The following is a 144,179-nucleotide window of genomic DNA, read 5'->3' as shown; positions in this document are numbered from 1 at the left end:
ATTTAAAAAATTTTTTTAACGATTATCCACTGAGTTACAGACTTCTCTCATCCAATGTAAGTTAATGGGAAATGGCTCCCATATGATGGATGTTGTATTTTCACCATTTTAAGAATGAGAAATGTGCTTAGAAGTCCTCAACTCTTCCACGGGTACTTTGATGCAGTGCCATACAGGCTACCCTGTATTCTAAAAAACTCTCTGTACACCCTGACTACACAAAGGAGGGACGTTGGGCTTATCAACAATCAATTCAAGTTCTCTTTTATGGAGACAAACATGTTCAAAGGTACATAGACGGGGTGTATGGGTGAGCATGTTTGCTCTCGTGGCTCCCACTAATGATGATGAAATGATAAATCACTGTTGGAGGCTTAAGCATCTAATCTATGATTCATAGGTATCTCCAAGATATTTTGACATGTGTGCAGAATGTTTGACGTGTGCACAGGATACTGTGGCACACTGTGGAGTATGGGAAAAGAATGCTTCTTTGAGGTAAACATCCCCTTCTCTGAAATGTAGATATGTGGTTGGATAACACTGATTTAAAGGGACCTCATTCCTCTGTCTAGCAAAGACACAATGTTCCTATTAAACGACCCATGGTTCTTTGATACCCATGACCACATCGGTGCATGTCCACCATGTTATTGTACAAATCAAGCCTCATTACCTCCTCCGTTTGCTCCAATTAATAATTCTCGGATTTCTGTGTTTACCTGTCATGGAATCCACTTTTGAAAGCCGAAGACATAAAAGCAACATTTGAAAAGTTCCTTGAGGATGTGATTTGTATATGCGCCAAGACTTTTCTAGTCGGACCGGCCTTTGAAAAAACTGACCAACAAAAGGAAGTATTTACTCCTCTGCATAGTCCGAACATTTGTTCCTCTTCCAAGACCCAGCAGCTGCATATATAAAGACAATGCTGAGTTACTGATCCAGCCTTCCTGTCTATCTGGCAGCAGATCTATTATTTCAGCTGCTAGGTTGACTTGGATGGATGACATGCTGGCTTCCCGCTCCCACTTTGGGCCTTTCTCATTTAGAATGGACATATGCGCTGGGACATCTGGAGGCAGCCCCAGAGCTTACCCGCCAAGGCTGAAAAAGACACCTGACCTCATATTTGGACAAGAAGGACTTGTCCAATAAGTCCATAATTGTGGCTGTGATGAAAACGTCAGGGGATTATTTGCAAAGATCATATTGTTCAACCCTCGAACATTATGGATGTCAATCTTGGCTGTCACTCAGCTTAAATTTGTGGTATATGTGCTGAATGGACATATTTTATATATAATATGACATTAATAGCAAATGATGTGGGATGGGCCGCAGAATGTCTCCAGAATAAAACTATGACCCCACTAGCGGCCCTTAGTGACTGCAATGTTCATATTGGGCAGTCATAATGAAACATGTTTTATTTTAACCCTCAACATACTCAGGATTGTGCTATTCTTCGGGTTTTACCAGTGATACAGCTGCAAATTAAATGTTCGTCGAAGGGTGAGGGATGTTCCTTTGGTCACTAAAATCCAAAAAGTTCATTATCTTGGGAACATCAGTCAGAAGGCAATTGGATTTGTGTAAGATACAGCATCATTTGTACACATTAATGTTCTGTTGAGTGAGTATAAGGTTGAACAAAAATGGAAAGGGGTCGTCTTCTGGCACTGCATATGCAGAGGTAATTAGTGTTTCTTTGAATTTGGTTGGAATGTTGGCCGAATGGTCTGGGCATTTGAAAAGGTCACAGGGTCACCAAAGCCACTTGCTGCTTTGGCATTCAGTAAATGTGCTTGTGTTGGACACTGACAGGCTCAGCTTGTCATTTTAACTGTTCGAAAACATTATGAAAAGAACCCAACAGAGAAAAGTGTTTTTCTTTATCTTTAGCTTGCTGGGGTCTGTTTGCTATTGTGTCTCACTAAGTCTTGCTCTGAGAGTCTTGTTCTTCAACCTCGCGTTCCATCCGCATTGTGGAAATCGTCGAAATATTCAGTCTTTGAAAAGTCTATTAGATGACATAAACACTGACAGCACCGGCACTCCTTTTTCCAATGCTCACTCACATTTCCAGCGTGGTCAAAAAAGTCACATGTCAACGACAAACAGAAGGCGCGAGATAAAGAAAAACAGGTTATTTCTTTCTGTAGGGTTCTTTCCAAAATGTTATCAGACGCTTACAATCTGAGCCAGTGGCAACAACAAGCTCATAGATTGATGGTGAGGAGTTGTCCTGAGTTTCCGATAACATTACAGATTGTTTAGCAGCTTCCGTTAGCCGTGTGCTCCGTCAAAACTGGACCAGTTCCGAATATTGTTTCCCTCATTCGGCCCTTACACACACAAAAATAGGAAGATTGGGTTTAAAATACCAAGTTACCCTTTAAACCAGTTTTTAAAGAGATGAGTTGTGAAAGCATATTTTCATCATGTATTTGCATCTCTCGTTTATATTGATACTTCGGTACATACTAATTCGGTGCACCATCTGTATGAAGATACACCGTTCTTCTTGACGTATTTGACAGGATCTGACAGCAGCCTTTTTTTAGATTTAAACGTTACAAAGGTTGAAAGCAACTTGTGTTGTAGTTATTTAATCGGCTTCATTTCAAGCTATTCTTTCAATTCAATTCAATTCAGTTCATTTGTATAGCCCAATTTCACAAATTACAAATTTGTCTCGGAGTGCTTTACAATCTGTACACATAGACATCCCTGCCCCAAAACCTCACATCGGACCAGGAAAAACTCCCAAATAACCCTTCAGGGGGAAAAAAAGGGAAGAAACCTGCAGGAAAGCAACAGAGGAGGATCCCTCTCCAGGATGGACAGATGCAATATATGTAATGTGTACAGAAGGACAGATTTAAAGTTTAAATACATTCAATGAATATGACAGAGTGGATGAATAGTTTCACTGTTCTAACAGGAGCTAACTCAATAAGTAGTACGCTTGAATAACAAGATGTCACTGTCATCGGTTCATCTCTCGTCTCAGTTCAGAAGATAACGTTGTTGTGAAATTGAAAATAAAATATATATTGCCGCTTGGACATGAACATTCTGTGCGGCACACGGAAGCGCCACGGTTTATTTAGCAGTGAGCGGAGCTCAGCTCTCATTAGCGTTATTCAACTTGACAGCAGTCAGATTGATCTTAAGTAGATCAGTCAACAGTATAACCAGTCTTGTCTGCCAGAGAGTCTCTCGAAGGAGGAATACAAACAGAAAAGCATGCAGTCTGAAATCATTTAAATCAAATATTCAACGGACCGAAATGTCATGTGACTTTACCTTAAGCCTCGAGGCTCTCGGTGGGCGTTTCCCATGTCAGTGGTTGATGAACTGAGAGGCGGCCTTAAAGGGTAATTTTGGTATTTTTCCACTATTGGGGACAGGAGTTTTTGCAACTGGCCCAGGATTGAGGGCGAACGCTGCAGGCGGCAGTTGCTAAACTAATGTAATCACCCGGGGCAACTCCACACCTGCAATGTACGTCCAATAGAAGAGCTTGGAGGCCTCCTCCACACACATGCCACTTTAACATACACTTTAACTTGAGGCCTTCTCCACACACATGCCACTTTAACATACACTTTAACTTGAGGCCTCCTCCACACACATGTCACTTTAACATGCACTTTAACTTAAACACACGTCACATGTAACATACACTTTTAACTAAAACACACATCACTTGAAGCACACACCTAAACACTTTACATTATTTGTTGTCCGAGCACTTTATCTTTATCTTTATCTTATCTTATCTTATACTTAAGTTCACTGTTGCTGTCGCGTTGATTGTTGTTTGTCATGTCTAAATGTTGCACCTTCCGCCAAAAAAAATTCCTCGTTTGTGTAAACATTCCTGGCAATAAAACTGTTTCTGATTCTGATTCTGATTGTAGCTCCCACTGACAGGCTCAGAATGCTATTAGACGTTTCTGAACACATATAGAGAGAAACAACCTTTTTTCTTGACATGCTGTTTGTTGTGTGCCTATTGGAGATGTCTGGTTCTGAAATCTTGTATTACTTGTATTACTGGCGTTGTAAAAACTTTCCAGAGTTGTAAAATGACGTCTGTTTGTATTACACATGGTTGTATAGTGTATTGGCTTCTCACAAGCACTGATACCTTCAAGGGCCAGTATTATAGGATTTCGAGGGAACCATTATCCAAAATGTAAGATAATATTCAGAACTATATATATATGTAATCATATTAAATTAAGAACTGTTTTGTGTTAACTTGGAATGAGCCCTTTATACCTCGGCATGTTTACAGTAGCTCAGAATGGACGAATCACATCAAAACAAACACCAACAGGATGTCCATCTCGTGCAAGTTAATGCACATTTATTGTTATCCAATTCCTTTACTCTTAACTTTTCGTATAAATGAAGTCAAATGAAATGTTGTATTCATATTCTTAAGTATATTATTATAAATATATTATTCACATAACCCATTCAGAATAGGGTTTCAGAAATTGTGTTCAATTCAATGAAATATTCTGTGTGATACTTTTGTTATCTCCACTATCAGGGCGTGTGCTCCTGTTCTCAAAGCTGCCTTGTGACAATGGCAGCGATGCACAGTGCTGGAAATAGCTCTGAGGCCTTGACTTGTGTGCCCTTGTGGAGCGGAAAGGTATGCGCTAAATCATCTGACCTTTGCAGGGCAGCAGAAGGACAAAAACAGAGTCACTGAAGGGGGTCAGGGTGCTAAACTGATCTGGCAGAAGTTCAGAGAGACTCAATCCCTGCTACAAAGCACGCCAATGGAAACTCATTTAGCCCACCCAAGGTCATGGCTTCTAGTGCTGCTGAAGAAAGGCTCCAGAGCTCAGTTCTTCCGTGAATCATCAACAATCAACAATCTCCACTAACATTGATAATAATCTCGACCAACAATTCAAGACTCCTCTCTACCTCCTTCTGTCTCATGGATTGTGGAGGTCTGGATCGTGGTCCATGGCTATACCAACTATTCATATACTCTGTCATACTCATTTAATGTGTTGTAACGCTGTGATGATTCCTTCTGTACACATGGCATCTAATGCTTCTGTCCATCCAGGGGATCCTCCTCTATCTATCCTGAAGGTTTCTTCCTTTTTTTCCCTATGAAAGGTTTTTCTTTTTCTTGGGAGTTTTTTCCTAATCCGATGTGAGGTCCTGGGACAGGGATGTCATATCTGTTTTCAGATCTGAGGCAAATTCGTAATTTGTGATATTGGGCTTTATAAAATAAACTGAATTGAATGGAATTGAAAACAGGAAATAGATGTTCAAATGTAAAAAAAATTACAAAACATAAAGCGTTGCACAGTAAATACTCTATAAGGAACCACATCATGAGGTGTTCTCATGTCGGGTAAGATTTAAATCATTTGCCGTTTGGCTTTCTAAACTTACATTACCACAGTTTCTCATTAATATCACTGTTCCTTTTTCCATACGCGTTGACTCATATAATGGCCAGTAGAGCTTTTGGTGCAGTGGAGACTTAACTTTGATGTCGCGCTGTGGTTCCTGACTGATGATGTGAGATGGAGAGTGAAGCAGCAGTTTCCCAGGCACACGTACACCACAACAATCCCACTAGGATTATCAGACAGCAGGGTGACACGTTACTGATGGCCCAGACTGTCAGCTGATAGCTGCCCCCAGAAACTGACAACAACCATTACACTCAAAAATGAAGCAGTAATGGAGCTAAAAAGTTGTCAGGTTTGTGGTAGAAAAAAAATTACACAACTAACTTGCCAATAGAAAGTGAATGATTCTGCCAGAAAATGCAAACTGCATTAACATGGCACTGTTTCATTAAAGTATATTAAATATCTATGCATGGTAACTGCAGTTTGGCTAATCTTAGTGAACTAAAACTGATAAACTAAAGGCAGGGATCGCCCTATCATGGTCATTGTTTGTTTTTTTGCTCAACTTTGACTGAGAGTTGTCCCTTTTTGTCATAGTAATCCATGAAATTGTGTTATGTCCACCTTTGACCCAGTCATTAAAAAAAATATTTGATTGACATGGGTGGTATTTAATCCGAGATAAGGGAGGAACTACTAAGCTTGACTATGGCATTTGAGTAGTTGGTTGTCTAACTGCACTCTTTGTGGGTTATTACATGCTGATATGCAGTTTATTTGATCATGGTGTGTTTTCTATTGCACAGTTAATGGATTTACACAGGTTTCTGGCAAGGTTGGGATTTTGGCTGTATTTTTATTGAATTGGGCAATGGTGAAGTTGTGATTGGAATGAAAACTACAATCTGATCTGTCAACACTGATAATGGTTGGATCACGTCAAAAAGCTAACATTCATTGTCAGTCTGAGAAGGAAACCCTGAACACTGGTCTCAGTTGTTTTATGGGAGGTCTGTGATCATATTTGTCTTGCTCTGCTAGGAATCATCCAGATTACCTCACTTTAATTGAGTTAAATATGATTTGATCATATACCTAAATGAATACAATATTAAAGAACACTTTGTACTTGAAACCCACCCTCAAAGAAATAATACATCCAAGCTGAGTCTTTATAAAGCTGAGTAGCTGTTAATGGTCCAGATGGAAATGAAAAGTGGAAATATAAACTGGGGTTTTTACAGTTGGAAAAAAATAACATTGTATGATTCATCTTTAAAAACGTTTAAAAAGTATCTATAATAAAAAGTGAAAGCGATTGATAGAAAGCCAACCAAAACAGCTCATCGACCCACATTGCATAATGAAAAAAATACTTAGTGCAAGGAGTGGAAAAGAGATTCAGAAGAATGCTGCTACAAATTGTAGATGTAGTTTGTATCCTTCCGGAGCTCATTCTCTTTATAATCTTTACTGTGAACCATACATTTCTTGGGATTACTTAATGTTTTCGTGAGTACCACAGGCCATGTGTGAATTCTGGCTTGATGATGGGGATGTTCGTAGAGAGGTCAGATTCTCATCGAAACACAGTGAAACTAGAACGGGCACTCGGTAGAGCGCATACCTTCGCATATCACAAGATTGGCCATTGAATTATGAACATGTTGGCATTAGTTGCATGCCAATTGGATATAAATTGACCGCTCTATGGTAAAAAGAAGATGTTGACCTTTTCATGACCTTGACCTTGACTTTTGACCCGATCGATCCCAAAATCTAATCAAATGCTCCCCGGATAATAACCAATTATCCCACCAAATTCCATGCGATTCGGTTTAATACTTTTTGAGTTATGCGAGTAACACGCATACAAATAAATAAATAAATACACGGCGATCAATACATTACCTTCCCCATTTTCAATGCGAAGCTAATTAGTATCTGAAGAGCCGATGTGAAGCTCAGTGGTGGATCCAACTCTCGTCATCTCGGATCATACAAAACGAGAGGGTGGACCGTGGAAGCCTTGGTGGGGTACCGTTAGCATAACAAATGCTAAAAGGTTAGTGGGAAATGAAAGCACTAGCTTGCTAGCTTGTTTTGTAAGATATCTAATTAATCTTGAAAGAACTGTGATACTAAATTGTTAGGACAATATAATTGCTATTGGCATTCATGACATAGCAAAGTTCATATTAAATGTATAATTTAAAAACGTAGAGGAAATGCTCCTCTGTTTGTAATCAAACTAGTCATGTGATCATTTTGAGCAATGTTTGTAAAATACATTATCTCGAGATTTCGGGGCCAGGCAGATTCCTTGTTGTTAGTTTTTCTTTGAAGTGGAAACTGATACAACCATTATTCTCTCTCAGAAAAATTACAAATAGCCAGTGTCCAGCTTGTTGAATAATTGAGATTGGGAAACACCAGCAGCATATTAAATTTATGATTTAAATTGTGGCAGAATATTCATCCCTACTGCTGCAATGGGGCCCATGAGAGAGAGACGGGAGGTTTGTTCCAGTTGTGTTACTGTTGCAATAATGAGCTTGGAAATTAATGCAAGTCACGTGGTTTGGAAGGCAAAGAGGAATCGCTGACTTAATCGCTGATAGGGAGCTTCTATTAAATATTCCAAAAGGCTTTATTATAATAGAAATTCAAAACAAGGATGTCGATGTCGACTGGGCCACCATCTTAGTTTAACTTCAATATAAAATATATAATAGATTTTACAACAACTACAGATGGGTATGCCATGACATTGACCATCCTCAGGACAGGAAACTGTATTATCTGTTAGTTCCTTTAAGTTGGTCAAACCCAAAACATTCCTATACGCATGAATATGTACTGTACATTGCATTCATTGCTAATTAGTCAAATGTAGTCCAAGTTAGCATGTTAGCATGCAATACATCCTAAAACAGTGAATTTGGTCAAAATTACACCTGTTAGAAATCAGCCTGTTAGCATGCTAATGACAGCATTTAGCTCAGCACAGCCTCACAGAGCCGCTATATGAATGTAGAATCTCGTCGTCATTACATCATGCTACAAAGGGAAACATGGACATGGAAAGATAAATACACAAATCTGGCTCTCTTGTCATGGCAACAAGCGCAGCCATCTTCTGAGCTCAGATTTCCCCCTGCCAGCTAATTACAAGCACCTAAATTAGAAACGGGTGACCTTGCAGGTTACACAGGAAACTCTTCTCAAGGCTGGTCGCCAGATGGCTACAGTTCATTGCCGGAGGTTATAAATGTACGTGGGAAGATAAACACGTACCATAAACAGATCAGCTTGACAAACTAGCGAAACCTTGATCACCATTCCTGTTCTGAAGTTTCCTATTCATCAGTTGATATCTAACCACACATACTGTAGATCTGGGATGAGCTAATATCGGAGAAGAAGTCCCTGTCTCCACATAGTTGCAGGGCTCTCAAGTTTTGAAGACAGGCAAGAGTGACATTTCCATCCCCCCCCCCCCCCCCCCCCCTGCAGAACGAAATTTTCGGATATCAGTCAGTCGCGCGCAATTCCAGGATGCTTTATTTTCATTGGTTGCTGGATTAAATCTTACCTAGATACGGGGGTTTTTCTGATTGGCTATTGTGTAGCCCATTTCTTTTTTTGGATTGGCTGATAAGTGGCACCTCACAGCAGAACTCAAGGGGAGCGCTTGATTCCTCCACGGTGAGGGCAGCGCGGCCAGCTCATGTTGGCGCGCTGCGGCACATTAAAACATTAAATAGCCGAGTTTTTTTCAGCGTGAGATATACGATGTGTGGCGGGAGTGCGTGACTTAAGACCGAAATGCGTGAGTCTCACGCTCAATGCATGACACTTGAGAGCCCTGTAGTTGGTAGGCCTACTTCTTTTCTTTCTCATTTAAAGCCATTCACTACTCCAGAATAAAACGGATACACAGCACACAACCTGACCCCACATCGATTTGCATGTTTGTCTGGCGTTCAGCACGCTGCTTTGTACCCTGAGCTGGAAAATGTCATAAACTGCACCCCACAGGGAGATCATGCGTTGTGCCTCTTCTTGTTCCAGCTCTAACTTCCACACACAAATGCACGTTTTCACAGTTTTTTCCTCTCACAACATTTTTCCTCTTTGATACGATTCGGGGTCAGGCCCCCTGTTGCTATTAAGACCCGAAAAAGCAGCGGTGCTGGTGCCAGCTTGGCACGCCATATCCCCCTGAAACCGAAGCGCCGAGCACTGCAGCCCCGCGTTAGCGTGATGCGCGCTTGTGCAACGCATGATTCTGCAAACCCGGCTGTTTACCTTGGATTACAATCAATATCTGGGTGCCCTGGGAGATTTGCGTGAAAGCGAGCAGGCAGCAGGCGGCTTTAGCCTGTGAAGTGGGCAACGGCTGTGCGAAAACAGCAAGCAGGACTGTGAGCGCCAGATAAAAGATGAATTATAGATAGCCAGCCCCAGGGCTAAGCGTGGAGGTGGGTGGGGTGGAGTGGGGAGGCACGTGGAGGTGGGTGGGGTGGAGTAGGGAGGCATGGGGGAGGCAGTGCATCTCTTGAGTAATGACTCTCGGTGGTAGTGCTCGAAAAAGGTTAAAAGGTGGGCCTATGTGTAGAAAGCAGATAAATTACAGGATGTATTTTAGAGGTGAGCGGGAGAGATGCAGGCGCATGGCTCACTTATCATGCTGTGAATTATAAAATAAATGGTTCAAGAGAGCGTTAAAGATGTGTCAGGGACAAGGATTTTCTCCGGTCGAACAGAATTACAATTTAGAGCTGCTCAACTTCAAACACATCGCTATACCTCCAGAGAGTGACGGGCATGAAATTCCAACGCTGCGTTAGATGTGCTGGCTCTAACTCTGAGGCTGCAGCTGTGCAAAAGTTGTTGAATGTATACCAGTTATTAGAATGACATGAGTTTCAGTGAGCTCTGCACAGGATGGTGCAGTCCGGATTCCCAGGTGATCCTCCATACCTCCTCTACAAGTCTTTGATATTTCAGCAGCCGCTCATAATAGACAAGCCTCCGTACTGACTGGTGACAGTTGCAGTATCCTATTGTATGTAATAATATTACTGTTGGTATAGTGTTAAAATAGTTGTTTATGAGAGCATCCTAATGATGTTAATTTCGTCGGAAGGGTTATGACGAAGCACAGGTTTATCTTTGTTGAAATAAGCTTGTGTTATATCCATAATAATATATGCTAGCCTAAATAGCATCTATATGTCAACAGAACCAAAAAAAATCAGTTTATATTTTATATGCGCTTCTAACTATGGGAAAGCGGGGAAGACATGTTGTATAAAAGTGTATGCCCAAAAAGCATGTGCATTGGAACCTAAATAGCGGCACTGCCCAGGCAACGTACCGTCACCCGTCGGTTCATTCATCTTGTAAAAGTTATTTTGTTGTTTTTGTCCACCAACACAAGCAATCAGTGCACCAACAAAACTACTTGGTTAGGGTTTGGAAAAGATTGTGGTTTGGGCTAAAATAAGTACGAAGTTACATAAATAAGCCACGGCTTGGGTTAATAAATTCACAAGTTACGTGACACGTAATTCCACGCTGCCTTTTGGTTTCACATGGGACACAAACAGCAGTTTCTTGGGTGATCGTCCGGGTTTTTTTTAGGTAACATAGAGACATAGGCATGACATTGAAAGTAAAAGTATCTTGCAGTAACTGTAAGACAACTAAAACCCACAATACCTCATTGCTTTTTACTTTTTATCTCCTCACTCTGTTTTCCTTGTGGATTTCAACCACAGCATCCATCCACTATGCCATTGCTTTCCCTTCGTCCCCATACACTTGCATATTACCCTCTCCATCTTCAATTTAAATGTTCATCTGACATCATCAATAGCGTGCGTACAGTATATACTCAACTCCATACATCAAGATAAATATATACGACCCTCTCGCCCACATTCAACTTACATTACTGAATGTTTATATGCATAAGGCCCCACATCTGATGTCTCCATCATTTGGTAAAACTATTCTTTGAATCACCATTTACCATATATATATATATATATATATATATATATATATGACCATAATCATAAGTTAATAATGTTTTTATGTGTCGTTTTTGCTTTCATTAGTTACCTTTTATCTGACCGTAACCAAGTAGTGTTGCTGCCTAAACCTAATGCTAATATGGAACATATTTATGAAACTGATTTTATTAGAAAACATACATTGCCAAAACCATTTCTGGCAATGTTGGGTAGAGAATATTAGTTGGATCAGAAAACAATTGTCCAAGAGTGAGGCTGGATCTGTCAAGTAGTTACAACCCCAGCGGCATGCAACCCCAGTTAATGGTTCCCTCAGTTGCTCCGTATTGAATCTAAGTATCCTCATGAGCCACTAATCCACCGCTCTCTCCTGCTCGTCATTCTGGGTCGGACCGATGCCAAACAATAACCACAGTCCTCAGACGAATGGAGCCTTGCTGAAGCTCTAGCCGGAGACGCCAGAGCAGATAGATAATAATATGCAGTGATTACACATGCACAGCAGACCGAGCTGCTGCAGGATTAATGCGTCTCACATGTGCAGAGCAACGCTCATCGCTGTTTCACTTCCCACTGTATGCGTACGTGGGGCCCGCGCGGGGAGACGGCGTGATGACTGCCGCTGTGTTCGGCCATATGAGATATGATGTGTGTGTGAGAGAGAGAGAGAGAGAGAGAGAGAGAGACTTGGAGATATTCCAGTGGAAAGGAAAAAGCTGAGCTCGGACTTCAAAGGTGTTTCAGGGCGTACAGCGCTCCACCAGCCTGGTGTATAGATGCCAGCTCCATGTGGCCATGTAAATTCAATGACAAAAATCTCGCTATCAATCTTGCACTTGGATAATTTTTTGGGGTTTTACACTTGCATACAATTTCACAACCATACATGTGCATTCACACAGTTCCTCCCCTAGTTCACACAGTTCCTCCCCTCTGTAGACATCCCATACCCCGTATTGTGTTTCTCCTCGGCTTGCCAGCTGTCAAATGCAAGCCAAAGGTACCCTACACCTCTTTATCCCCCCCCAGCCCCCCGCCCTCATCCTCCTCCGCTCTTTCGCCCCGCTGGACCAGTACATCTTCCACACTTCTCCAGCTCTCTGAATCCAGATCCTCTCTCTGGGGCCGGGCTGTCAAGGTGAACTGAGCCCTAGCTCCGCTCCTTTCTGCCTGGGAAAGCTGGAAGCTCACCGAACAAGAATACTGAAACGGAAGTTCTGCTTTTACGTTGACTGAAGTAGAAGTCAAACTAATGAGCTACTTGGATAAATATAAGATGTAGCCACCCCTTTTTTTTTTTGGCCTGTATGTCCTTGTTTTCATCACACCACAATCGTCTGTACGTGGATGGATAGAGGAGCGAGTCTTAGTTCATTAGTCTGTGCACACACTTGATTGTGAAGCGAAAGAAAAAATAGAATAGAAAATAGAAACAGAATAGAAAAAACTGATGCACCAGTCAGGGAGCTTCTTTTTACATGACAAATACAGATCGACTGCTTGCTGTCTTTAAAATTGACCAAGGCCCAGGCGACACAGAGTTACACAAGAGTCGTCCTTCTTCACTGCTAGGTCCTCTATGCCCGTTTGGTGTGTCTGCGCCTTAAAGTAACATTATGCAACAATTGTACCTTAAAATAACAGCTTGAAAAAAATGGTGCCGCTACAATGACTTTTAATATGGCGATTTGCGCCTCCGCCATCGGGGGTCTGTGGGGAAATAACTCCGCTATGTAGGATTCTGGGTCCGCCCGATCCGGGGCGGATGTACTTCGACCTGCTTTCTGGCAGTGATTACGCAATGTCATATAGTGCCAGTCCACGCTCGCAGCTACAGTATAAGGGCGAAGCAAGCGAAGTCTCTTGTAATGAATTACACGTTCCAATGTAAATTATGAATATGTAGCTTTTTGGTGCTGTCAACAATATTGTATTCGATCACACGTACTCCACATTCAAACATTTAGAAAACAACATATATAGGCTGAAAATGCGATCGGTATTTCATCTAAACTAAATGTTGTCATTCTTTTGGTTATGTTAGCATTCATCTCCGATATCACAATGAATAAAACTATGCAGTCATATTTATGTAAAATCTTTGAATATTCTTACCTTATCGGTTGACATCATTTCTTGGTTTCTGACTTCGTCTGGTCATCAATACAAGTGTATGCGAGGCTGCATCTATCGTAACTGGGTATTTACGACACTGAAGTAAACGTTAAATACCTCCAAAACTGAAGGGGGCGCTAAAAGGGAAAAACTCCATAATGGGGCTTTAACAGGCTAGAAGACGGTAATATACTAAAACAATGTCTCACAATTGTCTAGAAACCTTGAACAGCCACACAGCACTGGAGGACGGATAGTCTTGCTGCAGCTTATTGCCTGGATTGGAACAAGATATGGTTACGGGAACAAGAAAGCATGTCCCTGGTGAAGGACTTGTGTATATGTACTGGTCAGTTAAAGCGTTGACTCACCATGATCTGCTCGAATCTACCAACAAATAAACTAGTTGTTAGTACTATAGCTAGCCAGCATATCTGTGTTTCCAGGGTCTTCTGCTTACAAGATTCTATACCACACTCCTAGATTTACGCATGACTATCCCCGCCTCTTTTTAGAGTTACATGAGACTGGATAGCTAAAATACAACAACTCAAAAGCTGAGATAGCTACCTGTATTTTGGACTGCCTGGCTCTTCGTTCCCTCAAAAGGTCAACTCTGTTAGATGGTTTGCTAGTCACAACTTAAATATATCAAATCCCACACAAGTTTCAGTAGGAGATTCACAACAATTTATAATGTGTGGAAATGAAAACGAACTCATTTTTAAATGCTGGTGGGACTTGGCCCAAAACAAAACATTTTCATGGCATTTTGACAATTCAATTGTTCTTCGGATGAATATGTTTTGACATTTTAGCACTCGATTTCCATTCATACTTTGGGTTAAGTGTAAAGAGGAAGATTAATGATGTCATAAAGAGAGTTGATTGTGGACAAAAATTAAGCTACATGCACTGAAAGAACAGTGGACTTCTTTTGATAGTGAAGAAAAAGTCCCAAATTGTTAACTAAGAACTTAAGGACATGGTTTATTTGCGGGTTTATGAGAATGTATTTTTGACAGACATACGGATATCCCTGGAAAGAGCAAGTCTTTTTTAGGTACAAACTAGTGGCTGTGTAATTCTTTCTGGAGCTCAAAATCTTTGCGGGCCTGTTTTGATTCCACACAGCATCTGTATTTTTCATAATAAATCCATAACATCTGCTTTTACTTTTTGCTTTTGCGAGAAAAAAAAGGACAAGTATACACACAATACTTGTCAACACTGCCGTGGTTTCATGCCAAGCCAAGCAAATTCAAATGAAGCTGTTTCTCTGTCCTGGTATCTGATTGAATGCTGTGGGTTCTGGACGCACTCTAGCATTTGATAGCCATTGAGCTGGTGTGTGTGTCTTTGGTTAAGATTACAGCGGAGCACATTTGTGGAGCTCTCATTCTTTGGTTAGACATGAATATTTGGCATCACATTTGTGCTTGTCGATTATACAGTAGATTACACAAACTGATACAAAGCAAAGTTGTATGAACGGTTATGATATCAGTGGTCTTGTGGCGTGCATATGTAGGGTGGCCAGAGAATTCCTCCAATGAAAGAGGACTGTGGAGAAACCCACCAAATATGGACTGTTTAAAGGAAAATATTCAGAGTGTAATTGTTATAGTATTAGCTCTTTTGCTTTTGTTCCAGTGCCACCAAGGAATGGTCATATTTTTCTGTCCAACCCTTTGGTTTCGGTATATTAAAAACTACAGGCCTGTCATTCGGCTCTTGATCACCCCATGAGGATGATCCCTAATTATTTCAGTCTAGTTTTTTCATTTTTACACAAGCACGCTCAAAAAATATTTGGCATATGATGAGGGCATTAGGATGCCATTTGCCCCTGGTATTAACATGTAACCTGTATCTGGACAATGACATCCGATTAGGGTCCTTGCAGTTAATTAAATTCGTCAAGATGGCGTCTACCCGATCCCAATTGTTAAATTCAGGGTTAATTTAACTAACATTAGATTAGATATTCCTTTATTACTCCCACGTTGGGGAAATTGCAGGATCACAGCAGCGGGTGCACATTAGAGCAGTAGTAAAAGATAAAACTAAAATACAAAATACAACAAACAATATTAAATGTACAGAGGAATACTAAATATAGAAACACGGTAGTGATTAAATTGAATTGTCAGCAGGTTAAAGTGCCCAGGATAAAGTGTTGAGTTTGTTTAAGTGATAACATATTCATAGAACTAGAATCCCATGAAGGTTACGACTAAAAACGTCTTCATTGGCACTATGTGGGACTTGATTCTATGAAACCATATACAAATATTTCAGTTACTCCTTGAGTATAGAATTCAACTAAATATGAATTTAGGTCCATAGCTCCACTGTGTTGCTGTAAAAGTTTCAAATGTTCCGTCATAAAGGTAACTTAAATTAATGATGTTTGATCTTTACTTGTGAAAGAAGTAAATGGGTAGTAGGAAAGGGCAAAGTTAAAAATAGGAAAAGTAAATCCCTAAATTGATCAAATAATTAAGACCCGATGCTAGCTTACTGCTGGCCACGCAGAGCAGCATTTAGGCTGCCACGGTTACCTCACCACATTTACTGTGTCAAGTGGCTCATTGATTCTCTTTACACCTGGTATGAATATGCGTTTCATATCCAGATGGTATGAGTTAACCTGATTTAATTTACACCTGGTATTCATATCTCCAGTGTCAGACCCGTTTGCTCCGATTGAGAGAGGGAGATTGAGTATCATCTCTATAACAATGAAAATGTATAGAGTGTTTCCTGATAATATTGCCCAAAGGAAGCACATAGACTACCGTTCAAAAGTTTGGGGTCACTTAGAAATGTCTTTATTTTTCAAAGAAAAGCACTGTTTTTTCAATAAAGATAACATGAATCAAAAATACACACTATACATTGTTAATGTGGTAAATGACTATTCTAGGTGGAAACGTCTGGTTTCTAATGAAATATCTCCATAGGTGTATAGAGGCCCATTTCCATCAACTATCACTCCAGTGTTCTAATGGTACATTGTGTTTGCTAATCGCCTTAGAAGACTAATATCAGATTAGAAAACCCTTGTGCAATTATGTTAGCACAGCTGAAAACAGTTATGCTGGTGATATAAGCTATACAACTGGCCTTCCTTTGAGCTTGAAGTTTGAAGAACAAATTAATACTTCAAATATTAATCATTATTTCTAACCTTGTCAATGTCTTGACTATATTTTCTATTCAATTTTCAATTCATTTGATAAATAAAAGTGAGTTTTCATGGAAGACACGAAATTGTCTGGATGACCCCAAACTTTTGAACGGTAGTGTATAAGGTAAATAAAAATTGGTCCAAGCACAGAACCCTGTGGAACTCCGTGATTAACATTAATCACGGAGTTCCACAAGGGCCTGTCTACACGTATACAGATATTTCCAAAACCAGTCGCAGAGCCAATAGGTGGTGATAACTCAAATACTGAGAATAAGAATTCTGATGATGCTCAGTGAGATTTAAATGTTCCTTTTGGCGGTGTTGACAAATAGAAAACGACCGTAAAGCAGTCGCTAATTATTGCTTTATTCATACAAATTAGATAGTTGGTTCTGTGGCGAAAACGAAAACGGACCCATATGTGTGGACGGGCGATGAGGTGGAGTTGCTGCTTGGCGTCACTTCACAAAACACAAGAAAATGTTGATTGGGAGTCTTGTTACATGAGATGTTCAGACATCTGGGTGGCCTTTCAGGAACAGTATCTTGCCAAGGAAGGTGGGGATATGGGCATGCACGAATTGGGTAGAGAGCTTCATTGTTTCCCTTTACCAACATAGATGCAACACAACCAGAGTTTTTTTTTTAAAGATATCTGTAAACGTGCAGTCAGGGCCTCATGCAAGCTTATTAACATCTATTCACACCCCTGTGGCCTCTGGGTAAGCAATCCTGGTGCGATAATTAGTAAAGACTGCACAGCAACATGTGCAAATTCACACTCAGGATAGAGAAATCTCTGTGAAACCAGAGAATGCGTCCTATAATAATGTTCCCATAACTGCCTCTGCTTGGCCGTTCATGTGCGTCTGTTCATAAGCCAGCCTGCCTGGTTGAGGCTTCGCAGACTGAACAATAAAACACAGCAGCAGCAGCTTTCCAGCTCCTCCCATTGCTTTCTGCTTGTGATGGGTGGCCTTCAGAGAGGAGACCATGTATGTGGGTCGCTCCACATATTCAGCACAAGCACCATATCCCCATGTCTGCTCATTAGCGGGCTGTGAGAGCACTCTCGGCCAGTTCTCACTTCAGGAAAGTTGGAGGCTTTTCAGAAAGTGTGTAATTACATGCAGAGCAAGGGACTAAGATGTTAGATTCCCGTCAACACACTAGTCCACTGAGTATATGTGTGCGTTGGCCTCGCAGAGACCGCCTGGAGATAATAAAGCTGCTGCATGTACCACTTTGAGTTTCTCCGAAAAAAAATACAGTGTTCCTGGTAAACAAACTGTGACCTGCCACTGTGACTGGTGGTGAATACACTGTTCTGAATACACTGTCCCCCCCCCCCCACCCCCCACGTTTTAAAGATAATTTTTTGGAAACGGCATTCGATAACAATATCATCAGTTCATCGAGTTTGAAAACTGTGCCGTTAAAGTTTGTGAATTCATGGTAGTTTTTTTCGATATGTGCTGTAAAGCTTACAATGTCCTATTGTGCCTTCAAGCAATGCAGAGGCTGCCAACTGTCAAGAGACATGCTCTTTTTTATTGACACTGCAGCCTTGAGAACCCACCCTATCGTTCTCTACGGAGAATATGGACTCTATCCAGAACACAAAATAACAGCACATTTTAACAGAGAAGATTTGTATTTCAATAAATTCTCCATGTTACCCAAGACGATAATAACTCAAAGAGTTCCAGGGTTCAACCTCCAGTTTTATCACTTTGTCAGTAACTGGAAGAAGATAATCAAAACCCCTGTCACACTGTTACCATTGCAAGGAAAATATTTTAATGTTATACATAACAGCAGTCTTCATAAAAACGGTTTCTGGCTCATGTTACTTCACTTCTGCTTTCTCGAGTGTCAACACGGTGCACCTTTTGAGTTGGTTTAAACGACTTTAAATGGGAAATTCTTTGCCAGCAGTTTCACAGCAATCTAAAGAGTGAAATAACGTGCACGCTAAAGAAACCACTAACTTCTCTCACTGAAATTTCAGTCGGCTGACTTTAATCTGAAACAGATCTGAGTGTAGGAGTCTCGGCACATCGCAGTTGCAAGCAGCTCTCTGCTGACAGGAGCAACAAGTCCAACACAAGGAAATGGTCATTGGATATGCACACTCCCCAGCCCAATAATCCCAGATGACTAAATCCCTCAGGGCGTTTCAACGTCTTCTGAGTGTTACTTTCAGTTGTTGGGCTTTGTGTAACTCTGGACCTTCAGGGCTGCAACTGAAACCAACCGTGGTTAGCAATCGAGGGCACTGAGCAGGAGGTGGAGTTTTGTTTTTGACTCAACAATGCATCGCCTAACGGGATCCACGTTACAAACATAAGCAAGATGCATTTCAGTCGTCCCCTTCTGTGGGAAATGTAATATCTTCTTTGCCCATTTGAGTACAAGTTGCTTGTGTGAAGCAAGAACTACAAGGCCATTTATTTTATGAGTGCAGTACCGTCACAGAAATCTAATCTGCAGTAGGATCATGGATATACCAAGGTTTGTGATTTGACGAGAGCTCATATTTAGGCTCCATTTAAAGGGTGCATTTGTACTCCACCATTATGGAGTTTACGAGTGTTTCTCATGTATTAAAATTCAAACAAAATTGGGTTGGAAGTACGTATGTTTTAGCATCAAAATGCTATTTTAGTAATTGCACAGAATTTACACTTAAAGTATATTTTTCTTAGAATATATTTCTTGGAAGTATACCAAAGCACAATTATTTTAAAGTGTGTTAAAAGTTGAATTTTTAAAATAGGTGAAAGTGTGACTTATGTATTTTTTATGTATTTGCAGAAAGTACATTCTTTTTTTATAGTATTTTCGAAATATACTATAAGTATACTAATTATATATTTTTTCGCCTGGGTTCCTCAAGCTCTCAGGTTTTCTGTATGATGACGTTTCTACGTATAGCCGATATGAATATAATCTTACCGACTAACTTTTCCTTCATTTGGAGAATCACTTCTGTTAGATTTTCGGAAAAGTCACACAATGAAACCAATTTACTCACCGATTGAGGAAGAAACTCCTTGGTTCTGCGAGGCGAGATTACAGTTTTTAGTATTGAGGTCTGGTGGCTTTCAAGAGAACAATATAATTTGATTAGATTACATATTACTTTATTCATCCGCAGGGTGAAATGTTGTTATGGCATCAGTTCCCAATCAGATAGAGTTGTCTGACGACAAGGTACATTCAATTAAATTCAGTTTATTAAAGTAATGTGGTTACATGGGCGTCGATAGTTTTTCTTCCTGAAGCAGTTTTATTGCTCCAATTTACAATTTACCTCAAATAACATGTGAGTGGATATTCAGCCTCAAACATTGGGCTTTTCCAATTCGAAGAAACAGTCGACCTTCAAGCAACACAAATTGGTCATTTCTTATGGGCTCCAGCTCATTGCTTTTTTCCATATTTAGCCCATAAGGGCTTCCCAATATACTTGATAGCCAATAGTCTATATTTCCCCCAGATGGCTCCAATATATGAGCATGCTGGTAAGAGTTATTCAAAGATAAAAAGGGAGCGACAGCACAGTGGCTGAGGGAGTTAGTAAAGCAATATGGTTCTGTTTGCCCAACATTTTATTGGTTCAGCTTCCACTAAACACATGTATATCATGTCTGTTTTTTAAACCTCAAATGTGTTGGCCACTAGCGGGCAGTGCAACAAGTTGTCAACACAGCATTGATTTATTATGACCGTGTACATTTGATATATCAAAACAGTTGTGATCATCCAAGTTCTATAAGTTTCGAAGTACTTTTCCACGTGTGGTCACACGTGGAAAAGTACTTCAAGTTCGAGTTGATTGACATTAAACACGCCCCTGTGACGCCTTCGCTGCGTTCTTCACAGCGATTGGATAAAACATTTTACAGAGTGTTGGGGTTTCACAATACTGGGCCGTCTGAGCGATGGCACACACTACTTTGTCTTCCTGCAGAGGCATCTTGTTTCGCAACACCTTCATTTCTCAGTTCCTCCCTACGTATTGTATTACTTTATAAATAATCACATTTTGAGCAGGAGTACAAAATCATAGAACGTGGGACACGTTGGCTGTTTTACCAGTTGCAGTCAGTTAATCAGATAACAGCAATAATTACTTGCACAGACACACACCAGAGTAATCACATCTGTGGCAATATTTGCTGTGCAAATATAAATGTCAACGATATTATCGCAGATATTGTGGTTTGCAATTTGCAATGGTGCATAAACGTCACACGCACACCAATATACAATGAATGTCCAGAACATACTGTAATAGGATATCCCACAGATATATATATATATATATTTATATGTATGTATATATATATACAGATATATATATATATATATATATATGAATATGTCCAGAACATACTGTAATAGGGTATCCCACAGATATATATATATATGTATATATATATATATATATTATATGAATATGTCCAGAAGATACTGTCAGAGGATATCAAACATATATATATATATACAGATATATATATATATATATATATATATATACATATGAATATGTCCAGAACATACTGTAATAGGTTATCCCACAGATATATATATATATATATATATATATATATATATATACATTTACAATAGATTTCAACAGAGTGTAAAATAGAGCTGCAGTTTCAGCCCATGTTGTACATTTCAGCATGCTGTGAGAAGGTGGAACATAGAATGGAGGACTTCAGATGCACACAAACACACACACACACACACACACTTCTCCAAGACACAGCTGTAATCCCTTAAAGATCATGAACTCGTGATTTCCCTCTCCACAGGCCGACCGCAGCCGGACCTTTGTCTCCCAGCTAATCGTAAACACATGTGACACTCCGGAGCCAAAGCCCAGTCTGAGATAAAAAAAAATGTAAATGGTCTGTTCCTAATCATACAGCAATCTTGAAACATCAATCTTTGGGAGACCAAATTTCCTATTGTTTATGTAATTTACATGTTGGACAGGTCAAAGAAGTAATGCAGACATTTACTAGAAATATATTTAACCATTTCAAAGGAGTGGTTTGTCACGAACGTATCATGAATTGTATTTGTTTATTGAGATAAACATCCCACGGCAAACATTGTAAACATGAGTTTATGGTCTCAGTCAAGAGTTTCAAGTCCTCTTCGATACAGAATGATGTTTATTTCGTAAATGATGGTCCATTTAGAGTCAAACAGACCATAAAGCAGAGTACGCTTTTAGGCGGAGATATTGTGATTGACAGGTCTTTACCGCTACCAGAGGCGTGTACATCTCTACATCACACCAAATATGGTAACATCCGTTCCAACATCCGTCTACAAACCAATAGGCGACGCCTACTTCTTATATACAGTCTGTGGATTCTGTCCACAGACGACTCTTATTTTGAAATGGAAACAGGAAGTGCTGGGTTAAAAAAATCAATACGAGCTTTCTTTATGCCTTGGTGTCTCTTCATTACCTTATCTACACGTATAGACATCGAAACTGAAGCAATGTTGCTCGTTGGATTTCAATACAATGTTAAAAAAATCACTTTCAGTGTCTATTTTTACTGTGACCTCGAAAAGAGTGGGCGCCGCCATGAAGCAGAGCTGCACCTGAGACACACTCTTACTTAGCGACGCACACACACACACACACACAGCGGCCTATGAGTTAGCCACAGCTGCACAGGAGCCTCTGGCCAGCAAAAGTGTAACATTTAATTGCGCCATGAGCTTGTATTTGCCTTTGCACTTGCTCCCAGTTTCATTAAATCAGAGCCGTAAGTCTGAATACCACTCAACATTTTTTGTTTCTTCTTCTCTTCAGTCTTTTGTTCCAGCTCTCTTTCCAGGCCGGTTTGATGTTGCCTCCGGGTGAATGTGTGTAAATAGCAGCGGCTGTCTGTTTCGGTATTGACCTGCGGTCCTGCGGGAGCTTCTCTCTTCTCTGTTCTCTGCTGAGATCCCAGGTGACTCAATCATTTCTCTCCTCGCTGGAGCTGCAGGGGCTCTTCTCGAGAAGATGCCGCACGTGACTCGGCCCAGTAGAGCAGAATTCTCGCTCGAGAGCCACGCGTCGAAACCCCGGACCACCCGGCCGCTTCTTCTCATGCGGCGTCACCTCCATGCCCTACAATCAGAGACATGTCAGGTGCTAGGGAGATGGAGCAGAGCTTGTATCTGTGTATTTGATAGAGTCTCATATCGGTGTCAGTCAGTCAATATATTGACTTTTGAGTTACCCAGCAGCTGTGCGACAAAATCAACATTTTATTTTTAGGATTAAATATACCTTCAAAGGTGAAGAGTTCAAAGCAAAATAGCTTAATGATGGGAGGGAAGTCAACAACAGTGGACTTATCAGAGCTCTAAAGAGGCTGCAGGGTGTTAATATGAATCTTAAATATACGTTATCTTACGTTATTATCAGGTTACTCAAGTTCAGAATAACAACTCCGAGCAGCTGAAATGTGTGTGTGAGAAAAGTCCCTGGGAAATATTCTGATAGATATGCGCCTCATAACACAACTCTCACGCATGTTATCGGTGTTGTTACATGAGGGAGGACTGAGACCGTCGTCCGGCCCAGTCCTGTGAGAAGGAGCTGAGGAGATGGAATTCCTGGGAGTGTTTTCCTTCCAGACAGTCAAGCGCCAATTCGAGGTCAGGATGACGTGATGTGACGAAATCTGTGTCTTAAAAGGCCGAACTTTGCTTGGGAGAGAGAGTTATTTTCCCGTCAACGTGTGTGTCCCTGTGATTGCAATCGCAGCCAGCACTTGTACTTTGCTTGTGATTAGAGAATAAATCTACCAGAACAAGGAAAGTCGTTGGCTGAATTCTTCCGAAGGCTCCACCGGAAATCCGATATATTACACGCTTTCAAGGGCCATCTTGCATCCAAAGGAGAGAGACACGCTGACATTTTGCACACATGTGCTCAGACAACATAAAAACATGACGATGGCTGCTAATCAATACCTCTGCCATCATGGGGGATCTTCTAATTTCATTACATGCACCACAAGGAGACAAGGAGAAAGGAGAAAGGAGGCTCCTGTAGAGTTGGGAGCGAGGAAACAACTGTGTATCCTTTCCAGTAGTCTTTTTTCGGCACCTGTGACATAAAAGATACACACGGCTAAAATAGTCACAAACTGATGGAACTCAAGGTTCCTTTTGTATTCAGTAATTGTTGTTTACGTGAGGCTCGGCTCTAACCTCATTCCTGATTCGGGATGGGAATCGAGAACCGGTTCTGTTTTAGAACCGGTTCCCAGTGAACCGATTGTTTGGGATCGTCAGCCAAATTCTTTAACGGTTCTGCTAACGGTCCTCTGTGGCGTTGCGCATGCGCAAACTTTTTTCGTTTCTTCTTCAGACTGCAGCAAACATGGCAACAAGGCAGAAGCGTTCTAAAGTGTGGCTCTATTTCACACGACAAAATGACAACTATGCCACTTGTAACGTGTGTAAAAAGTCTATTTCGTCGAAGGGAGGAAATACAACAAATATGAATACGCATTTGAACACAGCATGGAATTAAATGACAGGAATGTCATGTGTTCGATGCAGCAGCTCAGCTAACGTCGGCGCTTCATCTCTTTCTGTCCAAGGTAAACTCCTCAAAAGTGATCACAACCACTCACTGTGTGAAGCAATTTGCCTTTATTGTGTGTCGTCGATCAAGTTATCTTCTGTCCCTTCGTTTGAAGCATACATTTGAGCTCCGGCATTGGCTAGTGAGAGTGTGCTCACCTGTGTGCGCGCACCACTCGCTCTGAGCACTGCGCGTGCAGACAGCATTTAACGGAGCGGATCATTGCGTGCGCTCTGATCGCTCTTTTAATGAAGTATCGATACTAAAAATATGCTAAATCACATCGTTTTTAACGTACGGGTACTTTGTTAGCATCGCTACACCGTGCAGCGTGACAGCAGCAGATGTAGCGGACTAACATTCAAGCTAACCCAACTTCCCAAACGCTGTGGACATCTGAACGCTGATTGGCCGAGATGCGACACGTCCCATCAAAGATGTTTTATTGCGAAGAGCACCACTTCACATTTGCTCCGCGTCTCACTGCAATCTCAACGGCAGCGGGCCAGGTGAAAAAAATAATAAATCGGAACGCGTCTCTGGTATTGTTCAGGGGGCCGGTCCAAATGTGGAGGCGGGCCGTAGTTTGGGGACCACTGGGCTACAGCTAGCACGTCTTGTACACCTCCTCATATCTTTGTGTTCATCCTCCACCCCATCTGAGAGAGTGTTCTCCACGGCTGGAGACACAATAAGTCCTGAGAGATCGCGTATCCTCCCGGAGAAAGCAGACATGCTTATTTTTCTGCACAAGAATTGTTGATGATCCATACAATTGATGGTTGCACACTTGGTATTTGCCACTGCTAGTTTCATTTTTGGCAGCTCAGTTCATATACCCTTTAAAAAAAAGGAAGGAGCACTGTAATTTCTAGGAACATGTTTAAATTAAACAGAATACATTTTATTTAAGTTATGTAAGTTTTATTTTAAGTTCAAGAGGAATATGTATAAATGTTTTTGGTTATTTAAAAAAATGTAAATGTGTCTGTATACATACTGTATATGGTGTGTGCAGCATTATAGAAAATTATAGAAAAGAAAATTAATGTAAATAAACCCGTTTGTGCTCTTTTTTCACCCCTTGCCCAATAAGAATCGATAAAAGAATCGATAAGGAATCGAATCGATAAGCAGGAATCGATAAGGCATCGGAATCGTTAAAATCGTATCAATTCTCATCCCTATTCCTGATGACATATTACTTCTGTTTAAAGTAAAAACAACCAAAACATATATTTCCACATACTAGCTTTAGCTGAAGCCTGACGAAGACCCTGAGATGAGGCTGAAACAAACATATATATATATATATACTGTATATATATATATTATTTATTATTTATTTTTAGATATATATTTGCATATTTATATATATATATTTATATGTATATATATTTATGTTTATGTATATATATATATATATATATATATATATATATATATGTATATATATATCCCAGCTAAGCTGATAGTGGTTTCAGTTACCAGTGGGTGGAGCTTAAATGCTAAAATAAATAATAATAAATAATCATTTATTTTATATAGCGCTTCTCAAGGCACCCGAAGTCGCTTTACAGAGTCCAGTAGTCATACACACACACCCACACACACAGTCATCCCGGTGGTGGTAAGCTACATCAGTAGCCACAGCTGCCCTGGGGCAGACTGACAGAAGTGGCTGCCAATCAGCGCCTATGGCCCCTCCGACCACCACCAACATTCATTCACATCCATACGAACCGGGGTGAGGCTGCGGTGCATGTCTTTATGATGGTGGGGACGAGTACACGGAGGGAACCCCACGAGACACGAGGAGAACATGCAAACTCCACACAGAAAGGACCTGGGGATTCGAACCCAGGGCCTTCTTGCTGTGAGGCGACAGTGCTAACCACTGAGCCACCGTGCTGCCCATAAAAGTTAAACATTCAGTCAGTGCCAATAACGATCCAGGACCCACTTTATCTTGAGGACTCCATCAGATGTGTCCTCTTCATTGTGAATCATTTTAAGTAGTAGAACAGTTTGCAACAATCCACAGGTCAACACCTTCTTAGACTCCTCCCTGGAACACCTACCAGGTCTTCATCCTGCCCCCCAATATCCTCAGAATTATGAAACGCTTATTTACATTCCTCATGCAATGGGAAGAGGTGCAGAGAGGCAGGAGAGAATATTCTAGCTCTCTCTGTCCCTGTCCTCATTAGTGCAGAGCTGGTCTGTTTCCTCTCTCCCTCCCCCCCCCCCTCTCCCTCTCTCACACACATGCACAGAGCAATCTCCAGCTCTAAACAGGCTGACAGTTTGAAGATAGGCCCACTGTGCCGAGCAGAGGGCTGTGAGATGAGAAAGCCCCCGAGTAAAGGAGAATGCAGGCGAACGCTTGTAATTGGGCCCTGAGTATCAACTGCCAAATATCTCCTGTTAGTTCTCTGGGCTTTTTTTTCTTCTTTTTCTTCTTTTCCCGCTATTACTATGCTAATGCTATGCCATCTATGCATGCAAATGAGACAGGGTACACTTGGCAGAGTTGTCATGCCCTCAGCTGGTCTCTGCCACGGGGAAAGCAACACTGGCTTTTCTCCCACTGATCCAACACATATATATATATATATATATATATATATATATATATACATTTCAGCAGGTGTTTTTCTCTGGATCCGTGGTGTATGTTGCAGAGCTGTCAGGCAGCCGAACACCGGAGTGTTATCGCATCTCTGTGATGTGCATTGTGACATCCAACCATTTATATAGAGCCGTGATGTGTCGAGACATGAAAACACATGTCTGTATTTGAATGTTATATTGTTGGAATATTGATGCATAAAAGGAAACAATCTACAATCACCTTTTACGATAATAGCGGTAGTTAATGCATGAAAGAAATCTGGGTTTGATTATGACATGAACAAACAAAGGTAAAGACATATTCCTATGGTGTAGGGTGCCTGAACACACCACACACTTTTATTTAAACAATCTACAATCACCTTTTACCATGATATCAGTTTTTAATGCATGAAAAAAGTCCTAGTTTTTATTTTAACACCTTATACCATGGGTTTGATTACCAGCAGCCAACTGGCATATAGATTACAGATGAACCACAGATAATAGTTAAAACTGCCATGTGGGGGGACACACTGCCAATAGAGACCTGGGCCCTATTTTTCGTATGTGGTTCAATAAGTCAATCAAATATCCGATTAGCCAGCTTAATTTAACCCGATGGTTGAAATCAGGCTATCTCGGTTTCTCATAGGCTGATCCGTGCTCAAACAATCTTGTTAATTCGAACCAGACTTCAGTAATCAGGATAATTGCTCGTGCCCGTCCGACTTCAAAAGGGGGAAAGCGTCGATCACCGAATCCATGATTTTCTAACAGCACAATGGAAAATAAACTCAAAGGAAGAGTCTCTTTTTTTCTCCGCTGACGAGCAGGAGATGATCATGATTGCATAAGAGGAATTCCAGACCATAATCATGGCAAAATCACCTTATGTAATTTTATCCTGAAAATTATTCAGCTAACTACGTTAGCCAGGTACAAGAAATAGGCCCCAGAACCAGAACTGGGTTTGTATTATTATTATTTATGTTGTAGATGTATATGTGGGTTAAGCTGAAGCATTTTTGATAGTACAACACTGATGTTAACGTCATGTGGAATGTGGACGATTCACATAGCAGCACTATTATGTTTGCCTCAGCTAACTACCGTAGCTAGCTGACACAAAGCTAACGGTAGCTAACTTGTCATCATTTTAGTTATCGACTGCACCCCTGGTAGACATATGGATGAACGCTAAAATATGATGTTTTCAGCTATAAACGTTTGGTTAGCGCTTCAGCTCTGGGTTGAACGTTGACGATGATTTATTCCCAACTGGCCGTGTTTTTTTACATCTCAAATACACTACCGTTCAAAAGTTTGGGGTCGCCCAGACAATTTTGTGTCTTCCTATGAAAACTCACACTTTTATTTATCAAATGAACTGAACATTTCATTGAACATATAGTCAAGACATTGACAAGTTTAGAAATAATGATTAATATTTGAAGTTTTAATTTTGTTCTACAAACTTCAAGCTCAAAGGAAGGCCAGTTGTATAGCTTATATCACCAGCATAACTGTTTTCAGCTGTGCTCGCATAATTGCAAAAGGGTTTTCTAATCAGATATTAGTCTTCTAAGGCGATTAGCAAACACAATGTACCATTAGAACACTGGAGTGATAGTTGATGGAAATGGGCCTCTCTACACCTATGGAGATATTTCATTAGATAGAGATAGATAGATATATACTTTATTAATCCCCAAGGGGAAATTTGTCATCACAGTAGCAGCACCAATAAACTAAACACACGATAATAAAATATAAAAAACAGGGATGAAAGATATAGATGTATACAAGTAAAATATAAAATACAAAATGAAGTATATATATGTATATAAAATGAAACATATATGTATAGACAGGACTGTCTCAGAAAATTAGAATATTGTGATGAAGTTCTTTATTTTCTGTAATGCAATTAAAAAAACAAAAATGTCATGCATTCTGGATTCATTACAAATCAACTGAAATATTGCAAGCCTTTTATTCTGATTTATTGCTGATTATGGCTTACAGCTTAAGAAAACTCAAATATCCTATCTCTAAATATTAGAATATCATGAAAAAGTATACTAGTAGGGTATTAAACAAATCACTTGAATTGTCTAATTAACTCGAAACACCTGCAAGGGTTTCCTGAGCCTTGACAAACACTCAGCTGTTATAAATCTTTTTTTTACTTGGTCTGAGGAAATATTAAAATTTTATGAGATAGGATTTTAGAGTTTTCTTAAGCTGTAAGCCATAATCAGCAATATTAAAAGAATAAAAGGCTTTCAATATTTCAGTTGATTTGTAATGAATCCAGAATGCATGACATTTTTGTTTTTTTAATTGCATTACAGAAAATAAAGAACTTTATCACAATATTCTAATTTTCTGAGACAGTCCTGTATATATATACACACACACAAACAAATATAATACAATGACTGTGCAAAGTATACAAAGTAAAATATAAAATACAAAATAAAATATATATGTATATATATACAACATATATGCATACACAATACAATACTAATGACTGCAGTGTAAAATTAAATTAAATATAAAAATCTTAAATATAGACAGTGTGCAAAATGCAAAGTGTGTGTATGTGTGTAGTGTAAATGAAAATGAAATGTGTGTATGTGTGTAGTGTAAATAAATGAAGTGTGTGAAGTGCAGATCAACATAGTGTAAATATGAAGTTATTATTACAGTAACCAGAAACCAGACACTTCCACCTTGAATATTAATTTACCACATTAACAATGTAGAGAGTGTATTTTTGATTAATTTAATGTTATCTTTCTTGAAAAAACAGTGCTTTTCTTTGAAAAATAAAGACATTTCTAAGTGACCCCAAACTTTTGAACGGTAGTGTATATTTTAGAGCTTTTTGACAGCATGTCTCTAACCATACATCACGTTTAGGATGTACAAGATGTCTGTTTGAAACTTTTTTTTTGAGTTTCAAATAAAGCACTGAAATCCTCCTCGGGTGTGTTCAGACAGCCAGGCTGAACATGTAGAAATGTGAATCTTAGAGTCCTTGTTCCGCCCAGAGAGCGGTGTACTGTTGATACGGTCACCAGGGTGCTGTGACACAAAAGGCTCTTTGTTGCTCTTCCTCAGGTTTCAAAGAACAATAATGGCTCCCTAAAAACCTGGAGTGCAGTCTGGTGTTACATTGTATCTGTATACATCCTGAAGATGAACCTGCAGACGTTCCCACCTGTGTGTGTGTGTGTGTGTGTGTGTGTGTGTGTGTGTGTGTGTGTGTGTGTGTGTGTGTGTGTGTGTGTGTGTGTGTGTGTGTGTGTGTGTGTGTGTGTGTGTGTGTGTGTGTGTGTGTGTGTGTGCGCGCGCTGAGCCTATACTGGGAGAACTTCTCTGCAGCAGTTGGGATGACTGTTTGAAGCGCTCTTGTGTTAAGTGAATTATGACATGATGTGTTGACAGACCAAACAAAGGTAAAAAGATATTCCCATGGTGTAGGGTGCCTGAACACACCACACACTGTGTGTACCCATACAGACGAGAAGCAGCTAATTGCAAGTTAGACAAGTTGGGATTACTCAAATGAAGATAAAGGCTGTTTACTTCAATGTTCAGTCTACCTGTAAGGTGCCCCAAAAAAACACATGGAGTATTGTAAGTTATTAAAATACTGATTGTTATAAACTTAATTATATTCTACAGGCAACTATATTGGTCTTACAGTTGACGACACACGTGGATACATTTTATATTTTTGAAGATTCTTTATAAAAAAGGTTTTGATGATAAATGTTTTTGTCTTAGGAACTCCTTCCACAAAGCAAGACTGTTTCCGTATGAAACCAGATCATAATCAGTGTGTTCTCACTCACAACTCATCCAATAATGACCCTTCACAAATCGCTCTATCATCAGTTTATGACTGCTTCTAGATGCCTCTAGATGCTGTATTAATTATGACTTTAAGTTAGGTCACATAGTGAGAAAGTCGGCATAGGGAGGTGTCAGGATGGATGAATGAGGCAAACAAACACAGGACTTTCACCCAGGACACCACTGCTTGTGTGAATGTTAAACACTTAATAAGTACACACACTAATGTGTATCTAATGTGTTTATTATAACCCGAACTATGATGTTTTCCTCAACCAAATTGAAGTAGTTTAGTTTAAATTTGCAACGTTAATCATGTGATAAAGCTAAAAGATGTAAGTAGTTTGTTTCAAAGTGATGGGAGGGGCACTGAACAAGATGTGACTGATGTATGTGAGGATTTAGAGACAAGAACGTGTGGAAAAAGAGAATGTGATGCTTTTTACTAGTTGTGTAAACGTAATGTAATTTTTTGTTTTGTTTTTGGTCAAAATAATATTTTTTATGAGCATTTCACTGTTTTTTTATATTCCAGAATTCGTTGATGTGATGAACATGAATAAAATCAAAAAAGATAAATCTGTAATTAAAATAATAATGACTATTTCATTTTTTTCTTTCAATCATTTTATTTTTATTTTTTACAAGTGACACATTATCTCACATTACTAGACAAGAAAAACCCCACAACAAATGAATAAAAATGACTTAACGCATAACAACCAACTGTACAAGCAATCATACAAGGACAGAAAAACATGGACAAAAATACATAAATCGAACATAAATCCTCCTCAGTATTGAACCTTCTATAACAATTGCATTTTATATCATTCTTACCACCATTCCCCCCCCCCCTCCCCCCCAAGGAACATTATGTACAATATGCTCCGGAAGCCAGACACATCGACAACCAATGCTAAAAAGAAAAAGGGTACAACAGAATTGCAGAACAGGAAACCCCCAATTATGTCCGTCAAAACCATTAAATCATAACAAATAAAATATTGCTGACCCATTCCGTCACAGAGTCACTTGGGTCCCAAGGTCGCAAAGCCTCTTCGTATGGTTTCGGCATAGTCCTCGCCAATCAAATCCAATGACTATTTCTAATGTTCTGCTCTGTGAATGGGGCCTTTCTGTATTTCCAGTTAAATTATTGAGATGCTTCATCCCAGATCAACTGGAGAAAACATAGCTGCCAATATAATGTAGGTTATTTTAGATGTAAAATGTTGTCGAATGTGTTTACATTGTGTCTCCGTGCCCATGTTGGGTTTTAGCTTGCCGTCTTACAGACTGATTTATCACAGAAACGGAGAATAAATTGAAATTTCGAGTTGTTTTTTTAGAATCCCTATTTTCCCACAGTACCGTTTCGCACGTACATCTTCTAGATGGAGATTTTGACACCAGATCACTAAGAAACAGGTCTCTGCTGTGATATCTATAATACAGACCAGGGGGCTCAGAAAGGTTGTGGTGCAACAGTGAGGCAACAAATGAAGACATACTGAGGCCAGAAGAGCAAGACTTTGAGTCAGGCCAGAGACACATTAAAACATATTTATATGCTCCAGTTTGATATAACTTAGCAGAAAGAACAAATAAATACAGAATAAAGTGACGGTTGTCCTCCACTGAAACTAAGTGCTGCTTTTAGCAGTGCAGAGGTTCAGTATTCAGCCTTATCATCAAAATAAATAAAGTACAAAAAAAGTGGTGTTCTACTGTGATGCGAGAAACTGAAATACATATCCAATTAGTTCACCTTTTTGATCAATGATTCATTTACGAATGATGAAACTCTGACCAAACAGTATAGCGAGGACTCCCTGCCGGGAACTATACCCACTGAAGAGCTCTTCCACACAACTAGATGCCTTCAAGGGCTTGTTCTGCATCCACACCCGGCCAATAGGAACGCTACGCTAACGCAGGAAATATACACTACCGTTCAAAAGTTTGGGGTCACTTAGAAATGTCTTTATTTTTCAAAGAAAAGCACTGTTTTTTCAATAAAGATAACATTAATCAAAAATACACACTATACATTGTTAATGTGGTAAATGACTATTCTAGGTGGAAACGTCTGGTTTCTAATGAAATATCTCCATAGGTGTATAGAGGCCCATTTCCATCAACTATCACTCCAGTGTTCTAATGGTACATTGTGTTTGCTAATCGCCTTAGAAGACTAATGTCTGATTAGAAAACCCTTGTGCAATTATGTTAGCACAGCTGAAAACAGTTATGCTGGTGATATAAGCTATACAACTGGCCTTCCTTTGAGCTTGAACTTTGAAGAACAAAATTAATACTTCAAATATTAATCATTATTTCTAACCTTGTCAATGTCTTGACTATATTTTCTATTAAATTTTCAATTCATTTGATAAATAAAAGTGAGTTTTCATGGAAGACATGAAATTGTCTGGATGACCCCAAACTTTTGAACGGCAGTGTACCTTCCACAAACATTCTCTTAGCTACATTAACAATTCTGTTACATGTCATCCTCGTAAGAACACAAGTACAATAGCCAACACGAAAGTACCTTTTGGCGATTGCAGATTCCATGGCCTCGTCGGCTCGGTGGGGGAGCTCCGTGCTGTCGAGTGAGCTTCGCCGAGCACCGACTCTCGCTCCTTCTTCGGCTCAGCGGGTGCGTGTTCATGAACAAGTTCACTTCTGGACTTCACGGTCTGTCCTTTTGTCAAGGAAGAAGACATTCTCACAGGAAAATAGCAGACATTCTGTACAGACTCTTTCATGACCTGTATGAATACCACAATACTTCTTTCTGAGAGACGAATATACAATATTGATACTTATTCACATGTATGGACTTTACAATTATTGACGTCAAAAGACCAGAAAAAAAAACCATGTGTCTGCGTCCGTGTTTTTATCATGCAATGGATGTCTCCACAGACGAATGGGAGCAGGGTTTGTGGTGGGCTGTGGGGGGGCTCTGATATCTGGCTCATTTGAAGTGTTGATAGGCGAACAGCCACAAAAAAGCCGGGTTAATAAGCAATTTAGAGCTTTAGACCCAGTCCGTGATGAAAGTTTAATGAGATCAACACAAATTTGCTGTCACATAATCTCCCCTTTTTATCATTTCCCAGTCAGCACAGGGCTAACAGAAAAACAAGCCTAATCCACCTGATCGACATCTCCGAGTAAATTGGCTCGGAGAAGGACTGGAAAATATGTCATGCAATTAATTAAGTGCTTTTTTCTTCTTTTCAAGTTTTTGTGTGGAATGCCGAGTGGCGTACCCAGAACACACAGAGGCAGTGTTGGTGTATTACTGAGGTCAGTCACTGGTCACTCGTGTAATCGGCTTTCATATGCGGCTGTTAACTGGAGCCACACATCACGATCAGAATTCACATCGACCTTGTGAGATGTACACACACACATACACACACACACATGCTACGGGTCATATTTCTTTTTTTGCATGAATCATTTCAAAAAATCAAGTGTATTCAACAAATTCAATACTGTCTCTGAGTGTGTCTTTGTGTATAAATGATTTATTTCTTGTCACTTTTAATAACGAAAGCACACACTAATAACTCTTTTTTTAAATAAAGTTATCCAGATGATATTAGATTAATGCATAATGTAACAGTTTGTGGTTGACCAAGTTTGATTAAAATTCATCTGAAATTGTTCTCATAGCAAATCATTTAGCCCCAACCTGTAAAAGTTGGTACTCTAAGAAACAAGCATTCCAAATGTAGATTAAGATACTGTGAGCAAAAGTAGAGAAATGTAACTAAAAATGCTGTCTGCTAAAAGACCAATGTAATATAAGATGTATAGAAAGTCAGTTTGTAAAACCATATTTTTAAAACCATATTAATTTACAAAGAGTTTTACAGTAACATCCTAACAGAAAATACAAACACAGAGTACATATAATCCAAAATACATCCAAACACAACACACTTAACACAGAGGGAATACAGCAACCAGTCACCACACAGATCAATCCATGAACTTGCAAATGTATAGAACAAAATGCTAATTGAAAAGTGTTTAGATGTTTTTCGAAACATATTCAGTAGATCTAACGTGAAGGGGAGATTGTTTCAAATTTTTGGCAAGAAGTGGGCGACCAAAGTGACCGATCAGCGGTTTAATGGATTAGCAGTTCGGGGATGTAGGCAGTAGCTCGGCCCTGGAGTGCGTTAAAAGTAATGAAGAGTTGCTCCAGCGCTCGTTGGCGTAGTTATGTCATTGTCATTGGCACAAGGAACTGGCTAATGGCGTTTTCCTTTGGATGAAGGGAACGACTGCTCGACATCTCACTTTGTCTTTGAAGCGCTAAAAAGAGTTGAGACGAGCTCAACTTTGATTTGTAGCGCGTCGCGCGCGTCGCGCATCGACAGGTGGCGAACGTCCACTGTGTAGCTTCATGTCCCCTTTGCTTTGTCGCCCGCAGTGAGGGCACAGCATGAGCCTAACAAGGCTGCTCATGCTTCTGAGCTCACTAGCATGCCCTGTGATTTTAGACCAGACTATGACTCAGGAGCAGCGTTTGCAGTGTTAGCTAGCTCCTGTTGGCTCGAGCAACCAGAGAAGTTCTGTCCTTCAGAGTTTTGTGTTTGTCTGAGGAACATCTTTATCATTAAAACACAGCAGAGGTCGCTCTGCATGACTCTGAATGAATAAGGCAGCCACTCCACAGTCTTTTCACTTTGATGCTAAGTAACACAACAAGCGCACAACCAAGCTAGTTAGCCAGCTAGGTCAGTAAATGTTTTTTTATTTAAAGACATATTTAAAAAACTATTGTTTCATTTATATGTCTTACAATTTTTACAATGACTTTTATAGATCCTACTTAATAAATTTATAGATCATACTTACTCATTTCTAATTGATTCATTTTAAACACCTCAATCTGTCTGTTCTGAAGATGACAAGTTTGATCTGGATTCAAAACAGCTTCAAGAAAGTTTGGCTATTTATTATTTTTAACAAATCTTTTAATCTGAATGCTTGCCATCTCAGAAGAAGACATTTGCACTTTAGAATCTCAAGTGGCATGAATCAAAGATGAGTCGTTCAGCCCCATTGTATAAATATATTAATATCAAGTTCAAGGAACCCTGGCTAGTGGCCCTCAGGTGAGCCTTGTTGACCCCTGCTTTAAGCTACATGGAACTATGTCATGGTCACACGCTAACACAACAAGATTGCCAAGTTTGTCAAGGAGGGTGCCTTCATGTAAAACCTGCAGCATTAGTAAAATAACATATGGATGTGTAGTTAGTCGATGCTGTATTGGTATAAATTATAATATTGATTATAATAATATCAAATCACTGAAAGAAGTTGAATAGTGTGCCGCCTGTGGAGCAGTATTTGTACTCCTGCTTTACTTCTTATGTTGACTAGGCTACCCATGTTATCTGAAACACAAAGGCTCATTCTGTGTTGGTTGTAGAGAGTGCATCAGTGTAATAATTCCTAACCTCATAGTCTAAGAGGGAGATGGTGGTGTCCAGGTGTACCAATTGACTGGTTGAGTGTGCTGCAACACTTTGGGACAAGGACACAGCTGCTAATGTTGGGTATTGTTGACTGTCTCTTTGGACCTGTAGTGCCTGAACTGATTTGATTAAAGCAACACTGCCACCCAGTGGTGTGTAGGAGAGAAACAAGAGGTGCCATGAGATTCCACAATACACCTTGGGGAGATTATTTTCAAAGTTCCTCGATGCACTGTTGATGAGAAGCATTCAGGTGTGCTGTGCTCTCTTGGAGGATGCTTGTTTCAGCTGCTTGCTTCATGTCTGAGACGCCATCCTCAAGCTTGATCGGTTAGAGCAGCGGTTGCCAATCACCGGGTCCCTTGGTATGTAAGTTTGGATTGATTATCAAGGTCGGAAAGATGTTTTCTTACTTTACTTTTATATTATTTATTACGTTTCAGACAACAACTCTACCAGTGTTCTCGATTAAAAGCATGGGAGAATCTCCTGAGATCCCCAAAAAAGCCCTGGAAACCTTCCATTATCAACATCCTACCTTTGTGAAACTGTAACGCTGTTCATTCTGTCCACATGACATATATCTGGGGAGAGAGGTCATCCTCTGTTGCTCTCCTGAAGGGTTTCTTCCCTTTTTTCCCTGTGAAAGTTTTTTTTATTTTATTTTTACTGATCCAATGTGAGGTCCTGGGACAGGACAATCTGTATGCCATACTATAATGAGATCTTTGCTGCCCTTTTCATTATTTAGTTTATTTACATACTATAATATGACAGGCAGACATATTAAGTAATTCATCAGTAATTTATTGCCACGGGCGCACATGCAGGTATACAGAAATCGTAACGCAGGCCAGGGTCCTGGGAAGGCAGGCCAATCCGGTACACATTCAAAGTCCAAAAGGTCCGGTTTCAAGTACATCAGATCACAGACGCTGGAAAGTAAATGCCAGAAGCAAATGGCAAGGATGACAGACTGGCAGGGAGCCTGATGGATTCAATACCGCAAGGCCAAGAGAAATTGGGAGGCAATGTCCGGTGACCAGACTGGCAAGAAGCTTTCAGGTCAGCCGGTGGTTGCTGCAGGATGGCAGGTCTGAGGATTTAGAGGAGAATACACGGCCTGGAGGAAGTGAGCAGGGCTGGAGACTTGACAGAGAGGCAGGCCAAACATACAACCAGGTCTTAATGATGAGGTGTAAGGAACTGGTATCTACAGGAGTAATCATTTTAGTAACGTCTTAAAAACCTTTGAATTAGGAAAACAAATCAAAGGAAGGAAAGGAGCTCATTGTTTGTCTCTAGCCATCTAAAAAGGAGTCATTTTGTTGACGGTCCTGCAGCCGGTGAGATTGACATGACCAGCAGCGTGGTCACATCTATGTGTGACGTAGATGAGGACTGTACCTGTTAGAGCCACTAGGGGGAGACAGACGACCAGACAGAGCTCAATACTGAGCTGTGATCCAACTCGCCCCATCAAACATGTAACGTCTTATTGCTCACCTCAACTCTCTATTGGTATAGCGCTTCATATGTGAGAGAGAGAGAGAGAGAGAGAGAGAGAGAGAGAGAGAGAGAGAGAGAGAGAGAGAGCATGTTAGAAATAGATGGTCACCCCTCACTCAGAGGAGGAGCTAGATACCTTATTCTCTGAGGCCGTAATGGTTGAAGAGTTATCAGAGCCTCTTGAACAGGCGAGTGAGCTGCTAGCACACATCCTCACTCTGATCCTCATCTCCTCTCCTTTCTTTACATCCTCACTCTGATCCTCATCTCCTCTCCTTTCTTTACATCCTCACTCTGATCCTCATCTCCTCTCCTTTCCTTACATCCCCTCTCTGCACGGCCCCCTTGGATGTATTATTGTCTCAAAGGTAACTTGTCTATAACTGGGGGCCCCCGTGCTCAGCACTGTCACCTCTCAGCCTGGAGACTGCATGTTCTCCCTGTGTGGGTTAGTTACTCCTAGTGTCCTCAATATTTCAAATATGCAGGTTGGCTGAGCTGTTGACTCCAAATGGCTTTTTAGTGTTTCAACACACACACAGAGCATCAGCAGTAACACTGTTACACCCTCCTCCTGGTTCCAATCTGAGCCACAAGGACTACGATTTGTTGAATTCTTTCTCCAGATATTCTTCATCTACACAGAAGTTATTTGATGAGTTATGTTTTGAGCTGAACTCTTAATCAATTCATCAAAATGAGGTTTCAGAATAAACTCACTTGTTCATGGTATTTGGTCACCGACATATTTATGACAAATACATGCAGCAAATATCAAGTGATTGTGCTTGAAACTGATTGTTTCTTGTCTTTTTGAAATTACGAATAAATGTATAAAACATACTCCTGTATCCTGTAATATCTGACTTTCTGTAAGTAGTCACAACTATTTGATTGATTAGTAGCTGTTGTTCAAATGTTCACCTCTTGTGGGGATTTTTGTATGCCTCAAATTGCGAAAATGTCACAATGTAGTTTGTATTAATAAGAGCTCTCCAACGATTTATGTTTGAAAGTATCAGATGAAGAACACATGACGCTTCATGCAGACTGTTCCTGTCAAAACCCACTTCATCACCCAGATGTGCTGCAGTGGTGGAAACGTCCACACTGAAACCTCTAACAACACGATTCTACTTGCTGACCGCTGTGATGTAACTTTAGACGAGTCACTGAGTCGTAACTTTGACCTTTTAGACTTGATCCTGGTTTTTATTGGTTGGACACAACGGATCACAATAAATACTCTGTGCAGGTTCAAATGTACAGGAAGTCATCCGTTTTCTCCAGATGTGCCGAGTATCAACAAAAACACACAGACTGTAACTTCATGTGAAAACGAGTTTATTAAAGGCAAAAGCAGCTTCAACACGAACATAAAGGATGTTCAGTCTGTGAGTCCACAGATCAAACGCGTTGGGAGGATTCCTTCATTGTCGGTCGGAGGTGCATTCAATGACCTCCTTGAGGAGGAGGACGGAGCAGCTTCCATGTCAAAGCGGACTCGTGGAGCTGTGACTGCAGACTTGTGGAGACCTGGAGTCCAGCTGGATTCTGGATGTGATGACAGACGGGATGAAGTTCAGGACGACAGCGTGTCTGTGATGCTGCAGAGGAGCACGGGCAGCTGTCTCCATGGACCCCCCCTATAGGGTCCATGTGGGGCAGTCTGTCCTCAAGGGCCCCGGTGCAAGACGCTACCTGGGCCCCCCCTGTATAGGGTCCATGTGGGGCAGTCTGTCCTCAAGGGCCCCGGTGCAAGACGCTACCTGGGGCCCCCGGCCCTGTATAGGGTCTGTCCTCAAGGGCCCCGGTGCAAGACGCTACCTGGGGCCCCCCCCTGTATAGGGTCCATGTGGGGCAGTCTGTCCTCAAGGGCCTCGGTGCAAGACGCTACCTGGGGCCCCCCCCTGTATAGGGTCCATGTGGGGCAGTCTGTCCTCAAGGGCCTCGGTGCAAGACGCTACCTGGGGCCCCCCCCTGTATAGGGTCCATGTGGGGCAGTCTGTCCTCAAGGGCCCCGGTGCAAGACGCTACCTGGGCCCCCCCCCCCCCCCCGTATAGGGTCCATATGGGGCAGTCTGTCCTCAAGGGCCCCGGTGCAAGACGCTACCTGGGCCCCCCCCCTGTATAGGGTCCATGTGGGGCAGTCTGTCCTCAAGGGCCTCGGTGCAAGACGCTACCTGGGGCCCCCCCCTGTATAGGGTCCATGTGGGGCAGTCTGTCCTCAAGGGCCCCGGTGCAAGACGCTACCTGGGCCCCCCCTGTATAGGGTCCATATGGGGCAGTCTGTCCTCAAGGGCCCCGGTGCAAGACGCTACCTGGGCCCCCCCTGTATAGGGTCCATGTGGGGCAGTCTGTCCTCAAGGGCCCCGGTGCAAGACGCTACCTGGGGCCCCCCTGTATAGGGTCCATGTGGGGCAGTCTGTCCTCAAGGGCCCCGGTGCAAGATGCTACCTGGGGCCCCCCCCCCGTATAGGGTCCATGTGGGGCAGTCTGTCCTCAAGGGCCCCGGTGCAAGACGCTACCTGGGGCCCCCGGCCCTGCAAGGTCGCTCAGGACACAAACAGTGTCCGTCTCCTCCCTTCAAGCGTCCCCTCAGACTCGGAGGCGTTTCTTTGGAGGAGACGGGCAGCTGCTGATGTCCTTTCTCTTGGTGCCCTGACTCAGAGTCGGGGCGCACCGCACAGAGCGATTTGTGAATCGACAGAGGACAGACATGAGGACTCGGCCATCTTCCCGGTAGTCGCTCACTCTCCAGCGGTTTTGCAGCTCAGTGCTGGGAGAGCGGTACACCGGAGAGATGACTCGAGTCACAGTCCTGCCGTCAACCTCCGTGCGTCGGACAAAGTTCCGGCGGTCCCCCTTCAGGGCTCCCAGCTCCGCCTGCTCAGGAAGAGCTGGAGTCATGACTGGTGTAGGAGGAGAGCTGGAACCTGCAGGGAGCACCATGAGACCTGATGGGGCCTCCATCAGGTGGCATGGTGTGGTGTTCTCCCTCTGCTCCTGGTCCGCAAAGGCCTTAAACTCTGGCCGTATGCTGAAGGACCCTTTGAAAGGAATTATGGGATACTCTTTGGTCCCTGTGGTGAGGTTGTGGTACAAGCTCATGATCGAGTCCCTCATGGAGTCAATGCTGTCACTGCTCAGAGGACGGTTCCTCAGGTTGGTCATAACCATCTGAATGTAGCGATCTGGTGGATGCATAGTAACTGATAGGGGAGTCAAGAAGAGGAAAACATTAGTCACGTTAGTCAGGATGACATGACTAAACTAATCCAAGTTCAGATGAACGAGTTAAAATAGCATCAAAGCTCAGTCCCACACACACAAACAACAATATTCACAAACTTATTTTAGATCATTTATTTGGTTTGAGTCGAGCACGATGAATGATGTGAAAACTTTATTTCACATTATGATATCAAACAGATTACAATCAAACTTACAGTTACTGTAATACATTTTTTTTCACCAAAAACAACTAAAATAGTTTTTTTACAGTGACATGAATGAAATAATATGTAAAGGTCCTCCAGATTTACTGGCCGACTATTACAATAACATGTTCAAGATGGTGCCAGTTCTATACTTGTATTTAAGTGAGTTTTATAATCAGATTAAAAGATGAAAATGCAGTTTGTGAGACTTTATTCGTTAGCTTAAATGTAACTGAGACTTTAGTCGTTAGCTTGAATGTAACTGAGATAACTAAAGCTTTTAAATCAAAACAACAAAGTACATCTAATTTAATAACTGGCACATTGCTGTTGGTTTTAATGAACATTACATTAAAGTTACTGTCGGTGTCCTTGTTTGATCTTATATATGCTTCATATCATAAAGTAATGCACCAAAGCTTCTCGATGAAGAGTGTTTTTACCGTAGCGCTCATCCAGCACACGGACGATGCCGATACTCAGCAGGAATCCCTCACGCCACAAACCAGAGGAGGCCATGTTCTGCTCACTGCAACAGCTGCTCTCACTTCCAGATGTCAGGAGTTCAACTCTGATTATTAAACCAAGGTTTTCACTCGCCAACAAATCCACACTAGTTCACAGTCAGCGAGCAGGTGCAGAAAGAAGTTGGAATGGAGCAGTTCTGACGGAGCGTCCCAAGGAGTCCCTCATCACCATGACGACCCGTGGAAGTTCGGTACCACCTCAGTCAATGCGTTTGAGATATTATTGTTAATGATTCAACCCTAATAACATCAACGCTGTAACTATTATAGCACATCAACAAAAAATGATTGAGTTCCAGACTGAAAGCACATTTCAATGGGTTTATTAATAAAGCGTTGCATTGATGAGCTGCAGTGATGCTGCTGATGTTGATCACGCAGAAGGAAAACAAGACGGGAGATGTGCTGCAGACGCACCGGAGCTTTAATAACGGTCCCGGAGCTTTAATAAAGGTCCCGGTGCATTCATAAAGGTCCCGGAGATTTAATAAAGTTCCCGGTGCATTCATAAAGGTCCCGGAGCTTTAATATAGTTCCCGGTGCATTCAAAAAGGTCCCGGTGCAATCATAAAGATCCGGTGCATTCATAAAGGTCCCGGTGTGTCCGAAGACCTCAATCAATAATATAAATACGCACTGCAGTTAAAACTACTGAGGCCGATCAGTGAATGAGGTAACAGATGTTTCTTTTCTTTTCCGGAGCGCGCGCCTCAACCGACAAGCCTTTTTAACGCGTTTATAATTATTTATAATTTTAAAATTAACTCTGCAAACGGAAATACAAATACACGGGGTGTGTGTCTCACATTCTGATGTCTTTCCTACTCTCTCTGTCCCGAAGGACACTCATTTATTTGTGTCCTTAATTTAGAGATGACATTAGAAAATATATACTTTGAGGAATAAATCAATATAAAAAAACATATATACACTCAAATAAAAAAATACAAGTTATTAATTCATTAGGAAACCATACTAAATTAATAATTATTGTTGCTGTATTGCTACATTCCTAGAAAAGAACTGTAGCCTTAATATTTCTTTCTTTTTTCCATTTACTTCTCAACCAACCTCACTTTGATATGGGCAACTTATGTCTTAATATTTGTTATCAAATACAACAAAACTAGACTATTGTTTTCACAAAGAGTTTAAGAAAATGTTATTATTATACTCACCGGCCAGGAACTATCCTTTATTATACCAGAACATTCAGGTCTCCCAGCTATAATGATGTTTTTATTTGCAATAGGCCGTCAGCGAAGTCATTCAAGGAATTCTCGGGACAGACATGGTAGTAATAGATCCACGGACAGGGTATATATATATATATATATATATATATATATATATATATAGAATAACCATTATGTTTACAGACATGGTTCCCATCTCAGGGACAGCAACCCCCAGAGGTTCCAGCTGTTTCTCCCCAGAGCCATGGCGAGTATTGGAGGAGGATCCAATAGACGTGCCAAAAAGAGGTCCAAGAAAGGGCGGGTCAGGTATATTCCTACGACGACCCCTCATCTCATACAACATAACCGGTGCGGAAAACAGACCGAGCCGGACTTCGGCGACCTCATAAAAGTCTGGACCGAGGAGTCTATAAAAGAAGTCCTTCCTGGATCCCCGGAGGATCCAACCGATGCTGATTGGGATATACTAAATCTTTTTGATGAGCCTGCACCTTTTTTGCAGACCAAAATAAAAAAATGTAACATACATTGCCACTCTCATTGCGAAAATGCACAACCATTCTATTGCTAACAGTGGGAAAGGATCCACTTTATCCGTTCAGGCACTCTGCCAGTCCAATATATGACTGTGCCTACTCCAAATGAACTAAAAGTCATTATGCCCCGCTCCAGCATTCTGCGGAGAACCTTCGGCCCTCCGGACCTGGACTGCCCCGAGCATCTTCTCACCGCCACGGTGGATCAGTACTCGGAGGCGTAACGTTGATGATCTTCATACTGCGGGGATAGGATTTAGGGGTATAATAAGTTTTATGAGAGGGTGTGGACAAATTACAGTCTGTTACTGTTAAAAATGTATTATAAACATAATCTGCTATAGACCTCTCTATATGCGGTCATTGTACTGGGTCATGTTAAGGACACTTGGTTCCTCTTGGTTTCTATATATATTTATGTTTTGTTGTGTCATGTTAAGGACACTTAGTTCCTCTTGGTTTCTATATATATTAATGTTTTGTTGGGTCATGTTAAGGACACTTGGTTCCTCTTGGTTTCTATATATATTAATGTTTTGTTGGGTCATGTTAAGGACACTTGGTTACTCTTGGTGTTTTTTCACACAGTTTGCGGAGCGTCTTCACACCTAGCTGCTTCTGTTGTTTGAGAGACGTCCGCCCACGCTTCCTTGCAGCATAGAAGTCCTGTTTACTGCGCTATACAGCAGTTCTTCTCGGACTCTATCCCCGAGACTGAACCACTCTGTTGGACGACCAAAAGAGACTTTCTGAACTTTGTAAAGTAAATACGAGCATTACCTTGAATTGAAATACTCGAAACACAATGCATTGAAATTGTTTTAAGTACTAAAAGGAATACCTATTCTAGGAACAAAACAATTACTGTCTTGTATATTCTGCCTTCTTTGAGTAAAACCAATAAACTCTGAAATAGGAGCTTAGAAAAGACCTTTAGAGGGGAATCCTGTTTAATGACCTTTTCAGGTGAACTGAAGCAAAGAAAACACCGGGCCGAGGCCTTTGACCGAGGAACACGATCCAGCACGCTCCTGCCTCATTTGGGTTGAGTGTAAAATAATGAAAAAATCTTACTTTATATTATGAAATAAAACAGTGAGTAGACCTCAGGACTGAAATAAATATATAAGTCCTGCAGATGGACTGCACAAAAGGGATATCTCTAGGATAAACTTATGTCATTGTCTTCATGAACAAAAAACAAGAGCGAAATAAAGTAAAAAGTATAGGATTCTAAAACGGGCCCTCCTCACACGGCTGGCGGAAGGAGTAGGCGATCCCCTCAGCGATGGTCCCGTTATATATAGTAAATAACACAGTGTAACAGTATTGTAACACTTAAAAATGTAACAACAGCAAAAACACACATAACCTCCATATCCACCAATCATACACTATTCAACTAAAAGAAAAAATGCTGAATGAACGTAAATAATATTCTAACCTACATCCATCCATTCTCATCCGCTTGGTCGGGTCGCGGGGGCAGCAGACCCAGCAGGCTGTCCCAGACTTCCCTGTCAGCCGCAACATTTTCCAGTTTATGGGGGGGGGGGGGGGGTATCTTTACATATATAATATGACTGGCAGACAGATTTCGTAATTAATCTGTAATTTATTGCCACGGTGAAGGCTCATAGAGGAGCACGTATACAGGAATCGTAACGCAGGCCAGGGTCCTGGGCATGGACGGATTAAGACACCACGGGCCCCTGGGCCTGGACGTGTCAACTTTTGTCATCGTTACAACCACACGGCTCAAAGCGGAAATAACATAGTAGGGAGACCACACCAAGTTAAGCTTTGAATTCAAAAGATAATTTATTAAATTCTTAAATTAACTATTTCCAAAAATCCGTAACTGAGAAGCAAGAAAAGGTAAAGCGAAACATGTAGTGCAAGTCAGCATAGTGTATGTGTCGTGCAAAAGCTCCCTGAGCTCATGGGCCCCTGGTGCCGGTAGGCTCGTTCGGTAATCCATCCCTGAGTAGGACTATTGGGGCCCTGTTACTGACATGAATGACTTAACCCTTGTGTTGCCTTCGGGTCATTTTGACCCGAATCACTATTACACCCTCCCCCCGCCTTCGGATTAATTTGACCCCATTCAATGTTTAATGTCGGTGTTCTTTCGGTAGTCAACAAACAAACAGAAAGTGCCTCACACTTAAACTTGGAAAACAATATTAATTCTAATAATTGACTCATTGGATGAACTCAATTAAATTGTTGGCAGGTTTTCCATCCAATAATTATATGCAACTCCAACTCAAATTTAGCACATCAGTGCAATAAAATGTAATTAAGTTAGTCCAACTCATTTGTATCAAATACATCTTAAATAAAATAACGATATTCATTAAATTAAATTAATTTGTGTTTGTCCAACTCAAAATATAAACTAACTAACTAACAAATTATGCAAACTCGACACAGAAGGAAGGCCCAGACTGGGAATTGAACCCACAGACCTCTGGCGGTGAGGCGACAGTGCTAGCCACTACACCACCGTACAGCCCTGAAAGTGTCTTCACCTCATGCAAACAACTGATTCTCAGCTGGCGCATGCGCAAAGGGTAGTCCTCAATGAAACACATTTATTTTGAGTTGATATGCACACCATCTAACCTAAATAAATCTAATAAATGAAAGTATTCATACATTTTGTGTTACACCCATTCAATATAAATATCTTCGTTTTGTAATTGATTTATTTAAATGTATCAAACAATATTTAAATGTGTCACCTCTAAGAAGGGCTTGAATCGTTTTTTTGAGTGTGCCTCGGTTAGACAACTCAAGTTTGCAAAGCCAGTGTGGCTCCAAACACCAAATCGATCACTTGCAACAGGCATTCCCAGCAGTCCGGTGTGCAGAGCTTCTCGGAGCCTGTGAGCCGTTGGTAGCGCTCGTAGTTGGAACTTTGAAAGTGGCCAACGAACCCCTGTCCCGCCTGTGACGGGCTTTGTAGCGTCGGCGTCGGTCTTAAAGTACGTCTTGAGAATTATAATTATAATTATATCCTCGACCAAATCGATATCTTCTCCTCCTTCCGCCATTGTGGGTTGAACAAACAGCTTAGTAGTACGCAAATTAATTTGTTTATCAAATTCAGTTTCCTAGTTCTGAGGTTCTGCATATACCTGCCCATAGGTCCCGCCTTTCAATATTGGTCATCCAATCAAAAGACGTGCACGCACTACGCCTGCTCGCTGCTCCTGTGCCGGAGCTAGCAGGCCTACAGAGCCAACTCTAAAGCTGATTGGTTATTTTCATTCCATTCTTTAAGCGGCCTATGGATAAAAGATCTAACATAAAGACCAGCCCTCCAAATCTCAACCTGGGGCTGGAAGCAGTGCAACCAAGAGGAAAGCTATGAAATGAAGAGGCCAGCAGAGAAGGCCTTGCTGGCCCTGACGGCCCACCACTGCTGGGGGCCCCCGTGCTCAGGACTGTCACCTCTCAGCCTGGAGACTGCATGTTCTCCCTGTGTGGGTTAGTTACTCCTGGTGTCCTCAATATTTCAAACATGCAGGTTGGATGAGCTGTTGACTCCAAATGGTTTTTTAGTGTTTCAACACACACACAGAGCATCAGCAGTAACACTGTTACACCCTCCTCCTGGTTCCAATCTGAGCCACAAGGACTACGATTGGTTGAATTCTTTCTCCAGATATTCTTCATCTACACAGAAGTTATTTGATGAGTTATGTTTTGAGCTGAACTCTTAATCAATTCATCAAAATGAGGTTTCAGAATAAACTCACTTGTTAATGGTATTTGGTCACCGACATATTTATGACAAATACATGCAGCAAATATCAAGTGATTGTGCTTGAAACTGATTGTTTCTTGTCTTTTTAAAAATGTTATAATACGAATAAATGTATAAAACATACTCCTGTATCCTGTAATATCTGACTTCCTGTAAGTAGTCACAACTATTTGATTTATTAGTAGCTGTGGTTCAAATGTTCACCTCTTGTGGGGATTTTGTTATGCCTCAAATTGCGAAAATGTCACAATGTAGTTTGTATTAATAAGAGCCCTCCAACGATTTATGTTTGAAAGTATCAGATGAAGAACACATGACGCTTCATGCAGACTGTTCCTGCTGGACCCACTTCATCACCCAGATGTGCTGCAGTGGTGGAAACGTCCACACTGAAACCTCTAACAACACGATTCTACTTGCTGACCACTGTGATGTAACTTTAGACGAGTCACTGAGTCGTAACTTTGACCTTTTAGACTTGATCCTGGTTTTTATTGGTTGGACACAACGGATCACAATAAATACTCTGTGCAGGTTCAAATGTACAGGAAGTCATCCGTTTTCCACGTGTGTGTGGAATGTGTCCGAGGGCTGTGAGGGTGGAGGAAAGATGGACCGGCAGAAAGCGGGAGACAAAGGGCCGCTGTTGTTACCAGTCCATCCTTTAAAGCTCTCTGATTAGTCCCTGGTAACTTGTCCCATCAGTCGTGTGTCGATACGTTCCCTCCACTGACTGAAAACACTTTTCTTTGCGAGTCAAAACGAGGCGTAACGTGACAAACTGAAGGACACGTTGAGGAGACACCTCCACATCTGTATTAATGCAGTGAAATGCAGCTTTACAAATGCTTCTGCTTACACCTGAGCCTCGCTGTCTTTGTCCTTTATGTGTGTGTGTCAGGTTTCAGGTGGAGTACGTGCTGTCCGATCCCTGTGAAAGCTGGACTGGCGGGAAGGGAAGGGTGGACGAGCTCATGCTCCAGAATTTCCTCAGCAGGCCGGACGGCTCCACGTGTTACGTGTGTGTGTGCGGCCCCACTGCCTTCACAGAGCTCACACTCGGGTGTGTATTATTCAATTCAGTGTGTTTTGTACAGCCCATTCTCACAAATTACAAATCTGTACACATTCGACATCCCTGACCTTTGACCTCACATCGGATCAGGAAAAACTCCCAAGGAATAGAAAAGGCCCTTTCTTTAGACCTCATGTGTACAGAATGAATTAAACCGTTAATATATTCCCGAATGAATGTTTACAGCACAACACAAATAACTCTAATGATTTGAATGTTTATGTTTTAATTTAATTTAATTTAATTTAATTGAGACTGTGTTGCATTTTTTCAGTTTGGCATCATGAAGGTCGTAACGTTGCGCACACCAAGTCCGAGGTGACTCTAGTTCACTTTCTGGAGGTGGCGAGACACCGTGCAGCAGCAGTAATTTCCTGTAGCCAGCAGGTGGCGCTCTGGCTGTGATTTTAAACACGCTGTCTTCAGTCCAGAGGCCGGGGGACACTAAATTCAGTATTGGCTGATTTCCTGTTGGGTTTCGGGGATACCTCCCAAGAGCTTTTTAAAAAAAAGTCTCGACGCGATACATATGCCGAGCAAATGTCTTCGCAATATATGTCTGCGAAATATATAAAGGAGTCCGACTCGAAAGATCCTCAGAGGACACCGATGCTCGTCGTCTTGTTCTCAGCCGTGACTCCTCCTCCTCCTCTTCTTCTCCCTGTCAGGTTGCTGAAGCAGCAGGGCTTCAGTGAAGAGGAGCTGCACGCCTTCCAGGGCTGAACACAACGCCACCCTGAGAGAGAGAGTGCCTGAGAGAGAGAGTGCCTGAGAGAGAGTGTGCCTGAGATTATTTTATAAACCTTTGTTTGTGAACATTGTATTTCTATGTAGCCCCCCCCCCCCCCCCCCCCCCCCCCAGTTACAAAATCTCAGTGCAGTACAGTTTTTATGATTGTGGCCAGTGTGTCTGAAATATAAATTCACGATAAAAACCAGAAGTGAAAACTTTGTAAAGGTCCGTACGATCATTCAAATAATACTTAGCCTCAGAGTCTCATGAATAAGATTATGTAAACCGGTGTATATGCAATATATAAATACAGAATTGCTTTGAGAGGATATTTATGGAGCCTATTGTCCCAGGTACATGGATGCAGTTGCAGAAGACTTCTTAATAAAAAAGAATTCTGGAAAACATTTTTAAAGGGTCTTCTATTTATTGAGTCTGGTTGAAAGTATCAGATGAAGAACACATGACGCTTCATGCAGACTGTTCCTGTTAAAACCCACTTCATCACCCAGATGTGCACCCAGATGGTGTGGTGGAAACGTCCACACTGAAACCTCTAACAACACGATTCTACTTGCTGACCGCTGTGATGTAACTTTAGACGAGTCACTGAGTCGTAACTTTGACCTTTTAGACTTGATCCTGGTTTTTATTGGTTGGACACAACGGATCACAATAAATACTCTGTGCAGGTTCAAATGTACAGGAAGTCATCCGTTTTCTCCAGATGTGCCGAGTATCAACACAAACACACAGACTGTAACTTCATGTGAAGACGAGTTTATTAAAGGCAAAAGCAGCTTCAACACGAACATAAAGGATGTTCAGTCTGTGAGTCCACAGATCAAACGCGTTGGGAGGATTCCTTCATTGTCGGTCGGAGGTGCATTCAATGACCTCCTTGAGGAGGAGGACGGAGCAGCTTCCATGTCAAAGCGGACTCGTGGAGCTGTGACTGCAGATTTGTGGAGACCTGGAGTCCAGCTGGATTCTGGATGTGATGACAGACGGGATGAAGTTCAGGACGACAGCGTGTCTGTGATGCTGCAGAGGAGCACGGGCAGCTGTCTCCATGGACCCCTGTATAGGGTCCATGTGGCGCAGTCTGTCCTCAAGTGCCCCGGTGCAACTGTCCTCAAGGGCCCCGGTGCAAGACGCAACCTGCCCCCCCGTATAGGGTCCATGTGGGTCAGTCTGTCCTCAAGGGCCCCGGTGCAAGACGCTACCTGAGCCCCCCCCCCCCCGTATAGGGTCCATGTGGGGCAGTCTGTCCTCAAGGGCCTCGGTGCAAGACGCTACCTGGGCCCCCCCCGTATAGGGTCCATGTGGGGCAGTCTGTCCTCAAGGGCCTCGGTGCAAGACGCTACCTGGGCCCCCCCTGTATAGGGTCCATGTGGGGCAGTCTGTCCTCAAGGGCCCCGGTGCAAGACGCTACCTGGGGCCCCCCCCTGTAGAGGGTCCATGTGGGGCAGTCTGTCCTCAAGGGCCCCGGTGCAAGACACTATCTGGGGCCTCCCCACCGTATAGGGTCCATGTGGGGCAGTCTGTCCTCAAGGGCCCGGTGCATGACGCTACCTGGGGCCCCCGGCCCTGCAAGGTCGCTCAGGACCCAAACATTGTCCGTCTCCTCCCTTCAAGCCGTCCCCTCAGACTCGGAGGCGTTTCTTTGGAGGAGACGGGCAGCTGCTGATGTCCTTTCTCTTGGTGCCCTGACTCAGAGTCGGGGCGCACCGCACAGAGCGATTTGTGAATCGACAGAGGACAGACATGAGGACTCGGCCATCTTCCCGTAGTCGCTCACTCTCCAGCGGTTTTGCAGCTCAGTGCTGGGAGAGCGGTACACGAGAGATGACTCGAGTCACAGTCCTGCGTCAACCTCCGTGCGTCGGACAAAGTTCCGGCGGTCCCCCTTCAGGGCTCCCAGCTCCGCCTGCTCAGGAAGAGCTGGTGTCATGACTGCATGGAGGAGAGCTGGAGCCTGCAGGGAGCACCATGAGACCTGATGGGGCCTCCATCAGGTGGCATGGTGTGGTGTTCTCCCTCTGCTCCTGGTCCGCAAAGGCCTTAAACTCTGGCCGTATGCTGAAGGACCCTTTGAAAGGAATTATGGGATACTCTTTGGTCCCTGTGGTGAGGTTGTGGTACAAGCTCATGATCGAGTCCCTCATGGAGTCAATGCTGTCACTGCTCAGAGGACGGTTCCTCAGGTTGGTCATAACCATCTGGATGTAGCGATCTGGTGGATGCATAGTAACTGATAGGGGAGTCAAGAAGAGGAACACATTAGTCACGTTAGTCAGGATGACATGACTGAACTAATCCAAGTTCAGATGAACAAATTAAAATAGCATCAAAGCTCAGTCCCACACACACAAACATCAATATTCACAAACTTATTTTAGATCATTTATTTGGTTTGAGTCGAGCATGATGAATGATGTGAAAACTTTATTGCACATTATGATATCAAACAGATTCCAATCAAATTTACAGTTACTGTAATAAAAAATTTCACCATAAACAACTAAAATAGTTTTCTTTTACAGTGACATGAATGAAATAATATGTAAATGTCCTCCAGATTTACTGGACGACTATTACAATAACATGTTCAAGATGGTGCCAGTTCTATACTTTTATTTATGTGAGTTTTATAATCAGATTAAAAGATGAAAATTCAATTTGCGAGACTTTATTCGTTACCTTAAATGTATCTGAGACTTTAGTCGTTAGCTTGAATGTAACTGAGATAACTAAAGCTTTTAAATCAAAACAACAAAGTACGTCACATTTAAAAACTGGCACATTGCTGTTGGTTGTAATGAACATTACATTAAAGTTACTGTCGGTGTCCTTGTTTGATCTTATATATGCTTCATATCATAAAGTAATGCACCAAAGCTTCTCGATGAAGAGTGTTTTTACCGTAGCGCTCATCCAGCACACGGACGATGCCGATACTCAGCAGGAATCCCTCACGCCACAAACCAGAGGAGGCCATGTTCTGCTCACTGCAACAGCTGCTCTCACTTCCAGATGTCAGGAGTTCAACTCTGATTATTAAACCAAGGTTTTCACTCGCCAACAAATCCACACTAGTTCACAGTCAGCGAGCAGGTGCAGAAAGAAGTTGGAATGGAGCAGTTCTGACGGAGCGTTCCAAGGAGTCCCTCATCACCATGACGACCCGTGGAAGTTCGGTACCACCTCAGTCAATGCGTTTGAGATATTATTGTTAATGATTCAACCCTAATAACATCAACGCTGTAACTATTATAGCACATCAACAAAAAATGATTGAGTTCCAGACTGAAAGCACATTTCAATGGGTTTATTAATAAAGCGTTGCATTGATGAGCTGCAGTGATGCTGCTGATGTTGATCACGCAGAAGGAAAACAAGACGGGAGATGTGCTGCAGACGCACCGGAGCTTTAATAACGGTCCCGGAGCTTTAATAAAGGTCCCGGTGCATTCATAAAGGTCCCGGAGCTTAAATAAAGTTCCCGGTGTTCATAAAGGTCCCGGAGCTTTAATATAGTTCCCGGTGCATTCAAAAAGGTCCCGGTGCAATCATAAAGATCCGGTGCATTCATAAAGGTCCCGGTGTGTCCAAAGACCTCAATGAATAATATAAATACGCACTGTGTTAAAACTACTGAGGCCGATCAGTGAATGAGGTAACAGATGTTTCTTTTCTTTTCCGGAGCGCGCGCCTCAACCGACAAGCCTTTTTAACGCGTTTATAATTATTTATAATTTTAAAATTAACTCTGCAAACGGAAATACAAATACACGGGGTGTGTGTCTCACATTCTGATGTCTTTCCTACTCTCTCTGTCCCGAAGGACACTCATTTATTTGTGTCCTTAATTTAGAGATGACATTAGAAAATATATACTTTGAGGAATAAATCAATATAAAAAAACATATATACACTCAAATAAAAAAATACAAGTTATTAATTAATGAGGAAACCATACTAAATTAATAATTATTGTTGCTGTATTGCCACATTCCTAGAAAAGAACTGTAGCCTTAATATTTCTTTCTTTTTTCCATTTACTTCTCAACCAACCTCACTTTGATATGGGCAACTTATGTCTTAATATTTGTTATCAAATACAACAAAACTAGACTATTGTTTTCACAAAGAGTTTAAGAAAATGTTATTATTATACTCACCGGCCAGGAACTATCCTTTATTATACCAGAACATTCAGGTCTCCCAGCTATAATGATGTTTTTATTTGCAATAGGCCGTCAGCGAAGTCATTCAAGGAATTCTCGGACAGACATGGTAGTAATAGATCCACGGACAGGGTATATATATATATATATATATATATATATATATATATATAGAATAACCATTATGTTTACAGACATGGTTCCCATCTCAGGGACAGCAACCCCCAGAGGTTCCAGCTGTTTCTCCCAGAGCCATGGCGGTATTGGAGGAGGATCCAATAGACGTGAAAGAGGTCCAAGAAAGGGCGGGTCAGGTATATTCCTACGACGACCCCTCATCTCATACAACATAACCGGTCCGGAAAACAGACCGAGCCGGACTTCGGCGACCTCATAAAAGTCTGGACCGAGGAGTCTATAAAAGAAGTCCTTCCTGGATCCCCGGAGGATCCAACCGATGCTGATTGGGATATACTAAATCTTTTTGATGAGCCTGCACCTTTTTTGCAGACCAAAATAAAAAAATGTGACATACATTGCCACTCTCATTGCGAAAATGCACAAGCATTCTATTGCTAACAGTGGGAAAGGATCCACTTTATCCATTCAGGCACTCTGCCAGTCCCATATATGACTGTGCCTACTCCAAATGAACTAAAAGTCATTTTGCCCCGCTCCAGCATTCTGCGGAGAACCTTCGGCCCTCCGGACCTGGACTGCCCCGAGCATCTTCTCACCGCCACGGTGGATCAGTACTCGGAGGAGACCGGCCTTTAAGCTCTGGTGTCCAGCCAAGGGCGCCCATTGATGATTTTCATACTAGGGGATAGGATTTAGGGGTATGATAAGTTGTATGAGAGGGTGTGTACAAATTACAGTCTGTTACTGTTAAAATGTATTATAAACATAATCTGCTATAGACCTCTCTATATGGTCATGTTTGTACTGGGTCATGTTAAGGACACTTGTTTCCTCTTGATTTCTATATATATTAATGTTTTCCTCTTGATTTCTATATATATTAATGTTTTGTTGGGTCATGTTAATGACACTCGGTTCCTCTTGGTTTCTATATATATTAATGTTTTGTTGGTTCATGTTAAGGACACTTGGTTCCTCTTGGTTTCTATATATATTAATGTTTTGTTGGGTCATGTTAAGGACACTTGGTTCCTCTTCGCTTCTATATATATTAATGTTTTGTTGGGTCATGTTAAGGACACTTGGTTCCTCTTGGCTTCTATATATATTAATGTTTTGTTGGGTCATGTTAAGGACACTTGGTTCCTCTTGGCTTCTATATATATTAATGTTTTGTTGGGTCATGTTAAGGACACTTGGTTCCTCTTGGTGTTCTTTCACACGTTACGGAGCGTCGTCACACCTAGCTGCTTCTGTTGTTTGAGAGACGTCCGCCCACGCTTCCTTGCAGCATAGAAGTCCTGTTTACTGCGCTATACAGCAGTTCTTCTCTGACTCTATCCCCGAGACTGAACCACTCTGTTGGACGACCAAAAGAGACTTTCTGAACTTTGTAAAGTAAATACGAGGATTACCTTGAATTGAAATACTCGAAACACAATGCATTGAAATTGTCCTAAAAGTAATACCTATTCGATGAACAAAACAAATACTGTATTGTATATTCTGCCTTCTTTGAGTAAAACCAATAAACTCTGAAATAGGAGCTTAGAAAAGACCTTTAGAGGGGAATCCTGTTTGATGACCTTTTCAGGTGAACTGAAGCAAAGAAAACACCGGGCCGAGGCCTTTGACCGAGGAACGCGATCCGGCACGCTCCTGCCTCATTTGGGTTGAGTGTAAAATAATGAAAAAATCTTACTTTTTATAATGAAATAAAACAGTGAGTAGACCTCAGGACTGAAATAAATATATAAGTCCTGCAGGTGGACTGCACAAAAGGGATATCTCTAGGATAAACTTGTCATTGTCTTCCTAAACAAAAAACAAGAGCGAAATAAAGTAAAAAGTATAGGAATCTAAAACGGGCCCTCCTCACATGGCTGGCGGGAGGAGTAGGCGATCCACTAAGCGATGGTCACGTTACATAGTAAATAACACAGTGTGACAGTATTATAACACTTAAAAATGTAACAACAGCAAAAACACACATAACCTCCATATCCACCAATCATACACTATTCAACTAAAAGAAAAAATGCTGAATGAACGTAAATAATATTCTAACCTACATCCATCCATTCTCATCCGCTTGGTCCGGGGTCGGGTCGCGGGGGCAGCAGACCCAGCAGGCTGTCCCAGACTTCTCTCTCAGCCGCAACATTTTCCAGCTTATTCTGGGGGATCCGAGGCGTTCCCATGTCAGCCGGGACATATAATCCCTCCAGCGTGTCCTGGTCTTCCCCGGGGTCTCCTCCCAGTTGGACGTGCCTGGAAAACCTCTAAAGGGAGGCGTGCAGGAGGCGTCCGAATCAGATGCCCGAACCATATAGAGATGTGCTTTAGTGGCTCTTACACACATACTGCAGGTATATGATTTTTTTTTTAAGAAGTATGTATTTCATTCGGCCATCATCTCTGATAAAAGCCGCTTTGAGGAACCCACTGCACACCACCTGCAAGACAGCAGCTGGTGAACAGAGTGGAGTGTTTAGATGTTTCCTTCAGGATGTGGTGGAAACCAAACCGGAGCTGGAAGGAGAGTGCATGTTGGGCACATTTCCAGATTATTGCTAATATTTACCTGTTTGATGTACGTATGGGGAACTGTTTGCTAATACCATCGTTATAAAGGTCATAATACATCATTGTTAAGTGTGCAGCTTGTTCTATTGTCCCTGAACAATTAATAAGGCTTTAAGTGTTACTTAGACTATTAGTTAAGTATTGATTGCAGGTGGTTTGGATCTATCTGACCCTAATGCACACACGGGTTTTTGCGGTTGATGTTTAATCGATGTTGTCTCAGCAAATGTCCTTAACAACAATATACAGCGAATATACAGTACAGTGTACTCCAGAGCACACATTCCAGTGGTTGACAGGGGTGCAAGGTAACACAAGTTAAAACTGCTTTAAAATGCTTTAATGTTGTCTGCCCAGCCCAGAATAAACAATCATATTCTAATAATTTATTTCGGGATCATTTAAATTTCATTGCCTGTGTATGACCTGTGGGGGGGGGGGGGGTAAACACTGAACACACCCTGTCACCATTAGACGAATATTTATGTCTGAAAAATATGTGGTTTTATTATATCTGGTGATTACTAGACTAATTAGATCAGTCTCAGCCAGAAGATAATGAGATGGGTCGTGCGTGTGAGTGAGTGCGTGTGTGTGTGAGTGAGTGAGTGTGTGAGTGTGTGAGTGAGTGTGTGAGTGAGTGAATCTCTGTTTCTGTGTCACAGCTGATTGTGCTGCTGCGAAATAATAACAAGCATCATCATGTGGGTGCCCAGTTGTGGCTGCATGCTCGAGGACCTCCTCCAGGTTGCAGTGACTCTCATTTTCTCAAAAGACCTTTTATTGCCTGTTTGATAATGCTAATGATTGACTGCTGACTCAGCGATCCCCGGACCGGCGGACGGCTACATGTGAGACACAGAGGTGGAAAACAGTTTGCTCGTATTGTTTTGGACGGTGTGTTTGGCTATCAGCTAACAGCGAGGGGATTGGCCAATTGTGGGTTATATATTTATGAAATCAAAGATCACAGCAGTGGTTGTTGCAGAGAAGGGCCGTGCAGGTGTTTTGCATTGGCCGACGTAGTTATGTCACAAGTTCCAGTCGGTTTTGGCAAAAGGTAATGGATTTGGATATGTGTCGTGCTTTTCAACTCTCAAAGCACGGCGCTAGATGCCACTCACACATTCACGCACTGATGGCAGAGGCTGCCATGCCACCTGCCCATCAAGCCTAAACCAATTCACGTTTACATCCATTCAAACACTGATCTTATGGGCAGATATTTGGAGTTCAGTGTCTCTGAGTGACTTTCCTCTTTAATAGAGCTTATAGTTAGGGCTGAATCAGGTTCACCTGGTCCAGCCCCTAGAGATGATGCTATAGGCTTATAGGCTGCTGGGGGACGTTTTAATTCAATTCAATTCAGTTTATTTGTATAGCCCAATTTCACAAATTACAAATTTGTCTCGGAGTGCTTTACAATCTGTACACATAGACATCTCTGCCCCAAAACCTCACATCGGACCAGGAAAAACTCCCAAATAACCCTTCAGGGGGAGAAAAAGGGAAGAAACCTTCAGGAGAGCAACAGAGGAGGATCCCTCTCCAGGATGGACAGGTGCAATAGATGTAATGTGTACAGAAGGACAGATTAGAGTTAAAATACATTCAATGAATGTGACAGAGTGTATGAAAAGTTCATAGTAGGCATATTCCACGATGGAGACCTCCACGATCCATCAGGCAGATGGCGGTGGGGAGGAGGAGTGGGCGGAGTCTCAACAGTGGGCGGAGTCTCAACAGGGCAGTGGCGTGGTCGGTAGCAGGAATTCCACGACCCAGACCTCGATGATCCATCAGGCAGATAGGATCTATGCCGTCTCATAGGGTCCGATGACTCTAGTGTTTTAGGATACACTGAGCACCTCTCTCCTCTGACATCTCTCCATCACATTACTAACTCTGCTTCCTCCCCGGAGTCTTTGTGACTTCACGTCTCATAGGGTCCATTGGACCTGGCTGATGCCTCCTGCCTGGTGAGCCGGCCTCCTGCAATGGCCTTGTTGATGCGCCCACGATAATTCCCGCCCTTAAACACCAGCAACACCTAACTGACGCTCCCACGCTGACCTTTCATTCAAAGGAACAGCAGCCATTAATGCTAATGTGATTGCGGTGTTGCTGTGTGTCCTCCCCTTCACCGGGCAGCTGGTGCTGGATGCTGCGGCCATCAATCGACAGATAACCCAAGCTATTTCCAGACGGAGGATATTAAAAGGATTAACGCAACGGAGGGTGAGAAGAAAACTACCTTCCTCACCGGCTCTGTGAACTCTGCTGTCCTCATTGAAGTTGAGTGCAGACACATTTAACACAATGCATGTACACAGTTACAGTTACACTAAGCATGTACGAATAATCATAACTATGACAATCCTACATAATCTTACAGCAGTGTGTTCAGGGTCTCACAAGAAATCTGTACAGCCGTCATCTCGTTTGAGGCCTTCATGTATACCATAATGCCATCTGCCTGATGGATCGTGGAGGTCTGGATCGTGGAATATGCCGACTACCAACTATGCCATAGCCCTGCTGAGACTCCGCCCACTCCTCCTCTCTACCTCCATCTGCCTGATGGATCGTGGAGGTCTCGATCGTGGAATATGCCGACTACCAACTATTCATACATTCTGTCAGATTCATTGATTGTGTTGTCACTGTGTTTTAATTTGTGTGTAATGATTCATTCTGTACACGTTACATCTATTGCACCTGTCCATCTTTGAGAGGGATCCTCCTCTGTTGCTCTCCTGGAGGTTTCTTCCCTATTTTTTCCCAATGAAGGGTTGTTTGGGAGTTTTTCCTGATTCGATGTGAGGTTTTGGGACAGGGATGTCTATGTGTACAGATTGTAAAGCACTCTAAGACAAATTTCTAATTTGTGAAAATGGGCGATACAAATAAACTGAAATGAAACTGAATTGAATCCGCTCTGCTGAGAGGGCGATCGGCTGCAATCCCTTCCGGACTTGTCTGCTTCAAGAACCCTGAAGCGAGCAAGGAAGATTGCAGCTGACCCCTCTCACCCTGGACACACAGTGTTCGAGTCCCTCCCCTCTGGCAGGAGGCATGAGGTCCATCAGGACCGAGACCTCACGCCACACCAACAGCTTCTTCCCATCGGCAGTCGGGCTCATGAACAGAGCCCGGGTCCCCCACTGACTGACTCTGTCACAACCAGGACATTTCCTTCCGGTCACTCGCCTGCACATCACTTAATTCTTCATTTAAATACACTTACATACACTAAAATACACATACATTTTCACCTTAAATACACTTAAACTTGTTTAATGTCTGAAACCTGCCCGGCTGTGCACTTTACCTCATACTTATATTTATATTTTTAATTATCGCACTGTGTTTATTGTTTTATTTTTATATTTCTTGATATATACTTTATTGATAATGCACAATATGATATACAGTAATCAAATAACAAGTGTTTTCATTTGTTGTGTGTATGTTTCAATCAGATTACAAGAAAAATAAATAAATATTTTATTGTTGTTAATGTCATTGTCTATTGTTACACCAACCGTCATGACACATTCCTTGTAGATGTAAATATAGCCTACTTGGCAATAAAAAGTTTCTGATTCTGATTCTTATATCAATTTGTTTGTGATTTTAAAAATCTGCGTGAAGCAGCTTCCAATGACAGGAATGACTGATGGGAGGCAGTAACCGTTCACATCATTTGGAGCATGAACGCAACTGCACGAACAAGATGGAAGCAAAACAAAAGCATGTTAGCAGAGCAGCACCTGAATGCAGCACGTCGTTCGTCACTTCGAAACATAAGGATGAGGAGTTCAGGAGCAAGACCCTGAAAGTAGCGCGAGGCTCTCTGGGGTGATTGACGTTACTGCGCCGCTGCTGACGTCAGCCGACGCCAAACCTCCAAGCCGATCAAGTTTCCATCAAAAATATACCATCAGACAAAAAATGGTCTCTTTCGATTTCAAAATAAGAGCTTGACTTCCGTTCTGGTGACTGATTTTAGAGATCAGATTGCCCGGAAAGAAATAGATTATTTCAAGTGCCCAATGCAGTGGGATTGTTACATAAAATATACATTTTGTGATGCAAATTGCAAAATGCCCTATCACAGAGCAGACCATATCAATGTTCACAAGAAGATGTCTATTTAGTAACGTGACAGTATATTAAAGTCATTAAAGTGAAAAGTACAACATATAAATGAGTATAGACTCTGGAGTAAAGTGTGTCACTCAGTTGTTATGCAATAATATTGAAATGAACCGTGCATAAAGTAACGTGACGGACACACTGTAAATATTGTCATCCAGTATTTGGACAAGGCAGCAGCTTGAGCCTGGCTGGCTTGACTTGACCTTCATTTACCAGCCATGAAGGTCATCTCATGTTCTTCTAGAGTGTTTTCATACTTGAACTGTGTTTGGAGGTTCCTTCAGTCAGCTGCCTGGCAACAACTTTGAATGGTATGGAATATTATTCATTGCCAGTTTTTATGTATGTGTTTTACTGCTGTGTTTCTGGACTGCATAGTTCATTCCAGGGTGAGCTGTAGTTGCCATGCATACACAATGCCATGCAGTACAGATGTATGTATGTCATCTTGCAGGAGCATACAACAAGAACATCCACAAACCTCATATACACTCAGTATTACTTTTAAAAAAATCTCTGATCACACAAGTTAAGTGATGTGTACTTTACATACCTGATGTATACTTTACATACCAGCTCATAATTCTGATAAAAGTAGGCTTACTATATCCTACTTGGGATTATGCTCATTCTTGACAATAAACCGGAATGCATTCATTGTTGTTATGTCATTGTTGTGTGGTGCAGTTGACCATGCCGAAAACATGAAAGGCTGCAGTGTTTTAGTACTACCTGTCATCAATAAAAAACGTCATGATAATAATTCGGATGAATAATTTATAGGTTAACACGCCTACAGGTCGGAGCAAGTCTATAACCAGAAAGCAAAAGCAGAAGATATGTTATTAAGAAGTGAAGTTGCTCTATGGATTAGTATTCTGGATTCTGGCTCTTTGACTTTAACCTGTTTAAAATCAGTGTAGACATTTTCTATATTGAGTATATTAAATGTGTTGCATACTTTGGTTCTATGCATTTTTTATTGTATTAAAATAACAGTAGTTACTGCGTCTCCTAACATATAGAGAGATTTGAATTGTGCATACAACTTGTTGATTATGAATAGGTAAATATGTAAAAGTACACATACATATTGAATAGATTTATAATGTGTATATATATATATTTCTTTATTTCTTTATATACACGACCGTTCAAAAGTTTGGGGTCACCCAGACAATTTTGTGTCTTCCATGAAAAATCACACTTTTATTTATCAAATGAATATAAAATGTAGTCAAGACATTGACAAGGTTAGAAATAATGATTAATATTTGAAGTATTAATTTTGTTCTACAAACTTCAAGCTCAAAGGAAGGCCAGTTGTATAGCTTATATCACCAGCATAACTGTTTTCAGCTGTGCTAGCATAATTGCACGGGTTTTCGAATCAGACATTAGTCTTCTAAGGTGATTAGCAAACACAATGTACCATTAGAACACTGGAGTGATAGTTGATGGAAATGGGCCTCTATACACCTCTGGAGATATTTCATTAGAAACCAGACACTTCCACATTGAATATTAATTTACCACATTAACAATGTATAGAGTGTATTTTTGATTAATTTAATGTTATCTTTATTGAAAAAACAGTGCTTTTCTTTGAAAAATAAAGACATTTCTAAGTGACCCCAAACTTTTGAACGGTAGTGTATATATATTAAAAACTGAGAAGTGGGGTGTGCACATAGAATGGGTGTGCATAGATATTCCTCCCCTTTCTGTGTGAGATGGACTCTTTCCATTGAATAATAGGGCCGTGTGGGTGAAACCATTCGAGCTGTCAACATAGTAAAGTACTTGGTCTGGAGAGCTGCCGTGAGGGGAATCAGACATTAGTATACATCGGGAAACAATTTGTTCCACAGTTTCAATTACCTGTGGCAGTTCTACTGATTACCTTCAAAGGTCACATCATTAAGTAAAGTTCACCATGTGTGTAATCTACGTGTCAAATGATTTAGCGGGGGAAACCATTTGATCCATTGTTACAACGTGGACAAAATATGAAACCACAACAAACCTGCCGACAGAGGAGGTTTCAAGCACCATGCAGGCGAGGAGGACATTAATCAGACCAAAGATATGGGGATGTGAAGCTCCACAGTATCTCCACGGGGCCAGAAAAAAGGCTATTGCTTCAAGAAAAAACTACAAAACATGTTGGGAGTTCACCAAAAGGCATGTTGGACGTAATGTGTTTTTTCTTGTGACAGATCATGTGACACTTGAAGAAGTAACTAATGACTACTGATGGCAATGGATTCCATCTGATCTTATTTATGGGCATCATAACAAAAGAGATGAGTAGTTTTAATTTAATGTATTTTTTTTTCCCAATTTCTTTACATATCTGACTTTTTTTACCTGATTATTTTGTGTAGGTTCATAACTTAACATAAAACATTAAACAGACATCTGAATTACAGGTTGTCATGCAACACCATAGGAAAACCATCAAGGGGGGTATATAAATTGCATTTGCTGTAGCTCCTGCCACTGTTTGACGTAAACACATGTGTGAATAAGGCGTGGTCCGTATATGTGCGTATGTATATAATTGTTGATCCTGCAGAAAGCCTGAGGGCCCACATCTATATCTGAGTTATGCTCAGTGTGTTTGACTTGTTTTTCCGACTTTCAAGTTCACTTCTAGTACGTCACTGTGCATTACTTTTTAGTATTTTAAATGTTTTCATTGTGAGCATATTGGCTCGCTGACATTACCTTTGCAGCCTCTCAGAGTTGTTGATATAGACTCTTGGTGTGTTTCCGCAAGGGAACTTTTCTAATCACTGGATAAGATATCTCTAAGCAGTACCACAAAGTACAGCCTCCAAAAAGAAAAACAATCATGATACCACTTCTCTAAAATGGAAAATTCGACTTTGTTTGCTCGACCCTCTTTATCCAGTTGGATCTCGCGAACGGTGAACACTGCCTATTTGAAACACCGCAACGGCTTTATTTTGAAACTCCTCACCGGAAATGCGTGTGAGCTTCCGTTTTACAGCTTGCCTGCACCGAGTCTCCTTACTGCCGCTGATAAAACGGTTCTGTGCGCGGCTTTCTCCTCCATCACTTCCTTTCCCCTTTGAAGCAATGCGTTGCGCGGCGGGGAGGTGTGAGGAGCCCGCGTCTTCCCCCTGTCGCGCCGCTCAGGAGCTATGGCGGAGCGGCCACTGAGGAGGAACCAGCGGTCGGAGCTCAGCGGGTTCCACTTTACCTGCGGCGCCGCCACACAATGGTGACGGCTTCTAAAGTTGTACACACCTCTCGAGCTTCTGTCGCGACTCTCCCCGGTTCAACTTTTCACCCGCCGGCATCTCCCACATGTCGACGGGGTCGTAGCGACGCCGAGTTAGTTCTGCTTTCCTCCCCCCCCTCCTAGCGGCGTTACGTGTGTCCGGGGTAAAGCCGTCTGCCTCGGCCGTCAATCTGGCGCACTGTCCCGCAGTGGCTCTTTAATATTCCAAAGCCGAGTCACCGGAGGTCAACATGGGGGCAAAGCAGAGCAGCCCGGCCGCTATTCCAGCTGCCAACGGGCGGCCCAGAGCCTACTCCGGCTCGGACTTGCCCTCCAGCAGCAGCGGCAGTAACGGGAGCAGGACGACCGCCGGGGGGGTGCGGTACCACGCGTACGGCGCCTCCGGAGCCTCGTCCAGCACCAGCCAGCACCACCACGGAGCCAGGGCCAGGTCTGTGGGGATAGCCGGGACCAGAACCCAGTCCGGCATTAACATTCCGAACAGCAGCGGAGCCTACAGCTCGCAGGAGTCCGGCGGCAGCAGCCCGGAGGAGGCGGACCGGGAGCGCTCCGGCGGAGGGCACGAGGGTCCCCGGCTGTTGATCGGATCGCTACCCGCACATCTCTCGCCTCATCTGTTCGCAGGTAAAGAGGGCACGCGGCCGTCTAGGATGGGGCCGATGTCACCAGGAAGTGGCTGACATGTCTACATTCTTTCGACATGATTAGAAGATTGCTTTGTTATGTGACGGCGAAGGAAAACAAAAGAAAAACATGTGCCATATGTGGGAAACTTAATGAGGCAAAAGCAGGTTCATGGATAGGCTTTTGGGGGTCATGACCCCCCAGCCCGCCTGAGAAAAGTTGTGAACAGAAGCCCAAACTAAAATTTAGATTATTACTATAATGTTTAACTTATTTAGATGTGTGTGTTTTGTTAGTTTTGTAAGCCATGTAAGTGTATTTTTATTGGTCCTATTTTACTTCCCAAAAGTCTGCTATCAAATATGCCTCTGCATCGGCGTGGATTCATATTCTGAAGACGTAAACCCCTTTTTCTTATTATAGATTAGAACACTTTAAAAAATATATATATTTATTTAGATTTTACAAATTAGCAAGACAGGACATTAAGGATACAATACAAAGTGAAAAGAGAAATAAAAGGGTAAAGAACAACAAAAAACAGACAACAAAATAAATAGATAATGGATACAAAATAATGAGAAAAACCACAGCACATAACACATTCGCACATCACCAGTATAAATACATGTTGAAGGTTACATCATTAAATCAAATCAAGTCAGCATCAGTACCAGTGTTTTTAATCTGGCACAGCAAAGTCCACCCCGGAGAAGTCCACCACGTCTAAGACTGGTTTCCATATTTTGACAAATCCCTTGACATTTTCATGGAGTGTGTGGGTCAACTTTTCCAAAGGGAGAACTTCCAAAATCCCCTTGTACCAGTCATCTGTAGAAGGAGTATCTTTAGAAATTCAGAGTTTAAGGATATACACTTTATTAATCCCCAGTGTGGAAACTCATTTGCCACCAAAAATGCATGCAAACAACAGTAGTCACAGAGCACAGCAGACAACAAACACACAACAACACACCACCAGAAAACATACAACATGACCATCAGAAAGATGCTTAATCTAAATCGAAAAAAACCATACAACCAAACAAAATCTTAACTGCTGCTGGAACAAAAGACCTTCTGGGTCTTTGAATAGAACACCGAGGATCCTGAGTCGCTCACTGAATGAACTTCTGAGTCCATTAAGAACCCAGTGTAGTGCACGGCCTTCAACATAAATGATTGCTTTTAACTTGGCCGTTCTCCTCTTTTTTTTGTATAGTGACCTCTTGTGAGTCTGGGGGAAGGCCAATCACCGAATCAGCCTTTTTTTTTATCATCTTATTGATCCTGTTTTTAATCATCTGCCCCCCCGAATATATTTATATATCTCTCTCTCTCTATATATATATATATATATATATATATAGACCTAAAACAGTGGACTCAGCCAATAAAATAACCACCGTGTGTTTAGTTTTATGAAATGGTCAAATGCCTCCGGGTTGCCAAGACTGTGAAACAAATTGATTTCCAATCAAAGTGTGACTCTCCCTCACTCGGCCAGGTACTTCCCCATCGGGCCGCTCGAAGGCTCTCGCTCACAGGAGTCCGTCCTGCATTGGAAATAGTCTACCTCGACACTGTGATACAGGAAGGCAGGCAGTTCATCCACTTCACGGTAATAGTCTCTTTTACAACACAATGTATTGACTACGTTGGCGATTGGACAAAACATTCAACATGAACACATCACTTTGGGAGAACGTAAAAAAAAAAAAAAAAGGGCACTGTGCCGTCATCAAATACAGCCGACCGTTAGAAAAGGTCCTAGTTATTAAAGCAGGAATATATCTATTTAATCATCTTGCATAATTGGATTCCCCAATCAATTGGCTGTAAAGCCAGTGTTACAAATGTCCGTTTCCTTTTTGATTCCCGTCATTGGAAGCTGCTGGACACAGATTTTTAAAAACACAAACAAATTGATATGATTACCTTCGCATTGAAAATGCGGAAGGTAATGTTTTGATCGCCGTGTATTTATTTATTTGTATGCATGTTCCTCGCATAACTCAAAAAGTATTTAACCGAATCGCATGAAATTTGGTGGGATGATTGGTTATTATCCGGCGACCATTTGATTCGATTTTGGGATCGATCGGGTCAAAGGTCAAGGTCAAGGTCATGACAAGCTAAAAATCTTCTTTTTACCATAGCACGGTCAATTTCTATCCAATTGGCATGCAACTAATGCCAACATGTTCATAATTCAATGCCCAATCTTGTGATATGCGAAGGTATGCGCTCTACCGAGTGCCCGTTCTAGTTAATATATGTAACTTAAGAAAGAGTGCTTCAGAAAGTATGATACATGTAGACCAGAGTTTCACGGTTGATATTTATCCCTCAGGCTGCCTGTCTCATAGTTTTCCTCAACTCGAGTGGTGGGAAGCGTTTGCTCACAGAGGAAAAATTAAATACAAATCTGAATAAAACAAAAGGATTTAGCGTTGCATGGAAAGTGGAGGAGTGACACAGCGCTGCAGGCCCGTTGGACAGTTTCCAGCTGAATAAGTACTGCGACGAAAGTCATCTGGAACATTAATTCAGAGACAAATCAAATGTTATTTTGACAAATCTCACCAATGCGTGCTGATTTTAAATTATGTTCTGTCTAATATGGTATTAAAAAAGAAGCCTGATATCACTCATTGGTCAGCTTTCATATTTATTCAATAGTTTTACATTTAAATGTCATATAAAAATCCAACTGAGTTGACTAATCCTGAACTCTGAAGTGACTAATCCGTGAAATCTGTGTTGACTAACCCTCAAGTCTGACTTGACTAGTCCTGAAATGAGACGTGTCGAGTTGTCGGTTCCAGAACAGCTGATCTGAGTTTATTCCTCCGGAGTTAAACTCCTGTGTGGTGAAAGGAAGAAAAATATCCATCACCAATGGAGCTCTGAAGGTTTCTTCCCTTTTTTTCCCCCTGAAGGGTTATTTGGGAGTTTTTCCTGATCCGATGTGAGGTTTTGGGGCAGGGATGTCTATGTGTACAGATTGTAAAGCACTCCGAGACAAATTTGTGAAATTGGGCTATACAAATGAACTGAATTGAATTGAATTGACTTGATGCACAATTCAAAAGGAAGGGAGAGACTCTATTTTAATCCAATGGATGTAGAGATATTAATGGCATATATATATATATATATGGACTGTGCACATTTTCAGAGCCATATTCAGAGAGGGGAACCAAAGTTTCATTCCGTATTGCCAATCATTTATTATTTACGAGACAATCTCGATCCACTTTCTGAAACGGCGTTCTGTTTTTTCCCCGTCTGCCTTCAAGCGCCGGCTCAGCCATCACCACGTGGAGGGAAATCCCTCATCACAGATGTGTCCTGAATGTAACCGTTCTAAACCTGTGACCTGGAAAGAAATGCGGCGGCGAAAAAAGTGAAACCAAAAAAATCTATTTTTGGAGAAATTCAACCCGACGGCGAGCCGCGAGACAACAATAGAGGTCCGTCCCGCCGCAGTGGCTTCTTGGTGTTAACGGGCCATCGACGGGGCGTGGTTAAAACGTGAAATGTGAAAATTAAAATGCATATACAGTCTGAAGATACACATTTATCTCTAAGCGGTATTTTGACCGTTTTGTCCTGGAGCGTCTCGATATCGACTCACTCGGGTGATATGTTCATTATCCCACGGTCCCTTTTAGGAGCGGTCCGTAAATCAACGCGCATTCTCTCGTAGTGTCACTTCAACAGAACCATAAATGCAACTCATCTTAAACAGAAACACCTCGTTTTGTCTTTTTAAATGCGGTTGACAAATAGTTTGCCCTTCCGCTCTCTCGCCAAACACACCTGGCTGTACTCAAGATAACGTCCCCTGACATCATCATTGCATCATAGACATCATAATGGTTTCATATGTCAACATGATCAACAGTATTTCATTATGATAAGCATCAGTTGACCTATGGGCAGTAACATGATTATAACGCACCCACATGGATGGGATATGGTATTATAGATAAACACAAATCAGATTAATGGAATATATACAATAATCTGAATTGAATCGATGCCCTCAACAGTCCCATATTTATTTAAGCATATTTAATGGAGTTCTAAACTTAAACAAATGCACACATGCAGCAGGTTTGGTACACGTGTGGTTAATGTGAGCGTGGCCTAATCATTAACTGGACTCTTTGGTTTCCTTCCTCAGTAATGGTGCATCAGGGTTGAATCGATCACAAACACAAACACACTCGCGCACACACACTCGCATGCATGTGCCTGCAGCTTGTGTTAGCAGGTGGTGTGCTGGTCTCTGTTAATGGTGTTGTATCATCATTGGACTGCTTCAAAAGTCTGAAAGAAATATAGTAGAGCAGCTGCTTAATGTTCAAGACAACAACTAACTTGGTTTGTTGTGCCGACGCCTGAGAAATCCAGATTAGGGTTCACCTGATCAATTCTACACACGTGTGTGTGTGTGGTTGCCTGCACATAACAAGGCGGTTGCTGTGGAACGTACCCTAGCAACTAGCATATTAATCTTTCCATCACAGGCTAGCGATATATAAATTCAATTTAATTATCCGTCTCTGCATTCATCTTGGACTGTGTGTGGTTTGTTTACATGATGTAACTCGACGCTTGCTGTTAGGACACGGTGTTCTCGCTGTCGTTGAATTATTCTTTGTTCACCTCTAATTAACTCATTTAATTCTAAATGAATGTAAGTGATGTCGGAGCACAAGGGGCAGACGGCAGCAGTCGTCCAAGCAGACGAAACAACTGATGAATACATCGTATTATTTCACTTTAAAGTTAAAGTGTTATCCGGTGCACTTTGAGAGCACTTGTTGCTCTTGGAAACACTTTTGTTGTAGTTGTGGTGGAACGTAACTAAGTATATTTTGGCTACGCAAGTGCTGTACTTTAAGTACACTTGTCAGGCACATGTCGTATTTCTTCCGGTATTGGTAAATTAACTAGCAACAACATTAAACACATTAGTGCATCGGCGATGAACAATATAGCCGATATTGTTTTGAAATAGTCCATTTTTCGTAATAAAATAAATAATTAAAATTATTTACATAAAAAAATACTTAAAAGTACCAAAAGTAAGAGTCTTTGTACACTGTAGTGTTACTGTGGCAACTTCCTTCTCCGCCGCTGTGCTCTAACAATGAACAGACTGTAAAGCCCTCTTGAGGCAAATTTGTAATTTGTGATAATGGACTATTCAAAATAAACTGAATTGAATTGAATGAATCACAAAGAGATGAATGCACGAGAACTTCCACAGTAATCCGACTGGACTTCTCAGGATTTCTGCTGGTACTCAGAATTGGTCTAACAAAACTGAGGCTTAATTTCGAGATACTTTGAGAATATAGACAGAGTATATAATGTTGCATAGAAAGACGATAGAACATTTAAACAGGTCTTGTGTGTCATACAGCCTCGATACTAGCTACCTCACCCTGAAGTGAAGCCTCTAAAATGCACCAGTCTGTTGTGGGTTTGAACATGTTGGCACTGAAGAGGTCGCTCGCCCTAGACGAGAGCTGTGCCTTCCAGATAACAGCAGCAACCATTTACAGGCACACGAGAAATATCCCACGCGGTGACCTTGAGCTGCCAACGAAAGGGTCTGGGTGGAACTCTGGGTGTCTTCTAATCCTTGACTCGCATCTAATCGTACAATTTACGAACCCTATGGCTATAGAGCCGTCTTGTGTTGCGGTTGTTAAAACGGAACACATTGAAAGGTGTACTGAGGGATGATGTCATCGTCCAAAGTCCTTAGCGATTATGTCTGAGGCTGATTGTAGAATATCCTTCCTCGATAGACTGTAAGCTGTTTTCAGCATGTGCTTTGTAGGGATATAGGCTCTTATTACAGTGTAATAACAGATCAGCAATCTGGTTTTACCAAATGGAGACCGATCTGTATACGGCAACTTTTTAAATTCCGTGGATGTGCTCAGTCGTCTGCGCTCTGACTGAAAAACAGGATTTTAGGCGCCCTTATTGAGGGACTTTTTACAAGGGCAATCAAAGATTTTCCATCTGCAGCTCATCGAGTCACTTCCTGTTTTCCTTCAAAAAGTAATTGCAGCAGAGGAGGAGTCAGAGGTTTCCTACAGAGCTATAGACACTCTGAAACCTATTCTGTACATGTAAAAGATAAATAAAATAATTTTTGCGACCAACCGTTATCTATTCCCCGCAGTACCTCCTATATTACTGCCAGAAGCCCGCGGAGGAAACACAATGTGACAGTCACACCTCCGCAGTGTTCTGGTGGAGTGTGGCGGCTGACAGCGCTACACACTCGTCCACTTTCCGATCACAATACGCCATCTATCTGCTTCTTTTTACTGAGCATATTCAGGCTCCCATGGGGATAGATGCACCTTTTTTACCTTCGCATTGAAAATGCGGAAGGTTATGTTTTGATCGCCGTGTATTTATTTATTTGTATGCGTGTTATTCGCATAACTCAAAAAGTATTAAACCGAATCGCATGAAATCTGGTGGGATGATTGGTTATTATCCAGGGACCATTTGATTAGATTTTGGAATCGATTGAGTCAAAGGTCAAGGTCATGAAAAGGTCAAAATATTCTTTGAATCGCATGAAATTTGGTGGGATGAGTGGTTATTATCCAGGGACCATTTGATTAGATTTTGGGATCGATCGAGTCAAAGGTCAAGGTCATGAAAAGGTCAAAATATTCTTTGAATCTCATGAAATTTGGTGGGATGATTGTTTATTATCCGGGGACCATTTGATTAGATTTTGGGATCGATCGGGTCAAAGGTCAAGGTCATGAAAAGGTCAAAATCTTCTTTTTACCATTGCGCGGTAAATTTATATCCAATTGGCATGCAACTAATGCCAAAATATTCATAATTCAATGCTCAATCTTGTGATATGCGAAGGTATGCGCTCTACCGAGTGCCCGTTCTAGTTTCTATATATTTGAGGACCTGACGCTTTTCTTTTAATAACCATCCTCGAAGCAATAAACGTAAGATGTTATCACTTTGTCACCGAGAGCTTTCGAAGATGCCACCGACGGATGCTGCTGCACACCAGGAGGTATCGTAGCTTTTGAATGTAACGACTCCCTTGTTGGTAGCCGGCGCTCAGGAACTCTCGCTAATGAGTGACAGGTTCCTGCTGTAGTTTCATATTAACCCCGTACAAGCTAGCATAACATGCATAGCCTTGAATGGCACAATCATAAAATTAGCATCATTATTTAGAATTTTTCCTTTTTGTGTCCTGGTATATTTCGTTGAATTCAGACATCTTGTAGGCCACGTAAAGGAGAGCTGCAGTATCTGTCTAGAAGTGAGTCCTTCCTTTCGCTTGTGCATGCTGCCTGATGTTAAATGTCGTCCTAAATTCCAGAGTGCGCGCTGTATTGAAGGAGAAAGCGGATCTCTCCTGCTGCGCCTACATGTACCAGGATGCATTGCGCGAGAACGTGCGCCGTCACACGCTCTATCAAAGACAAAATGACATATTCTTACACTTGAGCAGAAAATGAAATGCAACGTACGCCTTCTCACTCCAACAGTCGCTGCATTTCCTACAGCTCGGGTCCGTGAGAGTGTGGGAAAAAAACAAAGGAAGAAGTGTTTGTTGTCGAACTTCTGCAAAGTGAGTACGGGCGTGTTGCTCAACTGCTGCAAAGATCTAAAGCCAGATTGCAGCCTGTCTTTATTCCGTAACTATTCACTCACAACTCGACGCAGTGGTCAGACGCCTTGCAAGCTCTCTCTCTGACCCTGAGATCACGATCGTTGTGTCTCACTGGGTGGAAACGTCGACCGGCCGGCCTCAGGTTTTTCAGCAGACCGTGTACCACGGAGCTGAGCCGGTCCAGGTTAGCTCCAGTCTATTTTGACGAGATAAGGCGGTGGCCACCTAACCCCCCCCCCCCCCCCCTCTCCTAATCTCTTTTGTCTGACTGCGGCAGCAGATGTGTGCTGGTGTCTCTCTGCGTGGGCAGCTGGGACTCCCCTGCAGCTTTCTGAAGACCTCCTTTTTACCTTCGCATTGAAAAATAATGCGGAAGGTTATGTTTTGATCGCCGTGTATTTATTTGTTTGCGTGTTATTCGCATACCTCAAAAAGTATTAAACCGAATCGCATGGAATTTGGTGGGATGATTGGTTATTATCCGGGGACCATTTGATTAGATTTTGGGATCGATCGGGTCAAAGGTCAAGGTCATGAAAAGGTCAACATCTTCTTTGAATCGCATGAAATTTGGTGGGATGATTGGTTATTATCCGGGGACCATTTGATTAGATTTTGGGCTCGATCGGGTCAAGGTCATGAAAAGGTCAAAATCTTATTTTTACCATAGAGCGGTCAATTTTTATCCAATTGGCATGCAACTAATGCCAAAATGTTCATAATTTAATGCCCAATCTTGTGATATGCGAAGGTATGCGCTCTACAGAGTGCCCGTTCTAGTTTTCTAAAGCTTTGCTCCCTCCTTCGCTCGTAGCTGGAGCAATACATCCTCACCGCTGCACAGTGGGCTGGATCGTCGGTTGTGATTGGTCTGAAGCATGCTGTACGACATGTTGTCTAATCATGGGAGGAATTTCAACAAAATATTTGTAGCTTTTTTCTTTCTTTTTTTCACCCGCATGGTACCACCTGACCCGTTTATAGGTTTCCAAAGCTGTAAGACCGACTTCCTCTCATTAGGACTACGGCTCTCTCCGTTTTCCTCTCAGGCCGGTGCTGTCGAAGCCTCTTTGGTCTTCACACACAATGTGGAACTCGATACGAAAGAGAACTTTGCCCCTGATGCTGGTGTTGACCTAGCTAGTTAGTCATGGTCCCCAGCAGCTGCTCCCTCCTACAGGACTCCCGCAGGTTTAGTTTAGTTTATTAAGGATCCCCATTAGTCTACACCGTAGTGGAGACTATTCTTCCTGGGGTCCAGGCAAAAAAAACCATTACAATACAAATACATAAAATGCAGTACAGCATGATCAATTATCACAAAAACACTTGGACTTTGAAAACAACATTTACATTAATACCTAAAATAATAACCTAATCTACTATAATTTCCTTTCTGATTATTGCTGCCTTTAGTTTCCTTTTGAAATCACATTTATTTCTTGTTGGAGTCACATATGAGGGGAGCACATTCCAGTATGCAATGGCTCTGTACATTACTGATTTCTTAAGTGCATTTGTTCTGGGTAGAGGAAAAGTAAAGTGACCATTTAGTGCCTGTCTTGTATGATAACCATGTCTCTCATTTGCAGGTGATAGCTGTAAAGACAAACTGACAGGTGTCCCAAGAAGGAGCAGATTCTTACTGCAGTTAACTTCTAACACGCAGCGACCACGTTTTCCGAAGGACGTTTTGGGTGGCGTGGCTATTTCTTTAGTATAATGTTACGTTCACGGTAGCGAGGTGAACTCGGGTGTAGGTCCTGCTCCTTCTCAGCTGCAGGACGGGGTCCTAAAACCCAGACGAGAGGCCGCATCTTTGCACTTCTGGTTCCCTCGTAATGAAGTCGCGATGTGTTTTTGTTTCTACGAAAAAAGAAAATGTGTCTTAGCCAGTTTAGTTTCAACTTAAATCCTCACTAGACTTCTTTTAGAGCCTCACAGTAGCTTCTTAAGGTGCGTTCACACCAAAAGCGAAGCGATTTTTCGCGTCGGCCAAAACGCGTGAGTTTACTCGCTCGACCATTCGCCGTGTTCTCACCATGAGCGTTGAGACGCTCCGTGAGGGGCGGGGCTTATCTCCGTTTCTCGTGTCCGTAAAGACCGTTATCATTTCCTTCATCCACCAGAATAACTAACCACTAGTTCTGCTTTATACTTGTTGTAGACGTCCCACACACTAACGCCCTCGTGTTTGGGTTCATGACATCACCCGTAGGCTCACTCAGCTCGGTCACTTTCACCGATGAAGTTACTGTTACGTCTGAAAGACTTCCGCTTCCAGCGCTACGAGAGCGGAACTCAAGAGCTGATTGGCCCGAGTTGCGAGATGACCGCCTCAAAGTTGAAATATTTTAACTCGGGGCGAAAATTGCGCTGCTGAAAACGCGTCGCCCACATCGCGTCGCCCCAAACGCGCCGCCCGGGAAAATATCGCGTCTATCGCAGCCACAAGCGTCTGTACGCTGACTTTTCATGGGATTTGGTCGCGCAAAAAAATTGTTTCGCTTTTGGTGTGAACGCACCTTTACTGCTGCTGATTGTGTTCATGCTTCAAAACTCCGAAAAGTGGTGTGACGATGATCTTGATGAGCAACATTGTGCGAGCTTTGTTCTGCTTTGAGCCACGCAATGCCTTCTGGGAAAAACAAGTTCATGTTGATGTTTTTAAAGTTTTCCCTCGCAGGGAGAGAGACAGCGCGGCGGCTCACACGGAGAACAAGCGAAAGGGAAAGTGATCTAAATTCAAGTGTTCATTATGAGTATTTACGATGCTGCCTCGGTGAAAGTCAGCTCGCTTTAGATGAGAGCGTTAAAGCGACACAATCGGCTGCTTTGAGCTGTTACATTGTGTTCCTGAACCGACACCGTCAGCACAGCCTGAACACACACACTCACACACACACACACACGCGCCAAGGGCATTCTGGTAGTGTGTTTACCAGACCGACCAGGTTCTGTGTGTCCTGGAGGGTTCAGTGCCTGTTGTGGAAACACTCACTCAGCCACGAAGAGCCGGTCAGCGGCCACTTGAAGCCGTCGCTTTGTTTGCTGGCCGGTTCTCTTTTTTTTTTTTTTTTAAACCCCCACCCCTTGCTGTTTTTCTCAAGTGTTGTCCATCTGCTGAGTCTCAGATGGCAGATGATTAACACAGGGTTTTTCCTGGGTCAAAATGGGTTTTCGGTGCTCCCAAAAAAAATGTCGTGCACGTCGGGCTGTTGAGTGAGTGACCAGCAGCTGGCCGCTCTATCCATTCGCGCACCTCACAGTTGCGTATTAATCAGACAAGAAGACAAGCTTATCAACTCCAGTGTTTCCCTACCATTATAACAGGGTGAAATCCCCCCCCCCCCCCCCCCCGTCAACAACTCTCGCTCAGCCGTGATGCGCGCACACAGGTGAGCCCACCTCAGTGTTAAATTAAGCTCAGGGCACCAACATGGCTAGCGGCACTAGTCCCGCCCCCCTGAAGCTGTAAACCTAGGGGAAACACTGAACTCGATTACTATTGATCAAAACAGAACGAGGGTTCGGCTGTAGCCGACTTGAAACATACTATTGAGAACATATTCGCTGACGTGATTAACACATTTTTTTATTTATTTTTTCCATCGCAGACTTTTTTTTGCCTTAGGCGCTCGGGATTTGTCATAGGCGTTCGGGAAAACGGCTTAGGCGCGCGCCCACATTTTCTCTATGCAGGGAAAACCCTGTTAACAGCACACACCACCTGGTCGGACTACCCAGTGGAGACGGTGGAAACCTGAGGAAGAGGACCCAGCTGCGATTGAAGAATATTCAAAGGGTGACACATTGATCTGGTCTCCCATCGCTCCCAGTGACGGACGCCACATGTTGTCAGCATATTCGTCATATTTTAGTACTGCGACTGTTTTATCAATTACTCGTATCGGTATTCTGTTTCAGCGAGTACCCAAATGTGAATACGTGTCCTTGTACTGACATTGGTATTGGTGCATAGAGTCTGCACACATGGCAGAGAAAGAGAGAGAGAGGAGGTGATGGATGTCCGTCCTCTCTAAGACTCGCCCTGCAACAATTCTCATCCGAACAAGTCGCCTGCCCTTGTAAAGCGTCGTGGCGTGTCTGACGGTCAGGGACCTCATCGATAAAACGATCATTCCTAATTCCCAAGTGTCCAGGATGTGCTGATTCAGGCTAAGTTGAGGACAGCAGTTGATGACCTGCTCCAAACAGCAGGTCGCTGGAGGAGCAGTGATACGGAGCTCATGCACTCGAACTGTAATGCTGCTCCAAGGTGTTCCGATTTTGAGGCTCGCTTCCAGCTCCTTCAGGAGGAGGAGTTCAACTCTGTGGGTCACATGGATCTTTGTCGGCACGCTGAAACATGAGGCCGGAGAACCGAATGGATTTCAGGTCCGCTGCAGCGACTTTTGTTCAGCAAAAACAAAAATGCCGATAAATTCGCTCTTGGCTTTCGTTGCATCCAGATTTGTGTCATCTGTTGTCTTTTTTTAGAGAATTTGGAAATTACCATTCAGTGTGAGGAGGACGGTGTTTGTCCAAACCAGGGGGGGGGAAATGCATAAATAATAAGACCTCAGAGGACAGAGTAATGAGCCGCCGTGTGGTGTTGTGAATGGGACTGAACATGCCATCTACAACAGCCCAGCCATCAAGCTTTCTGGAGTTGGGCTGAACGCGACCCTTCCTCTCACCAGAGAGGGATTCCCAGGCCAGCTGTGTGACATCGTCCCTTCAGCGTGTCCTGGGTCGACCGTCTGATCGTCTCCTGGCTTAGATGGTGGCACACGTCTATCGACGGCAGCTGGATTATCTCGGATGCTGTTTTAGCCATGCTTGTGGCTCACGGCTTAAAAGACGGCAATGTCCGTCTGTCTCCTGGCTGAGATGCCACGCGGCGCTTTCAGTTGCCTCCACTTAGGCCCAGACTGAATTATCTGAACAACCGTCGGATGGATTGCCTTGACATTTGCTCTTCAAGTTCCCGAGAGGATTATTACCTTCGCATTAAAAAATGCGGAAGGTTATGTTTTGATTGCCATTTATTTATTTATTTATTTGTATGTGTGTTACTCGCATAACTTAAAAAGTATTTCAACGAATCGCATGAAATATGGTGGGATGATTGGTTATTATCCGGGGACCATTTGATTAGATTTTGGGATCGATGGGGTCAAAGGTCAATGTCAAGGTCATGAAAAGGTCAAACTCTTCTTTTTAGTCGTAGTAGTCGTAGTAGCTTTATTGTCAATTTCTTCACATGTTAAGACACACAAAGGAATCGATAGGACGTTTCCCACTCTCCCACGGTGAAACATATAAAAGTGCACAGGCACAACAGATGAGACAAGACATTTCCTAATACTAAGTAAACATAAAGATTCACGTACAGTTGTTATAAATACTATATATATATAAATACTATATATATATATAATAAATACTATAAATACGTGATACAATTTTAAACAAGTGAATACAAGTGATTAAAGTGCAGAGTTTTGAGTGATTTTTTTTTAGGGGGGCGTGGGGATTTTCAGCTTCCTGTCAGACTGGAGGATATGGCTGGGGGGAGTAAGGGAAGAGAATTTAGCTTCCTGACAGCTTGGTGTATGAAGCCATTACTGAGTCTGGTGGTGCGGCAACGGAGGCTCCTATACCTTCTTCCAGAGGGTAGGAGGCTGAGCAGACTGTGTGCAGGGTGGCTGGTGTCATTCACAATGGAGTTAGCTCTCCGGGTGAGGCGGGTGGTGTAAATGTCTTGTAAGGAAGGGAGTGGGGCACCAATGATCTTACCAGCTGTGTTCGCTATTTACCATAGCGCGGTCAATTTCTATCCAATTGGCATGCAACTAATGCCAAAATGTTCATAATTCAATGCCCAATCTTGTGATATGCGAAGGTATGCGCTCTACCGAGTGCTCTTACATTTTTCTCTTGCTCCAGCGTGACGATGACACTTGTAAAATAGTTTGAGACGTGTTGAATGGATTGGCAGTCATGTCCCCTTCAGGATGAACGATACACTGTAATCCCTGGAGAAACATCATCGGGGTCAAATCTCTCTCTGTCCAACAGCTGCACCATGAGTTTAATGCTAATCAGCTAATGTTGGCTTGTTGACAACTCGACACACCACATTAGATGTAAACGTTTTGCTCCTGCTCAGTCCCTGAGGAAACGCAGTGGTTGGTATCCCTAAACAACCTACGGCCATAAAACTGTCAGAGATATGATGTCATCAAAACCATTTGAGCTCATTGACTTTGCTGGCCTCACCTCCTGGTCCGATATTGATCTGTGATCTGATCCCATCGATACAGTACATATCGATAGCCACACGTCACATGCCAACTCACCCAACTTAAACATTGTAAACACGAGTTTATGGTCTCAATCTCCAGGTTCAAGTCTTCTTCAATACAGCATGATGTTCATTTAGTAAATGATGGTCAAAAAGGCCACAAAGCAGGGTATACTTCAGGACGGGCTTCCTGTGATCGACAGGTCACGACCGCGGTGTCGCATGTCTTGTCTGACTCTTTCAACCGTATTTGCAGCCACATTAAAAAGTATCTGACATTAAACCATCAAAACTATTTTTCTGAGCTGTTCTAATGTCCGCCTTGTGCGATACGTTCTCTTCTTACCGAAACCCCAAACTGAAGTGAGCGATGCACGGTTCTCTCCAAGCGAATGGAAGGATCTTTTGGAAGGAAGTGAAGAGGAAACGGGTTCTTTTTCTTCTTCTTGTTTGCGGGCTTTTTTTACTTTTTGTTTGCATGAAGAGAAAGAAAATAATAATAATGTTTCATTACCTTATCTTTTACATTACATGTCATTTAGCAGACGCTTTTATCCAAAGCGACTTACAATAAGTGCATTTCAACCTAGAGTACAAACTAAGAACAACAAGAATACAGGAAGTAACATTTCCTTAACATAGTCGAACTACAAAAGTACCACAATAAGAGCCATTTAAGTGCCACTGAAGTGCTAATCCGTGTTTTAATCCAGATATAGTCGGAAAAGATGTGTTTTTAGTTTCCGGCGGGAGATGTAGAGACTTTCTGCCGTCCTGATGTCAGTGGGGAGCTCGTTCCACCAATCAGGAGCCAGGACAGCAAACAGTCTGGATTTCGAGTGATTAGCTCGAGGTGCAGGAGTCACAAGTCGATTGGCTGTTGCCGAGCGGAGCGAACGTGCCGGGGTGTACGGTGTGACCATATCCCGGATGTAGACGGGGCCCGATCTGTTCAGAGCACGGTACGCCAGAACCAGTGTTTTGAAGCGGATGCGGGCAGCCACCGGTCAAACATTTCCATCTTTCTTCAGGGTTGTTTTGGAAATGTACAAATGTACTTTTCTTGCATTTGTGACTCAAGGCACCAGATGTCTCGGATCCCGCTACGTTTAGGGTTGGGTACCGAAAACCGGTGCCAATGTGGCAAACTATTATTTTGAACTTCTCTGGTGACTCCGCCCTGTCAGCAGGTTTCGATAGCCTATCATTTCACTTTGAAAGGAGGCATGCACCGAGCACACCATCGTCAGGCTGGGCGCGATGGGGAGACCGACACCGGTCCCCCTGAACACGTGGAGACCGATGATGACAAGAGCAGCCTGGACTCAGATTAGTATTGTAACGTTGATTGTAAGTCTTGCGTTCCTAAAAGTAGGCCAACAAATAATAAATGATCCATTATAAACATGTTTAAGCTAGCTCGTAGCTCGCTTGACATCTATTCTTCTGTCCATCCTGGAGAGAGATCCTCCTCTGTTGCTCTCCTGAAGGTTTCTTCCCTATATTCCCCGGAAAGTTATTTTTTTCTCCTATTTCTTGGGAGTTTTTCCTAACCTGATGGTCAAAGGTCAGGGATGTCGTATGTGTACAGACTGTAAAGCCCTCTGAGGCAAATTTGTGATATGGGGCTATACAAAATAAACTCAATTGAAAAGAGGTTTAAAAACAACGGCCAATTTCACTTCCTGGAGAGAACCTCCGGTCCACTGGATGAGTCGTCACGTCTTCACACGATGACTCGTGGAGTCGCACAGAGCTGGAATTCAAATGCGTACACACCTAGACGACACACACCTAACAGTCAGCAGATGGCGAGCAGAGCACGAGCGCCGGTTGTCCCGCCTGAGCGCGCGTTGCGATTCACTTAAATAGGTCAGACGGAGGGGATCGCCTGCTTCTGGCCTCGCTAATCTATTCATCCCATCAGTGTCGCGGGCGGATTGGAGGAAGCGCCACAGATGCACACGCCCGTCACCTGTTGGCGGCATGTGCCGTTCTGTACGCCGGCGGCCGGCGGCTGACAGCTGCTGTGAAAGGTGATCTTTGACAAAGGGCACGCTGATGTCAGTGGAAAACCCGCCGGATTTAACCGTCGCGTGGGAGATCATGACAACACGCCACTGTCCTGTTGAGACTCCGCCCACTGTTGAGACTCCGCCCACTCCTCCTCTCTACCTCCATCTGCCTGATGGATCGTGGAGGTCTCCATCGTGGAATATGCCTACTATGAACTATTCATACACTCTGTCACATTCATTGAATGTATTTAAACTCTAAATCTGTCCTTCTGGTCACATGACATCTATTGCATCTGTCCATCCTGGAGAGGGATCCTCCTCTGTTGCTCTCCTGAAGGTTTCTTAAAGCTCCACTGTAAGGGGTCAGATCGATCTCAATAATTGCAAATGCCCACAGAGAGACTCACAAATGCAACACAAAGATTCACAAATGCGCACAGAAAAATTCACAAATATATTCAATTTATAAATTCACGCAGAACACTTCACAAATGCATTACAATCCACATGTGAATAAATTTTGATTTTTATAAATGTAAAAGAAAAATCCCCAATATATTTATGCATTTCTATGTAGATTTGTCGATTTCTATGTATTTATTTGTGGATCGCACTGCATTTATTTGTGGATCGCTACACACAGATATACAGATTTTTTAGACTCCCCTGGTGGCTCAATCCGTAACTTTTTTTTAGTTTTTTCAACATGGACCTATTTGTAGCCAATCAGATGGTGCCCCTCATTTTCAAGGGGCGGGGGCCACCAGGGGGGTATCATACATCGTGAATTTAATCTGTGTGCATTTGCAATTATTGAGACTGATCTGACCCCTCACCACTGTGGCTGAATCAGAGGATCGGCTATTCGATCCCAGGCTCCGCTACGTCGATGTGTCCAAGTCACATGTGACGGGACACTTGACCCCAAATTGCTCCCGTAGCTGTGCCTGCGGTGGATGAATGTGTTTGGGAAAGCTAGTAACTGCTGATGTGCCGGTGGAACCTGAGCCGCTCCCATCAGTGTGGGAATGAGTGAATGTCGTCATGTAGTGTTGGAGCGCTCCGAGTGGTCGGAAGACTAGAAAAGCGCTGTGTGGTCCACTTGAAGACTGAACCATGGAGCATAAACACCTGAGCTCTAAAGGTGCGTTCACACCAAAAGCGATGCGATTTTTCGCGTCGCCCAAAACGCGTGCGTTTACTCGCTCGACCATTTGCCGTGTTCACGCCATAAGCGTCGCGACGCTCCGCGAGGGGCGGGGCTTATCTCCGTGTCTCGTCTCCATAGAGACCGTTATCATCTCCTTCATCCACCACGGAATAACTAACCACTAGTTCTGCTTTATACTTGTTGTGGACGTCCCACACACTAACGCCCTCGTGTTTGGGTTGATGACATCACCCGTAGGCTCACACAGCTCGGTCACTTTCACCGATGAAGTCACTGTTACGTCTGAAAGACTTCCGCTTCCAGCGCTACGAGAGCGGAACATCTAAACGCTGTTATTGTGTTCATAACATTATAATATATAATATATATTATTGTGTTCATAACATTATTGTCCTCCTTGTTCTGATTCGACAGCGGCGGGACAGCGATGACGCGCGGAGCAACTCAAGAGCCGATTGGCCCGAGTTGCAAGATTACCGCCTCAAAATTTAAATATTTCAACTAGGGGCGAAAATTGTGCCGTTGAAAACACGCCGCTGTAAACGCGTCGCCCGGAAAAATATCGCATCTACAGGGTTTTTCCTGGGTCAAAATGGGTCTTCGGTGCTCCCCAAAAAAATGTTTGCGAGCACGGCGCGCACCATCTGTTCATGCACGTCGGGCTGTTGAGTGAGTGATCAGCAGCTGGTCGCTCTGTCAAGGCGCGCACCTCACAGTTCCGAATTGATCAGACAAGAAGACACGCTTATCAACTCCAGTGTTTCCCCTACCATTAGAACAGGGTGTAATCTGACCACCCGTCACCCTGTAATCTTCGTCTACCCCCCCCCCCCCCGTCAATAGACGGTCTCAGCTCACCCCGATACTCGAGTCCCTTCACCTGTAGAGCACGGGATCAACTTTAAAATCCTCACTCTAATATACAGAGCACTGCATGGCCAGACTCCTTCATGCGTGGCTGAACTACTCCACCCGTATTCAACAGCACGCCATCTCAGATCCGACCTAAACCTTCAGTCGGCCACAAATATTCGCCTTAAAACTCGTGGTGACTATAAGGATGTTCTGAAACTGGGCTCTTCGCAAATGATGGAAAACAGGCTTCCGGACGCGCGTGAATTAAGTTAGCAACATTTAATGGCAGGAAGTGTAAAACAAACATTCAAGGCCTCATGATCGTGGTCTTCATCGGGCTCCTCCGCCCTCGAGGTCCCAGTGGAAGAAGAACGCTATCTCTAATCCACAAAGTCTTAGACTCAAAATCAGCCAATCCTCGCTCTCAAAGGTGAGTCCAGCCTTTAACACCTAGTGATTGGTTCAAAGTCCCGCTTAGAACAATGGAGGGGTCGAATGTCATGAACCCCGGGTCAAAACGTCACTTCCGGTCAAGTATTTTCACAATAAAAGTTCCGTCTATTATTGTAAGTCACTTCACGGATTTCAACCGGCTTCGTCAATCTATAATACTAATATAGTCACTCATGCAACTTACATTAATTATTTCCATTATCATTTGCATAGAGTAAACATTACCCCTATGCTTCATAATACATTAAAAACAATATCAATATTCTCCCTAATATTTCCTATTATAATATCTTTCTATATGTATTAATTTAAAGCATAAGACCTCTGCACATGTTATCAAAATAAACTATTACAACCTAACATGACCGAGCTTTTAAGGCAGTAGCACCAAGATACACTGGCAATTGGTAAATTTATTTGTCCTGCTTTTTAATCTTCTCTGTTTTGTACTTTGCTCTTTTAACTGTTGAAATGTTTTGGCCCCTGTTATTGCCAAATTGTTTTAATTGTCTTCTGCACTTTGTCTGTGATAAGTGCAATATAAATGAACTTTACTTACTTACTTCCTGTACCCGTCTGTCAGTCTGCTGCAAAGTCCCCTACTGGCCAAATAGTCCAAGTCAAAACACAAAAGAGGACTCCAACTGTTCATAAGACACTGCAATACGACAACTGTTGCTTTTGTATTTTGTCTTATTATTGGTTTTACACCGATGTAATATTTAGCATTGTTCTGACGTGTGTGTGTGTGTCTTTCCTTTCTTCCAGGCTTCAAGTGCCCCGTGTGCTCCAAGTACGTGTCCTCGGAAGATATGGATCTCCACCTGGTCTTGTGTTTAACCAAACCCCGAGTCACGTATAACGGTAGGAATCCGTTCCTGTTGAACTTCACTCGTATCGTATTAATAAGAGACGGAAGCAGAACAGGCCGTCGGCAAATTTGACTTATGTTAAAAATCAAACTCGCTTTTGATATCGGCTCATATCGGGTGACATTCATTTGGACCTCTTCGGGTTTTCTTCAAGTTCTTTTCTTTCTTTTTAAGAAGAAGAATCTGTCACAACCAGGGTTAATGTGACTGAGTGCGCCAGCTCTACATACATCATGATGATGACATCATTACCTTTGCATTGAAAATGCGGAAGGTTATGTTTTGATCGCCATTTATTTATTTCTTTATTTGTATGCGTGTTATTCGCATAACAAAAAAAGTTTTAAACCGAATCGCATGAAATTTGGTGGGATGATTGGTTATTATCCGGGGACCATTTGATTAGATGTTGGGATCAATCGGGTCAAAGGTCAAGGTCAAGGTCATGAAAAGGTCAACATTCTCTTGAATCGCATGAAATTTGGTGGGATGATTTGTTATTATCCGGGGACCATTTGATTAGATTTTGGGATCAATCAGGTCAAGGTCATGGATTGGTCAACATCTTCTTTTTACCATAGCACGGTCAATTTGTATCCAATTGGCATGCAACTAATGCCAAAATGTTCACAATTCAATGCCCAATGTCTAACGAGTGCCCATTCTAGTTATTTATGTATTTATAAAACTTATTTTCCATTTATTTCTATTATTCTTTCTTTGTTTCTCTCAGCGGAATATATGAAACACACACACACACACTTTCATACACATCTGAGCCAGATGTTTTGAGAGCTCAGTCTATATATTTTGTATGTTTGTTGTAGTATGCCAGCATAATGTAAACATGTTTCATAGAGATCCCTTAAAGATGATTCATAAAGTATTGCGCGTGTATTCTGAGTGGGACAGGAAGGTTGACCTTGTGACCTTGTTGGTGTTCTAGGAATGGACGCTGCTCTCAAACTCCTCTCTCGGCCCGCGGTCATGGCGGACGGCTTTGTTTCAGCACACATGTTCATTGTTTTCGGGTTTCAAATAGATGTGGCGTCGTTTGCCGACAGCCGTGGGAGATGTGAGCCAATCAGAGCCTTGCTTCCTGCAGCAGAGCCAGAGGCGAGCGTGGATGTGATCCGTGTCGGTTTTTTACGCTTTCCTGTAATTTGTAACTTTCCATCTCTTTGATTCACGGGACAGACGCTAACTTCTTGCTCCAAACGAGCGCAGCTGTCAACTGGAAATGAAGTATACCGGGACGGATAAGTGGCCACAGATTAACGGGTTCAGGCTGAATTATGATGGGAAGAAATTGGCAATTTTTGTCTGATGACTAGATTAATCTTTGACATCGCTGTACTGAACATATCTTGTCGGCGTGATGAATTACAGACTTCAGAGTCAGACTTCAGCGCAGGACGAGATGCAATTAAGAAAAGGATCAGTGGAGGCCGTGTGTGATGAAGTGAAGTAAGGACGAGAACAATGGACACATTCACAAGCAAATTATTTTAGATTTTTCAATATATATACATGCATACATAGATACATACTGTGGTGTAGAAACCAGGGTTAACAACACGGTTCACATGGCGGCCTCTTAGCCCAGCGATCACAGCTGCTCTGTGGCGTTTGTGGCCATTCTTATACGATAATCAGCCGCTCAGGCCGTCCTGCTGTTTGCCTGCATGCGCACACACACACACACACACACACACACACACACACACATTGGCTCAAATGATCCTGAAGGACTGTAATCACCATGTTTATGTTCCTGTCATTTGCTTTTAGCCATGCACGGACTTCCCACTATGACACACACACACACACACACACACACACACGCTCGCTTCAGCTTGTGCAATATGTCAATGGTCTAGTCTTTTTCTTCTTCTTTTTTTTTGCGCATGCTATTAACATCGTCCGTTGACGATGACGCAGCCAATCAGAAAAGCACAGCTGCAGAGCCGAAACAGGAAGTGATGCTCGCCACAGCTCATGCTAGTCAAACCAAGTGCTCTGGCCTGGTCCTACTGTTTTTATTTACACACAAACCTGTGGACCCTAAATATATCCACAGCTGGTTCATCACAGACACACACACACACACACAAACGGCAGTTGTCATGTGACATAACATCACAGCTCCCCCATGACATGTTTCACGACCCGGTTTCAGATTTACAACCTGATGTGAAACAGACGGACGACGCCGCTCATTCTAGTAAACGCCACGGACAGGAAGCTACAGCTCAGAGGTCCAGCCCGCCGCAGTAAGAGCTGCTCTTTGCTGATCTCCGATCCTTCCTGTTCGGGTCATTAGAGGTCAAAGGTCAAAGAGAAATTTCTTTTTTTAATTGAAGTCTGGCTATTTACACTTTTACATATATTCTCCAGCTGAATACAGAGGTACATGACACTGTGGCAGCATGTAATGGTATATTGGACTATCGTCACACAAAGCCATTCTAAAAATAAAACCTACAACAGCTCCAAGAGCCGTCATACCATCGAGGGGAAGTGAGACTAAAAGGTTTGGCACCTCTTTCAAAGCAGAATGAGTCGGATTTTTTAATAAACAATGTGTCGACTCATGCACAAATAATCCTCACTCGTCACGTGTGTGTGTGTGTGGGGGGGGGGGGGGGGGGTCTGGATCTGCTCTCTGGCTGTTCTTATTTTGCAACCTTTGGGGCATTTCCTGTCACCGGTGATGTACAAAGCGACCAGCTGTCGGATCGTAAGCAGTTGTAATTGTTAATCATTGAAAGTCCAGTTTGTTGTAATTTTTTTATTTCCCAGATATCCCTGAATGCAGCATTAATGAGGTGTGTGTGTGTGTGTGTGTGTGTGTGTGTGTGTGTGTGTGTGTGTGTGTGTGTGTGTGTGTGTGTGTGTGTGTGTGTGTGTGTGTGTGTGTGTGTGTGTGTGTGTGTGTGTGTGGTTTAAGACGTTCCACTCAGCTGAAGCCGGGTTCTTACAGCCCATAATAACTAGCTTTTCTGGGACGATTACATAAGGCCGGTTCTAATATGTTTTGCTGCAGGGGACACAGGATACAGGGGTTTAGTTTTGTAGGTGGCCTTCGTGACACAGAGCCAACTCATTAATGCTGCCTTCAGGGATATTTTGGATATAACAATTACATCAAACTGGACTTTCAATAATTAACAATTACAACTGTGTGTGTGTATATTCGAAATACATTCAATGGAACAAAATGGCATAAATATCCCTAAAATATTGGTTCAGAAATAATTTGAAAAACCAATAAGGATGACAATATCAGTTAATACAGTAGAACAGTGACTTTTAGGCATTATGCAGAACAATAGCATCGATAATAATCAATGGAAGCACAAACAAACAGCTGCAAACTTGATCTTGTGATCTCATGTGCCGATATGTTATCTTGTTAATTAGCAGGTGGGTTTTGTTATGAAGGGGCCCGACAGCCCTGACTGACGGTGTGCCGTGTGCGTCGTCTTACAGAGGACGTCCTGACCAAGGATACAGGAGAATGTGCAATCTGCCTGGAGGAGCTGGTGCAGGGCGACACCATCGCCCGCCTGCCCTGCCTCTGCATCTACCACAAAGGGTGAGGAACCGCTGGAGGGTGCACCGCTGTTTGTAAGGCAACAAGTGGAGAGGGAACACACCGTATCCTGTCGATTTGACCGAGCTTGTCTGGCGACGTCTCGTGATGACCAGCCTTCACCACGAGGTGTCCCCAGATCCACCTAAACACGTGTAGGCTCTGTTTAGGTGGATCTGGCGACACCTAGTGGTGACGGCTGGTCATTCACCGCGTTGAGCACAACTCGACAACGTATCTGTCACGCGTTTCACACGCTTCTCCTCTTCTCTTCTCCTGTTCTTTCCTCCTCAGCTGCATCGATGAGTGGTTTGAAGTGAACCGGTCGTGTCCGGAGCATCCATCAGATTAAAGATTAAAGCTGCTTTGCAATGGTAAAGTGGAATTTTTTTTTTTTTTTTTTTGGCCAAATAAAAAAATATATAGGACTGTTCTCCATCTGTTTATTCACTTTTTTTTGGTATATTCTCTCTTTTGTGACAGGTATTCCACAATGTGAAGGATCTACAAAAGGGAGTGTGGATCCAGGGAGACTGCTGGACACTGTGATCTGTTTACCCGCCCCCCCCCCCCCATACACACACACAATAATGTAGTGCCACTGTGTGCCAAATCTCATTTTAAGCAATCTTCAGGGATACAGATGTTCATGTTTAAGTTGCACCTCCACGCTCAAGTCCCCTTCTAAAGGGACTGGCCTCGCGTCCTCTCGGAGCCGCCATGGACTCAACGGCTTCCTCCTCCTCCTCCTCCTCCCCGTCCTTTCCTGAGCGGCCGTTGGACACCAGGTATTAGCTGATTGTACACCTGGACTCTGAAGGAGGCTTTGGATATGGTCCCGAAGGTGTGTGTGTGTGTGTGGGGGGGCGGTCACTTCGTCCCTGCCCCTCCTCCTTCAGCGTCAGGGTCTACCAGTGCCTTGGTGGGCAGGACGGAGGAGGACCGGACTGTCAGCGGAGAAGGCTCGACCGGCCGGACGGACGGACTCGCAGAACCGCCAGAAACGAGCCGGAGCCGGAGAGAGCAGCAGGAACGTCTGTCAGCTTTTAGCAGCTCGGGACATTTTCAGAACTGAAGCCGCTGAAAACAATAGTGCCAATCAACTGTGAATATTGTCAGACACACTTTATCATTAGTGCTTTAAAAAAAATCTCAAACCATGAAGTAGAGGTATCCTGTACCAAAACCTGGAATGGACTGACTTACCGAGCTGAGCCCAAACTAGAGTCGTGCCGCCAGCGCGACACACACACACCCGTTGGCTCGGAGTCCAGTTCTAACGACGGCATCGTCTCATGTGAACGAGATCCTTTTCATGTTGTAACATGTTATAACATGGTTATAACAACTCATTGTGTTATAAGGAGAAACTGTTCTGGTTTAAAGAGATCTGTTGATGTGTTGCAACCAGAAGGATCGCCACCTTAACGTGGTGGAGGAGTTTGAGAGGCTCAGTGATCCTGGGGGCCGTGTATTCCGGGGCATTGGCCCCTGGTAGGGTCTCCCAAGGCCAGCAGGTCTCAGTCTGTTGGCCTCCGCCGGGGCTGCCCTTCATCATCGGTCCTGTTTGTGTGATTTTTTTTTTTTTTTTAATGGACAGGATATCTAGCCGCAGCCGAGAGGGGTGGAGAAGGTCGGGTTCGGTGGGTCTCGGGATCGCCTCTCTCTGCTGTTTGCAGATGACGCGGTCCCGTTGGCATCCTCGGAGAGTCGGCAGCTCCTAATCTGAGGCCGTTGCGCTTTGCCGGAACCCTCCAGGGTGAGGGCGGAGTAACTCGCCCAAGCGAAGGAATGCAAGTATCTGGGGGTCTTGTTCACGAGTAAGATGGAGCGGGAGATGGACAGGCGGATCGGTGCGGCAGTAAAACAGGCGCTGCACCGTCATGGTGAAGAGGGAGCTGAGCCAGAACCCAACCCTCACCTATTGGTCGCAAACTCTGGAACGAGGTACAAGCGGCCGAAATGAGTTTCCTCCGTAGGGGGGCCGGCCTCAGCCTTAGAGAGAGGGTACGGAGCTCGGACATCAGGAGGAAGCTCGGAGTCGAGCCCCTACTCCTTCGTGTCGAAAGGAGTCAGCTGAGGTGGTTCGGGCATCTGATCCGGATGCCTCCCTTTAGAGGTTTTCCAGGCGGGTCCAACTGGGAGGAGACCCCGGGGAAGACCAGGACACGCTGGAGGGATTATATCTCCCAGCTGGTTTGGGAACGCCTCGGTTCCCCCAGAGTGAGCTGGAAAGTGTTGCGGGTGAGAGGAGAGTATTGGTCCTCCGGCTGGGTCCGGATGAAGAGGATGAGGATGAGGATGGATGGATGGATTTCTGATAAAACAAGATGTTCTTATGACATGAACAGTTTGTTGGTGTGATTATAACATGAAAAATCTACTTTTATATCATAAAGAGGATCTCGTGAGAAACATGTTCACGTCACCGGGGGAAAGTGAAATTTCTTATTTTAACTTATTTTTATTTTCTGTCGTTTAGCTACGTCGGTTCAGTTGTAATTCTTCTCCGTGGAAATATGAGATTCATATCCATCATAAAGTCTGTGATGCAGTTTATAATCTAGGCTGTGTATTCATTCTAACATTTGGTCATACTTTTCACTCGGAGGGAGAAGAAATAAAAAGGAAAAGAAGATGTGTTCTGATGTTTACATGTATCATTCCTCCTGAAACGGTGAGCGGTGTCGGATCGAGTTCCAGGATATCCAACAGACGGAGCCAAACAAGTAAAAAATAATGAAATGAAACCTAAAGATTGCTTATGGATGATATTTAAAATATTTTTTTTTTCTCAGTTGTGTGAGCTGTTTTCCTATAAATACTTCAAGGTTCCCTCTGGAGCTTTTATCCCCGTCTTATGTGTCTCGAGCCCGAGGTCACGGGGACGCACGCCAATGATGTCATTGTTCTCCATGAGGAAGCCAGCGTGACCTTCAGGCTGACCTCTCTGACGCGGTATTGACCGATGACCTGGGTCAGCACGATCACAGCAATGTTCAGATGTTGCTCCGCAAGTGACCTCCCACTGACGAGCTCATCGTCCACTAGAGGACAGGAAGTCCTCAGTAACGTCAGAGTGGATCCCAGAGTGGATCCCAGAGCTCGGTGTCCTTCCACAACCTCCTTTCCAGTGGCACCCAAGTCTCTTTTATTCTTTCATCTTTTACACTGGAAACACAAATGAGTTGCTTATGAGAAGCAATCTGTGGAGACATGACGTTTCCATAAAAAGACGAGAGATGAAGTGGACTCCACTTCCACTCCACCAATAGTTGTTTTTGGGATGTTACTCCGTGTGACAGTCCGGTTTTGGAACTGGGCTTGATTGTTTTTCTACAAGATGAGATTAATTTCTTCACACAAGGTGTTCGCAAGTTATGTCACATTACCGTCAACAACTATTTAGATCACACTGAGAAAAAGGGATCACCACAATGTGGTTGTATTGCCTCTCGTGGCATCTGTACACAAAATATACTGAGGTGAAAAATAAACTTTTTAAAACTTAACGGATTTGAAATACTAGATTACCGGAGTATCCCTTTTCAAGCACCTCCATTATTTATAAAAGAAATGTAACATGTATGTGTCGTGTTGTATCACGCTCTGCTTTGGGATCCACACTCACGGTGCAGAGGTGGTGAACCTGAAGGCCACACCGAGATCAGCCGAGCCCCGTGACACGCCCAGAGGCACGCTGGGTAATGGAGTTGTCCTCGTCAGCGTGTGTGGCGAAGACGAAGGGTTCATCTGTTTGGAGCAATAGGCTGAACACTTCAACACTGAATTAAATGTATTTGTTAAAATGCGAACTTTATGGTATAGATTACGGACAGACGCGCATTTTATAACAAGTTTAATAGTTGATTTGACCCGTATGGGGCTAACTGTTAAGGTGGTGATCGTGTACGAGTTTTAATTAATGTATTGTCACCTAAAGAAAGAAAATAAAGGAGAGTCACCAGCAGTAAGTCTTCACGCCAATTCATATGATCCGTTACAAAGCTTATTGCTGTCATAATACGCAGGCGAAACAAAATATAACATAATAATAAATAAGACTAGAGGACGCTTTTTCCAATTCATAACAGCATTGTAGAAAAGAGATAACAAACGGCAAAGATACGTTGATCAGAGACGTATTTGAAATTATAATACGTCACATACAAACGTAATCTGGAGAGAAATACGTTTCAGTCAAACGTAATTTGGAGAGAAATACGTTTGTCAAACGTAACTGCAAATTGTATTTTAGGTCTGGGGGAACGTTTTTTTTGTGATACAGGGTTTTTTTCTTTTTCTTGATTTATTCCTCAAAGTATATATTTTTCTATTAATGTCATCTCTAAATTAAGGACACAAATAAATGAGTGTCCTTCGGGACAGAGAGAGTAGGAAAGACATCAGAATGTGAGACACACACCCCGTGTATTTGTATTTCCGTTTGCGGAGTTAATTTTAAAATTATAAATAATTATAAACGCGTTAAAAAGGCTTGTCGGTTGAGGCGCGCTCTCCGGAAAAGAAAAGAAACATCTGTTACGTCATTCACTGATCGGCCTCAGTAGTTTTAACACAGTGCGTATTTATATTATTGATTGAGGTCTTCGGACACACCGGGACCTTTATGAATGCACCGGGACCTTTATGAAAGCACCGGGACCTTTATGAAAGCACCGGGACCTTTATGAATGCTCTGGGACCTTTATTAAAGCTCCGGGACCTTTATGAATGCACCGGGACCTTTATGAATGCTCCGGGACCTTTATTAAAGCTCCGGGACCGTTATTAAAGCTCCGGTGCGTCTGAAGCACATCTCAACGTCTTGTTTTCCTTCTGCGTGATCAACATCAGCAGCATCACTGCAGCTCATCAATGCAACGCTTTATTAATAAACCCATTGAAATGTGCTTTCAGTATGGAACTCAATCATTTTCTGTTGATGTGCTATAATAGTTACAGCTCTGATGTTATTAGGGTTGAATCATTCACAATAATATCTCAAACGCATTGACTGAGATCGTATCGAACTTCCACGGGTCGTCATGGTGATGAGGGACTCCTTGGGACGCTCCGTCAGAACTGCTCCATTCCAACTTCTTTCTGCACCTGCTCGCTGACTGTGAACTGGTGCGGATTTGTTGGCGAGTGAAACCCTTGGTTTAATAATCAGAGTTGAACTCCTGACATCTGGAAGTGAGAGCAGCTGTTGCAGTGAGCAGAACATGGCCTCCTCTGGTTTGTGGCGTGAGGGATTCCTGCTGAGTATCGGCATCGTCCGTGTGCTGGATGAGCGCTACGGTAAAAACACTCTTCATCGAGAAGCTTTGGTGCATTACTTTATGATATGAAGCGTATATAAGATCAAACAAGGACACCGATAGTAACTTTAATGTAATGTTCATTACAACCAACAGCAATGTGCCAGTTTTTAAATGTGATGTACTTTGTTGTTTTGATATAAAAGCTTTAGTTATCTCAGTTACATTCAAGCTAATGACTAAAGTCTCAGTTACATTTAAGCTAACGAATAAAGTCTCACAAACTGCATTTTCATCTTTTAATCTGATTATAAACCTCACTTAAATAAAAGTATAGAACTGGCACCATCTTGAACATGTTATTGTAATAGTCGGCCAGTAAATCTGGAGGACATTTACATCTTATTTCATTCATGTCACTGTAAAAAAAAACTATTTTAGTTGTTTATGGTGAAAAATAAAGTATTACAGTAACTGTAAATTTGATTGTAATCTGTTTGATATCATAATGTGTAATAAAGTTTGTCACATCATTCATCATGCTCGACTCAAACCAAATAAATGATCTAAAATAAGTTTGTGAATATTGATGTTTGTGTGTGTGGGACTGAGCTTTGATGCTATTTTAACTTCTTCATCTGAATTGGATTAGTTCAGTCATGTCATCCTGACTAACGTGACTAATGTGTTCCTCTTCTTGACTCCCCTATCAGTTACTATGCATCCACCAGATCGCTACATCCAGATGGTTATGACCAACCTGAGGAACCGTCCTCTGAGCAGTGACAGCATTGACTCCATGAGGGACTCGATCATGAGCTTGTACCACAACCTCACCACAGGGACCAAAGAGTATCCCATCATTCCTTTCAAAGGGTCCTTCAGCATACGGCCAGAGTTTAAGGCCTGCGGACCAGGAGCAGAGGAGAACACCACACCATGCCACCTGATGGAGGCCCCATCAGGTCTCATGGTGCTCCCTGCAGGCTCCAGCTCTCCTCCTACACCAGTCATGACTCCAGCTCTTCCTGAGCAGGCGGAGCTGGGAGCCCTGAAGGGGGACCGCCGGAACTTTGTCCGACGCACGGAGGTTGACGGCAGGACTGTGACTCGAGTCATCTCTCCGGTGTACCGCTCTCCCAGCACTGAGCTGCAAAACCGCTGGAGAGTGAGTGACTACCGGGAAGATGGCCGAGTCCTCATGTCTGTCCTCTGTCGATTCACAAATCGCTCTGTGCGGTGCGCCCCGACTCTGAGTCAGGGCACCAAGAGAAAGGACATCAGCAGCTGCCCGTCTCCTCCAAAGAAACGCCTCCGAGTCTGAGGGGACGCTTGAAGGGAGGAGACGGACACTGTTTGGGTCCTGAGCGACCTTGCAGGGCCGGGGGCCCCAGGTAGCGTCATGCCCCGGGGCCCTTGAGGACAGACTGCCCCACATGGACCCTATACAGGGCCGGGGGCCCCAGGTAGCGTCTTGCACCGAGGCCCTTGAGGACAGACTGACCCACATGGACCCTATACGTGGGGGGGGGGCCCCAGGTAGCGTCTTGCACCGGGGCCCTTGAGGACAGACTGCCCCACATCGACCATATACGGGGGGGGGGCCCCAGGTAGCGTCTTGCACCGGGGCCCTTGAGGACAGACTGCCCCACATGGACCCTATACGGGGGGTCCATGGAGACAGCTGCCCGTGCTCCTCTGCAGCATCACAGACACGTTGTCGTCCTGAACTTCATCCCGTCTGTCATCACATCCAGAATCCAGCTGGACTCCAGGTCTCCACAAGTCTGCAAAGAGTCACAGCTCCACGAGTCCGCTTTGACATGGAAGCTGCTCCGTCCTCCTCCTCAAGGAGGTCATTGAATGCACCTCCGACCGACAATGAAGGAATCCTCCCAACGCGTTTGATCTGTGGACTCACAGACTGAACATCCTTTATGTTCGTGTTGAAGCTGCTTTTGCCTTTAATAAACTCGTTTTCACATGAAGTTACAGTCTGTGTGTTTGTGTTGATACTCGGCACATGTGGAGAAAACGGATGACTTCCTGTACATTTGAACCTGCACAGAGTATTTATTGTGATCCGTTGTGTCCAACCAATAAAAACCAGGATCAAGTCTAAAAGGTCAAAGTTACGACTCAGTGACTCGTCTAAAGTTACATCACAGCGGTCAGCAAGTAGAATCGTGTTGTTAGAGGTTTCAGTGTGGACGTTTCCACCACTGCAGCACATCTGGGTGATGAAGTGGGTTTTAACAGGAACAGTCTGCATGAAGCGTCATGTGTTCTTCATCTGATACTTTCAGCCAGACTCAATAAATAGAAGACCCTTTAAAAATGTTTTCCAGAATTCTTTTTTATTAAGAAGTCTTCTGCAACTGCATCCATGTACCTGGGACAATAGGCTCCAGAAATATCCTCTCAAAAATCCTCTCAAAGCAATTCTGTATTTATATATTGCATATACACCAGTTTACATAATCTTATTCATGAGACTCTGAGGCTAAGTATTATTTGAATGATCGTACGGACCTTTACAATGTTTTCACTTCTGGTTTTTATCGTGAATTTATATTTCAGACACACTGGCCACAATCATAAGAACTGTACTGCACTGAGATTTTGTAACTGGGGGGGGGGGGGGGGAGGCTGCATAGAAATACAATGTTCACAAACAAAGGTTTATAAATTAATCTCTCACTCACTCACTCAGAGGCACACTCTCTCTCAGGCACTCTCTCTCTCAGGCACTCTCTCTCTCAGGCACTCTCTCTCTCAGGCACTCTCTCTCTCAGGGTGGCGTTGTGTTCAGCCCTGGAAGGCGTGCAGCTCCTCTTCACTGAAGCCCTGCTGCTTCAGCAACCTGACAGGGAGAAGAAGAGGAGGAGGAGGAGGAGTCACGGCTGAGAACAAGACGACGAGCATCGGTGTCCTCTGAGGATCTTTCGAGTCGGACTCCTTTATATATTTCGCAGACATATATTGCGAAGACATTTGCTCGGCATATGTATCGCGTCTAGACTTTTTTTTAAAAAGCTCTTGGGAGGTATCCCCGAAACCCAACAGGAAATCAGCCAATTCTGAATTTAGTGTCCCCCGGCCTCTGGACTGAAGACAGCGTGTTTAAAATCACAGCCAGAGCGCCACCTGCTGGCTACATGAAGTTACTGCTGCTGCACGGTGTCTCGCCACCTCCAGAAAGTGAACTAGAGTCACCTCGGACTTGGTGTGCGCAACGTTACGACCTTCATGATGCCAAACTGAAAAAATGCGACACATTAGTCGCAATTAAATTAAATTAAATTAAATTAAAACATAAACATTCAAATCATCAGAGTTATTTGTGTTTGTGCTGTAAACATTCATTCGGGAATATATTAACGGTTTAATTCATTCTGTACACGAGGTCTAAAGAAAGAGCCTTTTCTATTCCTTGGGAGTTTTTCCTGATCTGATGTGAGGTCAAAGGTCAGGGATGTCAAATGTGTACAGATTTGTAATTTGTGATATTCGGCTGTACAAATTACACTGAATTGAATAATACACACCCGAGTGTGAGCTCTGTGAAGGCAGTGGGGCCGCACACACACACGTAACACGTGGAGCCGTCCGGCCTGCTGAGGAAATTCTGGAGCATGGGCTCGTCCACCCTTCCCTTCCCGCCGGTCCAGCTTTCACAGGGATCGGACAGCACGTACTCCACCTGAAACCTGACACACACACATAAAGGACAAAGACAGCGAGGCTCAGGTGTAAGCAGAAGCATTTGTAAAGCTGCATTTCACTGCATTAATACAGATGTGGAGGTGTCTCCTCAACGTGTCCTTCAGTTTGTCACGTTACGCCTCGTTTTGACTCGTAGAGAAAAGTGTTTTCAGTCAGTGGAGGGAACGTATCGACACACGACTGATGGGACAAGTTACCAGGGACTAATCAGAGAGCTTCAAAGGATGGACTGGTAACAACAGCGGCCCCTTTGTCTCCCGCTTTCTGCCGGTCCATCTTTCCTCCACCCTCACAGCCCTCGGACACATTCCACACACACGTGGAAAACGGATGACTTCCTGTACATTTGAACCTGCACATAGTATTTATTGTGATCTGTTGTGTCCAACCAATAAAAACCAGGATCAAGTCTAAAAGGTCAAAGTTACGACTCAGTGACTCGTCTAAAGTTACATCACAGCGGTCAGCAAGTAGAATCGTGTTGTTGGAGGTTTCAGTGTGGACGTTTCCACCACTGCAGCACATCTGGGTGATGAAGTGGGTCCAGCAGGAACAGTCAGCATGAAGCGTCATGTGTTCTTCGTCTGATGCTGTCAACCATAAATTGTTGGAGGGCTCTTATTAATACAAACTACATTGTGACATTTTCGAAGTTTGAGGCATAAAAAAATCCCCACAAGAGGTGAACATTTGAACCACAGCTACTAATAAATCAAATAGTTGTGACGACTTACAGGAAGTCAGATATTACAGGATACAGGAGTATGTTTTATACATTTATTCGTATTATAACATTTTTAAAAAGACAAGAAACAATCAGTTTCAAGCACAATCACTTGATATTTGCTGCATGTATTTGTCATAAATATGTCGGTGACCAAATACCATTCACAAGTGAGTTTATTATGAAACCTCATTGTGATGAATTGATGAAGAGTTCAGCTCAAAACATAACTCATCAAATAACTTCTGTGTAGATGAAGAATATCTGGAGAAAGAATTCAACCAATCGTAGTCCTTGTGGCTCAGATTGGAACCAGGAGGAGGGTGTGACAGTGTTACTGCTGATGCTCTGTGTGTGTGTTGAAACACTAAAAAGCCATTTGGAGTCAACAGCTCATCCAACCTGCATGTTTGAAATATTGAGGACACCAGGAGTAACTAACCCACACAGGGAGAACATGCAGTCTCCAGGCTGAGAGGTGACAGTGCTGAGGGCCCCCAGTTATAGACAAGTTACCTTTGAGACAATAATAGATCCAAGGGGGCCGTGCAGAGAGGGAATGTAAAGAAAGGAGAGGAGATGGGGATCAGAGTGAGGATGTAAAGAAAGGAGAGGAGATGAGGATCAGAGTGAGGATGTAAAGAAAGGAGAGGAGATGGGGATCAGAGTGAGGATGTAAAGAAAGGAGAGGAGATGAGGATCAGAGTGAGGATGTAAAGAAAGGAGAGGAGATGTAAATCAGACTGAGGATGTAAAGAAAGGAGAGGAGATGAGGATCAGAGTGAACATGCCTGTTCAAGAGGCTCTGATAACTCTTCAACCATTACGGCCTCAGAGAATAAGGTATCCAGCTCCTCCTCTGAGTGAGGGTTGACCATCTGTGTATTTCTAACATGCTCTCTCTCTCTCTCTCTCTCTCTCTCTCTCTCTCTCTCTCTCTCTCTCTCTCTCATATGAAGCACGATACCAGAGAGTTGAGGTGAGCAATAAGACGTTACATGTTTGATGGAGCTAGTTGGATCACAGCTCAGTATTGAGCTCTGTCTGGTCGTCTGTCTCCCCCTAGTGGCTCTAACTGGTACAGTCCTCATCTACGTCACACATAGATGTGACCACGCTGCTGGGCATGTCAATCTCACCGGCTGCAGGACCGTCAACAAAATGACTCCTTTTTAGATGGCTAGAGACAAACAATGAGCTCCTTTCCTTCCTTTGATTTGTTTTCCTCATTAAAAGGTTTTTAAGACGTGACTAAAATGATTACTCCTATAGATACCAGTTTCTTACACCTCATCATTAAGACCTGGTTGTATGTTTGGCCTGCCTCTCTGTCAAGTCTCCAGCCCTGCTCACTTCCTCCAGGCCGTGTATTCTCCTCTAAATCCTCAGACCTGCCATCCTGCAGCAACCACCGGCTGACCTGAGAGCTTCTTGCCAGTCTGGTCACCGGACATCGCCTCCCAATTTCTCTTGGCCTTGCGGTATTGAACCCATCAGGCTCCCTGCCAGTCTGTCATCCTTGCCATTTGCTTCTGGCATTTACTTTCCAGTGTCTGTGATCTGATGTACCTGAAACCGGACCTTTTGGACTTTGAATGTGTACCGGATTGGACTGCCTTCCCAGGACCAGGGATGGATTAACGAACGGGCCTACCGGGCCCAGGCCCAGGGGCCCATGAGCTCAGGGGGCCCCTAAGCCAGAGCCTCCGTGCGTGACGTCGCTGTTATTAACATTGTATTGATATGAATATGATGATATGACACGATGCGCCGTAGCCGGTATATGCCAGGCTTAAGTCATTCATGTCAGTAACAAGGCCCCAATAGTCCTACTCAGGGATGGATTACCGAACGAGCCGACCGGCACCAGGGGCCCATGAGCTCAGGGAGCTTTTGCACGACACATACACTATGCTGATTTGCACGACATGTTTCGCTTTACCTTTTCTTGCTTCTCAGTTACGGATTTTTGTAAATAGTTAATTTAAGAATTTAATAAATTATCTTTTGAATTCAAACCTTAACTCGGTGTGGTCTCCCTACTATGTTATTTCCACCTTGAGCCGTGTGGTTGTAACGATTACAAACGTTATTCATTTAATTCATATAACCGAAGTCCCTGCTATCATATAATTCGCGTTATGTTGTCTGCTCAGCTCCGGTATCGTTGTTCCATACGGACTGTTTTGTTAGCGATTTTATTTTTTTATTTTTTTGCGGAGGTTGGCCTTGACACGTCCAGGCCCAGGGGCCCGTGGTTTCTTAATCCGTCCATGCCCAGGACCCTGGCCTGCGTTACGATTCCTGTATACGTGCTCCTCTACGAGCCTTCACCGTGGCAATAAATTACAGATTAATTACGTAATCTGTCTGCCAGTCATATTATATATGTAAAGAGACCCCCCCCCCCCCCCCATAAACTGGAAAATGTTGCGGCTGACAGGGAAGTCTGGGACAGCCTGCTGGGTCTGCTGCCCCCGCGACCCGACCAAGCGGATGAGAATGGATGGATGTAGGTTAGAATATTATTTACGTTCATTCAGCATTTTTTCTTTTAGTCGAATAGTGTATGATTGGTGGATATGGAGGTTATGTGTGTTTTTGCTGTTGTTACATTTTTAAGTGTTAGAATACTGTTACACTGTGTTATTTACTATGTGACGTGACCAGCACTTAGGCGAAGCGCCTAATGGTGACAGGCTCTCTCTCGGGGATTTGAACTGGGTTGCAGGGTGTGTTCAGTGTTTACCCCCCCCCACCCCCCCCCACAGGTCATACACAGGCAATGAAATTTAAATGATCCCGAAATAAATTATTAGAATAGAAGAATATTTCATTTTGAGTTTGGTAAAAATGAAAAGTATAAAATGTTTAATTAAAATGTGTCATTTAAAATGTAATTCATGTTCTGTCTTAAAGGTTACAACCTATTTCACTGGCAGAGCAATCAACGAACTAAAGAAAAATAAAAGAAAGATTAAGTCAGTAATTTGAGTTGTCTTCACGTCCTTTGGAAACGGTGGACAGGAGTTGGACTTGACATTGTTGTTAAGCACATTTGCTGAGACAACATCGATTAAACATCAACCACAAAAACCCATGTGTGCATTAGGGTCAGATAGATCCAAACCACCTGCAATCAATACTTAACTAATAGTCTAAGTAACACTTAAAGCCTGATTAATTGTTCAGGGACAATAGAACAAGCTGCACACTTAGAAATGATGTATTATGACCTTTATAACGATGGTATTAGCAAACAGTTCCCCATACGTACATCAAACAGGTAAATATTAGCAATAATCTGGAAATGTGCCCAACATGCACTCTCCTTCCAGCTCCGGTTTGGTTTCCACCACATCCTGAAGGAAACATCTAAACACTCCACTCTGTTCACCAGCTGCTGTCTTGCAGGTGGTGTGCAGTGGGTTCCTCAAAGCGGCTTTTATCAGAGATGATGGCCGAATGAAATACATACTTCTTTAAAAAAAATCATATACCTGCAGTATGTGTGTAAGATCCACTAAAGCACATCTCTATATGGTTCGGGCATCTGATTTGGACGCCTCCTGCACGCCTCCCTTTAGAGGTTTTCCAGGCACGTCCAACTGGGAGGAGACCCCGGGGAAGACCCAGGACACGCTGAAGGGATTATATGTCCCGGCTGGCATGGGAACGCCTCGGATCCCCCAGAATAAGCTGGAAAATGTTGCGGCTGACAGGAAAGTCTGGGACAGCCTGCTGGGTCTGCTGCCCCCGCGACCCGACCCCGGACCAAGCGGATGAGACTGGATGGATGTAGGTTAGAATATTATTTACGTTCATTCAGCATTTTTTCTTTTAGTTGAAAAGTGTATGATTGGTGGATATGGAGGTTATGTGTGTTTTTGCTGTTGTTTCATTTTTAAGTGTTATAATACTGTCACACTGTGTTATTTACTATATATAATGGGACCATCGCTTAGGGGATCGCCTACTCCTCCCGCCAGCCGTGTGAGGAGGGCCCGTTTTAGATTCCTATACTTTTTACTTTATTTCGCTCTTGTTTTTTGTTTATGAAGACAATGACAGAAGTTTATCCTAGAGATATCCCTTTTGTGCAGTCCACCTGCATGACTTATATATTTATTTCAGTCCTGAGTTCTACTCACTGTTTTATTTCATTATAAAAAGTAAGATTTTTTCATTATTTTACACTCAACCCAATGAGGCAGGAGCGTGCCGGATCGTGTTCCTTGGTCAAAGGCCTCGGCCCGGTGTTTTCATTGCTTCAGTTCACCTGAAAAGGTCATCAAACAGGATTCCCCTCTAAAGGTCTTTTCTAAGCTCCTATTTCAGAGCTTATTGGTTTTATTCAAAGAAGGCAAAATATACAATACAGTAATTGTTTTGTTCCTAGAATAGGTATTCCTTTTAGGACTTAAAACCGAAGGTTCTCCGCAGAATGCTGGAGCGGGGCATAATGACTTTTAGTTCGTTTGGAGTAGGCACAGTCATATATGGGACTGACAGAGTGCCTGAACGGATAAAGTGGATCCTTTCCCACTGTTAGCAATAGAATGCTTGTGCATTTTCGCAATGAGAGTGGCAATGTATGTTAATTTTTTTATTTTGGTCTGCAAAAAAGGTGCAGGCTCATCAAAAAGATTTAGTATATCCCAATCAGCATCGGTTGTATCCTCCGGGGATCCAGGAAGGACTTCTTTGATAGGCTCCTCGGTCCAGACTTTTATGAGGTCGTCGAAGTCCGTCTCGGTCTGTTTTCCGCACCGGTTATGTTGTATGAGATGAGGGGTCGTCGTAGGAATATACCTGACCCGCTCTTTCTTGGACCTCTTTTTGGCACGTCTATTGGATCCTCCTCCAATACTCGCCATGGCTCTGGGGGAGAAACAGCTGGAACCTCTGGGGGTTGCTGTTCCTGAGATGGGAACCATGTCTGTAAACATAATGGTTATTCTATATATATAATATATATATATATATATATTATATATATACCCTGTCCATGGATCTATTACTACCATGTGTGTCCCGAGAATTCCTTGAATGACTTCGCTGACGGCCTATTGCAAATAAAAACATCATTATAGCTGGGAGACCTGAATGTTCTGGTATAATAAAGGATAGCTCCTGGCCGGTGAGTATAATAATAACATTTTCTTAAACTCTTTGTGAAAACAATAGTCTAGTTTTGTTTTATTTGATAACAAATATTAAGACATAAGTTGCCCATATCAAAGTGAGGTTGGTTGAGAAGTAAATGGAAAAAAGAAAGAAATATTAAGGCTACAGTTCTTTTCTAGGAATGTAGCAATACATCAACAATAATTATTAATGTAGTATGGTTTCCTAATGAATTAATAACTTGTATTTATTTATTTTAGTGAATATATGTTTTTTTCAACCCTGTATTACAAAAAATACGTTCCCCCAGACCTAAAATGGTCTTGTATGTATTAGTTTGCATGCATATCAGTGGAAGTTGAAGGGTAGATCATGTTTTATTAACAATTCCCAAATTATTTCCCAGATTTTTCCGGGTACCTGCTCTTTTTGTTTGATGAGAAGTAAACATGCCTGTAAATAACGCCATGAAGGGTTTATTGTTTTGAGTTGTTTGACTGTTTAGCATTTTCCTTATTGATTTTGATGTATGCCTTTTATATTGTATTGTTTGAATAAATATAGACGTTTTATACTACTTCCGCTTAACAGATAAATCGGACTTTTATTATGAAAGGTTAAAAGGAAGCGCACTTTTTTTTAGGTTAAAATGCGAACATTATGGTATAGATTACGGACAGATGCGCATTTTATAACAAGTTTAATAGTTGATTTGACCCGTATGGGACTAACTCTGTTAAGGTGGTGATAGTCTACGAGTTTTATTAATGTATTGTCACCTAAAGAAAGAAAATAAAGGAGCGTCACCAGCAGTAAGTCTTCACGCCAATTCATATGATCCGTTACAACGCTTATTGCTGTCAGAATACGCAGGCGAAACAACATATAACATAATAATAAATAAGACTAGAGGACGCTTTTTACAATTCATAACAGCATTGTAGAAAAGAGAGATAACAAACGGCAAAGATACGTTGATCAGAGACGTATTTGTAATTATAATACGTCAAATACAAACGTAATCTGGAGAGAAATACGTTTCAGTCAAACGTAATTTGGAGAGAAATACGTTTCAGTCAAACGTAATTGCAAATTGTATTTTACGTCTGGGGGAACGTAATTTTTGTGATACAGGGTTGGGTTTTTTTCTTGATTTATTCCTCAAAGTATATATTTTCTATTAATGTCATCTCTAAATTAAGGACACAAATAAATGAGTGTCCTTCGGGACAGAGAGAGGAGGAAAGACATCAGAATGTGAGACACACACCCCGTGTATTTGTATTTCCGTTTGCGGAGTTAATTTTAAAATGATAAATAATTATAAACGCGTTAAAAAGGCTTGTCGGTTGAGGCGCGCGCTCCGGAAAAGAAAAGAAACATCTGTTACGTCATTCACTGATCGGCCTCAGTAGTTTTAACACAGTGCGTATTTATATTATTGATTGAGGTCTTCGGACACACCGGGACCTTTATGAATGCACCGGGACATTTATGAATGCACCGGGACCTTTATGAATGCACCGGGACGTTTATGAATGCACCGGGACCTTTATTAAAGCTCCGGGACATTTATGAATGCACCGGGACCTTTATGAATGCACCGGGACCTTTATGAAAGCACCGGGACCTTTATGAATGCTCTGGGACCTTTATTAAAGCTCCGGGACCTTAAAGCTCCGGGACCTTTATGAATGCACCGGGACCTTAAAGCTCCGGGACCTTCATGAATGCACCGGGACCTTAAAGTTCCGGGACCTTCATGAATGCACCGGGACGTTTATTAAAGCTCCGGGACCTTTATGAAAGCTCCGGTGCGTCTGAAGCACATCTCCCGTCTTGTTTTCCTTCTGCGTGATCAACATCAGCAGCATCACTGCAGCTCATCAATGCAACGCTTTATTAATAAACCCATTGAAATGTGCTTTCAGTCTGGAACTCAATCATTTTCTGTTGATGTGCTATAATAGTTACAGCTCTGATGTTATTAGGGTTGAATCATTCACAATAATATCTCAAACGCATTGACTGAGATCGTATCGAACTTCCACGGGTCGTCATGGTGATGAGGGACTCCTTGGGACGCTCCGTCAGAACTGCTCCATTCCAACTTCTTTCTGCACCTGCTCGCTGACTGTGAACTAGTGTGGATTTGTTGGCGAGTGAAACCCTTGGTTTAATAATCAGAGTTGAACTCCTGACATCTGGAAGTGAGAGCAGCTGTTGCAGTGAGCAGAACATGGCCTCCTCTGGTTTGTGGCGTGAGGGATTCCTGCTGAGTATCGGCATCGTCCGTGTGCTGGATGAGCGCTACGGTAAAAACACTCTTCATCGAGAAGCTTTGGTGCATTACTTTATGATATGAAGCATATATAAGATCAAACAAGGACACCGATAGTAACTTTAATGTAATGTTCATTACAACCAACAGCAATGTGCCAGTTTTTAAATGTGATGTACTTTGATGTTTTGATTTAAAAGCTTTAGTTATCTCAGTTACATTCAAGCTAACGACTAAAGTCTCAGTTACATTTAAGCAAACGAATAAAGTCTCACAAACTGCATTTTCATCTTTTAATCTGATTATAAACCTCACTTAAATAAAAGTATAGAACTGGCACCATCTTGAACATGTTATTGTAATAGTCGGCCAGTAAATCTGGAGGACATTTACATCTTATTTCATTCATGTCACTGTAAAAAAAAACTATTTTAGTTGTTTATGGTGAAAAAAAATGTATTACAGTAACTGTAAATTTGATTGTAATCTGTTTGATATCATAATGTGTAATAAAGTTTTCACATCATTCATCGTGCTCGACTCAAACCAAATAAATGATCTAAAATAAGTTTGTGAATATTGATGTTTGTGTGTGTGGGACTGAGCTTTGATGCTATTTTAACTTCTTCATCTGAATTGGATTAGTTCAGTCATGTCATCCTGACTAACGTGACTAATGTGTTCCTCTTCTTGACTCCCCTATCAGTTACTATGCATCCACCAGATCGCTACATCCAGATGGTTATGACCAACCTGAGGAACCGTCCTCTGAGCAGTGACAGCATTGACTCCATGAGGGACTCGATCATGAGCTTGTACCACAACCTCACCACAGGGACCAAAGAGTATCCCATAATTCCTTTCAAAGGGTCCTTCAGCATACGGCCAGAGTTTAAGGCCTTTGCGGACCAGGAGCAGAGGGAGAACACCACACCATGCCACCTGATGGAGGCCCCATCAGGTCTCATGGTGCTCCCTGCAGGCTCCAGCTCTCCTCCTACACCAGTCATGACTCCAGCTCTTCCTGAGCAGGCGGAGCTGGGAGCCCTGAAGGGGGACCGCCGGAACTTTGTCCGACGCACGGAGGTTGACGGCAGGACTGTGACTCGAGTCATCTCTCCGGTGTACCGCTCTCCCAGCACTGAGCTGCAAAACCGCTGGAGAGTGAGCGACTACCGGGAAGATGGCCGAGTCCTCATGTCTGTCCTCTGTCGATTCACAAATCGCTCTGTGCGGTGCGCCCCGACTCTGAGTCAGGGCACCAAGAGAAAGGACATCAGCAGCTGCCCGTCTCCTCCAAAGAAACGCCTCCGAGTCTGAGGGGACGGCTTGAAGGGAGGAGACGGACAATGTTTGGGTCCTGAGCGACCTTGCAGGGCTGGGGGCCCCAGGTAGCGTCTTGCACCGGGGCCCTTGAGGACAGACTGCCCCACATGGACCCTATACAGGGCCGGGGGCCCCAGGTAGCGTCTTGCACCGAGGCCCTTGAGGACAGACTGACCCACATGGACCCTATACGTGGGGCGGGGCCCCAGGTAGCGTCTTGCACCGGGGCCCTTGAGGACAGACTGCCCCACATGGACCCTATACGGGGGGGGGCCCCAGGTAGCGTCTTGCACCGGGGCCCTTGAGGACAGACTGCCCCACATGGACCCTATACGGGGGGGCCCCAGGTAGCGTCTTGCACCGGGGCCCTTGAGGACAGACTGCCCCACATGGACCCTATACAGGGGGGGCCCAGGTAGCGTCTTGCACCGGGGCCCTTGAGGACAGACTGCCCCACATGGACCCTATACGGGGGGGGGGCCCAGGTAGCGTCTTGCACCGGGGCCCTTGAGGACAGACTGCCCCACATGGACCCTATACGGGGGCCCCAGGTAGCATCTTGCACCGGGGCCCTTGAGGACAGACTGCCCCACATGGACCCTATACAGGGGGGCCCCAGGTAGCGTCTTGCACCGGGGCCCTTGAGGACAGTCTGCCCCACATGGACCCTATACAGGGGGGGCCCAGGTAGCGTCTTGCACCGGGGCCCTTGAGGACAGACTGCCCCACATGGACCCTCTACGGGGGGTCCATGGAGACAGCTGCCCGTGCTCCTCTGCAGCATCACAGACACGCTGTCGTCCTGAACTTCATCCCGTCTGTCATCACATCCAGAATCCAGCTGGACTCCAGGTCTCCACAAGTCTGCAGTCACAGCTCCACGAGTCCGCTTTGACATGGAAGCTGCTCCGTCATCCTCCTCAAGGAGGTCATTGAATGCACCGCCGACCGACAATGAAGGAATCCTCCCAACGCGTTTGATCTGTGGACTCACAGACTGAACATCCTTTATGTTCGTGTTGAAGCTGCTTTTTGCCTTCACATGAAGTTACAGTCTGTGTGTTTGTGTTGATACTCGGCACATCTGGAGAAAACGGATGACTTCCTGTACATTTGAACCAGAGTATTTATTGTGATCCGTTGTGTCCAACCAATAAAAACCAGGATCAAGTCTAAAAGGTCAAAGTTACGACTCAGTGACTCGTCTAAAGTTCCATCACAGCGGTCAGAAAGTAGAATCGTGTTGTTAGAGGTTTCAGTGTGGACGTTTCCACCACTGCAGCACATCTGGGTGATGAAGTGGGTTTTAACAGGAACAGTCTGCATGAAGCGTCATGTGTTCTTCATCTGATACTTTCAACCAGACTCAATAAATAGAAGACCCTTTAAAAATGTTTTCCAGAATTCTTTTTTATTAAGAAGTCTTCTGCAACTGCATCCATGTACCTGGGACAATAGGCTCCATAAATATCCTCTCAAAAATCCTCTCAAAGCAATTCTGTATTTATATATTGCATATACACCGGTTTACATAATCTTATTCATGAGACTCTGAGGCTAAGTATTATTTGACTGATCGTACGGACCTTTACAATGTTTTCACTTCTGGTTTTTATCGTGAATTTATATTTCAGACACACTGGCCACAATCATAAGAACTGTACTGCACTGAGATTTTGTAACTGGGGGGGGGGGGGGGGGAGGAGGCTGCATAGAAATACAATGTTCACAAACAAAGGTTTATAAATTAATCTCTCACTCACTCACTCTCACACTCTCACACTCTCTCTCTCTCTCTCTCAGAGGCACACTCTCTCTCAGGCACTCTCTCTCTCAGGCACTCTCTCTCTCTCAGGCACTCTCTCTCTCTCTCAGGCACTCTCTCTCTCAGGGTGGCGTTGTGTTCAGCCCTGGAAGGCGTGCAGCTCCTCTTCACTGAAGCCCTGCTGCTTCAGCAACCTGACAGGGAGAAGAAGAGGAGGAGGAGGAGTCACGGCTGAGAACAAGACGACGAGCATCGGTGTCCTCTGAGGATCTTTCGAGTCGGACTCCTTTATATATTTCGCAGACATATATTGCGAAGACATTTGCTCGGCATATGTATCGCGTCTAGACTTTTTAAAAAGCTCTTGGGAGGTATCCCCGAAACCCAACAGGAAATCAGCCAATCCTGAATTTAGTGTCTCCCGGCCTCTGGACTGAAGACAGCGTGTTTAAAATCACAGCCAGAGCGCCACCTGCTGGCTACAGGAAGTTACTGCTGCTGCACGGTGTCTCGCCACCTCCAGAAAGTGAACTAGAGTCACCTCGGACTTGGTGTGCGCAACGTTACGACCTTCATGATGCCAAACTGAAAAAATGCGACACATTAGTCGCAATTAAATTAAATTAAATTAAAACATAAACATTCAAATCATCAGAGTTATTTGTGTTTGTGCTGTAAACATTCATTCGGGAATATATTAACGGTTTAATTCATTCTGTACACGAGGTCTAAAGAAAGAGCCTTTTCTATTCCTTGGGAGTTTTTCCTGATCTGATGTGAGGTCAAAGGTCAGGGATGTCAAATGTGTACAGATTTGTAATTTGTGATATTCGGCTGTACAAAACACACTGAATTGAATAATACACACCCGAGTGTGAGCTCTGTGAAGGCAGTGGGGCCGCACACACACACGTAACACGTGGAGCCGTCCGGCCTGCTGAGGAAATTCTGGAGCATGGGCTCGTCCACCCTTCCCTTCCCGCCGGTCCAGCTTTCACAGGGATCGGACAGCACGTACTCCACCTGAAACCTGACACACACACACATAAAGGACAAAGACAGCGAGGCGCAGGTGTAAGCAGAAGCATTTGTAAAGCTGCATTTCACTGCATTAATACAGATGTGGAGGTGTCTCCTCAACGTGTCCTTCAGTTTGTCACGTTACGCCTCGTTTTGACTCGCAGAGAAAAGTGTTTTCAGTCAGTGGAGGGAACGTATCGACACACGACTGACAAGTTACCAGGGACTAATCAGAGAGCTTCAAAGGATGGACTGGTAACAACAGCGGCCCCTTTGTCTCCCGCTTTCTGCCGGTCCATCTTTCCTCCACCCTCACAGCCCTCGGACACATTCCACACACACGTTGATTGTATTGTAGGGTGTGTACAGATCACACACACACACACACACACACACACAGAGAGAGAGAGAGAAACACACACACACACACACAGAGAGAGAGAGAGAGAAACACACACACACAGAGAGAGAGAGAAACACCCACACACACAGAGAGAAACACACACACACACAGAGAGAGAGAAACACACACACACACACACACACACATAGAGAGAGAGAGAAACACACACACAGAGAGAGAAACACACACACACATAGAGAGAGAGAAACACACACACAGAGAGAGAGAAACACACACACACAGAGAGAGAGAGAAACACACACACACACACACAGAGAGAAACACACAAACAGACACACACACACACACACACACCTCTCACTCCCAGCAGCCAGTTCATCCAGTTCGCGGCGCCACAGGATGTCCTCCTCCCGTCGGTTCAGAAAGAGCAGCTTGGTGTTCCTGAAGGCAAACAGGTCGGGGGGGGGGGGGGGGGGTCAACAAGGCAACACAGTGATAAACGAGGAGTACGTTCTCCACACAGGAAGTGTGCGCGTTCTTTTTGCGTCGTAGTTATTTATTAAACATCTGGATCTTCCCCAGCAGACATTTATCTCCTCACATTCACTTTCAATGTTAAAACGTCTCATTCAGACCCAGAGCAGCAATATTAAAGCTTGATATTAAAACGCTATGAGGAGAGTTGCTCGTTGGGGAGAAGACGTGACCAGTCGGACCCGTGGAGCTGACTCTACATTCCACACGCAGGAGAGTCAGACCACGACAAGTCGGTTTAATGTCACGTGAGCAACAAGTGTGGTTTAAACTTGGGCATTTAATGTTCCTCACGGCTTTGTTCAGATATTACATAACATGTATGAAAAAAGACGAATGGTTTCGTGATATGCGGCACATATTGTATTTGTATCTGCAACTCTCTCCACACATACAAACACTTATAATACAGGTTTATAAACTCTCTCTCTGTAGTACAAGAGGATTAAAAACAGAAATAAAGGCTCCGAGGCAACAAATAGTCCCCACTTGATGGTGTCCCCGTCCTGTAGGGCCAGCTGGATGAGGCGAGCCATGGGCGTGAACCCTGTGCCCGCTGCCAATAGGTAGAGGTGTGTGACATCACGAAGGGGGCGGAGACTGAAGGGACCCTCTGGACCACTGACCGATACACAGCCCCCTGGAGAGAGAACGACAGAGACGTGAACAAAGTCCTGGAGGCGGCCGGCCGGTCGAATCATCTGAATGAGACACGGGGCGAATACTCAACGAATAAATCATCCTGCAGCCGCTTTCAATATTTATTGAGACTTTATTTAGTTTGTGTGCCACACGTCATTCCAGCTTATTTCATAACCTCCGTTGCATTCATAAAACAGGCCTATGGTTTATGTCATGATGAGTAATAGACAGAATATCTGAGAGGTTAGTTTAACTAAAATATGATATACGATATCATTCGATGTCTGAGCTCGGCGATGTGAGACAGAGCTCTCTTTCAGGGTTTATGTCCGTGATACGAGAACGAGTTTTTACGACATTAACCCTTCAAATGTACCGACATCTTTTACCCTTTTTGACCCCAGCAATTAAAACCTCCAGAAAATTATTAGAATTTATATTGTTTCCCAAGTTGAAGTGTCAGGTACTTTATGTTTGTTTGTTGACTCCCTAAATAGCCCTTCAAATAAATAAAAATGTTGATATTTCTTATATATTTTACAGTGAAAAACCGCCTGGGGTCAAATTGACCGATGCGTACAAGTTGTGTACAGGACATCGAAAACATATCATGTGAATTTTATGTTTTTCCAGTTGTCCCCAATAAATTAGGAAAAGTCATGAAATATGAAGCAAAAAACATGTCAATCATTTTTTTAGAGATGTTAAACATTGAATGGGGTCAAATTGACCCAAAAGGTAATAGGAGGGTTAAAAACGCGAGCGAGGGAAAAGCCGTCCGCCGCGTAGCATCTTTGGGGGGCGGGGGAGGGGGAAGGCAATAATAAGTGTCTCCTGGAGGGAATTCAAAGTGCCACACTCGGTTTGTTCACATGGAAAGTGAATCCTGGCTCCCGCACAGCTGAGAATTGACAGCGCGAGGAGTCGTGAATCTCAGTTCCTGAAACCTAGAAATAGAAACAGAGGCGCAACGTCCTCTAATCCAAAAACGTGGAAAGGCGAAGCTATCCGACGAGCACACCGGCAGCCCCCAGAAATGCATCCGAGGGGTGTGTCACACACACCGACTGCAGAGTGCCGCCTTACTGAATGAAACACACACACACAGGTCGATGGACTGCTTCCAGCCGTACATCTCGGCCTCTCTCCCACGTGATCCGTGACACATCCACGTACCGACGGGCAGGCCGTTGAGATGAGGGGTGAGCACTCCGTCGGGGTAGACCTTGATCATGAGGTAGAGGTCAGACTCCTGGGAGACGTGGTGGGAGGCGGCCGCCAGGTCCTGGTCTACTGGAGTGTACGGCCTCACCACCTCCGTGTCTGGGAAGGGACACAAACAGGAAGTCAAACCTCTTCCTCTTTGTCTCTTTGAGTTGTCAGTCTGGTTGAACCTACACGTTCACGACTTGTTTATATGTAGCAGGGCATAACATTACATTACATGTCATTTAGCAGACGCTTTTATCCAAAGCGACTTACAATAAGTGCATTTCAACCTAGAGTACAAACTAAGAAAAACAAGAATACAGAAAGTAACATTTCCTTAACATAGTCGAACTACAAAAGTACCATAATAAGAGCCATTTAAGTGCCACTGAAGTGCTAATCTGTGTTTTAATCCAGATATAGTCAGAAAAGATGTGTTTTTATTGTTATACACATTGTAATCAGTGGATTTCATGACTTTTAACCAGATTTCCATGACCAAGCATTTTGTGAAATCCCGGTCTATACATCGGTATCCCTTAAATGACAAAAATGAACGAGAGACAATAGTTTGATTGTAATCAAATTTTGTAAATGAACATATAAATATAACATTACCAAAACCTTTGGTATTACATTTTTTGCCAGGTCGTTTTAGAATTCCACGACTTTTCCAGGTTTTCCATGACCGCACGGACCCTGATTGTAGAAGTACAGTTCAAAGAGACAACAGACACTGTGTCCAGCACAGTCTTTGGTTCCTCACCTTGAATGAGGGCTTTGAGGTAGACGTGTTTTCCGACGGGCACGTGCATGACCGTCCCACGAGGCAGTTGCAATCGGAACACGTGGGTGTCGTGGTTCACCTCGGTCTTGGACACCAACACGCAGTCCCGATAGTGGAGAGCTGTGAGAAGGAAGATCATTGCTGTAGACTGGAGTTCAACACGAGGAGCTCTGGTCCCAGCGAGTCCTCAATATACTGGGCTTTTGCTTGGTCAGCAAACCTTTCAACAGAAAGACGTGCCGGAATTCACTTTAATCTTTAAAACCACAATTGTACTGTTCCGTCTCTTGAAGGGATGACACTTTATTCTTATTTTGTACAAAGTAAAAAGTGAAAAAAACATTTTAAAAAACACTGTAATCTATTTTGGAATTTCAGCAGCAGCCTTTGACATCTCCGCTAAAAGCACTAAATTACGTTGAGTGTGTGTTTCGGATTACATTCATAAAATACTCTTATTGTCTAGTTTTTTTTCTTATGTGGTTGAACTCAGTGCATTTTCCTTTGGCGATGGAGCTGTATTACTCTGCTACTCCAGCCACAACATTGAGGATTTGTCAGGTCTTTGTGACGGGGTGAGGCTCAGGCGCAGGGAGACAGGCTGGACGCAATATAAATAACAAAAAAGCACTCTTTAATGAGGCAAAACAGTTTACAAAAAAACAAGGTCCCAAAGGGGCAGGCAGAGGATCGTCGGTCAGGGCAGGCAGGATCAGATACGACAGACAGGACGACGGGAAAAAGACACGGAACTATAGACGACAATCCGACAGCAGACAAGGGAAAGACTGACACAATATATAGGGGGGGGAACAGGTGTACGACATCAGACAGTAACGAGACAAGCGTGGCTGAGGGCAGGTGCAGGGAATTAAACAATTAAGACAGAGAAGACACAGAGAAGACAGAGGAGACACGGAACACAGGAGAAACAGAACCGGGTGTTACAGGATTAAGTCGCTGATCACCTGCAACTTGAAGTGACCGACTGGTCCGCCATTAACGTTGAAGGAAAAAGGCAACGGAGAAGTGGAAAGGTTTAGAAAGGATCTCACCTCTGTCGTTTTTGCGTAGAAATGTATTGTGAAATGCCAGAGGCTGACCGAGGCGGCTCCATTTTCCTTTCGCCTGTTTGCGCATGGTGACCTGGATCTTCCCCACGAGGAAGGCGGGGTGGACTGTTGGAAGACACGACGGTTTTAAGAAGAAGAAGAACGTGACAGTTACACAGATTTTGCCGATATTATCCATATCTTCCTTAAATCGAGATGTCGTCTCACCATTAACATTTCCCTCAACGTCATCAGCCAGACCTGGAAAAGCATGAACATAACACGGACGTCACAACCAAATATGGAGAGTAGGTATAAATACTGTGTCCATGTCAAATCAGAATATTGCACATCATGGCTCATGGTCCTTTCTATTATTTGGTCAGGGTTCATTTGTGCATGGTGAATCCCAACCAGACTGAAAAAGAAAACAATCAAAGATTCCAGCATATTGTCCACAAAAGGGATGCACAACCAAATTCAGTTCCAGCCAGTTTGTGACACAACAAGCACATGACAAAAAAACACACACAAAAAACACGTATTAGTTGGACTTGGATTCAGATGAGCCCAACAGACTCTGGCTTGAGGCCTTAATACGACATGCAGTACTTATTGTAATGTCTCCTATAGTGCACTTTATTAATCCCACATTCATTGTGAAGGTGTGACCAGGCACTAACAAGCAACACATAATAATGCAGCAATGTGTAGGTATGGCAGCTATATAGATTATTTTAACACCAATTGCTTTTTAATTCATTATCAAAAAGAAAAGAAAAAAAGAATAAATTCGAAACTGTTAATTAATAAAGAACCGCGAAGGCAGAGCTCATCATATCAGGTGTTAAACAGGAAGTTACAAAGGGCTTTGTAGATTTTTTTTTTTTTTTAAACCGCAGTGTCTCACTTCTTGTTTTTTCGGAGAAGACGGCGCCTTCAAACGCAGAAGGCCGCACTCTACTCACGTAAATGTATCATGTAGGACATCTTCCCCAGCAGCACCTCCAGTCGGAGAACCCCCGCCTCCAGGTCAACAATGGTGCAGCCGGAGCTGGGGATCTGAGAGAGAGGAGACGCGTCATCTCCATCCACGGATCCAGGGATCTCTTTTGAAAGCTCGACCATCAAACTTGTATTAAAATACAGTTTTCATCCTTCAAACGTGTATTCAAACAGACCGGTTGCCGGCTTTAAAGCTTTCAGTAACAACGACCAAGTGATGTCTGGCGAATAGAGGGTAACAGTAATAGTTGCCTATTCAAAAGGCTCGTCTGTGAAATGCCTCTAATTATTGGATACTACCCATCAAAAAAACGGGCTATGAAAATGTATTTCAGCCCGCGTTGAAGTACTTTCCCTTTCAAATACAACAGCACATTGATATTTCTGTAAATGCACTATGCCCAAAGCATTTCTCAGAAATGTATAAAAAACAGGGATGTGTGCATGTCTAACTGGTGCTCGTATAATCTTCAGTGGGGAGCAGCGGGGCTCTGAGTGGAAGAGTTAGTCTGGCTTTATGGACATTTAATATTTTAGTTATGTTTAATAAACTCCTTTTCAGGAGCCACCATCATCTCCCTGCATGCCGTGAGGACTAAGTAACCCATGGGCATCTGGATGCTCGACGACTTACCTTTCTTTTAGCATAAACAACCAGATGAACAGTTGCATCCGTTTGGAACCAGTCGTACCTGCACAGACAATAATATCACCGAGCGTGGATACGTTTGTTAATCGTCTTCATTGTAGGATTTTTCTTTTGTGTTTTATGTTCCACGTTGTGTCGTACCGCGGCCGGGAGTCTTTTTCTGTGGGAGCAGCCATGGACGTAGGGGGGGTGAGGCTGGTCTGTGGGGAAGACGGGATCTTAGCTGAGGAGGAAAACAGAACTTAATGCCAGCAACTACTGAGGCGTACCACACTTCTTTAGACCTCCAGGCAGACACCGTTGTTTCCACTTCTAATACTATATCTAAAAAAGTCAAGTTGTTGACACATGCTTGAGATGATCATTCCTACACAACATTTACTGTAGGTCTGTCTTTTTTTATATCTTACATGTGCAACACGTTTGTCGAAACAATCTGTGAAGTAGCAGTTACAGCCCTCAGTCTAATTTGTGATGTTGGGCTCAATTGAATAGAATTGAACTGAATACCTATGTGTCTTTATTTTCTAAGTCAAACACGTGGCTTACCAGAATGTACTTTCAGCCTACGATACAAATGGTATATCAGAACACATCAGTGGACCCGCCCCCCTGAAATGGCCCCCCGCCCCCCTATAATTGTCTCTATCATTTCATCTTCATTTATTTATTTATTTGAACAGGGACCGTACACATCAATCAACCCTGTTTTAGCTAAGGCTACATTTTAACCTAGTCCCTGTCTGTGGCCATAACTAAGGGAGAAAATGGTTATCACAAAAACATCATCAAAAGCAATAAACATACAGCTCCAGATAACAACAGAAGTAATTGAAAGTTCCCTTTCCCAAACAACGGGCCTTTGTTCTTTTATTAAACCAAACGGCCGTCTGGCATGTCATCTGTCTCTACATGACCACTTCTCCTCGGCTCTCTGCATCGCGCCTCCGGAGCTCCGCCCCCATGCGCACACAGGCGAGCCCGCTCCCACCAGCCGGCAGAGAGCGTCCAATATGTCGCGTGGGAAGCAAAGCGATACGTCGGCTTCTTCACAATTGGTTTGCTGCTTTAAACTATCGCCAATTAAAGCGATCCGGCTGTCACTTTTAAAGCCTGCCGTTCATGTATTTGCAGGTCAAGACGAACATCCGCAACAGGCTGCAAGGAGACCATCTTGCAGCCGGTCTGGTCTCAATAGAAATGGGCCAGATGTTTCCGACTTCCCATGTCGAGAGGCTCTGGAAATGTTCTTTCAAAAGCCTCGAAAAATATACCGCAGCGACAAAACGTGCAAACTTTGTGGTTGTCATAAAACGAAATTAACACCATGTTCCCTTTAAGTGTTTGTGTCGGTTGGTCGTCCCCCTCCCCCCCCCCTGAAGCTGTAAACCTAGGGGAAACACTGCACAGTGTGTGTTTTGAGTGCTGAATAAACTGATGCAGAGATACTGTGTGTGTGTGTGTGTGTGTGTGTGTGTGTGCACCTTTAATGACTGTCGTGGCCATCCTACCCACCAGGCACTCTTTCAACATGGACTCGTAGTTCACCCAGCGATGGACCTATGCGCAAACACACGCATTACCATAGCAACACATACAAACCCATCAAGTCACCCATACCAAAATGAAGGCGCTTACAGCACGACAACACACCTTGCAGCACTCACAAGACAGCCCAAATGAAATATGTGGCTGTCCTCCTGGGGCTTGTTTTAACTCCCGGTGACCTTTGTTTGAATCTACTTAAATTCACATCATTTAGTTTGCTCTAAATGACTTCCAAAGAGCAAGCAGGGGACCAATAATTATCAGCGTAGAATATTATATTTCATCAGCAAATTCAGCACCAGCTTGACACTAAATGGATTTTATATGGAACATGAAATAAATAAATAAATCAACATGAAAACATTGAAATACTTGCTTGCTCGTGAATTAAAAACACACTTATTCTGGATCCACTGATTTCTAATTCAGAAACTTTTGTGCGAGTATTTTTAACAATGGATGGCTGCCAACAGCTGGTGCACTTGATGTTTTCATTGAGGCGCATTAGCAGAGCAGCTGCCAGTATGAAATCACACAACACTCCCTTCACTGGCTTAACAAATAAACGTTAGATACATTTTAGCCATCAAGTCGAAAAGATGAGTTGCTGTGTGACATTAGTACCCAGGAATACAGCGCTGCACACCTGTATGTTTAAAAAGCACTCCATCAACGTCCATACCTGGTCAAACATGTCGGTGCCATCTATCCCAGCTGCCTTCATCAACTCCTCTTCCCCACCAGGGTGGTAGTCCATGTAGGGGGTCACATTGTAAACCATACCTGAGAATAAAGAGAAAGAGACAATAAAGCAGAGCTTTATGTTCCCAGTGCGCTCTGCTGAGAGACAAATGATAACATTTAACCAAAACAAGATGTAAATGTGGAAATCCTGGCAAATTACATTTACGCAGAAACATTAAGGATTAAAGATAGAAAATCAAAATATAAGAAAGCAGAGGAATGTAAGCAGATATATATATATATACATATTCATATATACCTACAGATATATATATACACAAACATATACACACACATATATATATATATATATTACCTCACAATAATGACATCATCTCATATCATATAAACCAACTGCAAAATATATTAATTCGATAAATCCCCCAAAAATGTTATGCATGTGTTATTGAACACATATAAACATGTACATTACTTGCACTCATTCATAAGTAAAGCAATCATAATATTTAATGGACAGTGTTTCCCTGATGTAGAATTGTTAACGTGAAGATGTCGGTCATATTGCCCAGGGATGGTGTTGTTGCTGCTGTTTACATTCCTTCTTATTCAACTTGAAGAAAAATGGCAAGAATGTACGACTGTTTATGTTTTGTTTGTCATGTCTTCACTGTAGCGAATGGGCAACAACGGCATTGTGCAACCCTGCTACTTCCTGCAGTACAATACTGTCCAAATAATGCTGAAGAGGGTGTAGGAACACAGTCTGTTACAACACTGCTTTATGCAGACAGAGGGTTTGTAACTAATTAACAAAAGTTGAGACACCTGTTGGAATTGTTAGCATCAACTTTTAAGGCTTAATTTACTTCCAGAACAGCTGCAAGTCGTTAACCTATGACTTGTTCCCTGAAAAAGGCATTTTTGTATAACTCTGAAATGTACAATATGTTTCACTTTTTTGGTAAGCTAAACTTTTTTTGGGTGTTTAACCTTTGGCAGTTTGCCGCTTACGTATGTACATTTTCAGGTTATTCACTGGACTTGAACTGCTTAAATTTCAATCATAACTGGAAACATGGGGGTGTTCTAAAACGTTTGACTCGTAGTGTATACATGTGAGATAAAACACAACTTTTGTTTCATGCGCGTTCTATTGGAAACATAAACACAAATGACAACAAATAGATACATGTAGGTGATGTCAACAGGCTCTGGGTTGTTTTGCATTAGTCTAACACAGAATGCACCTGAGCCTTTCATGCAGTTGAGGAATATCTGCAAAATAAAATCTCTTGTCACCCGATCAATGGGAATGACTGATCCAGTGGACATAAAGTATCACATCTCCTGACTCTAAATCGTACTATTATCAAACGTAGGATCAAGTATAATCAAGCTGACATCAAGTACTCCCCAGCCTGCTCAAGTTGACATTTAATTTCCCCTTGGGGATTAATAAAGTATATATCTATCTATCTATCTATTTTATTCATCCGCTTCCCCGGAAGCTCACCTCGTATGCAGGTCCAGCAGTCCTCTCTTGTGTTGTGTTTCTGCAGCTCTTCCTGGGTGACTTCGATCAGTCGCCCCCTGAGCCCCGTCAGGTCTTTCCCACTCTTGGAAAACCGAATCCAGTCCATCAGACTGTGGCCCGGCTTCAAGGCCACCTGATGAGACAAGAGCAAGAGTCACGTCTTCTCTCCCACTTGTAACTCAACCCGACGGTCTCTGGAGGGGTTCGAAGTGAGTTCGTTAGCGAGTCCGAGACCACTTCTTACCTTGTTCCTCCCGGACTGGCCGGACGAACCGACCCGCTGCTGGGAGCGCGGCGCAGGGAACGACTGGGTCGGGATGTTCAACATGTTGGCGACGCTCCGGAGGCAGCTCCAGTTTCGAAGAAAACCTATTCGACCGACGGCAGTTTAGCACAATGGCACATGCACGGGCGGGTGTGTAACGTAGTCACACTGGCGACTAGACGTCAACGCCACAAGTACAAGTCCCCCTCCTGTTGTCACACATCTCGGTTGAAACTGTGTTGAGCAATGCAGCTTAGCTATCGTTAAAAGGCTGAGCTGAGCCGAGCTAGGCTAAGAAGACATTACGCGCGTGAGTGCTCCACGAGCTAAATACAGCTAACTATACATCGTTACATTTAAATTAAGTAAATACGTGCGCTGTTACCAAAATATGTATAAAGCAAATTCATAAGTTAAAAGCTATATTGATTAATCCCTTCCATCATGTAGAGACTACACTATTTGTCGCACAATTCGATGACACCGTCAACAAACCGCGTCATCGAGACGCGACGGCCCTCTGTGGCCCCCTACTGGCCGCATCAAATATGAAGCCAGCATAAGACGAAGCCAGCGGGCATTTACGACGAGGCAATGAGCGAGAAAAAAATGTGGCCGTTATTTTATTTTTCATTGCGTTATCTCTTCTTGTACTACACATACACAGATATTCTGACATGAATTGAAGCTAACGGACTGAAATGCCAATAATCCACCTGAAAGAAAACGGTTGAACCGAGTGGCGAAAGAGCCCCGTTGTCCACTGTCACTGTCACTGTCATCCTCTTCCGAGTCTCCGTGGTTCTCATCATAAGACATGGTGAACGCAAGGTGTGTCACCCGGCGTTGACATTGTATCTCCCTGAATGGACAGTGTAATAAAGTGCGCCTCGGACTTTCATCATTGTTCTTAATAAGACCAAGATGTGTGTCTGTCACGGATCAGCAGCTGTATGTTATGTAAGCTCGGGGCTCTAAGAGTGCATCAGTAGCAGCAGCAACTATAGGACGTCCAGCAGTAATTAGACTTCTCACTTTTACAGATGGATCAACGGACCAGCAAACGCATTCAACAGGGTCTGAGGAGTGGGATTTAATAAGAGAGCCGCTCATTGTTTGGATTGTCGGCCATCCTTTTGGAATTAGACACAAGTCAGCAAGTTAGTTTCAGCAATATTTGACTTTGCAGTGATTCAGTGTCGGCCCTTACAGGCTTTAGACAGAGGTCACGAGGAGCTGCTCTCTGAAATCTAGTTCATTAACTCCAGAGCGGTTAGACGAGGACACTACATCTCCCGGAAAGCCTCACCTCTACATTTAGGTCAGTGGCGTAGTGGTGGTTCACGCAGACTCGTCACCCAATAATGCTGCCACCACAAGGTTGTCCATGACATCTGCAAGATTAACAATTTTAGATAATTTATGTCATGCAAGTCAAAAGCAGAGATCTAAACATCGAACAAAAAGTTTGGAAATTTCTGACGGGTAGATTATGTCTCTGTTGTAATAAGCCTGTCAATTTCCCTCTTAAACGGTGCCCCCCCATAAGGATAATGCATGTGTGGGGTGAACCCATTAACAATGTGCCAAATATTCTCTACGCCAAACAGCTTATTCTGCTCTTGCTATTCACTCTTGTTTGGTGGTTTGGATGATTGAAGTATGTCAGTAAGGAAGAAACAAGACATATTGGCAATTTTACAATGTATTTATGTAACACACTTTTCAGTCACTTCAGTATAGCGTGTGGAAGAGCCATGCACTGCCACTACAGCCTGGCACCTCCTCATGCTGGTCACCAGTCTGACCACACACACACACACACACTGCTGTGGGATGGCATTCCACTTCTCAAGCAGGATTTATCGCCAAGTCAGCCAACGTGGTTGCGTTGGTCACTTGGGTTGAGGTCAGGACTGTCGGCAGCCCATTCCATTCTCTTTCCCGACTCCCACAAATTCTGGAGGCGGGCTGCGGTCGAACAGTCCAAAATATTCCGAACCACTTTTCCTTGACCTCTGTGGCAAAGGTCACTGTCAAGGAAAGACGGGAAGGAGAATAAATGAAGAGTTAGGAAAAGAAGAGAATCCGACTCCTTTCACTAACTACGTAGTGACGTCGGTCTGAAACTAAAATGTTCAGAAGATGGATCTTCAACCGTGTGTTCTTACAGTGTTGTCTCATGCAGACGACATGAATAACCCGTTTCATAGTATTACAAGATGGGAATAGAAATGAAAGGAGCATATACAAGTGAAACCAAGGGATTGTCACATATTACAAATTGTTCAGTTTTAAACTTGCTGAATTAAATATCTTCCACTGTCTAATTTGTTTACTACTGCCTATAAAAAGGCAACTGGGGAGCATCACAGCTGAGAGTAAGAAGGGAGATGTCGAGCTTGCTGTCGTATGGTTCACAAATGTTAAGATGATGATGCTCATATGGAGGTTAAACGTCGATTGTTCAGCCAAAAAGCCAATATTTGGTTATAAGTTTAGGGGGGAAAAAAACCATGCTTTTGGTTCAAGTATGTTTTTAGGCAGAAAACATCTCCCATGTGCTTTCCTTCTAAAAAACAGACACACAAAAAATCACATACTTATGATTATGTATTTACACTTTATTTTGTCTTTTACAGGAGAGGAGTAAAATATATGTCCAGTCCCAACACTCGTGTCCCACTTGTATTTAACTTTTGAATGTGTGATATTCGCAGGTTTTGTAAAGAACAATGGCTTAAAGAAACAGGAAGTGACGGACCAACAACGGGAAGCTGCGGTCTTCAAATCAATAAAAGAGGGAGGGTACGGTTCAGTTTGACATTTCACGGAAGAAACTATCATTGTGTGTAACGCTAGTCTGTTATACTCTAAGTCAGTGGTTCCTAAATAGGGGTACGTGGACCCCTGGGGGTACGTAAAGGCCCTCTCGGGGGTACGTGAGATTTGTTTTAAACATATTTTAAATGAGCCTCCATTAGAAAAGCCTTTGAAAATAGTTATTTAATAAATATGCAAACAAATATAAGTGTGTGTTCATAAACTGAATTGTATATATTAAATATTGTATGCAAAATGCTGCGTATTACATCTTTTTTTTCAACCCAAAAGTCAGGAGGACTCGCCTGAAAAAAAATTCACAAGGGGTACATAACTCAAAAAAGATTGAGAATCACTGCTCTAAATTATGTGTGTCTGTGTTGTGGAAAAATGCAAAAAAAAGGGGATACATGTTATGAGGCGCTTGATGGGATCACAATGGGGAGCAGAAACAACATCACAAAAACAAGATTGTTTTTGTGATCAGGTCGATTGGAATATGGCAGCGGAGTGACCGGCTCGACGATGACATCAGTGCTGACCGATTTGGACAACGTCCGAAGTGGAAGCAGGACAGTGTGTACAGGTGGAAACTGGGGAGAGGCCCTGGAAGTAGATCTGGAGCTCCATGAGGCCATAGTGAGGGATTTACAAAACCATGACTCGCATTACTCTCACTCCTCTTTCTGTTCTCTTCTATGCTGCTTCTGTTAGTTCCCCACATTCTCCTCTTTTCTTTCATTTGTTATTGTCTGATCCATTCTGTCTCAGTTGGCTGCTATACACACTATTTTTGATTAAACAATGAAAACTGTCACAACAACTTACAGTTTTTCTCAATTGCTTAAACACATTTTTTGAAAGCATGCCTCGTTTTCTCAAAACTCTAAACACAAATCCCAAAACCACTCACACAAAATGCAAAACCCTTTATATCTCCTGCAAAATGTAACTTTGCTTTCAAAACAGTGTTATGTCACCTCAGAAGGGTATTTTGTTTTCAAATGACAAACACAGCCCATTATATGAGTAGACATTCTAAGCATCGATTGAACACTGATGTGCTCAATGGAAAACACGACTATGAAATGGGAAAACACCAGTATGAAGGCCTTATCAGAAGCATGCCTTTTTATGTCCAGTGGTACTGTACACTTTCTCCTGTTGTAAAATATTGTAAATGTATAATGTTTTAACAAAAATAATTTAAAAAATACAACAAAAACGTTTCTTTCTTTTTTCAATTTTTTTCACAGAACAAACAATAGAAAATAGACCAGTACAGTCAACAAAAATAGAGAGAAAAGTGGAAAGAAAAAAGGACAACAAACATACTCCTCTGCCTCTCTGGTCTCCTCTACCTTCCATGTCTTCATCCATTCTTCTTCAAATCAGGAGGTCACCTGTGGCCCTTATATTGCTAAAGCCTTGATTACAAATTGCACAACAGCCGTGGAAATGGAAGTTTTGCCAATTGAATAGCAGTGTGTTCTGTCTGAACACAAGGAGGTTTTGGCATTGATGAAGTGTGCAAAGTAGAGAGGATGGTGTTTAGTGTTTTGAAGAAAGTGTGGCTAACAATTGAAATCTGTGTCTAAAGCAGATACTTGTGCTTATAGTTTAGCAGAATTGGTTTAGGGAGTTGGCACATGAGTTACAGGTTGTGGTCATTGTGTTATAAGTTCCAGTTTTTGTGTGTAATCAATCGAGAAAAACTGAAATACAATAGACTTTAATCAGAGTGAAAACAAATCTCTGTTAACGTAAGTTATTATTGATCCCGAGGTAACACAGGTATGGCGGAGAAACCTTATTAGTGTAGCAGCCAGGTGTCTCTGGGTGGGATTTTTGGAGTGGTTTCATCTGCCGTTTTTTGGGGGGTTTTTACAACATAAAAAAAATATATATAAAGTTATATAATTATTTTGTTTGGAACTGAGAAAACAGCAGTGTGCTTATGTTGGCCAGAGTGTATTATAATGTGTGTTAACAGGTTATTCAGGAAGTATTTCACGTATTGATTATCAAGTATTGAGTATCAATTCTATAGTATTCTTTTCAATTTAAATGTATATATACTGCGCTTTTTGGATCTGTGGCACAAATGAAATAGTTTTCTCTGTTTTTATTCCCAGATTTCTACAGATTTGATCATCTCCATATTCTTCTGGTTTCCTGCTGTGCTCCAATCCCCACAGAGCCCCACCAGCATCAATAACCTGAACACGTGGCCTCACCCCAGCAGGCAGAACAACATGTCCTTCTGTGCACCTTCCAGCAGGTGGAAGCAAAGATCAACAACACGGATTCAACGGTTTTGGTGCATTTAATTGATGTTGTGTCGTCTCCTATAGCATGGCATCATACTATGAGACAGCTGTGAGTTATTTACTGTTAGACATTACTCATCTAGAGGACTATGTAGAGTCAATACACTCATTCGAGCTAAATCCTCTGCCAGTGATGTGACTCGCGTATCTAAAAGTTTGGTGTTGGTTTGTTCCTGTATTGCTGTATATAGACCAATATCCTCCCCTCTCTTGAATTCCACCTCTTTTTTCTCCCTCTCTTTTGTCACTCTACCCACCTCTACCTCTCTTTGTGCAGATCCAGCACAAACCGGGGCAGATAATTATTATTTCAAAACCATTTGCCAGATCATTACCAGCTAATCCTGTGTTTGGTCTGATGAGTCACGCGCCTCATTTGCCACGGTGCTGAGCCACTTGGGGCCCTTTCACAAATACTGGCCAAGGACCACCGGCCTGCCCTGTGGGGCCACCAGACCGCTAAGGGTGGGGGTGGGGTGTTCCTCTGGGAATACAATATACCAGACTGGAAACTACAGTGATAAAAGTGTGAATCTACACAATATTGTTTAAACCTTTAGACTGAAAGGACTGCATCCAGTAATAGTCATCCTCATCTTGACTAAAGTGTCGGACTTAATTCAATTCAGTTTATTTTATATAGCCCAATATCACAAATTACGAATTTGCCTCAGAGGGCTTTACAATCTGTACACATACGACATCCCTGACCTTTGACCTCACATCGGATCAGGAAAAACTCCTAAAAAAATAGAAAAAACCCTTTCACAGGGAAAAAAGAGAAGAAACCTTCAGAAGAGCAACAGAGAAGGACCCCTCTCCAGGATGGACAGAAGCAATAGATGTCATGTGCATTTAAGCAGTCCTGCAGGAGGGATAAAAGCCCTTTAATTTCTTTTTTTTTACCCATTGAAGTCCTCTCTTCATACAAACTACATCAGTTCACACTATCTACCACATAAACACCATTCAACTGTCAATTTCCCCTTCACTTAGCACTTGTTGAGCAATAAAAAAGGGGCTGTTTTCATGTAATTCTATTTGTCCTACATTATAAAATATCTGAACCCCCGACTATCTACTATAGAGCTATTGTATTTTGCTTGAGGTAGAATATTCAGTATCCATTCTTATCAATCCTGTTAAACAAACTAATCACTTCATGAATTGAAACAATGTATGTATGTTTTTATGTATGTACGTATGTACGTATACATGTATGTATGTATGTAAGTATGAATGTACGTACGTATGTACGTACGTATGTGTGTATGTATACATACACACATACATACACACATACGTACACACATACGTACATACATACGTTTAGGATACACTGAGCACCTCTCTCCTCTTCTCTCTCTACTTATGGATGAATTTTCATCTCTCTATTGCACATTACTAACTCTGCTTTCTCCCCGGAGTCCTTTTGACTTCACGTCTCATGGGGTCCAGACGTCATAGATCCCATCTGCCTGATGGATCATCGAGGTCTGGATCGTGGAATATGCCTACTACCAACTATTCATACACTCTGTCAAATTCATTGATTGTGTTGTTACTGTTTTAATGTGTGTGTAATGACTCCTTCTGTACACATGACATCTTTTACACCTGTCCATCCTGGAGAGGGATCCTCCTCTGTTGCTTTCCTGAAGGTTTCTTTCCTTTTTTTCCCCGCGAAGGGTTGTTTGGGAGTTTTTCCTGATCCGATGTGAGGTTCTGGGACAGGGATGTCTATGTGTACAGATTGTAAAGCACTCTGAGACAAATTCTAATTTGTGAAAATGGGCTATACAAATAAACTGAATTGAATATCATCATGTCTCGTTGACATGGAAAACTTCGTATAGCAATAATACTGCATAGCCAGTAAATACAGAGCAGCATTATCATTGATTTAGAGTTTTGTTTGTGTCCATAATGTAAGTCTAAAACTCGCTTTCTTTTGGCTCCGTTTTGGGCTCCACCAAGTCCGGAGAGTCTTTAGCCTGAAATGCTCCACTGTGTTCACCAGCTGGTCACACACTTGTTTCTGTCTTCTGCTAGGACTTAAGTTGGTGTGATCCTGATAACAGTATTGATAATTAATTGGGTCGAAGAATCAAAGACATATGGTTTCAGGCAGGTATGAAAACAGCCATGTGTCCATGTTTTATTCTCATCTGCGAGCCACAAATACAGTGACATTGACAATTGTGTGTGTGATCTGTGACCACATGATTCCCTATAGATAATGATAAAATATATTCATCTGTGCTCAGTTTGAATTTCAGCAACAAGTTGCTTTAGAAATGTTTAAATGTTGCAACCAGTTGGATTATTGTGTGTCGGTATACAAGTGGATTAAGCTGATGACCTGCAACTTCTTGATGTTAAACTCTAACAAAACTGAAGTTATTTTACTCGGCCCTGAGCACCTCAGAGATTAATTATCTGGTGATGTGATAGATAGATAGATAGATATATACTTTATTAATCCCCAAGGGGAAATTTGTCGTGACAATGTGGTTTCTGTAGACGGCATTGCCCTGTCATCCAACATCACTGTAAAGAATCTCGGCGTTATATTTGAATCAGGACTTGTCCTTTAACTCCCACGTGAAGCAAATCTCAAGGACTGCATTTTTTCATCTACGTAATATTTCAAAAATCAGGCACATCTTGTCTCAAAAAGATGCAGAAAAAAAACTGGTTCACATGTTTGTTACTTCTAGACAAGATTACTGCAACTCCTTATTATCAGTCTGCACAAAAGACTCTTCTTCTAATTATACTAATGTTAATTTAAAATCAACATGGTGTTTAACATATTTATTCTCGAGGATATCTGTAAATGTGTTTTCCTCTGACTTCCTGCTCGACTCTCCATCGTGTTACATTGTAGCTGAAGAGAGGCAGCATGAGAAACACTTGGGTCGTACCAAAAGCAGCCCATTAGTCCTTAATGTCCATCTGTTTCCTTCTCGACATGTGCACGCCTTATTGCCAAAGTCTTCCCAAAAATATTCACACCCAGTGTTGTTGTTGTTGACAGTGGCACGCTGGTTGTCAATGCACACACACACACACACACACACACACACACACATTGAACACTGCCATATGGTTGAACGTGTGGCGTTCAGGCCCGTGTTTCCTTCAATGGGTCAGTTGACCAGAAAGCTCGTGATACCACAGCACAGAGAGTTTCCATGGCAACGCAATGAGGCGGAGGCAGGTGGATCAACAAATGGCTTTGGCAACCATTTTATTCAATGTGCCGCACGCTTGCCGTCGCCACCACTCCAACACTGTTGATAATATTTGCCCATCAGTTGTTTTACGGTTTGTGTGTTTTAATTCATCTGTCACATCAAAGTCTTGATTATTGCCTGATCCGAGATGCGTTCATCTGTATTCAACCTATAATCATAATGACGGAAGCTTGTTTGGACTCATGTATTAGGTCGTAGGCCAATATTATCAACATCCCAATTTATGATGTGAAAATATTCAATATGAAATATCAATATTTAAACATGAAGGTATTTGATAACGTGTCATTTACCTTTGATAACGTGTCATTTTTCACAAGGTATTTGATAACGTGGTATTTGATAACGTGGTATTTGATAACATGGTATTTGATAACGTGGGATTTGATCACGTGGTATTTGATAACGTGTCATTTTTGATGAGGTATTTGATAACGAGGTGTTTGATAACATGGTATTTGATAACATGGTATTTGATAACATGGTATTTGATAACGTGGTATTTGATAACATGGTATTTGATAACGTGTCATTTTTGATGAGGTGTTTGATAACGAGGTGTTTGATAACATGGTATTTGATAACATGGTATTTGATAACGTGGTATTTGATAACGTGGTATTTGATAACGTGTCATTTTTGATGAGGTATTTGATAACATGGTATTTGATAACATGGTATTTGATAACATGGTATATGATAATGTGGTATTTGATAACATGGTATTTGATAACATGGTATTTGATAACGTGGTATTTGATAACATGGTATTTGATAACATGGTATATGATAACGTGGTATTTGATAACGTGGTATTTGATAACATGGTATTTGATAACGTGGTATTTGATAACGTGGTATTTGATAACATGGTATTTGATAACATGGTATATGATAACGTGGTATTTGATCACGTGGTATTTGATAACGTGGTATTTGATAACATGTTGTTTTTGATGAGGTATTTAATAACATGGTTGCTCAAAAAGACAACCTCGTTAAAGCATCCATATTATTATTATTATTACGCGAGCATGAAAAATGTGAAGTTAATTTGAGCTGTCATTTGAGAGATTCATTAAAAAAAAGAAAGGGCTGCTGGCCATGATGATCCCTGGTGCAGCTGAGTGTGATTTGTGTGTCGACTTGGAACATTTTATAGTTTGTGAGCTTCACTTCTGCTCGATATCTAATCAATGCCCTTGTGCACTGAATATTAATTTTTTCTTTAGTGTATTGGTTTGTCCACCTGGGGGCAGCAGAACCAGCTGTAAAGAAAACATCGACACATTATCTTCTTATAAAGTTGTAATATGGCGAACGAGCTCGCAGACACTCGCCTTGTTTTCGACGTATGTATGTTACCTGTTGAACAGATATTGAACTCTTTCGCTTGTTCACAGTGGAATATGCCGCTATGCGTACCAGCTGGCTGGTAACGTTGTCTCTCTAGCGTGGAGCATATAGTCGGAGACAAGATGGATTTTCGTGACATTACGTGACATCGCGAGGATCCGGTTGCCGCTCGGTCTCAACTGCTTCCCAGCTTCTTCCTGGCTGTCTGGCTGACCCTTTACCTTTGACCCCCAGCTCAGGGCCTCGCTCATCACTAAACCAATCGATCCTGCCCCGAATGTTTGAAGTGATTCCGCTCAACTCGATTGGCTGTGTCTAATTCAGATCCATTTTCAGAGCAGGTCAGCAAACAATAAATCACTCCGACAACTGAGAGACGCTTTCTTCTTTTTTAAAATTCACTGTGAAATGTACCTCATCGAATTCATCGTTGGCTGAATGTTTTTGGGCCTAGAATGGTCTCGGTAAAATGCAAAGCAATGTTTTGCAGTGCTCCTTTCATGGTTTTAGGCCAATCTTGCCAGCTGCTGCTTCATCCTTATGAGATCTAAGCAATTCAGCTTGTGTTTCATCAATGATACGTGGCATATCTGGCATCACCAGTGCAATGATGTCTTCCCCTGAGACTTAGAGAGACAACCTAACTGCTGTGGCATTCACGGTGGGTCAGCAGGAAGGGAAGGCAATGCAGGAATAGCTCTGTCAGTGTGAGGGCTATATGAGCGACCCTGTAGAGAAGCTCTCAGCAGGACAAAAACAACTGAGAGGCCATGAGACCCGGGCTGTCAAAGCCGGCTTCTGTTCTGACAAATGTCCTCGGGGTGAAAAGTGTAGTCGAATAACTGTTCACTTCCAATGCAGCCTAAGAGTTACAATAAAAAACAAAAAGGTATATAGCACTTCTGAAAAAACTTGACCCAAGAATATGATCATAAAAGCAGTGAATAGCCATACATTCAAAACAGTATGGCTTTACGGTTGTTTTTCTAAAGTGTAACCTCCACTCCTCTGTGTTCTTTTCCTATGTTCTTAATTGTCACTTCCTGCTCTGAGTATACACTAACTGATTGTATAATACTATCAACAATACTACTGGGTTTGATATGCATGAATGAAAGGCATACATGTATGTAAAGATGACTTGTCGGCTCTACAACACGTAGCTCACGTTGAGTGGCTCGCTAAAGGTCCAAAGAATGTGAACATATACATTTGCTGACACAAAGACATTCGGTAATCGGTTCAGACGTCTATCAAATCAAATTGACAGACATCCAGCTCCTTCTGGACACAAAATTCTTATTTACCAATCTGTCGATTGAATGAGGCCTTAACGTTAAGCCATGTCAGCAGACTAGCAGGCGCTCACTAGATTGAACGATGGCAGCAGAAAATAACCCCGGCCAAAAAAAGGCAAAACATACGCTAGTTGCATTGATTGATGTATTCGCAGTGCTCTTGGAAAAAGTAAAGTCAGGAGCCACTTCGCCAACGTCGACAACAACGTGTCACGGGGCTTTCTGGCTGGTAGCAGTTGAAGAACAGAGAAGTTAAAGAAGCTGAAAACAAGGTCTCTGTTTACCTGTTTACGTGTGTGTGTGTGTGTGTGTGCGTGTGTGTGCGTGATTGTGTGTGTGTGAGTATGTGCATGCATTTGTGTGTGTACATGTGTGTGTGTGTGGGTGCATGCGAGCTTGTGTGTGTACGTGTGTGTGTTTGCGTAAGTGTGTGTGCGTGTGTATGTTTGTGTGCGTGCTTGTGTGTAAATGTGTTTTTGCGTGTGCATGTGTGTGTGCGTGCGTGTGTTAATGCATGTGTGTGTGTGTGTAGGGCTTTTGTCAAACATCATTCCACACCTCTTTCTCTTCTCACTGTTGAAGCAGATAAAACATTGTTACCCGAGTTTAAGTGAACAATGACACACGGATCACCAGCTCGGTGGATCACGATGATAAACTTTACAGGATATTAGCTATGAAATCAATGAGAGAAAACAATAACAATGGCTGTAGAATTCAGTTAATGTTTACTGTCCATTGCTGTCCAGAAGACAGCCCACAGTATTATGCTTTTTTTTAAAATGGTTTAATCCATATATGTCAGAACAATGTGGAATAACACTTCTGACCTTATTGGCTTATTATCTATTATCTAATAAAAATGACGTATCCATGCAACAAAACTAAATAGTGAATTATGTTTAGAGTGAAAAAGGTTCTTTCCCGGATTCGTTTGTTTTGGACATCTCACAAAAATGCCAAAAGTCCACTGAAGCGGTCGAACTAACACAAGACCAAAAATCAATGTTGACTTATTTTAATTCACGTCCGTAACTTAAACAACTTTTCAAACACACTTATTGCCAGACTACGCTCTCATACGGAGCCTAGCCAAGTCGTTTTCAATTTACAACATTAACCAAATGTTTCAAAATGCAGCCGTAATCCAGAAGAAAACATTTTTCCCCTCGAAACGTAATTGAGGATCCAGTTTAGTTGCATGGCGAAAATAATTCTGTAATAGACATGGTTGCCTGACAGAGTTCATTTATCTTGAGGGGACAATAACCGTCCTCCATAATGAGCCTGACCTTTGATAGCTTCCTAAATGTTCTACACTCCTGGTAATGAATGGAAGTAGCATGCTGGTACTAATTGCTCCGTGCCTTGTCGCTGACAGTCCTAATAAAGTAGAACGGGCTTTATTAATTACTGCTTACTGGTGTGCTAATGATATCACATGCAGCCCTGGGAGGTCAGGTCGGAACCGACTAACCACCGTCGGGATCAGTGGACTTTTATGCCCAACGTTTTCATGACGATGTTGTGAGCTTCTTCTTTCTAATTGTCCCTGAACTCATCAACTTACTTGTTAAACCTCATCACATGCTGAAATGCCCAACGTGTTCCATGTTAACGTTTGCATTCGATCGAATAAACGACACAGTGAATGTTTATATAATCGCATAGGAGTTACGGTTATTATTTGACATACTTATATAATGCCCTACTATTCCTCCAGATGTAACACAATTCTTTATTTCTTGTTAGAGACACCTCATTCCACAGTTTTTTTAAAGTCGTAAATTCTACTGGGTTCAGCGGGGCTTCGTGTTTACCAACAAGTGACGGTGAAATTTCTCACCTCTGGAAAGGTAAATATGTACTCTCCCACACTTCACTATCACAGTGAGATAAAGAGAGACCTGATAATGACTTAAAGAGAGAGAGAGAGAGAGAGGCCAGTTAAGGGGTGTAAACAGTGTGAATAAGCTGACAGTGTGAGCACAGCTGACAGTGTTTAAGTCGCAGTCTGTCTTCGTATACGTCCTGCATTGTTTTCTGCTGCCTCTGGCTGTGTTTTACAGCATAATTAAAGCTTATTTCATTTGAAAACACCCACATGCTATACACATTCCCATCTGCTTGGACTTCACTTATCCACAGGCTCGGAGACATGGGGTTCGTTTTTCATGTAATATTATTTCCATGATGTTCTTCTGTAAGCAGCTGTCTCTCTGTTGGCCGAGGCAACGGATCACAGAAGCAGAGCGGTGTTTTAACCTATAGCTGTTTATAACCTTTTGATGATTATGGAGAAAACTCCTTCACACATTCAATATACACATCTGGCTGGAATAAATAGAAGTGTGTTGTTAGCGTGACAAGTTAACAATGGAAAGAGTAGCTCACAAACATCACAGCCAGATAACAAAGATCTTTGATGTATATATATATATATATATATTTAGTAGTTATATATATATATAAATATATAAATATATATATATATATTTAGTAGTTATATATATATATATATCACTAATGCCACCATCAGGTCAAAGTTCCACTTTGTCCACTACTTTGGTCTCAAACCAAATACCTTTAAAACTAATGGCTTTCCCATAAGCCTCAGCTTTACTTTGTGTTTACAAGGTGTGTTTGTTTGTTGTCCTTTACTCTGTGAATCACAGCACACACTCATGTGTTCCTCTCTGTGGACGTCACATTTTAAAGATGTACATGATAAGGTTGTAACTTATCCATGAACTCAGCACTTGTGCTGAGAAATTATGCTAAATTGATAATTTTATTATGCAATGATTGAAAAAAATAAATACCATTACCCATACAAATACAAATTGTAAGCCTAAACGTTGGTGGCATAGAATGAGTCTAAATGTTAAAAATAGGTTATTTGTCAGACCTTCCTAAAAGGCCAATAAGATGCATATGACATTGGTGAGTGAAAGACCAGTCGTGATTAAAAAAACAAATTTTTACTGTTAAGACACCATCCATCGACCCCAACCTCTTCCAGACAAAAGAACCATATATAAATATGTTGTTTGAGCGTTTGAGAAAAAACTTCATTAGAAAACAATAATATCAACTTTGTCTTTATTTTGTAAAACTACAAACAGGCACGACAGAAACGTAGATGCTTGGATGGACGTTGGCGGCCATGAGAATGGATCCGTCCTGTGTGAGTTTCCCCTTCACCAAAGCTGCTGCATAATCACAACTCAAACATGAACTCCGAGGTCAGCTTATTGGATGACATGGACTCCGGACTCGGTCTGTCCTCGTGGAAGTGCATATGCTGGATGAGTTGAGACTATTATCCTTTGACGGAAGTGTGTACATGAAACATTAAAACATGATGACCTGTTCCACAGCCTTCTGCAGCCAGGAACCAACACAGGACTTTCACTCAGGAGACCAGCGTTTCAATTCAATTCAATTCAATTCAGTTTATTTGTATAGCTGTATTTTCTGCAATTACACAAATTTGTCTGAGTGCTTTACAATCTGTACACATAGACATCCCTGCCCAAAACCTCACATCGGACCAGGAAAACTCCCAAATAACCTTCAGGGGAAAAAGGAAGAAACCTGGAGGAGAGCAACAGAGGAGGATCCCTCTCCTAGGATGGACAGATGCAATAGATGTAATGTGTACAGAAGGACAGATTTAGAGTTAAAATACATTCAATGAATATGACAGAGTGTATGAATAGTTCATAGTAGGCATATTCCACGATGGAGACCTCCACGATCCATCAGGCAGATGGCGGTGGGGAGGAGGAGTGGGCGGAGTCTCATGAAATATTTAGAAGTTATGTTCACGATGTTATGACGTGGTTTGTTTGTTATCCATATTTACTAGAAAGTCCATTGTACATTCACGCAGGACTGGTCCTAGATATTCTGCTATAGGCTTAGAGGCTGCTGGGTTGTGGAATATGCCTACGACCAACTATTCATACACTCTGTCAAATTCATTGATTGTGTTACTGTGTTTTGATTTGTGTGTAATGATTCCTTCTGTACACATTACATCTATTGCACCTGTCCATCCTGGAGAGGGATCCTCCTCTGTTGCTCTCCTGAAGGTTTCTTCCCTTTTTTCCCCGTGAAGGGTTGTTTGGGAGTTTTTCCTTATCCGATGTGAGGTTCAGGGACTGAGATGTCTATATGTACAGATTGTAAAGCACTCTGAGACAAATTTCTAATTTGTGAAAATGGGCTATACAAATAAACTGAATTGAATTGAATTGAATTGGGGGATGTTTTAGGATACACTGAGCACCTATCTAGCCAGCCTTTTGTGCCCCAAACCCAACACCAGAAAAGAACATATACATTCATTGATTCTGCAAAAGGAAGACACATTTTGTGAAGAAAGGAGGAAACAGTTATATAGTATATGTTAGCAACATTTTCCACAGAGCGAGGAGGTCAGGGTGGACGGATGGATGCACACGTCAACCGGATCAAACTTTAACATTCGAGGCGTCAGATCAGACAACGCTTCTCTATGTTTGCAAGAGTGATTTGTTATGGTTTTGGAAGGCAATAAAAAATGACTGTATGTCGTTCTGTAAATATGGGTGTCAAATCAAGGAACAGGAAGTTGGATGTCTTGGTCCACGGAGCGAATGATGCGCAAAGTGCATTGCCCACGAATGGCAATATTGTTTTATGTTCAACACATCTTCAATAAAAAAATATTGCGCACAAATGCTGCATGTGCATCCTATGCAACCAGATGGTTTTGACCATGCACACCTTTAATGGTGATCTGCATATTTCGCCATAGTCGTGAACAGTTATTTTGGATGTATCGGGTGGGGTGGGGGGATTTTTAAAAATTTATTTAAAGGGCTATTTAGGTAGTCAACAAACACACATAAAGTGCCTGACACTTAAACTTGGGAAACAATATTAATTCTAATAAGTTTCTGGAGGTTTTAATTGCTGCGGTCAAATTGACTCCAAGGGTAAAGGATGTTTGAAATTTGAAGGTAAGAGGAGGGTTAAAAAAATATTATCCAAGTTAAGGATTGCTCAAAGGAGATTGTTCAATTTTAAAAACAGTCTGCCAGTTTCCATTCCACATGTGCTGGGATTGGTACTAATAGAGCCATACTGGTTGATGCCTGTTTGATTAGCACCTGTGTCTGAGTGTTCGAGGCTGGGCTGGAGACTCTGATGTGGCAGAGTGCCAACATGCCAAACGAACCATATGGCATCTTTCAGAGAGGAGAGTTCGTCTTCATCAACCAACATCCCTCTGGCTCCATCGTCTTCCCTTTTCTCCATTATGTTTAATGCTTTAAATGTCAATATCAAAGAGTGTTGACAGATGATTTCAGTACCCATCCGCCCCCCCCCATCCCCAACACACACACACACACACACACACAACCCCGGTCACCCCACCACACACAAATAAACGTCAATAGCAAACCCATGCTTTACTAATCAGCTTAGCATTCTCCCGCTCTGCCTCTCACCCCACTTGTAGTGTAGGATTGATATTTGATTGTGTTGTATCACTCATCCAGATGGACCCGCATTCAGACACACACACACCCGCCCCACCCTACACCACACCTGACCTCTGACCTCCTGCAGTGTTGCCTTGGAAACCTTCTCTGTGGAGATGAGGAGGGCTGGGATGGAGAGGTGGGGATAACCCGTGAGGAGGAGGCAGGGGGAGGTATCTGTGTTTGGTATTCTGGGCCAATCTCACGGCTGGTTAAGACCCATGAATAGAGAGCGAGCTAGCCGTGAACGTCTCGCCCCCCCGCCCCCTCCTCTGTTCTCTTTCTTTCCCTCTTTTCTCTGCTCTGGTGCCAGACAGATGGTTCAGCACACAAACATTTGTCTGAAGTTGGGAGAGCATCCCTTACCAGCCTAATAAATAAACTGGAAGAGATTCTGTAAACATGTTCTTTGTGAGTACAGATGCACTTATTGCGTTTATACATCATGACACCGACTCCTTGCCAGTTTTCAGACCGGCACACTCTGAGCAAAAAGGTGCCATGCATTTATTCAACAATAGAAACCATTGGGTGGAACGTTCTGGTTTATGGTTTCCTGCTTTGGTCTCATTTTTGTAGTTTTGGACATCATTCCCTTCGGTTACTATAATATTGAGCTCACCAAAGTAATTGCTCAGATAAAAAAAAAAAGTTAATCTTAAAACAAACGAGCCAACAATTTATCCAGATGATCTAAACCAGTGGTCCTCGTCGTGGGATACGTGTACCCCAGAGGGTACTCACACCAGGATGTTGGCCTCTTTGGAGGCAACTCATTTGACAAATACTGTATATATGTCCACATATTTGAGTAAAATAAAACACCAAGCTTCAACATTGATCTTGAATGATCACACGGTCTTCATGCTCTACAGCAGTTAATCCCAAAGACAGGAGGTTTTATTCAGGTCACCAAATTTTAAAATCTAATATGAAAGACAAGCATACATTCTGTTTGTTTTACTGATGAGAGGAAATTATTAGAAAGAGAGCCTAAATTCATTTTCTCTGTTCTCATTTATGAAGTGTTTTACACGTGAATGTGCTTATATCAAATGTATATATCTTCTAAATGGCTGGTTTACATATTCAAAATAATACACGGTAATGTGGAAATGGCAGTAAAAATGGTTGAGAACTTTCATTAATGTAAAAATGAGCTCTTCTATTCTTACAATTAAAATACTTTTACAATATTGTAAACTGTGTCTTGCCATTTTTAAAAAGTGGACAAGAGTTTGGTAAACACAGGTTTACAGCCAGTGTGGCTTCGCTTGTGGTAGGTCTACTATGATCTAAATGCTACTGTTAGCATGCTAAAGGACTCAATGGCAATGCTACGCACTGATGCTAAGAAGGTACAACAAGCACATTTATAATTTTCACCATCTTACATTTGCATGTTAGCATGCTAATATTAGCTAATTAGCATTTACAGTAACACAAAAAAAAACTGAGGCTGATGGGAATATCATTAATTCTTCAGGTATTTGATCACAAACTAACGTTTTGGATACTGAAGTCATTATAATTCATTCCGAGGGGATCCTGAACATAGCCTAAGTCACTGTCAAAACCTCTTACTCCAAACAATAAATGTAGATGTCATGGTGGCACGAGATGAAAAGTCAGGGGATCTCCAAAGGAGTCATGATCTGTATCAAATGTCCTGCATTCGATTCTGTTACAACTACATCCTTCGTGTTCCTCGACAGAGAAGTGTCCTGCATAACGTGACAATGATTGGGGCATTTTTCTTTCTTTCTGAGAAAATCACTTTCGCATGGCAGTATATGCTCTAGTCTAAATACTTCCTATTAACCCTGGTCACTGTTGCTATGCTGGAAGAAGCACATCAGAGGAGGTGGAGTGATTTACGTGCTGATTGAAAAGGGCCATCGGTGGACGCAACAGAATCGTAAAATTCGTATTTTGATGATTTCTATCGAAATACACATTGCAAGACTCTTTATGTCTTAAAGTCGACACAGAATATGATGTTGTCCTAAATAGTTGCTACGCCTTGATGTGGTCCATGCGCAACATGAACAGGACTTACATTACTGTCCGAAATGAATGTTTTGATGACTAAAACTACCAAAACTAGACCCAAAATGCATTGTTTTGTCAACATGCCACTCCACTAACCAAGGCCCTGTGAGTAATCTAAGTAGAAGAAAGAGGACTTTCAGATATGTGGGTGATCTATTCACAAAATCTGTGAAACTAATGAGGTTTATTCACGAATCATTTGCCCTATTACGGGACACAGCAATAAGTATTGAAGCCAGGAACCGCTTATCATATGTAATCAATTACACCCCCACTTCACTGCCCCAACAACTAACACACACACACACACACACACACACACTAACGCACGCACACTTCCAAATGTAAATACTTTACCAACATGTGGTGTCCTAATAGCTCCAGAATGAAGTCTTTATAATGATGAGGAGTCTTGCATAAACTGAACTGGGAATCCAAAATGAACGCAAGAAGAACACAAAGGAAATCAGCTGTTTTAAATGTACTCATGTACCCCACGTGTACAGCGTTTCAAGCCAAGAACCTCCTCAGATAAGCCCTCTATTTTGTCCCATGGAGTGCACACACGGAGTCGAACAGGAACAGAGAGACGTGTTGACAGCAGCCTCCTTGGTAAATATTTAGCTGAGCGGGCTCAGTCTAATCTCCCAGCATGCACTGGGCTGATGCTCAGGCATCCAGATGGACAGCTTTGCTGGGAGTTATTTGGTAAACAGCTCTCATATGTTCTGCTATGTTGCAATCCAGACAAACACATAAATCACCAAGTCAACAAGTGGAGCCTCTTCCTCAAGTCCTATGGAAAGTGTCTTGGTTGTAACAAATCAGAATAGTTAATGACAGTACAATGATAATGGACATTTTGAGAGGATGCTTCTGTATTACGACATCCACAAACTGTACATGTAGTTCGGGACAGCATCTAAAAAGCCATGCAGGGACTTTGCTATCTTGCCCTGTTTGTTCAAATATAACTTAATTTATTGCGGCCTCACAATTATCCTACCAGAGGGATCTATGATTGGTCTTTTTAATGTATAATTCAGATGCGTGCTGTATGTTTTTCTGTGTTACACAGAAGAAAAAGTGGACAAAGTTAGCGTGACGTCACACATTGTTTTTTTTCGTGGATTAAAGTTATTGAAGCTTCCAGTTCAGCATTTTGGCTGTTGCCATCTGATGTGACACAAGAGGGTGGAGCTAAGGACAACTGAACAGAACAAGATATTTTTAGGTGACCAAAATTACCCAATTAACTTTCATTCAGTAAAAACACAAAGGGTTAATAGTTCTAAGACAAAAAACATGGTTGTCTCTCAGAGCGGACCAAACAGTGGTAGAGACCTGTCAATCACCTTGTAGCCCCGCCCTCAAGCATAACCTGCTTTATGGTCCATTTGACTCTAAATGGACCATCATTTACTAAATTAAAATCATGCTGTGTTGATGAAGACTTGAAACTAGAGATTGAGAACATAAACTCATGTTTACAATATTTACTGAGGGAATAAATAAAGAGAGAGGTAGAGTCATTTTCTCATAAACTTCTACACAACCAGAGGAGTCGCTCCCTAGTGGAGATTAGAGAGAATGCATGTTTAAGATACAGAGATTGGCACCTGGTTGTAAGTCTACCTTTGTATCTGACAATACAGCACAATGTATGTTTATTTTATTTTATTTTATTAACATCACTGTTCTATTCATCATGCCTAGGAGTTGTATGTGTTGCAGTAGCATAATGACATCATGTTCGATGAGTTGACAATACATTCACAGTATAGTCATTATTGGATTGCAAGCTCATACAATTCTTCAATAACTGTATATATATTTAATCTGATGCTTATTTTAGGGTGAGGATGTAACATGTGTCTCGCAGATGAAAAATGAACGTTAAGGTAATGTCATATTTCTCAGAAATTATAGCCTCCACTCCAATGGGAGTTTCATCGGTGGTGCTCTCAAGAAAATATATTTACCTGTATACATCTCTTTCCAAGATCTCGTTACTCCGGTTAAACCTCTGATTACACATGTGTTTTTTCAGGTTTTATATGAAATAAGATAACAAGTAACAAGACACCGGGAAAGACATATTCCTGTTAAAAATATTTTAATAAATAAAAAAAGTTACCTGCTGAGGTAAGTGAGAGTCTGAAAATTAGTCTGAAATTTAGGTGAAATTTGAGCCTGCAGTCAGTCTGGTTCCCATCAGGATCTGTTTTAAAATATCCGGGTCACAAATGATATGGTGTTTGTGGCAAAGGTGTCATCTGGATAGAATAAAAAAGAAAATATCGTGAACCAAAGAATTTTTTTAAAACAGCCTCTCTGAAATTTAGTTCTTATAATTTATGAAAGCTTCTTGTATGTTCTTAAACTTTTAGTCTGGAGTCAAATAAATGTGTGAAAGCTGTTTGAAATATCTCATTTGAGCATTTAAATGTCTGTTCTTGTGAATTTGTTCAGGTATATCTTTCATTTATCCCGTCTTTATGAGAAAAGAGTTTATATATATATGTATATATACATATATACATATATATATACATATATATATATATGTATATATATTTATATATATATATATATAAATATATATATACCATTGACCATGACATCCTATAACTTTATGAGAAAAGAGGGTTTTCACTGCAGTGAGTGAGAGAAGCAACATTCTGGATTAAACTAATCAGTAATTATAGTCGAGTTTCTCTCACGTCGTCTTCCACTGCTTGCTCAGAGTAGAGAGAAAAGCAGATTTGTGCAGCAGCATTATGTACCGCTTCATTCCTGCCAAGGTTGAAATTTCCATTGCTAATCTGAACTTTGCATAAGTGCTTATAATGGTAGCCTCGATTCAGCCTGGTTATTGTTTTTCCACTAAAGTAAAGCAAAGCTGAGAAGATTCCTGGGTAAATATAAACTTTGCTTAAGTACTTATATGGCTGTTTTCTCTCTCCCATATGGCGGCCAAAGGCACAAAGCCTCGGGGGAATACCAAGCAGCTCAGCTAAGCCACCCGTCCCCATCCCTTAGACAAAGAGGCAGCTCTTCAAAGCAGCGCCGGCCCTTTAAACAGTTAGCGACAGCGAGCGCTTCTAAACGTGACAGTGTTTGAGAATACTTTGCACCACTAAACCCTCAAAGATCTCCCACACTGCTCACTGCCGCCCGTCAAAAAGGGAAAGATGACGAGATGAACTCATGGCTATATGAGCTTCATTCGCTGTCGTCCTCACTCTCCCTTTGTCTAATTAGGAGACTCTCTCTTATCGGATGTCTTCCATTCTTATCTTCCGTTCTTGACCATTGATTTTTGCTCAAAAAACATTCATGCTGCATATACCATTCAAATATGTGTGTATTTATATGGAATATCATGCACTTTCATACATGTTCCAAATGTGTCCAAACTTAATCCTGAAAAGATTAGCATCAGTCTTTGTAGAGCTGTGTATGTGTGTGTGTGTGTGTGTGTGTGTGTGTGTGTGTGTGTGTGTGTGTGTGTGTGTGTGTGTGTGCGTGTGTGTTTGGTTGTGTCAGGCCACCTTTGCGTATACACAAAATGATCTTGTCGTTGTAAATAAGATAATAATTTGGAAAATGAGATTTTGTAAATAGTATTTTGGTAGAAAAATATGACAGTGAAGTTGTGTACACATGGTATCTACGGTGATATATTGATCAGGACATATCAGTGTTTTGCCACCCGGAGTGCAGACACCGCCTCAGGCAGCACACAGATGAGGGCGGGATAGAGGAAAAGGCCTCGCTTCATAAATAAATGTACAGGAGCAGAATTGTGTTTTAATTTTGAAAATCTTTCAAAAATGATGAAAGCAACTGGATTTTATGTAAATGGAGAGAACTGCCCGGCTGTGTGTAAAATGTGTGTATGTGTGTGTGTGTGTGAACAGTGAAGAAACTCAGGCATCGCTGTTTATATGTAAGATAAATTGCCGTGAGCTGCAGGGAGATTTAAGAGTCCGGGCCCTGCTGTTACACGACTTTATGGCAGGAGTGAGAATGTTATCATTAGTGATGTGATTAACACCTTCTCCACGGGGGCAGCAAGGGGCAACGCTTTGTGTGTGAGGGTGTGTGTGTGTGTGTGCGTGTGTGTTTTCTGTGTAATACAGAAAAGAGACAATTATGTGGTGGGAGGGGGGGGGGGGGATGTATCTTTTGTCACTCTCACTCAAAGCCTATAATATCGAAGAATGATGGCGTGTATTATGTGTTGCAGCGGGGCCTGCCTCCTCCACAGCGCTATAATAACCTTGTTAATATATTAGCCACCAGCATTGATTACCTGGCTAATCCGATCCCAGAGCCTCCGATTGATCCTTCTGCAAGCAGCCCGACAATAAGCACTTTGAGCAAAGAGGCGCTCAATAGCACATCCACAATTGGCTCTCTCGCGGCTTAATTGGCTAAAATAAGCCAAACATTTGGGTTTCCCTCTCAACAGCCAGATCAATGGAGGGAATGAGGCCTGAATTCAGATGACTCTCTTAAACCAGCACAGCTGAGTTCCCCCACCCCTTGGTCCCCTCCCACGCCAGTCCCTCGTGTCTTTTCTTATTCATTTTTAATAGATTCGTTTTTTGGGGCATTTCCACTTGACAGAAAAGAGATCAACCCAGTCGCCAGGAAAATGGTTGTATTGAACATTTCTGCAAACCACGGATGCGTTGAATGTTGAGGGTTTTTTTCGTTTGAATTTCTGCTCACATGATTTGGTTTAAATAATTGTATTAGTTGGGTTTAGAGAAGCAAAGCAACTTTGGCAAGGATCAAATATGGGCCATGATTATGTTTTTCACTGCATTTGACAACCTGTTTGTCAACAGGGTGATACAATTGGTAGGACAAGGGTTATTATACTGAAATGAGTATAGTATATAAATATATATATACATATATACACGATTGACCATGACATCCTACAGAGACTGGATCAGTCAATTGGCATTTCAGGTACCGCACTAATTTGGTTTAAATCCTATTTATCAGATCGATCTCAGTTTGTATTTGTAAACGATGACGCCTCGATAACCACCAACGTTAGTCACGGAGTTCCACAGGGTTCTGTACTTGGACCAATTTTATTTACCTTATACATGCTTCCTTTGGGCAATATTATCAGGAAACATTCCATAAACATTAACTGTTATGCAGATGATACTCAATTATATCTATCAATCAAACCAGAGGGAGACCAACCAACTCACTAAACTTCAAGCATATCTTAAAGACATGGATGACCTGCAACTTCTTGATGTTAAACTCAGACAAAACTGAAGTTATTTTACTCGGCCCTGAGCGCCTCAGAGATCAATTATCTGTTGATGTGGTTTCTGTAGACGGCATTGCCCTGGCATCCAACATCACTGTAAAGAATCTCAACGTTATCTTTGATCGGCACGTGTCCTTTAACTCCCACGTGAAGCAAATCTCAAGGACTGAATTTTTTTCTACGTAACATAAAAAAATGGCACATCTTGTCTCAAAGCGATGCAGAAAAACTGGTTCACGCATTTGTTACTTCTCAACTAAATTACTTCAACTCCTTATTAAAGAGGCTCTTTCTTTGAGTTTATTTGCGATTGTTCCATTAAAAATCCATGTATTCGGTGATCAACGCTTCCCCCTTTTGAAGTAGGACAGGCACGCGCAACTATCCTGATTATTGAAGTCTGTATCGAATTAACGAGAATTAGTTTAAGCGCGGATCAGCCTATGAGAAACTGAGATAGCCTGATTTCGATCGTTGGGTTAATTAAGGCTGGCTAATAGCACATTTGATCGACTTAGTTGAACCACGTACGAGGAGTAGAGTCCTAGTCTCTGGAAATAAACATTGCTGTTGAGTGTTTTTAAAGTACATGAGCAACCAGTGCCATAATAATGGGGGAAAGGCTACGGCCGATATCTTAACATAATATAGCTTGACAAATAGCCCTTCAGGAAGGAGGAACCATGTGTATTCTTCTTTGGGGGTGAACTGTCACCTTAATATCTTGTGTGGTATATTAAAGGTTTACTGAATCTGGGTTATTTGGGATCTGATTTAAGACTTACAAACTAGGAACAAGGACTTTAAAGACATGATTATTTATCCTACAGGGATAGTCTAATGAAATAAATCCAGTTGCATGATGGGAAGTGTAGGATTCACCTGTGTGCAGTATATGCAGTGACCCATACAAGAAAATTCCGGATATCTCGGTCTCTAACTGCTAATGTTTTACACATTATTTTTTAGATAATTTCCCCAACTTTATGGACCCGCAAATTGTAACTAATTAAATGTTGCATATTCAATTCATCATATTACTCATATATGACAAATATTTATGAAATAGTTATTGGTGCCATGAGCTCTGCTGCTGAACATGAGAACATTTGATATATCAGGGAAACACATAACTGACTGTATTAAAGCGGAACTCAGACTTTACACATCAGAGTCTGTTTCCAGAAGTTGGGGAGTTCGACTCCTTTGTTGTCTCCAGTGGGAGCCGTCTGAAATGTGATACACAGGTGATGTCACTTGAGTCAGCCTCGTTTGGATCCGAAGACTAAGTTGTTGGTGTTGGAGTTGCATTGTGGGTAATGTAGGTGCCAGATTTGAGATTTCAGAGGATGAGTGGTTCTGCTGCATTCATTTCTATCCTTTTGGGTTTTCTTTAATTGACGGTATAAGAGTGCAGGAGGGATTGAGCTCCATTTTAACATATTGTTTTGATGCTCTGTTGTTGCTTGTGAACAGTCAGCCACCAACATTCCTAATGTCCTCCTTATTTTTTGCTTTTCCACGGTGCACCTCTCTTGCCCTCCTTCTCTCCATCTGTCCGTGTGTCTGCCTGCTTC

At 42.5% G+C, this 144,179-nt stretch overlaps 2 protein-coding genes across 5 annotated transcripts; one reads left to right on the top strand and one right to left on the bottom strand.

Moving 5' to 3' along the window:
- Nucleotides 1-63,312: 63,312 nt before the first annotated feature.
- Nucleotides 63,313-89,759, top strand: znrf2b (zinc and ring finger 2b). Of its 4 annotated transcripts, XM_056433785.1 has the most exons (6): nt 63,313-64,147; nt 65,655-65,768; nt 83,419-83,514; nt 87,015-87,120; nt 87,412-87,491; nt 87,601-89,759. In XM_056433785.1, exons 1-5 carry the CDS (start codon nt 63,754-63,756, stop codon nt 87,467-87,469), a joined length of 768 nt encoding a protein of 255 aa, XP_056289760.1. In that variant the 5' UTR covers nt 63,313-63,753; the 3' UTR covers nt 87,470-87,491; nt 87,601-89,759. The 4 variants fall into 4 exon arrangements, with proteins under 4 accessions (XP_056289760.1, XP_056289761.1, XP_056289763.1 ...); XM_056433786.1 differs by lacking the exon at nt 65,655-65,768; XM_056433788.1 differs by lacking the exons at nt 87,412-87,491; nt 87,601-89,759 and having other exon boundaries at nt 86,949-87,106.
- A 17,196-nt stretch (nt 89,760-106,955) lies between these two features.
- On the bottom strand, nt 106,956-119,109 carry LOC130206504 (cytochrome b5 reductase 4). The gene is made up of 15 exons (XM_056434503.1): nt 118,624-119,109; nt 118,359-118,512; nt 116,823-116,923; nt 116,077-116,152; nt 114,734-114,815; nt 114,578-114,635; nt 113,907-114,000; nt 113,167-113,199; nt 112,942-113,064; nt 111,866-112,006; nt 111,067-111,213; nt 109,738-109,888; nt 109,069-109,155; nt 108,199-108,360; nt 106,956-107,524 (listed from the first exon to the last, which is right to left on the bottom strand). Exons 1-15 carry the CDS (start codon nt 118,705-118,707, stop codon nt 107,470-107,472), a joined length of 1,548 nt encoding a protein of 515 aa, XP_056290478.1. The 5' UTR covers nt 118,708-119,109; the 3' UTR covers nt 106,956-107,469.
- Between the last annotated feature and the right edge of the window lie 25,070 nt (nt 119,110-144,179).

Source organism: Pseudoliparis swirei, chromosome 16 (genome assembly GCF_029220125.1).
Source record: "Pseudoliparis swirei isolate HS2019 ecotype Mariana Trench chromosome 16, NWPU_hadal_v1, whole genome shotgun sequence".
Taxonomy (NCBI): domain Eukaryota; kingdom Metazoa; phylum Chordata; class Actinopteri; order Perciformes; family Liparidae; genus Pseudoliparis; species Pseudoliparis swirei.
Note: the sequence above shows the minus strand (reverse complement) of the source record. Positions and strands in the feature narration are given on the sequence as shown.

Excerpts from the sequence above, each read along its gene's own strand:
- znrf2b (XM_056433785.1), top strand. The coding sequence starts at position 63,754 with ATGGGGGCAAAGCAGAGCAGCCCGGCCGCTATTCCAGCTGCCAACGGG. Across the intron at positions 64,148-65,654 it reads CTCGCCTCATCTGTTCGCAG|GTACTTCCCCATCGGGCCGC; the intron begins GTAAAGAGGGCA and ends TCACTCGGCCAG. Across the intron at positions 65,769-83,418 it reads GGCAGTTCATCCACTTCACG|GCTTCAAGTGCCCCGTGTGC; the intron begins GTAATAGTCTCT and ends CCTTTCTTCCAG.
- LOC130206504 (XM_056434503.1), bottom strand. The coding sequence starts at position 118,707 with ATGTTGAACATCCCGACCCAGTCGTTCCCTGCGCCGCGCTCCCAGCAG. Across the intron at positions 118,513-118,623 it reads GCCAGTCCGGGAGGAACAAG|GTGGCCTTGAAGCCGGGCCA; the intron begins GTAAGAAGTGGT and ends TTGTCTCATCAG. Across the intron at positions 114,816-116,076 it reads GGCCACGACAGTCATTAAAG|CTAAGATCCCGTCTTCCCCA; the intron begins GTGCACACACAC and ends TTTCCTCCTCAG.